The sequence below is a fragment of the Spermophilus citellus genome (genome assembly GCF_964194105.1).
Source record: "Spermophilus citellus genome assembly, chromosome: 3".
Taxonomy (NCBI): domain Eukaryota; kingdom Metazoa; phylum Chordata; class Mammalia; order Rodentia; family Sciuridae; genus Spermophilus; species Spermophilus citellus.
Window position 1 is genome coordinate 206772388 of NC_138184.1, and position 144179 is coordinate 206916566.

General features: G+C 39.2%; 2 protein-coding genes and 2 pseudogenes across 6 annotated transcripts; 3 read left to right on the top strand and 1 right to left on the bottom strand.

The window, feature by feature from the left end:
* Positions 1–4945: 4945 nt before the first annotated feature.
* Positions 4946–24686, top strand: TMEM243 (transmembrane protein 243). The gene is made up of 4 exons (XM_081287889.1): positions 4946–5436; positions 22449–22499; positions 23634–23738; positions 24547–24686. Exons 1-4 carry the CDS (start codon positions 5359–5361, stop codon positions 24667–24669), a joined length of 357 nt encoding a protein of 118 aa, XP_081144015.1. The 5' UTR covers positions 4946–5358; the 3' UTR covers positions 24670–24686.
* A 1437-nt stretch (positions 24687–26123) lies between these two features.
* Positions 26124–69602, bottom strand: DMTF1 (cyclin D binding myb like transcription factor 1). Of its 3 annotated transcripts, XM_081287879.1 has the most exons (18): positions 69467–69602; positions 60691–60804; positions 59446–59562; positions 57779–57901; positions 48716–48810; positions 45010–45124; positions 43817–43893; positions 39144–39301; positions 37944–37976; positions 36990–37099; positions 35115–35343; positions 33661–33812; positions 32336–32545; positions 30428–30513; positions 27992–28147; positions 27221–27598; positions 26452–26599; positions 26124–26259 (listed from the first exon to the last, which is right to left on the bottom strand). In XM_081287879.1, exons 3-18 carry the CDS (start codon positions 59552–59554, stop codon positions 26150–26152), a joined length of 2289 nt encoding a protein of 762 aa, XP_081144005.1. In that variant the 5' UTR covers positions 59555–59562; positions 60691–60804; positions 69467–69602; the 3' UTR covers positions 26124–26149. The 3 variants fall into 3 exon arrangements, with proteins under 3 accessions (XP_081144005.1, XP_081144006.1, XP_081144007.1); XM_081287880.1 differs by lacking the exon at positions 57779–57901; XM_081287881.1 differs by lacking the exons at positions 48716–48810; positions 60691–60804; positions 69467–69602.
* A 106-nt stretch (positions 69603–69708) lies between these two features.
* Positions 69709–105480, top strand: LOC308645621 (non-histone chromosomal protein HMG-17-like; annotated as a pseudogene). The gene is made up of 3 exons (XR_014024406.1): positions 69709–69934; positions 100074–100212; positions 103959–105480. The product of XR_014024406.1 is annotated as a non-histone chromosomal protein HMG-17-like (transcript).
* LOC308643975 (serine/threonine-protein kinase pim-1-like) lies at positions 84570–87130 on the top strand (annotated as a pseudogene). Its single transcript has one exon. The product of its transcript is annotated as a serine/threonine-protein kinase pim-1-like (transcript).
* Positions 105481–144179: the final 38699 nt, after the last annotated feature.

The following is a 144179-nucleotide window of genomic DNA, read 5'->3' on the forward strand; positions in this document are numbered from 1 at the left end:
TGAAGATCAAGAATTGAGAAGCCATGGCATCAAGAGGGTCAGCTAACTATATGGCACTACTCCATTTTTAAAAGTAGATGTATATGAAATTAGCACTTTTCAAACTTCAATATCTGAATCCTTTGTGTGGACTTAACAAGTGTAGATTGTGATTTAGTAGAGCTGAGTTGAGGCTTGAAATTTTGCATTTCTAACAAGTTACCAGATGGGGCAATGCTGCTGGTCAGGAGAGCTATTCTTTGAGTGTCAAGGCACTTGATAATCCTGTCATTGACTTCCATGCATACTCTCCTCTTTTGAACAATCCTCTATAACACCCAGGGTGGACTCGGAACATACTAGTTCCACCTGGCCCTTCCTATTCACTGGCTGAATGGAGAGTCTAATGCAACTGGAAATCAATCCACAGTCTGGACAGAGCCAATCAAAATTCCTCATGCTGTGGCCTCATCTCTCAGCCATGGCTGGCCGTTAATTCAGGAAAAGACAACGAGGGGCTATGGGGGATGAAGAAAAGACAGACACACATAGAAAAAGAGCTGGGGCCAGGTGGGCCAGTACTGACCTCTGATGGAGAAGCAGTGACCCAGAGCTGGCTCTGCATATGTATAAGGTCTCATGAAAAGATTATTTGTGGGACAGTTTCAGCAAAGAAGGTAGTTTGAAGGACTCAGGACTGGTGAAACATTAGGGTTATCTTGCTATGTTCAGAATTCTCTATCCCTAGGAGCTGGTGCCTGAGCTCAAGGTCTGGACTGATACATGACTTTGCATGTGGGCCTGTGTTACCATAGCAACTGGGCCATTTTGACCTACAACTTTGCACAGGAAGTTCCCAGCAGTCACGAGGCAATCAGAGCTGATGGTTCAGGTCACTGCTCCCCACAGGGAAGGGTTGGGGATGTACAGTGTAGAGCACTTGCTTACCATACTTAAGGCTCTGGGTTCAATCCCCAATACAGATGATTAATAAATAAATAAAAGTCCTCAAGGGAATGGTAATCTGAATAGAAAAACAGAAACAGAGGCTGCCAAGCAGTAGCAGGCACTGAAGCTGTAAGGTCCATTTTACCCAAGCTTAGTACCAAAACAAGCTAAAACCATGTGTAAGTAGAAGTTTGGGAGGAGTAGTAAGCTGAAGAAGCTGCATTTTAAAGGGACAAATGAAGCAGAGACATAGAAAACTGATGACATACAGCATAAGCAGCTCAAGAGTAGGACCATTACCTCTGATTCACCTTCCCAATCAAATACACCCTGCATGAGGCTCTGGCCTCTGCGGCCTGGTTTCTTACCTCTCTTCCTCGTCTTGGCTAACTCATCCTCTTTTTTGTGGATCTTGATTTAGTTTTCCTCAAATAAGCTTTCCCTGCCTCCTGAAGCTAGTTAACTAGTGTCCAGTTTACAGCACTTGTCATCATCTTTGATAACCACCCCTTGGATACTTACTACTTGTTGGTATTTTGTATATCCACTATTAAATATTTTCTTTAAAAAAGAGTTGATATTAGATATTTATAGTGCTATTTATTATTGTAATTTTTACTTTTTACATATAAAGGATCCCAGAAGAGGTTAGATAACTTGCCTAGGATCCCATAGCTTGTAGATGGTGGCATCAGGGTTAGAGGACCGATATGATCAAGTTCAAAGCTTGTGTTCTTAGCTGCCACACCTTCTTTCTCTGAATTGTGATTATGTCTCTTTTTTCACTCCAGTTTCAAGACTAAGACTATGCCTGAGTTTTGACCCAGGGTTGATCATAAGCCCAAAAGACACCATCCCAAATATGATCATCCCAAATGATCAAAATCCCAAAAGCTTATAATCCCCCAAACCACAATCAAAGAATTAAAATCCCAAATGTTGAAAATCCGGAGACCTGAAATCCTGAAAGCTGCAATTCTCCCCCAAAAGGGCTATGTAAGAGGGCTAGAAAACTGAATTCTGGGGAATAGATAGGGCATGTGTATGGCAATGATGAAAATTTTAGTTTAAAAAAATTAGTTCTTTTTCTGCGTTGCTCAGTCAGCCACCATCCCTGACAGAATGAGCAGACAGTCAAAGAAATACCTAGCACTAATACCTCCCGACTGTTTCTGTAAATTATTCCTTTCAGGTGATGAAATTCTAGGAGCTTTTAATGAATTGAAGTGGCAGGAGACATTACTGAGTGGTTTGAAAATTATTAAGTGCACAGTAGAAGAAGAAACTTATACAGTAGTATTTATTGCTATTCAATCACCAAAATTATTTCCACCAAGGTTGAGGCCTGTATGTGACTGCATGAGGAACAGATCTCCCCATATCCCAAACAACAGACAGGGATGACACAGAAGAGAAAATTTTTATAGGAAATGCTCAAGTTGGTGTATGTCAAATCACAGAAGAATTTCAAAAAGAGCAGCATCACATAGGAAATTAATGTGAATGCATTCTTTGAGAACAGCCATGCCATAAAAGGAAACAAAACAAGATGAAGCAAAAACCAACAACCAGCTATTCACTGAGGGGTGAGACTTCAAAACATAGTTAATGATTGTGAAAGTTGGCCAGTTCTTAGGGACCATGTCCATGCAATTGCCCATAGTTTTCCCCTGTAATATACTTTCTCATAATTTGAATTTTCTTTTTGGCTTAAAACTTTACCCACTTAAAAAATTGTCGGCATTATTTGCTTTTGTAATTCGCTGTGTTCTGTATTTCATTTTCACATCATTGTCAATGTTGGAGGTATAAAGAGTATAAAGAATTTTAGAGATATTATGCATTTTTTAGTAACAAATGCACTGTTACAATATTGAAACTTCCTGAATAAATGAAGATATTTCTTTTTGAACATCTGCATTTTTTGTTAAAGATAAAATTCTTGAAATCTTGGGTCTTTGAATAATTGCATACACAATCAATGTTTGATTGATCCCATTAAAAGACGTAGATTGTTCAGAGATGAAAAAAATGTGTTGTATATGTGTAATATGAATTGTGATGCATTTTGCTGTCATGTATAAATAAAAAATTAATTAAAAATAAATAAAAGATGTAGGTTGTCTTACGAGGTATTTCAGATGACCAGTTATAAAGCTGGGTGCACACGATTGTTAACAATAGCGATACACTCATACATTTTGCTTTTTGACCTATTTCTTTATGAATATGTCTGCTTATAACTGTACCCATGGAACTGTCATTAGTATATACTTATTGTTAGGATAGCCTGAGTGCATATAATTGAAAAATTATGTGTGCTATCATTGCCTATTTTATTGTGTAAATTTGCCTATGAAGTGTTCTATTCTTTTTGTTACTCCAATAATTTTTCTAAATGTGAATTTTAAATCACTTTTAAAATTATCTTTTTCCAGAATTATATTTTCAGGTTTTTGATCTTTCAGGATTTTAGGCTTTAGAGATTTTGATCTTTCTGTATTTCAACATTTGGGATTACGGCATTCAAGATTGTGTCTTTCAGGATTATTGCTCAAACTCATCTTGATCACTTTATTATTCTGATACTTTTCTGGTATATAATAGATTCTCAAAAGTATTTTGTTAACTGTGGCTAAATGTAAATTATTAGTTGTGAAACCAATTGACCTTTTAATAGAACGGAGTGCAGGATTGTGTAGCATTGCTCTTCTGACAAAAAGTACTGAATAAACAAATCATTTGTAAAATATGTAACTGATAGATCAAATATTCTTCATCCCTAATTCTACTCAGGGTTGCAAATTTTATGTGGTTCTTGGTCCATCCTGGTCCTAAACTGGAATCATGGGTTTTGATTCTAAGTGGTGTCTGGCTACAATGTTCCAACTCAGACTATCCCTAAACACAAACATTTGTAGAGCTCTTTTCAATCTAGGCATTGTATAGTGTCCAGAGAATTCAGCATGGCTGTGTTTCTGAATATGTATAAATGACTCCAAATGTATAGCGAAGCTATGTTACTTTTAAGGGCCTGATCAATTCTCTATGGCCTAAGAACCGAAGGAGATATTGACAACGTGGAGCTCTGGCTCTGTGGCAGTAAACATGCTCAGTCAGCCACCATCCCTGGCAGAATGAGCAGACAGTCAAAGCCCTAGTACCTCCTGACTGTTTCTGGAAATAATCTAGAATCCTTTCCACAGAATAACGCAAGACAAAAATACAAGCAACACAAACTGCCAATGACTGTGTTAGTTGCGCGGTCTGGAGTGGTTAAAGCAGGCCGATTGTTTTTAAGATGCTTGCGGCCAAATGCAGGCTATCTTCGGAAACGCGCTTCACCCACGTGGATCGCGCTGACGCTAATTACTAAGAGGCTGAGAAATGTGTAGCCGTGGAGACTGGCCGCCCCGCGGAGGATAAACTGGCACCTCTAGAAATAAAGCTCCGCAGCCAATGCGGCGCCACTGCCTGCGGGATTGGCCGCCTCGGTGGTGACGTGAACGGGGCGGGCCGGGCCTGTTTGCGACAGTGGCCGCGGGTCCGAGCCGGGAAAGCTGAGAGCAGACCCGCAGCGCTGCGCTGGGCCGGTGCGTCCGCTCGCCGCCGCGCTGAAAGGCTCTTCCTCCCCCACGCGGCCAGTCCGCCTCCTTGCTAGCTGCGGCGCCGGATCCCGACGGGGGCGTGGACCGGGGACTTGCGGTCCCGGGGGCGGCCCGGGACGCCGAGGTTTGGCCTGCGGGCGCGGGAGGGCAGCTACGGTGTGCGGGGTCAGGCGGGTGCTCCTGCGGCGCGCGCGGCCGGCCCCGGGTAGCGGCCGCCCAGGCGAGGGGATCCCAGTCGCTTGGCGCGGCCGCGTCCCGAGTCCTCGCGCTGCGGGAGGGGTGTGCGGAGCGCTCGGCTGTGCTCGGCAACTTCCCCTCTCGCCGCTCCGGGACTGAGGGGCGCAGCGGGCTCGCTGAGGGGCTCCTAGCGCTCTCCCATGAGAACTACCCCCGTGAGCACGAAGGTATACGCGCTGACTAGACCATCTGGAAAACCCGGGAGCTGTAGAGACGCGGGGCTGGGTGGGACGGGGAGCCGGGCTCGCCTGCCGCCCGCCACCGGCGGCGAGCGGCGCCGGGGCAGAGAGCCGAGATTTGGGGAAGTGGGAGCTGCCCGGGCGGGGCGTCCCGCGGAGAGTCGGCCAAGCGGTGTTTGTTTCCTCCCACTTCCTGCGGCAGCTGCTCAGGATGAGGAGGACGGCGGCGCTCGGGCGGCGCGGCCGCGTCCCCCGGGAGTGAGCGCTACCCGCCGCCTCCTAGGGGACTTCCCGGACGCCAGGGCTTGCCGCCATGCGTGCGTCCTGAGGAGAAGGTGTTTGGAGTCGTGGACCGAGTCATGCGGGCTGGCTTTTGAGAGGCTCGGGACGAGTGAAGAAGCCCCAAAATGGAGGACTTTCCTACCAGGACCTACGGCACCAGTGGCCTGGACAACAGACCTCTGTTCGGGGAGACGTCGGCCAAGGTGAGTGTGGACCTTGTCCCCGGGCGGGGAGTACGTGTCTCTGTGTGCCCTGTCCTTCGGCCCTCCAGAGTCCCGGTCCTTCAGCGGCCCCGGAGGCACTTGTAGTTGGAGAGCCGGTCCTGCAGTCCAGCTTCCCTCTCAGGATGTTTGCCCTGCCACTCGCCCTGCTCTTGGACGGAGTTGGCCAAGAGCCTTGAAGTTGGGGGTGGAGAAAAGTTCAGAAAGTTCTGGGCCTTTGGAAGCCTTTCGCTGTAGTGCGGGAGCCCTCTCTGGAGAGAGTTTGAGGTGGTGGTTGCACAACCGCACCTCCATCTGGAGTTCTGACCTCCTGGAGGCTGCAGGTGTGCGCTGGAAGTGCCCATGGATAGCGCCCAGGAGAGGTGCTTCTGATTCCTGTTTATGTAGTGCCCCTAAGGGCTTACTGCTGTGGAGAGAGGCGTAAAAAGAGGGTGTCTTTAGTGATGGCCTCCGTTCCAGGAAGTGATCAAAGGGTCCCAGGGCCCAAAGAAGAATAGGTAGGCTTTTAAGTTTAACACCTTTCAAAAAGTTTAGTTATGTAATGTTCTGGGCTAGCATGTGATGAGAGCTCTCTTCCTGTACTCAGCATTAACTTTCTGAGTAGTTTGGGCAATGTTAGCCAGTTCACCCGCGGGCCTCACCCCCATCTACAAGTGGCATTTGTGGTCTTTGACCCCTGGATAAAGTGCTGTCAGCTTCTTAAAAGTTAAGGCACTTGGAGAATCCAGATTCCTGGATATCTTAGCTTTGGCAGGGTCCCTCTACCACAAACAATAAGGCACTTGTATCCTTGGCATTCAGGGACACAGTCCTGAATTTGGAAGCTGTCAGCCTGCCACTATTAAAAGACTATTTTTTAAACTCCATATGGATTTGCTTCATCTTACAGTTTTAGTGAGAAAACGTTTTAAGCTTGATCTCCAGGAAGATGGACCTTGTGGCTTTTCGTAATTCCAGACAGTTAGCTCCAGGCCAGTAGATGTTCCTACTTCTACAAATGTTACTGAGTATTGGTTAATGTGCTTGGTCCTTGGGTTTCAAAGAACCCAGTTAGATGGGGGAAATATGTGAACAAATGTAATGTGATTGAATCTGGGCCATGAGGGGCACAGAGGGGACACATTAGGGATACAGAGAAGAAACTGGTGCTTTTATATGGGAAGTCTGTCCAGCTGTCCCCCAAAGTGGGTTCATTATCTCCTGCATATACTTTTGCACATAGATTGGGAGTCTGGATGATTCAGATCTCTGACCTTTTTTAACCCCATTAGGCCCTGTAGTACAGAGGTAGATGACTTGGTAATGGACGTGTAGATTTACATAGACACTTAGAAGCCTGGCAGGTGGTGTGCAGCTATAATACTATCACTTGAGGGGCTGAGGCCTGAGGATCATTGAAGCTCAGGAGTTCTAGACCAGCTTGGGGAATGTAGTGAGACCCCTCTAACAAAACAATCCAGAACAACAATATAGATACTGAGAAATATTGACATTTTCTGAAAAGCCAAGGCTGAAATATCCAGTGCCTAAATTTCTTGTTGCCTATGATCCATTTGAAATCCATCTAAAACATTAATTCTTCCAGATATCTCTCTTGTTTATTGTATACTTATTTAGTCCAAGCATATATATCTCCTGCATTACTTATGCAACTTTAGGGTATTAAAATAGAATCATCTACTCTGAAAGAAAAAGTTAAGAATAAATAATATATAATTCCAGATCTTTCAAAATTGATCCTCTTAGCTCACTCTGTGAGGCTGACAGTCATTGGATATAGAGAAATTCCACAGAATGGAGAAAGCAAAGAGATCCCAGGTCTGAGGTGGATGAAAATATATTTCTAATAAATTGGGATACCAATCTAAAGGAGGAGAAGCATCTATCTTTGTTAATGTCAAATGAAAATTTTATTTGAGGGCCTTGGGTGGGCAAGGCACAGGAATGGAGCCTCAATATTCAAAGGTTAATGGCTGGGGTTGTGGCTCACCTATAGAGTGCTTGCCTAGTACGTGTGAGGCCCTGGATTCAGTTCTCAGCAACATATTAAAAATATATATATATATATTCAAAGGGTAAACCACAGTGCAGTGGAGCCATTCCTATGGAGAATAGTAACTGCTGGAACTGGGGGATTCTTGGGTACCCTGAAAAACCCATCACTGGCCCTTGTATGTGGGCATCCCCAGCTTGCTGTCTTTTAGGTGCCAGGAAATTGGACACAATAACCACTTTACAATGGAAACCTGTTAATAGTGAACCTCTACTCTGAGGAATATCCGGGAGGGTTTTGCAAAGCCCACTTCCTGTAATTGTCTGACAGATTTTCTGAGCTTTTAGAAATCTTTCTTGCTTATGGGCTGGGATTGTGACTCAGTGGTAGAGCGCTTGCCTAGCATGCATGAGGCACTGGGTTTGATCCTTGGCACCACACAAAAACTAAAATAAAGGTTTTATGTTCACCTAAAATTAAAAATATATATTTAAAAAAACCTTTCTTGCTATAACAACTTACAATATATAGTCTGTCAATTTTGGTGCAGCTATTAACTTTAGGGTAGTGGAGACTGAGACCAAAGAGCAGAGTCTGGAGAGGAGTTTGTGTTTCCTCAGTGCTAAGTAACACACTGGGCATTCAGCTTTCCTTTTGTTTTCATCAGATTCCTTCTCATAAGATAGATGTTATTTCTATTGTACAACTAAGGAAGTAGAACTGTAGAGGGTTATTTGTTCAGTCACACAGCTAGTTCTCTGGTTGTATTTTGCCTACTATCTTATGAGTTGAAAGTGGAGTAAACAGTGTCTTACTTATGCAGCCTGAGCCACATGTTTCTCAAAACACTATAGGCATTCATGTTCCTATTGCCAATCTGTAGGTAATAGGGGTGAAGTGGTTTGCTCTAAGTTACATGGTGAAAAATACTGGAATCTACTACTGAACAATAAATACATAACAATGGGCCTTGAACAGTAAGTACCTTTGTCATCAAGCCTTGAAAGGACTTGTTTCTTCACCTATACTGAGCGCACATAGTGATTTCAGTAACCGAAACACTATAAATTTATTCATTCTTCAATATGATGTTTAGGAATAGCTTTACAGATTGAGCTGTGGAGTGAAAGGCAAAGTAAAATAGTTTTCTGTTGTTAAATAAATATCTTAGGGGTTATTGACAAAAGGGAAAAGTGTTCGTCTTTTGTAAGAAACATATCCCTCATTCCTTGATATCTTTGGAATTATGTATTGCAATAAATCCTGGTCATGTGTCCAGATGCTTTTTTCATGTCTTAAATACTTCCTAAGTTCTGTGCTATAGTACATCTCTTTCAGATGAAAAACAAATATGGCAAAGAAATCAAGATAATAAGAAGTATCCAGGCTGCTCTCCTCAGAGGGAGAGCCTTGTCGTTTTGCTCCATACTACTGACAATAAATCTCTTGGGGTGGGAAAAAAAAGAAAAGAAATATCCAAAGTTTTCTAAACCTGTGTTGTAGCTTAGCATTTTCTAAATGAGCACTAGCCAATAGAAATATAATGGTAGCCATATATGTAATTTAGATTTAACCTTTTAAAAAAGTACACAGATGAAATTGATTTTAATAACTATAACCCATATATATTCATTATTTCAACATATAATCAATACAAAAATACAAAAATTGAGATATTTTTACTTTTTTTTGTACTAACCCTTTGAAATCCAGTATGTATTTTACATTCATAGCTCATTTAAATTTAAATTAGCCACAATTCAGATGCTCATAAGTAGCCACATAGGGCCAGTACTACTATTTTGAATAGTTCTATTCAAAAAACAAGTGAATTACTAGTTATGCTGGTCCTGTAGTTATGTTTGTGAAATGTTTTTCTTCTCTGTGGGATTTTGAGAAGCTTTAATATGCTGATTTCCACTGTAACTCTAGTTGGCCAGGATGAATTGTTAGTAGTTCTCAGATATTTTGGTGGTATGATCTTTTTGGCTTCAGCACAGCTTCTCCCTGCAGGAACATTTACAAGAAGTTTCTATAGAACACTTTTTGCTCTAGAATCTCCTTCCTCTTTCATCCTCTCTTCTCTCCATTGTGAACTGGAGCTATTCCTCCCTCTTGTGTCCATAGCTGTCTTTTAAGTTTGCTTTAAGACAACACACTTGGGGCAGTGGCCCCCTCCTGTCCATGTAAGAGAAGGGCATTAAGTTATTCTCAGGGCTTGTGAGACTCAGTCTTCATTTCTGGAGTTGGCTGCCAACACATCCAAAATCAGTTTCAGCCAATCCAGATTAGTGAACCTAGGAGGGAGGGTGAGAGTGGTTCTGTTTGGGAGAGAATGCAAAATTTTCTAGCTAGTGTAAATGGGAAAAGAAAGAACACTCCCTGTTGGATGTAGTTAAACCAGTTTGTAGACCGGCCTGTTCTTTTGATGTTCACTGATCACAAAATAAGTGATTGATCATCCAACAAGGGTGGTAACAGTTCTAGTCCCATTATCCCTTCTTAGATGTGATGTGTGAAGTAAGTGACTGTGAGGAGGTATATCAGCAGAACTTCCCAGAAGATAACACCAGGAAGGGAAGAACTTTACAAAGGGGCAATCTAGTAGACCTTGAGGCTCAGAGCAAAAACCTTTTCCTGCATTCCCCCTTTCTCCAATAAGTAAGCAAGTGAATAAAAATGGAAAAAAACAAAAGTCTTCTCATGAACTGTAGAACTAGTCAAACAATTGCTGTATATGTGCTTGCCAGTCCCCTCCCTGCCCAGAGCCCCCAAGGCTATCCTTCAAACAGTGCAGACTTCTAGCTTCTCTCTTGACAGAGCTTCTAGCTCTTCTCTTCTTCTGAGGAGAGCTAGTCACCTGAGAGACTGGAAACAGTTGTCTTCTTTCATCCAGCCTGCCAAATCACTTTTAATTTCTTGTGCTAAATAATTGGTTCATTAGAAATTGGTTAGCATCATCAAAAAGTAACCTACATTCTTTGGATGTTCTAAAGCAACAGAAGACAAAAGCTGATGTTCAGAAACCTAAGTATACTGGCTATCAAAACAGGAAGGGGCATTTCAAGTACTCATACAATTTAAATCATCACTGTCTCTCCTTTTCCTGCTGAGCTATATATGTATAGCAAAGAGGGTAATAGTGAATGAGTGTGTAAGACAATATTGTATAAAAAAAATTAAACTGAAACTTGTCTCTGAAGTTGGCGGTCTACTAAGTTTTCCTTTTTGAAGATTTGAATTTTGCTGGTATGTGATAATTGGCTGGGTCTACTGAATTGTGTCATTTTTTTCCTTATGGTCAGTTACGAATTGTATAGATAAAACTATTACATTTTCTGGGCTGCCAAATGACAAACCTGAATGTCCCTCTGGGAGTGATGGAATATATTAAAATTGGGGCTGCTCTAGAAATTGGGGCCAGGGTATGGGGTCAGCTCAGCTCCCACTGTAATACTCCCCATTAGACATGGTAAAAATAATACTAATACCATATTAGCTTTACTATTCAATAGATGATAGTGCTCTGTTGCAGGGGCTTCAAATGTTTTATTTCCTAATCTTTAAAGCAACCCTGGATGTTAGACCATTGTATAAAAATAGAAACTAAAAGACTTAAAAGTTAAGTGACTTACCCAAGGCCACTGGCAGGTCAGGCTCCCACCTCAGTCTTTGTGCTCTGCCTCCCATTCTGAAGCTCAGAGAACATCAAATTAGGGTGCTTCCTGAGGATACCAACTCTAGGGATCAGTTTCCCTGTAAACATGTTGGGTAGGTTTGTTCTCTGTTTTTACTCTGATCTGATTTCCATAAATATGATACTTAAAGTAAACGTGTATTTCTGTGAGGAGAATCTGATAGAATAAATATACAAAAATATCTACAACTGAAAGAGGTTTCAAAATGTGAATCTGGGGCTGGGGCTGTGGCCCAGTGGCAGAGCACTTGCCTAGCACGTGCGAGGCGCTGGGTTTGATCCTCAGCACCACATAAAAATAAATGAATAAAATGAAGGTATTGCGTCCAACTACGACTAAAAAAATTTTTTTAAAAATATGAATCTGTGAAATAAGGGGATATAGTAGATATAAATGAGGGAAAAATTGGTGTTCAGGTCCAGATATAGCAGTGAAGGTCCTGTGTTTGAGAAAGTTCAGAGTGGGGGAGTTGTAAAAGGTGGGTGTGCCTGCATTCTTGTAAACCCTTTCTCATGCATCTCTGCTTTGGGCAATGTTCAGAGTTCAGTATTCTTTGGCAAGTCTCAGAACAGTTGTACCAATGAGCAGAATTCACTATGCCCTAGAATTAGCCTGTAAGGGAAGATGTCTTTGATCTTCACACATGCAGATACAGTCCCTCTGGTTGTCTTTGGTGACTCTCTAAGGGAAGCTCCTGTTTGGGAAAAGCCATACAGCTCTGGAGGAACCAAATTTAAACCTTAGACAGGGCCTCCTGTTTCTTGCTGCAGCTGGATTTAAAAAAAAAAAAAAAGAGAAAACCCCTTCCACACTTCACATCTCAATGTATATATTATTCTCACTGGGCCATCTCTAGAACTTTTTTGACATGAACTTTTCCTCTGATTTGGTACGGAAAGTCATTTTTTGAAGAATCAACTTTTTATTTGTGATATCAGAATCCTTAAGTTTGAGAAATTCAAAAGTTCAGAGGCAAAATTATCAGTGGCTCAAGGATCTGGATGCTTCAGTCTAGGTACATCTTGGAATTCGTACCCTTTGGGATTTAATACAGAGACCTGAAGAATGTGTGGAATATGGAAGATAAGTGAGTATAGAATATAAAATGGGATGGAGCCCTTTCACAGAGAATGAACAATGTGCCAGGGAACATGGAAGTAATAGTTCTACAAGGGTGTCAAATCAGAGGACTGATTTTTGATAGGAGGAGGTGACAGGGAATACCAAGCATGGGGTGTAGCTTTGAGTCTAAGGGGCTGTGAGCAGGAAAGTGTAGGATGTGAAGGAATGTGAGTTTTCCCTTGTGATTAGAGCCTAGAGTTAGGGTGGAATGGTCAGAGGATTGTGAATGAGTGTGTAAGACAATATTGTATAAAAAAAAAATTAAACTGAGACTTGGCTCTGAAATTGATGGTCTATTGAGTTTTCCTTTTTGAAGATTTGAATTTTGCTGGTTTGTGATTAGACCCTCAACCGGGCTGCTGTTAGATCCTTGACTGCTCTGGACATGGAAGGTTGTTGAGTTTGCATGCATATATTATTCTTTTTTTCTTTGTGATAATGGAGATTAAACCCAGGGGTGATCTGCCTCTGCTACAGAGCTATACCCCAGCCCTTATTTTTATTTTGACAGGGTCTCAATAAGTTAGCTCAGGGTCCTTGAATTTGTGACCTTTCCTGCCTCAGCCTCTCAAGTTGCTGGATCACAGGAGTGCACCACTGCTCCTGGCTATATATATGCTTTTATTCAGTTATTAAGTTCATCCTAGGAAATAGGCTAGGTGCTGGGTAATATATCTTTTCTCATGGAGCATATCTACTATGGGGGAGATAGAAAGGTATTCAATAAATCTTTGTTTTTCTTTGTTGCATAATAAACTTTAGTCATCCTGGCTTTCTTTTTGTTCTTTTGTCTTAGTACATTTGTGCTGCTGTAACAAAATACTACACACTGGGTAATTTATAGAAAACAGAAATTTATTTTCTCCGTTGTAGAGGCTGGTATGTCCCAGATCAAGGTGTCAGCAGGATTTGTATCTGGTGAGGACTGCTTGCAAAGTGGTGCCTTGTTTCCTTGTTCCGATGGGAGGAATGCTATCTGTACATGGTAGAAGGGATGGATGAAAGAGAGCACTCCCTTCAACCTGAAGACTTTTTTTTTTATAAGGGTGCTAATCCCACCCATGAAAGCAGAACTCTTCTGACTTAATCACCTCCCAAGGCCATAGCTCTTAAATACATTGGGGATTAAATTCAGTAAGAATTCTGGAGGGGACAGCATTATTTACAGCATGGGACAATTTGACAACCTCATTCCTGCTTCAGTCAGGGACTTTGAACTTCCTGTCCTAGCTTGTCTGCAATACACTTCTCTTAGATCCTTGTATGTCTCATGGCTTTTTCCTACAAATTTCCTGCTCAATTTTTATATCCCCAGGGAGAATTCCTTTTATTTTTTTGCAATTACTAGGAATTGAACCCAGGGCCTTGCATATGCTCTGACACTGATCTACATCCCCAGGACTTGACCCCACTTATTTTTTGGGGGGGTATTGGGGGTTGAACCTAGGGGTACTTTACCACTGAGCTACAACACCAGTGTTTTTATTTTATTTTTTTTAAATTTTTTTGGTACCAGGGAATTGCATTCTCACAGGGTACTTAACCACTGAGTCATGTCCTCAAGCCTTTTTATTTTTTATTTTAAGACAGGGTCTCACTGAGTTTCTTAGGGCCTCAATACTTTGCTGAGGCTGGCCTCAAACTTGCAATCAATCCTCCTGCCTCAACCTCCCCAGTTACTGAGATGGCAGGCATACACCACCACACCCAGCTTATTTACTTATTTATTTTTTAAAATTGAATGTATTTTTTAAAAAAATTAAATTATTCTAATTTGTTATACATGATGGTAGAATGCAATTCAATTCATATTACACATATAGAGCACAACAAATCACTGATTGTACACAAAGTATTTTCACACTATTCGTGTCTTCAAACATGTACTTAGGGTAAGGATGTCTATCTAACTCATTCCACCATCATTCCTATCCCCTTACTCCTCCTTTCCCCTCCCTCCCCCTTTGCCCTATCTAAAGTTCCTCTGTTCCTCCCATGTTCCCTACCATCACTATTAGGAGTCAGCATCCTCATATCAAAGAAAACATTTGGCCTTTGGTTTTTTGGGATTTATCTGCAAATGCCATGAATTTGATTCTCTTTTAATGCTGAGTAATATTCCATTGTATATATATACCAAAGTTTCCTTATCCATTCATCTACTGAAGGGTATCTAGGTTGGTTCCATAATTTAGCTATTGTGAATTGTGCTACTATAAACATTGATATGGCTGTGTCCCTGTAATATGCTGTTTTTAAGTCCTTTGGGTATAAACCAAGAAGTGGGATAGCTGGGTCAAATGGTGGTTCCATTCCCAGTTTTCCAAGGAATCTCCATACTGCTTTCCAGATTGACTGCACCAATTTGCAGTCCCACCAGCAATGTATGAGTGTGCCTTTTTCCCCACATCCTCGTCAACACTTATTGTTGTTTGTATTCTTGATAGCTGCCATTCTGACTGGAGTGAGATAATTGCTAGAAATGATGAACATTTTTTCATGTATTTGTTGATTGATTGTACATCATCTTCTGAGAAGTGTCTCTTCAGGTCCTTGGCCCATTTATTGATTGGGTTATTTGTTTTTTTGGTGTTTTGAAGTTGGGGCTGAATCTGACATGATGGAGATTTGGGCCTACTTTTTCTTCCATTAGTACCTGGCTTATTTTTAAAATTTTGAGATACGATCTTGCTAAGTTGCCAAGGCTGGCCTCAAACCTGGGATCCTCCTGCCTCAGAATACTTCATGAATGGGATTATGAGTGTATATCACTGCATCCAGCTTCATCTCCCTTTTTTACATAGCTCCCCATCTCTACCTTCATCTACCCTGTTTTATTTTCTTCTTACTGCTTAGCAAGTAGAAAGAAAATGAATGCTTAACATCTAAGAGGGAAACATGATAGATGGAGGGCCCTTCTGACGTTGGAGGGACTTGAGATTTTTGGGTCAGAGATGGCCTCCATGAGGGAGAGATTCAATGGAGGTAAGAATAGAATTGGTGAACTGAGCAAGGGTATGGGAAGAAGCAGGTCACTTTTGGATTCTTTTTAGGCTGGAAGGATGGACATTGATGAGGAAGGGCTTCCTCTCATTGCTTTTCTTTTTCTTTTTTTTTTAAAGAAAGAGAGAGAGAATTTTTTTTAATATTTATTTTTTAGTTCTCAGTGGACACAACATCTTTGTTTGTATGTGGTGCTGAGGATTGAACCCGGGCTGCACGCATGCCAGGCGAGCACGCTTCCGCTTGAGCCACATCCCCAGCCCTAATTGCTTTTCTTTTCTTTCTTTCTTTTTTTTTGTACTAGGGATTGAACTCAGGGGTGCTTAACCACTGACCTACATCCCTAGCCCTTTTTTATCTTTTATTTTAAGACAGGTTTTGCTGAGTTGCTTAGAGCCTCACTAAGTTTCTGAGTCTGGCCTTGAATTCACAATCCTCTTGCCTCCAGTCTTCCCAGTTGCTGGGATTACAGGCATGCACTACCATGCCTGGTAGCCTCCTTTCTTTCTTGGTGTGTTGTTTTGAAGGAATGTCTACTGTCCTGAGACATCAGGAGTGGAATGGGGAGATGGAGGAGAGGTGGAGCTTCAAACCACTTTCTGAAGAGTCAGAGGCTGACAACTCAAAAGGCCGTGGAGACATATGAAGGCCCAACTAAGGATAGAAACCATGGATCTATCCATATGAACTCTCCCAGTTAGTTTGTTCCTTTAACTAGTATTTGATCGTATGAAATGTGTTGGACATTGTGGCTAGCAGATGGGTACAGTGGCATCTTTGTCCAATCAGAAGGTATTTCCACTCGAGGTAGTTGCAGCCTCCGTAGGCATGTGGCTTGGCTTTGAATTAGAATAAGGCTCTCCTTCTTCTAGGTGGATATGAGCTTGTGTCAGGGTGCAAGCTTAGAAAGAGCAGCATCAGGGTTGAACTTCTGCCATATGCAGTGACCCCCAGAATATGAGAGTGAAAAAGGAAGACATGGTCTTGACTCTTCCAAAAGTAGCATTTATGGTTAGGACAGTTTAAAAATAATCAGAACAAGGCTTAGAAACATTGCCCAGAAATGATTGGGGGCTTGTAGGTGACTTGGGGCTGGATCTTCAAAGAAAGTCATTACAGCAGATGAATATATCCACCGAGGAGTCTTCTGTGCCTTGCAGAAATTGCTGCATCATGGTCAGAGATTGTTTAGGAGGCCCTCAAATCAGAGCTTTGATGTAGCAGTCAGTGAATGTGGGCGAAGGCCAGACTGGAGGGCAGTAGAGGAGTGAGGGAAGAATAGAAGATTGGAGGAAGAGGGATAACAGATGCTGAAATTGAGGTAACTGAGAAGAGGAAAGGAAAAAGTTGGTAAGAGAATGCCCAGAGCCATACATTTTAGAAGTGGAGGATATTACTGAAATTGCTGAGGCTGGCTTTGGGAACTGGAAATGCCCTGTCTTTCCAGTACTTCCTGGCTCAATGAGCCCTGGGAAAAGTCCTTAGGAGCATGGGTTCCTGGGGGAGAACATTTAGAGATGGGCAGGAGGGGAAAGTCAGGGCATGGGAGAACTCTAGTAGTCCATGATGCAGTTTGCTCACTTGGAACAGGTGTTAGAGGTGATGTGGATGGAAGACATTTGGGAGATGACCTAGGTAGGAGTGAGAGCACCTGGGGAGGGATGTGGCTCTAGATAGGGCTGTGATACCAAGGAGGACTTTTATGGAGCTACACAGAAAATTTGAACGCCGAAAACAGAGTTCTCTATCTGACCACACCTTCTCCCTCAAGAGAATGGAAGGAAATGTGTTAGTGGCATTGTCCATCTAGGATTTTTCTTTTCTGCAGCAGCCTTCAGTTTTGCTTTGTTCCTTCCTACAAGGGTTGAGCGTTGTCGAAGGATGAGGCCTCCAGCTGGATGTATGTTTTGCTGGAGTTCAGAGCTGTGATGCCTTGGTCCTATTCTATCAGAAAGTAACTGATTGGCCTTGTACTTAGGCTAAGAGAACCTGGACCCCAGAGATTCTCATGGTTTTCTATTGATATTTCCTTGGAATCAAAAGAGCCTATTCCTAGAAGCACCTGTGAGGGTGTTGGGCCTCTGTGGCTGGCAAAAGCATGACCTTGGGTTGCAAGACCTGGCCACAGCTTCTGCTGTGCCGTTGCATGCCCATCTTATAGCATAGAGGACACATTCTCTTGTGACAGAACTGACACAGCCTTTCTTGTGGACCAGTATAAGAAACGACTATACAAAATACCTATTTCCTGTATCCCTGTATTTTTATACAGACTTATACAACAAATTCTTTTCAGAGCCAGAAGTTTGCCTCCTCTAGTGATCCAGCATGGTTACTTTTATTAGCTAGAATTTAAAACCCCATTGAATTTCCCACCTTGCTGCCAGGAATCTTAGTACAGTATCCTCCTTTTTCCATAGGAGATGCTGGAAATTGTGAACCTATTAATTTAGCATCTTTTCCATTTTAAACATTTATCTTGCACTGTGACTTTTACTGTCTGAGATATAACAGCAAAACTAGCCTTAATTTCCTTCTTCATAATTTCAGGTAACAGATTCTTTCTTACTATAGATCCGAGCAACCTCAGCATACAGTTTTTCCATCAAGTAAGGAACTTTCACATTTTCATTTAAAGGAAACACTTTATGGCTTCTCTTTAGCACATCTGAATTGCTAGCATCACTACTCTTGTACTTTGGGATCATTATTAGATAAAATAAGGGTTGCTTTAATACAAATACTGCAATGCTGCAACAATCTGTTGATTGATATGGCGACTAAGTGACTAAGGTGACTAACTATGGATATGGTGGACGAAGGGATGATACAGGTCTTCCCAGGACAGGGCTGGACAGTGTTGAGATTTCATCATGCTACTCAGAATGGTGTACAATTTAAAACTTAACAAATTATTTAGATCTGAAATTTCCCATTTAATATTTTTTGACCACTGTTGACCACAAATAATTTTTATTCCTTTCTTACATTCTCCAAACCTCTTTTGAAATTTTGGCCTCATCTTTTTATTGTTGCTTAAATGGGTTAGGGTTTTCTTATATTTAGCACGTGCCCTTCAAATCCGTTTGGGGACTAGGCAAAACATGAATTGCCATGGAAATGGAAGGTTGAACAAGGTATTTATAGCATTCTAAACTCTAGAATACTAGAGTTGTATCCTTAAAATTAAAGACAGATGCTGGCTTTTGGTTATTGACATCAATTTCCTCTGAGTGATCATTACTACCTGAGCTTCTGGAATAAGTTTGGGATTCTGTCTTATATAAAATTGCTGGCCAGTGACTGACCAGGCAAGATTGGGGGCTTCCCTATTTTTTGATAACCAAGGAAGTAGGTTAGGCCTACTCTTTGGAACTGTAAATTATTAGAACTGAAAAGGACAAGACATACTTTAGCCTAATTTTCTAATCTGATAGATGGTTAGGGGATCCACTTGAGGTCATACAGCTAGCCAGTGGCATAATGGGATGAGAATATTCTTAATTTCAGGGCCCACATCCACTGTCTAAGAATTCTTGTGATCTGCTCACTAGGCTTGCATTTTGCAGTCACACAATGATAAATGGAGATAATGTGTTGCTTACTTGCTTTACAGGGTAATTTTCTTTGTTTTCATTGCGGGGGGGTGGGGTGGGGGGATTGAATTTAGGGGCACTTGGCCACTGAGCCACATCCCTAGCCCTATTTTGTATTTTATTGAGAGACAGGTCTCACTGCACCTCGACATTGCTGAAGTGGGCCTTGAACTCGCAATTCTTCTGTGTCAGCCTCCCAAGCTGCTGCAGGGTAATTTTCTACCATCTCAAATACAAATATAAACTATTTGCATATGCCTATCATCTTTTTCTCCTTTCTTTGGAGGAAAACAATGATGTGATTCCTTTGGGTTCAGGAAGATCTCTTCAGGGTACATTGTCTCCCACTTCTTTTTCTTTTTTTTGAAGAGAGAGAATTTTAATATTTATTTTTTTAGTTTTCGGCGGGCATGACATCTTTGTTTTCATGTTGTGCTGAGGATTGAACCCGGGCCGCACACATGCCAAGCGAGCGCACTACCACTTGAGCCACATCCCCAGTCCTCTCCCATTTCTTATTCAGCTCATGAAGTTTGCCCATCTATTTCCATTTGTTCCTTTTTTTTTTTGTAACAGCAGTGCTTTTGTTCTTCCCTGGGTCTTTGTGGAATTCCTCTTAGTGAACCACCTTTCCTTCTGATTTGCCAGTCCTTGGTTGACTTTTCTCTGGTAGTCTCTCCCTGATTTACCAACATTCCTTTCTCCCTTTTTCCTTAGTGGCCTCCTGAACTCTGGATAGTATAAATTTCTGGAGAGTGGAGATGGTTTTATCTAGCATACACTAATGTTTAAATGAATAACTTACAAAGTAATATATAGAATCCTTCTCAAAATAATACATATATGTACATGAGTATGTATTTTATGTTCATGTATTACAGTGTACATGAAGTATTAATGAAAACTCTGTTGAATATTTTGTTTTTTGAGAGGGATATTCTAAATCCTTATCCTTTTCCTCTCAGCAGGTAAGAATCCAGGCTGATCTTGCTCCTGTCTGGCCTACATAGGGCATTAAGTAATAGTAAAAGATTTAAAACTCTGGGAGGGGATAACAGTTTTGGTAGATGGAGCTAGGGTAAAAATAAAATTATAAACCATATAACAGGTAGTAGAAACAGAATTAAGAGTTGGAGAAATAGAAATGTCCATAAACAAACTCTAGTTCTAATTTGAAATATATTGATCCCAGAACTCTCCTGTGAAATGTTAATTACCTAACTTTTGAATTATTCTCTAATGTTCTTGGAAATTGGGAGCTGGAAGAGCTTGCTAATTAAAAATAATCTCTGGTCCAAGGAAGGGTCTCCACCCTGTGATTTGAATTTAATAATAGTTCACTCAAAGTAGTTCATTTGAAGACTCTGAACAATGCTTCTTAAGTGTGCATACACATTTTACTAGATCTCATTAAATTGTAGATTCTGATTCATTAGGTCTGGGGCAAGGTCCAAGATTTTGTACTTCTAACAGGCTCTCAGTGAGGTCAGTGCTGCTGGTCCATATACCACACTTGCAGTAGGGAGAGTTTAGAAGATAGCATTAGAAATGGGATATCTCCCAAAGTTTGACCTGGGTTCATGGATATGTTAATAGGCTTTTGCTTGGAATAAGAACATTTTGTGAGAAACACTTCTACCATGTCTAAGTAGTTCCCTTCATCTTGGGAGCCCCAAGGAACCACTACCATTACATCAGTATAATAACTGATATTCATGAAAATTACTTGCAGTTCTCTTCAGTGGCTGTCTAAAAGGCAGGCAGGAAAATATTAACTTAAATACATTTTCATAGGAATGTTTAAAACGTTATGCTTATATGGTTAATCAATAATCTGGAAAAAAACCCCACATATGCAGAAATCTTCATTCTTAATAGGCTACCAGGATGCTTTGCTAATAGTCTTTGAGATGTCATCTGCCATTTGACTTCTTTTGTCTAGACCAGTAGTTGCTCATCCAGCAGAGTATAAATGGGATCTTCTCTGTTGGGGGAAAGCAGGCCTGACATTGAATTTTATTTCCATTACTATTTATAATATGAGACACTGGGCAAGATATAAATTTTGATGAACCTGTTTTGTCACCTATAAAATAGACATTACCATTTCATTCCAAAATTTTTGAGAAGATATGTGAAAGTTAAGATAGTTACCGTCCCTTCACTATTATTTTTCCCCTTGTTTTGATCCTGATAGACAAGTTGCTGTAACATTTGAAAATCAGTGATTCCTCTTCTTAGCTACCTCTTACCTGAACCTGTTCCCTGGCTACTACTGGTGAAAGAGCAGACTTTGTAAACTTTTGCAACTCCTACTTAGCTTTTGTAGAGATGAGAGCAGATTCTTGGAATAAACATGAAGAAAATGTAGTTGAACCTTTTTCACAAGGCAGAAGCAGTGGGGTTCATTTATTTAATTTTAATACACATTTTTTATTAAACACATTTATATACACATACCTTATGTAGTAATAAGTGAATTGCCCTAGATCTATCCTTAACAGAGGGTCATAATTTCAGACTCCAGGTGGGATTAGTCTGAATAATGAGGCTATGGATGGAATTAGTTTTGTCTGGTAACCTTCAAATTGCAGTGGCCATGTTGTGGTTGGTCCTTGGTTAGATCAGGCACAACCAATACATGTTTCTTACATATACTTCCCCTTTCAGTGTTGCCTGCTGGACTCTCTTAACTTCTTTGGATTCTTATCTTTAAAAGCAGACAACTTGGAAATGAGGGTTCAGTTTGCTGCTGTGTGATCCTTCCCATCTGAGGTGTTTATTGGCCGCTCACATTGCATATTATGTTCCCTGCTCAGACAAAGTTTTCAATTCTGTGACTATGTCAATGAAATTGACACAGGTGCTTTAAAATAGACTGCAAATCATAATCTAGAACGATATTATACAATATTATGTTTTTTATAGGTATTCCACATCTGACAGTGGGACAAACTGGGTTGGTTAACCTGTAAATTCATTAGGATTGGATTAGGATTAGAATTGGATCACAAGTTTTTGCAGACATTCTGTAGAGTTGGGGTGGGGTTGAAAGAGACAAGAAAACTCAATGGAAGCTAGGCACAGTGGCACACGCCTATAAGCTCAGTGGCAGGAGGATCACAAGTTTAAGGCAGCCTTGGCATTTAACCAGACCTGTCTCAAGTGGTCCTAGGTTCAATCCCCAGTACAAAACAAAACAAAAAAACCCATACTCTTTGTAGATGAAATATCTAGTTTCTGGTAATTTTCTGGCTCTGGCCTGACAATTCCAGCACTCTGTCCTCCCTATACTATTTCCAACAGCACAAGATTATTTGTAAACCTCCTTTCCCATTCAGTTCTTTGCAGTCTTCAAGATTCTAGTGTAAATTTCTCAACCTTTCAAAAAACCTCCTTCGTTGGCCTGATTTTTCCAAAGTACCTTTTCCATTCCTATGGCTCAGAACACCTTGCCTTGTCTGGCAAGTGTAAATATATAGAAGTATTTTCATTTTAAACCACCCCGAAGGCCTGATTTGTATCATTGTGAGAGTGCTGGGAATCCAAGTCATATGGCTCATAATCTCTTTTCTCTTTCAGGACCGAATCATCAATTTAGTTGTTGGCAGCTTAACATCCTTATTGATTCTAGTAAGTATCTTTATTTTGTGCCTCATTCAGGCTCTCAGCCAAAGTTCTGAAAACTTTAGTATTATGGTTCAATTAAAAAAAAAAAAAGACAACAACAAAACAACTTTCAGAGCTAATACATGAGTATGTTAAGTGTTCATGCTTTCAACTTTACTACAAAACTTCAAATTGGCAACTGATGCAACTAATTTGATTTTCATCCTCAATTCCCCAGTTGAATACAAGAAATAGTACAAATCAAATGAATTTGCCAGTGGTTCCTTGCCTAGTAAGTTTGTAAAAATGTCAGTGGCTACTATCAACTTCCTTCAAATGTAAGCCATGGTAACTCCCTATTTCTGTTAATATCTTAATTATCACTGGGTAAGTTTAAAAAGATTTGGTTAGTATATAATATAGTGATTTTCATCACTGGGTAAGTTTAAAAAGATTTGGTTAGTATATAATATAGTGATTTTCCACTTTGTATAATAAAACTAGGGTACTATATAATAAAATAAAATAAAGGTATATTTTTATAGTTGGATAGTGATATTTTTTAGGTATATTTTCACTTATTAACCTTAAGTGTTTTTTTCATGACTTCTTAATAAAAAGAATGGGATAGAGACAGAAATGGGTTTTAGGAACCCACCTTTTAGTATTTTTCATAGTGAAAGTAAAACCAGCTTTGATTATATTCTTCATTTTTGGTAGGAGTGAGTATTCAGAATAAGAAGGTCAGCATTTTTACCAGTACAGTCATTAGTTCTGGGAATAGGGTTTGTTTAAATGATTTCTAATAGAGATTAGCTAGTTTTACTGATCTTTCATAAGCAAGGAAAAGGATAGAAAAGGAGGAATTATTATAAGAATTTGAACATATATACAAATACTTTATAAAATATTGTATTGACATTCCAGAAATCAAACATGGTGGGTAGAAATAATTTTATAATGTGAAGCTTCTTCTATTATCGTTACCTTGTCTAGATTTGATCTTAATAAGTCATCTTTTTTTTTTTCCTTTTTTGTGATGCTTATATTTGAATCTAGGGCCTCAATTATGCTGAACAGGTGTTCTACTTCTGACTTACACCCCTTACCAAATCTTAGAATTAATTCTAAGGCTTTATATAATTTCTCTCCACACAGGTAACGCTGATCAGTGCTTTTGTTTTCCCTCAACTACCTCCCAAACCATTGAATATATTTTTTGCTGTCTGCATCTCTTTGAGTAGTATTACTGCCTGCATACTTGTGAGTACTATTTAGAATTTAAATGAAGTATTCTTGAGGGCCTAATGTTGCAGTGCTTAGAATAGATTCCCAGCCCTGTGTCTATATAAAAGTTCTGTCTAATACCACCTCCCGACTCGTCCTCATTAGTTTCTGCATCAAGATGCCAGAAGTCCCAATTATTAATTGCACATTAGTTTTTACTCAGAAGTCCCACAATTGGAACTCTAAAGGGAAATTTTGTGTTCTTAAGATAGCTAAAAAGTGAAGGAAATTAGTGAAATTAGTAGCTAAAAAACTTTGATATACTTTACTTATCTTTACTCAAGGGCTACATTCAGGGCCCAACAGGCTTTGAGAAATACTTCTAATGGAAGGGATAGCATTCTGGATTTATTTCTAATAACATATTTTAATCTCTGTGCTTCCCTCCACAATGGCTCTTCAGTATTTGTTCAGTAGTTGGTAGTGGTTTCATGACCCTTGAAAAACTGAAACAAAACAGTAAACCTTTAAAAACAGTTAGGCATGCCTGTCCGGGACAGGAGGATCACAAGTTAAAGCCAGCAAGATTCTCAGCAAATTAGTGAGACCATCTCTGAACCAACGAACGAACGAACGAACATGTGACTCAGTTGCTAAGTGTCTCCCCTGGCTTGAAGCCTTGAGTGACTAACATTGAGTAGTTTTATCTAAATACATACAATTGATGTAGGCTAAGAGAAGACTGTCTCACTGGTTAAATTGGTGGAAAAACAATTTTGTAATTTAAATTTTAACAGTTGGCCCAGTGGCTATTACTTTAATTTTTATTTAATTCTTCTTTTAGATCTACTGGTATCGACAAGGAGACTTAGAACCGAAATTTAGAAATCTAATTTACTATATCATATTTTCTATCATCATGTTATGTATATGTGCGAACCTGTACTTCCATGATGTGGGAAGGTGAGGCTGCCAAGGAGAAATACTTACCAGGACTCTTCAAAACTATACATTAGGACAGTGAATAAATGTTGGATATATGCTGAAGAATCTTCTACAGAAGTCTGATACATGATTTTCATGTTAATTGTAAATTTAAATTCCCTCTTGAAAGGGAGACATATCATAGATCTCATTGCTTTTTCTTTAAGGAGCTGATGTTGCACTTAAAACATTCCAAAACTTAAAAGTTCATACAGCACAAGTACTTTTCACTTTGAAATTATTATTATTTTTTACAATTGCATGGCAAACGCTCAAAGTCTTGCATTTTAAGACAAATATTCTTTTATTTCTGTTAAACTGAATATACAATTATTGTTCCCTAGGCAACCAACTTTTGCTTATAACTACAATTTCACGTTAACAAAACACAGACAGTGAAAAGACAACTTTGATTGTGAAGATCTAATAATAAATAAAATAATTTATACAAGTTTTTTTTGTGACTTTTCTATAGGGGTCATATTCATTAAAGCCCTAGAGGCTAGTTTTGGCTTAACCCTTCTCTAGTAGGAATGACTCTTGATTTATTTCCTTTTGTTACAGAAGCAAATTTTATTTTGTTTTTAAAAATTGCTGGAGAGGGAGCAGTCATATTGTACCTCCAACAGCTAGTGCACTAAGTGAATGGCAAACTCTGATGCCCCCTCAAATATTTTCTGGATAGTCTATGTCATAAAACATGTAATAAACAGTCATGGTATTGGGGATATTATCTCTTTCCATATTTGGTTTAATTTTACTTCAAAGTGCTAACTCTGTAAACTAATAACAGTGGTTTCTGATGAGGGGGTGAAAACTGCTAGTTACCAGTGGGTTGTTTACTACTCTTACCCATATTCCCTTTAAAAGTAATAAAAAACCTGTAGTGAATTTTCTTGACTCTAATGCTGTCCTCTTTACCCTGCCTGAACCAGCTCCCACTGCCAGCAATGGGTTAACCAAAAGTAACCACAACACAATTATCTTAGGTCTCCGTATTTTATGCTGGTCAAGGCTCAATACTATTTAATCTTTTTGAAGAAGGTCACTGATAGCTCTAGACCATGTTGATATGACTTCTCTGAAATACAACCAGGCCTACTTGAGAATGTTAAGAGTGCCATTGTTTATCTGCAGAGATGAATATTACTGCTTTGGTGATTTAAAAAAACTTCTCAGTAGCTGAGTAAATGAAATTCTGTCCTGACAATTAACAGTAAACACAAGGATCTGTGCAGTTAAATCTTCCAGATTCTACTCACCTACACACTGTCATTAAACTGGACCTCAGATATACTTAAAAGGAGGTAAAAAATCATAGCAGCAACAATGTGCATGGCTTAAGCATTGTAGCTATTTAAAAGCCAGAGGAATGGTAAAAGGGAGGTTGCTCCTATTTCTTTGGAGATATTGTAATTAACAGTGTGGCTTCTTTGTTTTAACTACCTGTTTCTAAGAATGAACTAATGACAGTTTACCAAATCCTCAACATCCTTTGAATCTTCAGAAACAGGACTGCCCAAAGATGATCCAATGATGTTTGATTCTTCCTGATGATGTTGGAGTATGGGATCTGTAATGAGTTAAGTTTCAAGTTAGGTTAAAAATTGCATATATGGAAAAGACTATGTCAGGAATTTTTGTAAGTATTCTACCATGATGTAGGGGATTAGAATTTTCGTGTTGGATTAAGAAAAGACTTAAGGCCCAAATTTTCCCCTTAAGATTTATCAAGCACAGGATATAAGAGGTATATTACAGTTACCTGTTAGTGTTGTCAAAGGCAAGACAGATTCAGTATCAATAACATCAGATGCCTGGATAAAGCTGTGTGGTGAAGGAACGATAAGTATTGTTTCGTCATCAATAGTTGTTTGATCAACTTGTTCTACGATGGTGGGTGACTCTAAGTCCTAAATAATATTTTTTAAAAAAGAAAGAAAAAGATTTGACTCATATTCCTTGTCGGTTTTCCAGATCCCAAGTATGTCTAGGTTTGACAGTACTTAATTCTCAAACATAAAGATGAAGAGCTTAAAAAGACGGCCCCGTTAACTTACATAATCTCATAATTTAATAAACTAAATGTTAACAAAAAAGGAGCTAAAAAGAATTAATTCAGTTACAGGTCACCTGAATACAGAGGAAAGACTTTTAACACCATGGGATAAGGTTCCTAAGCCTAATCATAAAAGTCTACTATTAACCACACTCAGAAGTTGTTCTAACAAACATTTCTCAATTTACTGAGGTAGAGAGGGGAAAAGTTGTAGTGAAGAACTGTTAAGACAGAGCATAGCTTTCTTATTCCCTCGAGTGCCACAAGAAATCTCTGACTGCCCACTTCTGTGAGAAACATCAGTGTTTGTTCACTCATACTTTTGTGGTCAGAGGTAGGGCTTTGTACTTTGTTTTGTGGATCTTAAAAAAGGAAGGAAGATCTTAAAATATCACTTTAGTGATATTTCCAAATGGCCGATTTGAGGTTGAAGGCAAGAACCCATTAAGCTGTTTTTCTATTAAGTGTTGCTTACCTCAGTAACATAAGCACTGGCTAAATCAGAGGGGGATTCTTCTTGTTTAAGGTCGGTGTCAGAGATTTCTTCTTCTGTTCTGACCATAACACTGTTCATCAGTTCTGTGCTATTTTGGTCACTGAATTTGGATACATGAGCATCATTAAATGATGGCTCTATAGTCATCTTAGGCTGATGAATTTCATCTGGGAAAGTGTCTGCTTCTAGTGCATCTGGAGGCTCAGGGAAATCAGATGACTGAATATCACTATCTACTGTCAGTTCCGCTTGGGATATGGAAGAAGTGATGTCCTCTGTAGCAACAGTCTGAATGATGACTCTTGGTGTGTGACATTGCACTGTGACACTGTCACTTGTGTTCAACAGATGTTCTGGCTATAAAACATTAAAGACAACTATCAATGGCAAAATGAGAAAGTAACACTAGATTTAAATTATTGAACAAATAACATTTATAGGTAGTACCCCATGGTCCCTCCCATTATTTCTCACCTCTGTAACTGAAATGTTTGAACACTATTTTTCTAGAACCTCAATTCTTTACCAAGTAGGGCTCTCCTAAATTCCCTACTATAATGTACATCTGTCTCATAAAAGGAGGAATAAAGGGCAGTATCCCAGTGAAGGAAGAATGAGGGTGCAAAATACTGAGCCTGGGACAATAATGCAAGACATTAGTTAGCAGTTTTGGTGCTTACATTTTTTATTAACTAGTCCTGGTTTATAATAAGTAAAAAAAAAAAAATCAAGTAAAATTATGTAACATACGGATAAAGCATGAACAATGATCTGTTCTGGAGAAGCAGGAGCAGCAGCTGTCAGGGTTACAGTGGGACTAGCAGTCAGAGTTAGGGGAAGGCCTTGACTTGAACTTGTCTGAAGTAGGTAGGTGCCTGGAGTGCCAGTGGGCTGTAAATGGAAAGACTAAAGGAGAAACAAAGGAGACAGCTCAACATAGTATTAATAGTCTACTGATTAAATCTACCTCTACATCTTAAAATGAACTGACTCTAATTTATAGCTACAAATGTACTTACCAATTATGAGGGTGCAAATAATAAAATGAAGGGTGTAATACTCTGCGTCAAATCACTACTCACTCTGGAGATTTAACAGGTAAGGCATTTATCCTACTCTTTGTTCCTATGTATTCCCATGGTCTAGTCTTAGCTATTTGTTTCAGGGCACTAAGACACAGATGCACATGCAATAAATAACCCAGCATATGCACAATCATCCCTCTTTAATCTTTCTCTGTAGCACATAAAAACAGGCAGTATCCGAGTTTAAAAAAGAAAGTTACCATTTTTTAAAAGGCACAACAGCAGTGTTTACTTACTTGAACTCAAAATTTTCATAGTATAATTTTAAGAAATGTTTCTTATTAAGGGAAAATTTACCAAAATGTCAATAATAATGCTCTAAAGAAAAAAGATGCTTATCTGAAAGCTGGTTAATTGATCAAACATTTTTATCTTTTGAGATTTTAAAGTGTAACAAAATTATTCACCAATAAACCTTTCAAACCATAAGCTTCTATGTAATTTTAAGTTAGAAGAAGTGTATGTATTTGAAATACGGCTGTGGGTTGAAATTATGTGGCCTGTTGTTTCATCTAATATCATCCTGTCAACTCCTGTGTAATAATAAATCCCTGAATACAGGTTTCTTTATTCCTTACATGGGAATAATAGCTATATCTCATGGGAAGAGTTTAGATTAGAAATGACTATGAAAGTGCCTAGTACCCAAGAGGGAGACAATCATTAAAAAAAAAAAAAAAGTGAAAGCTAATAATTTTCCTTAAGAGTTACATGTATTAATCACATATAGACAGTTATAACTGTAAATACTCTGTCTGTAAGTTACATGTGTTTTATTTAACTTATTATATATTTAAGTCTCCATTTTTTGAAGCTTGGTTACTGGTATCATCCCCTACAAATAATTTGGGAGAGAAATCTCTAAGTAGTTGAATGTGACCTTTTAAGTAATAAACTGAACACAAATCTCAATTGTATGTATAAGTGTATTTTTACTTAGAAAGGTATAAAAAAACATAAAATTAAGTTGTTTTCTACCTGTTTCATATGGTTGTCTTGTATATATTCCTATTTTGGAAACCAATTAAGCAAGCTTTGAGTTCTAAGGATAGAAAGAGAACCTTTTGCTTTGTTCATCTTCCTCCTGGGATTTGATTGTGGAGAGGATGAATAAACTCTTCTACTAATACCCCTTATGTTTTTTAAAGTAAATGAATCTGGAGAGAATTTATATACAATTTATTATTTTCTACTTAATGAAATATGAACTAATCTGGGTTTCTTTGTTTTAGAAAGAAGAACAATGACTAGGACTACATATAACAATCATGACCCATTTCATCAGGCCAGAGTCAGCCATTACTCTTCAAGTAAATAGCAGCCCTATAGAGATACACTTTTACCTAAACCCATCATAAACTGAAAATGCCACTTAGTAAAATATGCATTTTATATCCCTAACCCACTAACAACACAGCAGTTGCTTGATACTTACTTGATACACACAGTACCAAAAATATTGGTTGTTGACCCTTGTGATTATGTGAATAACTGGACCCTATAACTTGCTGCTGCTTCCCAGCATTGTGACCACCTATTGAGGCCCAAGACATGATCAAAATTCATGTACAAGATTTTATGTGGAAATATATTTCAATTTCTTAGGTGTTCTTTGGGATTAAAACTGGTGGAATGTTTGGCAACACTACATTTGATCTTTTTAGAAATTATAAGATTTTTCCCAAAATGGTCAAACCAGTTAAGAATGGAACTTTAAAATTTGTACCCCCAGTGGCTACTAAAGTGTTTACTGAATCAGTCTTATTCAAGCTCATGATTTGTTGTCCATAACCCTTTTCTCAAATAACCAGAATGAACTTATAATTCAGTACAGTACAGTCCATGTTATATGCTCTACTCTTTAGCACTGTCATTTTCATATGTAAAAATACATGGGATTACGTACAGATGAGAACAAAGCAAATTTAAATGAATTAAAAAAGTGGAAGTCTGATTTATATATAAAGTCTGCTATTCGTCTGGCCTCAAATATTTAGTTTCATTTTTTATATGACATATATAACATTTAAAAAAAATGTTACCAACTCATCTTTCTTATGCATAAAAATGGCCAATAACGATTATATTAAGTATTACTCACTGGAAGGATCTCAAATGTCTGTAGTGTTCCACTGTTTAGTGTTATTGTTTCTGAGTCAACAGTAGCAGCAGGGGAGTCTGTTGAAGCTGTAGTAAGAACAAGGACAACAATAAAATGCTTTATAAAGGTTCTATAGTGTACTCAATTGTTATGAAGGCAAATTCATTCTGAAAAATTTGCCTGTAAACCGAGTCATTTAAATTTAGAAGAGATAAGAAATCTAATGAACTTATCTGGGATGGCACACATGTCATAGCCAAGTCTGGCCCACTGCAAGTGTTAGCAACACTGCTTACTAGCAATGTAAACCTAGGCAAATAACTTATTTTACTATTTATAAAATGTTTGCTGTCTTCCTAATAGGTATTGTCAGCCCACAGAAAACTAAAATTCTCCATGCACAATCAATTTACAACCAATATAGTAGCACACATTTTATTTTAACTAGTAATTGCAGTTACTCTGTAATTCTTAGGCTATAAAACAGAAACAAGAAAGGCAAAAGAAAATAAAATTCTTAATGCTTTATTATAATGGAAGGAAGGTAGGGCTGGGGATGTAGCTCAAGCGGTAGCGCGCTCGCCTGGCATGCGTGCGGCCCGGGTTCGATCCTCAGCACCACATACCAACAAAGATGTTGTGTCCACCGAGAACTAAAAAATAAATATTAAAAAATTCTCTCTCTCTCTCCTCTCTCACTCTCTCTTTAAAAAAAAAAAATAATGGAAGGAAGGTGAAGCAAATAAACTCAAGAACTGTGAGATAGGATTAGTTTAAATGTCTCTAAGGTAACTTTGCTTTTGGGTGCTGGGGATGGAACCCAGGCATCACGCATGCTAGACAAGCACAGTATTACTGAGCTATACCCCCTACCCCATTCAATCATTATAATCATATACAGATATGGTGTTGATAATAAAACCAACAGGTAGCCAAGTAAGTCTCAACCCCAGGATACATTTGGAATTGTTTCTGCTTGTCATGATTGGAAAGCACTATTGGCATTTTGTGGGTAAGGTCAAGGGATACTGAGCATCCTGCAATGTGAAGACATGCCTCATGCAAAATGCTCAAGTGACTGGTATGCTTGTGGGTAATAACCTTTTCATAGGCAATATGTAGACCTCTTATTAAAAAAGTGAGATAAAGATAAGACTGTTCTCATTCCTTTTCTGTCATTACAATCCAAGAATGATGGAAAAAAGGGGAGAAGTGTCAACTTTGCTTAGAGCTGAAGAGAAAGTATTTCCCCTCCCCACAATAATTGCTGGGTTCCCTAATCTCATTAAGCACAAAATAATCAGGTGCTAAGAACAACTGAGGGATAAAAAAATTTTTCCTGTAGGAAACTGACTTATCTCCTATATGAAAATCTTTCTCGACCTTAACAAAACCCATTCTACATATGACCACAAATCCATCCCCTATTTGTGTCTCCTGATAAAGTTGCTATAAATGATGTGCTTAACCTTGTGAACTCCATATCTTCTGCTCCATTAATTCATTATTTTAGACAGTTTTCTAATTTCTATTGAATCCTTTTTTTTTTGTTCTTTTGAGTTATACATGATTATAGAATGTACTTAGACGTATTATACATACAGAGTATAACTTCTCATTCTTGTGGTTGTACATAATGTGAAGTTACTACACTGGTTGTGTATTCATACAGGAACATAGGAAAGTTATGTCCCATTTATTGAATCGTTAATTATAAAATCTAGAAAGATGGTTTTGAATGATTTACAATAGCCAGGTTTTAAGTCCTTCCTGTTACACATTCTTTCTTTGTATAAATATTAACTGAGCTAAACATAAAATGCCTTAGTTTTCCTTAATTCACCAACTTAGGTAAAACCAAATCATACAAATCCCAGTGGCAAGGAGCCTTGAGGTTCCAACACTTACAGACATGGGTGATCTGAACTGGAATCTGCAACGCTGTCATAGGACTTGGAGAGATGGCTGTATTATCTTCCAACCGGGCAACTCTGATCTGAACATGCTGTACACTGGAATTGGAATTACTGTTTGGAACTCCAGATCCTGATTTATTCTCCAAAAGTGTTGGGTTGTTTTTTTGGTTCTCATGTAACTGTTTAAGACCTTTTATTAAGACTGAAGGAAGATGGGTAGACAAAAAGAACATGACTCTCCGACAGACCACCATCTAAGCAACAAGGGAGGTGGGGTAGGAGGGGTAAGGAGGGAAAGTATTTGGAATAAATAATTGCATAATGAATGTGAAAACTAATCAAAATAACAATAAAAATACTAAAACCATAATCTCTTCTGAAAATTCGGAAACATCCATCTAACAGATTTTTTTTTTTCCCCTTTTGAAAAGGGGGTCTTGTTACATTGCCCAGGCTGGTCTTGACCTCCTAGGCTCAGGTGATCCTCCACTCCTAAGCAGCTGGGACTTCAGGGCTTACTGACAGAATTCCTTTTATTTACGAAGAATACTGTCAATGCTAAGCAACTTATTTTTAAACAGTATTCATTTTTCTTTCAGTGACTCAAAGGCACTTGATTGCCTGTATGCTTATACCTGCAGAGGAAAGTATATGTAATATGCAGCCTCTCTTGAGGTCTTGCACAGGGAGGCCAAATATAGATTTTTTTTTAATCAAATGAAAATTCCTTAGCATTTAATTCTCTTTTAGGAAAAATTTAAGTTGGAATTTTACATTAAGGGGAATGAATTTAACAACCTAAATTAAATAGGCTAGACAACTCAATTTAATGTGTAAGTGCAAAACATGCAATGAAAAGTATGCCGTCTATAAGCAAACCCAATTTAGGATCTCTGGATTTACCTAACAAATGAAATTAGAAATTTACAGAGTTTTTCTTTTACAGAATACATTGCCAAAGATTTTCTCTAAATAATCCTGTGAAGATATTTAAAATTATAAAATTCATAAAAGTTTATTTAAATTTAAGTACTGAGAAAGAAATCTGTACAAAAGTAAAACGTACAATCTGTTTCCTATTTATAGTTTATGTTGACAAACAAGAATGTGTAAATGTATATATTTTCATCTTTTGGCTTCAGGTATTACAATCACATTAACTTTTCTCTAGGGAAGACAGTTACTCAAAGAAATAGGGCATAAGTAAAAATCTGCCATGATACATCTTTACATGGCACAGAACTTCTAACCTCTAACTCCTAAAGAGTAAATATGGTAAGAGAAGGGAAGGAATTAAAAAGGCAAGCAATACATTACCAGGGAATGAAACATCTTTATGATTTGCAATTTGCCTTTTGATGGTCCACCATTTACTTCGAAGCCACTGTGGCGAACGGACACTGCTCCATCCCTCAGCTAACAGATCCCAGTTTATGTCATTTTCATCAGCTACATCAAGCTCTGCTATCCTACAAGTTACAAAAAACCATGTGTTAGCTGTTAAATTAATTTCTCCCTAAGAACCCTCCTTTGACTAGGTGATGACGACTCTGGTAATAAAAGAAATGGCAGATTATGCCACTCTTATGCTGCACAGGGAAAGGATTCCAGGAATGCCGACTTGCTTCCAGAGTTAAAAGCTAAGAAATACCATCAGCCATATTAACCAGCACACTAACCCTTGCAAATGGGTATAACCAGATGAAGCACTGTGAAGGAAAGGGAGTAGGCTAAAGATTAGAATAAGAACAGGTTTAGTTGTACAGTGTTCTTCAGTGTTTCATAGTATGGCCTTTACTACATTATTTCCTGCATCTTTTTCATTTGTAAAACAAATGGGTTTAGAAATGAGCTATTTATAAAGATGACTAATGTAATAAAATACCCTTAAAGACACAAAACCAAAATTGTTCGTTGTACTACCAATAGTACAACTAAAAAATTTTTTTTTTCTTTTGGTACGGAGAACTCAAGGGCACTTAACTACTAAAACACATCCCCATCCCATTTTTTATATTTTATTTTGAATCAGAATCTCTCTTTGAACTTGTGATCCTTCTGCTTCAACCTTTTGAGCTGCTGGGTTTATAGGCAAGTGCCACCATGCCTGGCTAAATTGTGGGTTTTAAAGGTCTATTAACTATTTCCAGTATTAACTATTGTGATGATCTTGATTTTAAGCACAGTAGCCACAAAAGTTTCTTTCTTCAGTGTCTTAAATATTTTCTTGCTGCTGTTTTTGTTCACTTCAGTCACTGAATCATAATGGTTAAACCAACAAATTAAAAAAATAAAATAAAATTGGGGTTATTATCTTAAAGGTGTTTTTTAATTTGTGCAAAGCTGATGGTGTGTGTAATTATGGATTGGGTCCCCCTTCTTGACAATCTTAGCACAGTAGCCAAGGATTGAAGGGCATGGAGACTGAATAGCTCTATTACCCTAAACATGTACCCCTAGGCTAGGACTGAGGCACATTGGTGAGACAGTGGAAAAGCTGCACTGCCGCTGCCTGTGCCATACCTGTTCTGTGGATATAGAGGACTTCAGTCTCCACGCCTTCAATCTGGTACTTTGCCCGGGCACTAAATCCACTAAAAAGGAACAAACACAAAACAAAACAAAAGAGCTCAATATGAAGTACTTAGATCTTAAACAATGGCTCTCTATGGAAAGGATGTTTTTCAGACATTAGGCATCTAGGAAAACCAAAACAGGAAAGTCAATCAAGACATCCACAGTAACTATTCAGTTTCTATTAGGACACAAACCTGAGGATGAGATTGATTTCATCTTCCTTGGTCCACTCAGTACCCCCACTCTGTTTCCAGTTCAAGTAGTTGAGCCACTTAGAACGACACTGCTTTTCTGAGCGGGTACCCACACGTTCAGCCACAGCTGCCCAAGACACACCCTGTGTGACTATGTCACCTGGCTCAGTGCTCGTCAACTCATGAACCACCTCTGCAAGTCTCTTTTCTTCTTCTTCTGTCCATTTCCCTGAAAGAAGGAAATAATCCAAACTACCACTGCCACCTTCTTTTACAAATTTGATTCAGCCTTATATTTCCAAGTACTGGGAAATAGGCAGTAGTACTAAGAGTTTATTTGGTGAATGGCCCTCTGGTAGGAAACCACATATACCTACTGATAATTGTGTTTTATTACCCCCAGTAAAGGTCTCAACACACACAAAAAAAACAAAGAATCATAATGGAAAGGACCAACTGACTTTTTAAGTCAAGAAAAACTACCCTAAATATAACTATGAAGAATTATGTACTCTCAAGTTATACCAAGAACTTATATAAAAACAGTAAGATGGAAAGAGCCTCAATGATGGCCCAACAGGCCAGAAACTAATGCTTTCACTAAACTCCTACTCTGCAGAAATGTGGACTAAGAGGCCAACAGTCACAAGAATGAATGATGAGGGACATCTACCAGCTCTACTTATTTTAGTAAAGACTAAACTTACACTATCTTCTTTCCCCACTATCCCAACTCCACACTAATGTGATCAATAAAGTTTGACACTAGTATTCATACCCATTTTTACTCCTGTTTTTTTTTAAACTCATGAACTTATGAATAAATAATATCAAATATTCCTTTTTTGTGTGTGTGTGTGGTACTGGAGACAAAATCCAGGGGTGCTTTAACACCCAAGGTAGAGTAGATAAAAAGGATATATTCTTGATTTCACTTTAGTGTAGTGAGGCTACATATACCCTAGAAGCTGAAGCTAAACTGGAAAACTGTTTTTGTTTGTTTTTGCTTAAAAGATAGATTTAGAGAACCTTCAGAGAACATTAGTTCCCCTCTATTCTAATCTCTGTTTTAAAGAAAGAGGCTCAAAATGATATTTTAAATGATAGTTAACAACAGAACCTAAATACTGTTGTTGAAGGTTAGGTTTAACATTATCACCAATAAATTTGTGTATATTTGTAGTGTGGCCTGGAGATTAAAATACCAATAGTCATAAGCTGTTTTTTTAAAAATGGAAAAATATACTTTGAGATAAGCAAAACACATATAAATCTTTTGAACACACACCTTCTTCCTAACTTGGGACTTGCCAACAACCAATGTTTTTTATGAACATGAGATGGTTCAGTATTGTTAATATTAAGTTAAATGGACCTGAATTAAAATCCATTTTCTATATACATGCCTTAAAATACTTTCTCAACTGGGACAATAAGAATTGCTACATAAGTGAAAACATGTTAGACCTAAATCCTTTTTTGTTGTTGTGCTGGGGATTGAACCCAGGACCTTGTGCATGACAGGCAAACACTCTACCAACTGAGCTATAGTCCCAGCCCTGAAAAGTCCTTTTGAAACTTAAGAAATTCTGTGTCCTTGTGAACAATGTCACCTTAAAAAAATAAATAAAGCACACAAATTAAGATTAGTTGGACCTGTTAAACTGAAGGGCAGGGAGAGGAGAAAGAAAAAGAAGAAAAGGAGACTAGAAAAGTTGAATTAAGCAAATGATAATTTTTTTTTTCCCTCTCAGAAGAAAAAGCAGTATCTGCAGGGCAAGAAGCTCAAATAGTGACCCCACCGCCAAAAAAAAAAAAAAAAAAAAAAAAACAAAACAAAAAACAAAAAACTCCCACCAGCAGCATTCAAAGTACCTGTGTTGCAAGTATCCTTCATCAGTCGGCACCGATCTTTGACGGATGATGCACTTCTTCCTAGGGCCGCCCCTATTGTTGCCCAGTCATTGCCATGCTTTATCCGGAGCCTAAAACAAGAGTCTGCCAATCAGCATTTGGTTCAACTGTTTTCTCCCTTTTAATTTCATCATTTATTCTTCATTCTTCTTCTTCCCATTTGACTGGTTTGGAAGTTGTGGGCAGCAATACTTTGAGAGCCAAAGTTTGAAAGTGTGGCCTTTTATTGGGGTCCACAGTTGTCTGTGGGTGAAAAAAAAACAGGCAGCAATTGCCCTTTTCCTGGGTCAGAGAAGAAATAAGTAACTTGGATATGTGTTCAAAAAAGACCAAATTCCCCTCAGGTTATTGACACAATCTCCCAGGTAAGCCCCAGATTTTTCCCTTTTGAGCAAATACCTCACAAACTCTTCTTTAGACATCCGAAAATAAGAACCTTCAGTGTTTTTTTCCATGATCTATTATAATAGTCCATTAAACCATGCTTTTTATGACCCTAAATCAATGAAGCAAAAGTATATTTCTGAGACTTCAACAACCTTTACAAGGTAGTTAGCAAGGATATTCAGTGAAACATTTGCCAACTCACCATTTTAGACTAAGTTGTGAAGCACAACCTTGGTTCTGATTCTATTATATAAACTCCCCAAACCAAAAATGGCCCTCTTCTGAAACTTATTAGTGGTCTGAGGAGTATTCTGTGATTGTCAATAGGAGACTAAATTGGTATGCTATGGACATAGCTACTTTGTGCAAGTCTAGATCAGATAAGCTCTTTTTATGGTTAATCATGTTTAACAGCAGGATTAAACTATACCAATCTACCAAAAATCTCAAAATTTCACATTGAAACTTAAAAAAAACCCAAGACAAAACCCCAACAATTAGAGATAATGAAAACAATTTAAAACTTACTCCTTGAGTTTCTCAATTTCATCAGGTGTATATCTAGAAATACAAAGAAATTTTAGAGAGATAAATTAACATTAGGAATGCTAAAAACCTTAATAAAAATCAGAATTTCACTTAGGGAACTCAATATTAAGTCAGCTTATGTATCATATTTTAAAGTAACCCATTTTAAAATGACTCAAAAGTTAAATGCTTCTATTGTCTTAAAAAAAAACAATGATTTTTAGCAATTTTCTCTATGAAAATTCAACATTTAAAATGATTTTGCTCCTATGCTCCTAACTCTTCCTTTATGACAGTTTAGTTTAGACACACTGAAATTGTAACTATTTCAGAAAGACTCATGGATAACTTAGCTAAAGGAAAATTCTCTCAAGGCATTGAAAAAATTATCTTCCTTTCATTTAGTCAAGCATGAACTTCTGGCATAAACTTGCTCTTTATTTCAATACAGCCAGTGCACTCTTCTTTTATAAAATGTCCATTTATTTAAAAATTATAAAAGGCCAATCACTTTTTAACTACTTGGAAGGCTTATGAAAAATTTAGTCACTCTTGCTTCACTTTTTAAAAATTTCTTTTCCCACTCATTATTTATTTCCCTTCAGCTTTCAAATATATTTTCATTAGCAAGGAGCTGAAGAGCTAGAGGAAAAGCAGCACTTGAAGCTTGGTAATATCTAGTAAGCTAGACTACTGCCACCTAAAATTCCCAAAGAGAAATTTAAAATGTCAGTAACACCACATAATCACTGAAGAAAATTAATGATGCTTTAAATAAATGCTGCCTATAACAGAAATTCAAGCACTGTGTCCAGAATTAGTTATTTTCCTCTCTGGTTTTATTTTAGAAAGGCCAGAAACTTAGTAATGTTACCCCCCAAAAAAGAAAAATTCACATCAATGAATTTAGAGTTCTTTTAACATTACCATTGTTATTTACTACAAATGAGACTCTGCCATATTAAATATACTAAGACAGATATATATATACTCAGATTCTAATTTCTAAGAGGCCTTATGATGAGGTTTTTTTAATCATGTAATCAAGGTAGACCTGAAAGATAAAAATATTAACTGTAATTCACAGCTGTCTTCACCTGAGGCCCCCAGTCATAATTCAACTAAAAAAAACAAAAAAGACAATTACTTAAATATTTCCCCTAATTACATGAAAACATGCAGCATTACAAGTTTTCATACTTTCCCACATGGTTTCTGTCATCATACATGCGAAGCACTCTTCTATAAACTGCAAACAAAGGCCGGTTCAGACCCCATGCTATAGTCCTGTAGAAATCTTTTCTTTCGTCTTTTGACATCTCAAAGATGATTTCTGTGGCATCTTTTATTCCGCGTGCCTAAATGGGTTACATTTCTTTGATTTAGGGATTTCTGATAAAATGCATCTGGACATACTATGCTTTTAAAACTTGTTTTAATGTTAAAGTTCATTAATTGCATTTAGAAAAAGAATATAAGGCTAATTCATTAGTAAGTCAAATATAAACTTTTAAAATGTTGAGATAATAAAGTGATGTTTAAATGCTCCAAAAGCAAGTTGTATTAGGTTCAATAAATTCAATTTCTGCTAACTCCTTTTAAAACTATATTAAAATTTTTAAAACAAATATAAAGTAGAAGGAAGAAAATTATAAAAGCTAAATTAATTGGAAATCATAGCACAGAAAGTATAAGAAAGCATAGAAAGGATAAATGAATCAAGAAATTGGTTCTCTGAAAAGATATATTACAATTAAAATTTGAAATGATAAAATTTCTGGTGAAATTTTAAAAAAGACAAATAATATTAGGAGTGAAAAAATGGAGCCTATGTGGAGATGCTGGAGAGATCAGACAATAAAAGAACATTATATACAACTTTCTGGCAATATATTTGAATTTAGGTAAAACAAGTAAATTCCTAGAAAAAGTCAACTTACCAAAACAGACTCTGGAAAAGAGAGAAGATCAAATAGGCACAAACCAACAAGAATGTTCTTCCCTCAACGAAAACTCCAGGTACCACTGTCATTACAGGTAAATTATACCAAAAAGTCATATAACTTTGATCTAAAACTATTCTACAGTAAAGAAAATAGTGAGGATACTTTCTTAGTCATTTTGGCGTAACCTTAGTAGCAAAATCAGATAAGGACAGTTTTAGAAAAGAATTTTGCGGCCAACCTCATTTATTAACATAGACCCCCAAATCCTAATATTTTAGCACTGAATCCAGCAATGTATAAAGTTAATACATCACTGTAAAAAGTGAGTTTATCACAGGAATACAAACTTGAGTCAACTGCAGGAAAAACTACTAATACAATTAATCTCATCAATAATTTACAGAATATAAAATCTCAAGAAAATATTCATAAAAATTCAATGTTCATGTAGAATAAAGCTGAGCAAATTACAATTTGCTCTGGTCGTCTAATGCAAGAATAATAAAAAGGAAAAAGATTGGAAAGTAATCATTTTAATATGCAATACATGTATAAGCCCAATTTCAAGAAAAAATTTGATTTCAAAAAGGCTAAATTTTAGCAAGGTTGCTGGATATAAAATCAATATATAGTTATTTGCAGTTCTATACAAGGCTTATATTTTAAAAGTCATTATTTGTGATAGCAACAAAATTAAAGGCATCAAGACTAAATTTTTAGGCCAAGTTATGAAAAGTCCTTTACAAAGAACATAAAATTTATTGAAAAAATTTAACAAGGAACTAGCAAAACTGGTGAGTTATACCACATTCAAGAGGAAGATAAAATGCTGAAAAGATGTTAATTCCCCCAAACTGATATACAGGTTCAATGTAATACCAATGAAAATTCTATCAAAGCTTTTAATTTACTGTAAACTAATTCTGAATTTATATAGAAAAGTAAAGAGCCAAGAAGAGCTAAGGCATTCATGAGGAGACTTGTTCGACCAGATATTGGGATTTCTGAACACAGTGTTGTACTGAAGCAAGTATAACAAAGAGAACCTAGAAAACCTATAAAGAAACTTACGGAAGCTTGGTTTAGGATAGAACAGACACTGTAGTCTGGGAAAAAGACTGACACCCCCAAAACAATGCTAGGATAATAAGATAGAACTAAAACCCTACTTCACATTTATGGAGGTGACAATATGAAAGGAAAAACTTGAGAAAATCTTCATGCCTTTGAAGCTAGGGGAAGATTTCTTAAACATGCAAAACATAAAAGTAAAATGATAAATTTAATACTGGAATTAAAAATTTCTACTCATCAAATATACCTAAAAAGGAAAATATAGGCCACTAAATTGAGACAAGATAGCTTTAACACAAATGACCAATAAAGCATTATTAGTATTTAGCACACAAAGAGGAGTTTCAAAGAAGAAAGGCAAATGGCCAGTAAGTATATAAAAATGTTATTGGAGGAATATAAACTGAAACCATAAAGAAATACCATTCACAAAACATTAGACGTGAAAATAGCAAAAATACCCAGAAAGAACCCAAATGATAATTAACTGTGGAATGAGTAACATGCAGTATATCTGCACAATAAAACAGTTAAATCAACAGAGGATGGATATCAAAATGATAATGCAGAGTAAAAGGGCAACTTACAAAATACCCTGAGAATGAATATGGGTAGTTAAATGAATATGGGTAGCCTTCAAAACCAGGAAAAATTATACAGGCATGCATTTTAGATACTTTTGAATGTATGAATCTTCATGGTGAAAACTTTCTCAATTTTGGAATTTTTTCTAAAATTCTCTTTTATGCAGTTTCACTTTTGTAAATGATTAAACCTAAACATTTAAACACCTACATGCAAGGTACCGTGTTGCAGGAAAACCACAAAGATTAAAGAGTTTTCTTCCTACCACCACTTTTTTGCTTGTGGTAGTTAATTTCATTATCTTTTCTATATAAATAGAATATGTTTACTCAGAATTCTCTGAGGTTTAAAAATGGCTCCACAGCACTTTTAGAAAAGCATTATATAATAAAAAGCACAGTCAGAAAATTAAAACCAAACAAATTATCTTTTCTCAAGATCAGGGCAGGGTCTCCTGTAGACATTTCCTATTTTTGTCAATTCTATCACCATTTTCCCAATTGCCCAATTAAAATTTCTTTTAAGTTACTCCAACTCTTCTCCTACTTCTTTCCCAACACCTAAGCACCAGGATTCCTTATAGACTCTACTTGCTTATCTGTCTTTTCCCTGTATATTATAATTCTACTTAAGTCCTTGCCACTCGCCGATTAATCACTGTTGGAAGAGTCTTTGGGATCATTTATTCTATTTCCTATACAAGAAACCATCTTATTTCCCCAAGCCCAGTGGTATTTTTGTTGTTGTTTGTTTTTTAAATCATGCTTTACTGCCTCATTTAAATATACAGCACTTTTTCAGTTTTAACTAATATATGTGACTAGTGAACAGCTGTTTTTTTTTTAATCTTTATTTTTTAGTTGTAGTTGAACAAAATATCTTTATTTTATTTATTTATTTTTATGTGGTGCTGAGGATTGAACCCAGGACCTTGCATGTGCAAGGCGAGTGCTCTACCGCTGAGCCACAACCCTAGTACTGTGAACCGCCTTTAATATACTTCTGGATATACTTTTCAATGTTCACTGTTTTATCTTCAAACCATAAACTTGGTGGAGGAATCTTCACTCATTAGTAAATAATAAAAGATTATCAACTTTATAGTTTATAAAACTTAGCTTGGGAAGACTGTTCATATTCTAAGCAATGATGCATTTATATTGTATACATACATATATCAAACAATAAGAAAATTAATGGTTAAATAGATGCTGTACATTCCCATTCCCAAACAATACTAATTTCCACATTTCAAACTTGGACTATTTGAATTTAATGCCATTATCGGGGTGGAAAGTGTCAGGAAAAGACTTCCAGGAGAAAAGTCTGGATCTGCCCTATTAATGTCTCACTTAACTAAGCAATCAGCCTTTTTCTTAAATACTTCAATGCCTCTTGTTTCCTATAGGATAAAGTTCTAATTCTCTGGTCTGGTTTTTAAAGCCTAGTTTTCTGGAGGCATTGATGAAGATTCGAGTTAAAGGAATTAATCTGCAGGGTCTTTTGATCTCTGATTCCTTGCTGTTTACCATTTATGCATGCTATTCCCTCCAGTTAGTTAGTCCTATTCTAGTTCAAGTTCTACCCCTTGAAGACTCAGCTAAAATTCTTGCTCTTACAAAAATTTCTAACTGTTCCAATCCCGAGAATAAACTATTCCCTCTCTAAACTCTTGCAGTGTGACTAACATATATCAATCACATGGTAAAACGCCTTATGTCACTCTTCACCTGTTTCAGTTTTCCCAAAGGAACCCACAGCTTTTCAAAAGCAAACATTCTACGTTAAGGAGAGTCCTGTCTGTCCTATTTCAACAATACTACATTAAAAGGGCATTTAACGAAGAGAACTAACGAGCAAGTAATGTCTGAATATGAAAATTAACTATTTTTAAAAGCAAAGAACTATTATGAAATCTTAAGTTCAAAGCAGATGCATATCTTAGGATTTAAACAATATAAATTAAACTCTAACTTACAGGCTACTTGAAAAGACAAGACTTCAATATGCTGGGAGATTATTAAGACTGTCTAAACTTCAGATGGTAACTAAAAGCAATAAAACTATTTTAAATTCAGAATTCAAAATTGGCTAAAAATTTTATATTGTAATCATTCACCTTGGTATTATTAAGCTATAACATATTAGTTGATAATCTGTTACAAAAATTAGTGAAAACCTCATAATAATTATATGGAATACTGCTTCACTACTTTTGCAATTGGCAATAAACAAATTAGTGGAACACAAAAATATGTCATAGGGTACCTTCAGATAGCGTTCAATATTGTTCATCAAAATATCAATTTCTTCCTTTGACCACATCCCCTGCTTCCATTTATGTCCTTTAAAAGAAAGCAAGAAACATTACAGAAAATACTACTTTGTGAGAAGAAAATATTAAAGATGTGGTTTGTGATTAAATTATCAGTGGGCATAAAACAGCAAATTTAATTTCTCACTCATTTTAAACCTGAAAGATCCTAAGGTAAAGATGCTTTCATACCTTCTGGTTTTTAAGTAAGAAAACATCTGACCTATTGAATAAAGACAATGACAACTAAAAGATTTTTAAAACTATTACTTCTCACATCCTTTCAGAAGTATGTAACTGCTAAAAATAAACTTATAAAAATGAGAAAAATCAAATTATTCTTAAAACTTTTTGAAAATTTTTTCCATGAAAAATAAGCCTGCCCACAATCCCAACAGCTTGAAAGGCTGAGACAGGACGGCAAGTTCAAAGCCAGCCTCAGCAACGGTGAGCTGCTAAGGAACTCAGTGAGACCCTGTCTCTAACTAAAATAAAAAATAGGACTGAGGATGTGGCTCAGTGATTGAGTGCCCCTGAAATCAATATCTGGTACCCCCCATTTTAAAAAAAAGTTTTATAGGCAAGGAATATGTACAAAAAGATTCTAAGGAAAGGTGAACATGATGACAAGTGAATGTCTTCTTAGAATATTTATTTATTGCACAGTGGGTAGAAAATAATAAATGTACTTGTTTCTACTTCCTCTCCTTACTCCAAAGTGGTACATGCCCTCATTTTTTAGTATCAATTTCCCTAGCTACATTCAAAAGCACAGCAGTTCTACAAACACTATAATCTTTTAAGATGCTTTTAAACCAGTAAGTAGACCTTTGAAAAGGCTTGATTACCTATTCTCATAAGCAATGACTGTACTGTCTTTTAAATACCACAATCATGCATTTGTTCTAAAATTAACATGACAATCTACTTTGTATCAAAAAAAGAAAAATAATGATTAATTATTGAAAAGCAAATGTTGGTTTCATGGTCCCATTCAAAGTCATTCAGGGCAAAATTTAATTCAATTACAAAAACTCAATTACTGTAACCTTTCAAATCACAATTGTAAAGGTCCAACTCAGAAACTTCATGCCTGCAAGTCCCTCAGCTGATTCTACTGGGCACTAAAATTTATAGTACATCTTACCTTTGTTAGTTAGAGAATCCTTATCTTCTTTAGTTGTAAACCAAGCCTGACTAACTGCTGAAACTTCCTCATTACCCAAGGGAGATATTTCATCTAGTTGTTCATTCTGTAAAATCTTAAAAAAAAAAAAAAGTAGTAGCTAAGTAGTAGCTTGATTTAATACCAAACTTGATTAACTTTTGTGATGCTAGGCATTCTAAAAACCTAATGTAATAATATGGAATTCACTCTTTTAGGTATAGTAAAATACATTCAATTTAAAAGACATATATTTCTTGCTTCTTTTATTATGGCAGTATAAAAACATTAACATTAATATACATGACCATTTAAGAAAGTACTAGTGGCTTCAAGTTTTAATAATGTGGGTCAAGAATGCATTACATATTTTAATCAATACAGGCTATTCCAAAACCACTTGTGTACATATATAAATGAGTTTATAAATATAGTTATAATCAGTTCCAGATAAGAAAAGGGAAATACTAGGGTTGAGTATTATGGCTGGTTATTGTCCTCGGAGGTAGTTTGCTGCCTAAACTATACAGTTGTTCATAATATAATCTCTTGCTGAACCTAAAGGATTAAAGGGATAATCAAAATACATTACTGCAAAATCACTGTCTGCTACTATTTATTGAAAACTTTGTTTTAGCCTATCTCTAGAGCTGATTCACAGCCTTATTAATGTATCTTCCTCTAAAAGAAATAATTAGAACTAATATTATTCTTGCAGTTAAGGTACACCACTAAGTACATTTCAATTACAGACATACTTTAGCAAATTATACAGGAACAAAGAATCTTTGAACAGATTTGACCTTGGCCAAAAGGAAGCTACAATGTAAATTAAGAATATTGCTACCATCTCAGGTATGAGCCTATATTCATAGGCAGACCAGGATAAGTGGACCACCAAATGCTTGGTGGTCATTCAACTCAGTCAGTCTCTTGATTTGGATAAACTACTAAATTATATAAATCGCTAGAGGTAAATTCTAACAAAGATTGGAATAGTTCTTGAATAAGAAGAAACTGAATTTCTAATCTGAAAAGGAACTGAAACCCATCTTACTTGGAAAGAGTTGTCAGGGAACAACCAGCACACAACAAGGAAAGCTATGTCTCTATTGTTGCTGCTTTATTTTTATAGCTGGTGGTAATATGCTGCATTTATGAATGTTTTTAAATCCAGCTAAAAATTATGGGAACAATTCTAAAGCCCTATTATTTTATGTGTGATATTTAGATTTTTTTTTTTTACAAGACTGAGCAGAGAACTGAGACAGATCAGATAATGTATTGTATTCGTCAATAATTCTTTGAAATGTGATACAGGAATTATGCATTTGTAAAGGGTGAAATAGAGAGCTATCAAAAAACCTTGACATACACTACACAATTTTTTTTTTTTTGCGGGGGGGGGGGGGTAGATTTTCCAGAGGTTGAACTCAGGGGCACTTGAGCACTGAGCCACATCCCCAGCCCTATTTTTGTATTTTAGTCAGAGACAGGGTCTCATTAAATTGCTTAGGGACTTGCTTTTGCTGAGGCTAGTTTTGAACTTGAGATCCTCCTGCTCAGCCTCCCAAGCTGCTGAGATTACAGGCATGCGCCACACTATACACTTTTAAGAACTGCAGATGATACTCTTAGATGCTCTCTTTATCAGCTGGATAAGACAATCAAATCACAACCTTCCAAAGTGTGTCTAAATATGTAATAGAGTAAATTTCATGAACCTTAAGAATAAGCCTGTTTTGATGATTAACTGCTATCTCTGGGCATTTAATGCCTTATGACTCAAATTTTCCTGATGAAGAGTTATAATTACTATTTAAAATCTTTGTAAATAGCTATCAAAAGAGCAAATAATCAAGAAGAGCAAATAATCAAGCAGGAGCAGTAATATTTAACACTGTCTATAACAAATGAGTTTGCTGAGTATAGTGGGGGACTTGGGTAAGTATCTGTATTACATGTAGCTTCATAGTATCTTCTCTCCATTTCCCTACTTTATGTATAAAGCCATTACAAAGGCTTTATTAGCAGGACTCTGTTTTAAACTTAAATCTTTGTTAGTTGCAGGATTTCATGTCTGTAATGTATAAAGGACTTAGAAATCTAAAAATAAACATTGAACCCATTCAAAGTCTCTTAAAACCACAAAGTACTGAGTATAATGGAATGTTCTAGAGTTTATTATTTTTTCAAGCTAATCTCATCACTGGAATGAGATGCAATGTATTAGCAACTGAACTATGTCAAATAGCTATATGTTCCTAGTTTACAGAAAAGTAGTAAGAAGCAGGCTATTTCTGAACAATTTAATTTGCTTTCAATTCACAACCCAATGCTAATCTTATTAAATAAATATTAGAAGTTAGTATCAAGTTTTTCACTCACTAAAACAATAACAAATCAAGAAGCTAAATATTAAGTTATAACTCATTTACTTTCTGGCAATGGGCAAAAGTTAAACAAAACTCTATAATTTCTCTTACACTAAGGACTAATATTGTACCACTGTTCAATCCTATAACAACTATGTTGTAATTCAAATCACATACAGGATGTTATTTTTACTGTGTGAAAACTGAATGAAGTGAGACTACATAATCTTTAAATTTGGAATAACTTTGACAATATTCATTTTGAAGAAAGGATTATCTACTGGTTCAGAGGACTTGAAAAAAATTCCTGTCCAAATCACCCATTGATATCAAAGGACTCATTATGAAGATTTCCATCCTCACTCAAAGCTGTCTGATCTATGTGAGATTCACTCCTCTGGAAATTGTGTGATTTTTGAAAGTAGCTTATTATTATAGAAGGTTGACTACACACATCTGAGATATCCTCAGTCCTTGATGTTAAATATCAATTTCCAACTATTATACTTCTTAAATGGTCAATGTGATGCTTTCTAAAAGAAAAATACTGTCATGCCTCCACCTTGAAAATATCTTATTAAATAAATATTTTATTAAATGAAGGGATGAGCAAAAGAATTAGCTACTAAAAAAGAAAGGGACAATCAGCCAAAGGTAAATTTATAATATAGAGTTAAGCTTCAGAATATCTAAGATAGCAAAGAATACTTATTACTTTTTTTTGGGGGGGGGTTACTGGGGTGGGGACTGAAGTCAGGGGCACCCTACCATTGAGCCACACCCCCAGCCCTATTTTGTATTTCATTTAGAGACAGGGTCTCCCTGAGTTGCTTAGCACCTCACTAAATTGCTGACACTGACTTTGAACTCGCAATGCTCCTGGCTTAGCCTCCCGAGCCACCATGTCTGCCTACTTTTGGCACAAGTATCTCAGCTAGGGCTTGTAAGAGACAATTAAAAAGTTCACTTAAGAAATAGTATGATCTGACTATTACTCAACTTCTCTACACATGGTAAATTTATCTAGTTCTGCATGCACCAAAAGGAATAGTATTGCCATCATTACTGTTGTTATGAGATCACTACAAGTAGTGAATGTATATGCATCATTTTTTGTTTCAAGAGACGTGAATCACTCTACAGGGAATGAATTTTTAAAATCTACTTTTGCTTATAACTGAGACTCATGTGGAGACTGAATTTGAATTAAATGATGTCTTACCTCAATTTTGTGGTTGCTATTTTGCAAAGGTATCATTTTATTACCTAAACTGTGATCACCTTCCTGAGGCCAGTTAGAACATGTACTATACCTGGATCTGTGTCACCGTTCCCTCAGTAATCTCATCATCTGCCACCTCTGTGGTTGCGGTCATAGTCACCTCAAAGCTCTGATCATTTTCTGAAACTTCAAGGAAAAAATTCATCATCTTCAGAATAATGATGGCAGGATCTAGTTAAAAATATCTACTGAAAAAATAAGGCCATATAATTTCTTAACACATTCCTTGTCAATACATCCCCACATGTACATTTTAATTTGTTGCATGTTTATTGTACATCTAATTCATACTAGGTATTGCTGTGTGCTGGAGATATGGCAGTGAGAAAAACAAAACAAAAATCTTGCCTTCATGGAGCTTATAGTCTAGTGAGGATAGACACAAAATGAACAAAATTCTATGTTGGATAGTGATTATAAGAAGAAAAAGTAAAGCAGGAAGGAGATATGCTGGAGTGACGGAGTGTTTGAAATTGTAGACAGGAGGCTAGGGAAAGTGGCCAAGACTTGGAACAAAGTAAGGAAGAAAGCTAGTCATGCAAGTATCTTAAGGAAGAGTATTTCAAGGAGAGCCAAGTACAAAGGCTCTGAGATATGGCATGCTTGGAGAGTGTTCATGAGTATATGCAAGAAGACCAGTGGCGACTGAGCAGAATGAACAATAACAGTAGGCAACTGTATAGGGCCCTACAGACAATTGTAAAGACTTTGAATTTACCCATGAGGTAGTATATGATTGCAAATTTTTGAATAGAGGAGTGATATGATTTGATTTTTATTTTAACAGGTTCACTCTGGCTGCTATGGGGAAAAAAATAATGAAGGGCGAAAAATAATGAAGGGCAGAAGGCTAAACAGAGATCAGTTAAGAGGGTAGTACTGTAATTCAGATAAGAAAGGTCAGTGGCTTGGACCAGGGTGAAGGTTTAAGTAGTTCAAATTTTATATGTATTTTAATGGTAGAGACGATGTGATTTGCAGAACCAACCAGATGTGGGAAAAACTGAAGAGACAAGGATGATACTTTTTTTTTTTTTATCTGAACAAATAGAAAAATGGACATGCCATTAATGAGATGAGGAAAAAAGTACAGAAGCAGTACATTTAAACATTTAGGGAATCTCAAGAGCTTAGTTTTAAACATACTGCTTTGAGATACCTACTAAACCCTGAGAATTTAAAGAGAATGCTGGGGCTGGCTACTTTATATAATGGATAATACACTTGATTTCAAAGACAAATCTGACTTAAATAAATCTGGAAGTCATCACCAGATAAAGTATTTACAACAATGAATTGCAATCACCTAGGAAATAAGTAAAAACAGAAGAAAAAAGCATCTAAGAACTGAGTTATGGGGTGATATGGAAAAGTTAACATGAGAAACTACCGAATGGCTGTGCTTGGTGGTGAATGAATGCCTGTAATCTGAGTGACTCAGGAGACGGAGGCAGGAGGATTGCTGTTCTAGCAACTTAGTGAAACCCAGTCTCAAAATTAAAAAAAAAAAAAAAGAGTAGGGATGTAACTCAGTGGTAGAGCACCCCTAGGTTTAAGTCCCAGTACTGTCCACCACCCTCACCCTCAAAAAAGAAAAAGTACTAAGAAGCCAAGTGACAAAATATTTCAGGAAGAAGGAAATAAGTACTATGAAGAGTTACAGATAGATCAAGTAAGACAAAGACCGAAAATGACCACTGGATTTAGCAACAAGAAGGTCTGTGGAGGGCTGGGGTTGTAGCTCAGTGGTAGAGCATTTGCCTAGCATGTGTGAGGCACTGGGTTCTCCAAAGTACCACATTAAAAAAAGTGGGGGATGGGGGGGTCTGTGGAGACCCAGGAGAAAGGTTTGGTAAGGAGGAGAGCATGAAGAAAAGGAAAACTGGAGAAAAAAATGGAGGCAAATACAGGCAATTATTTCAAATGCTCTGTGTTAAAGGAAAGAAAGGAAATTGGATAGGAGCCAAAAGTGGGTTAAAGGACATTTTAAAATATTTTTTTGTAATACTGATAGGAGTGAGAGAATGAAAAATTAATGATTGTAAAAGAGAAGAAAGAATCATTGGAACACCCTTAAGAAAGGATGTTGGACATCCTCACAGACAAGGTGGTGCATGCCTATGATCCCAGCAGCTTGGGAGTCTGAGGCTGCAGGATTGTGAATTCAAAGCTAGTCTCAGCAAAGGCAAGGTGCTAAAGCAACTCAGTGAGGCCCTGTCTCTAAATAAAATACAAAATAGAGCTGGGGATGTGATGTGGCTCAGTGGTCAAGTTCTTCTGAGTTCAATCCCCAGTACCCCTCCCCGCAAAATATACTTCAGTAGGCAAAATGGATGGGATCTGGTGAAGAAAGAATAGGCCTTAGCTAGAATAACAGAATATACAGACATAGGTACACATGGGTATGGTAATGGGAATGTATGGAAATTACTTTCTGGTTACTCCAATATTTTCAGTAAAGTAAAAACCAAGGTTGTCAGTTGAGAATTAAGAAAGGTAGAAAAACTATCAGAAGTTTCAGAACATGAAATAGTCATCTTACAGTGAGGAAAAAGAATTACTAGAGAGGCATGGCATGACTGGTGGGCAGTATTATGAGCCCACTTTGGTTATTGATAAGGAATAAGATCTATCAGTTTGTGTGTCCTGTTTTTCTCTAATCGCTTTCAATTAGCTGCACCTTCAAAGACATAAACAAAGACAGATTTTGATAGGATTATGTTAACACCAAAGAACAATAAAAGTACAGAAGAAAAAAGGATTTGAAAGTAAATGCAAGACAGCGATTATAACGATTAATCATGAAACCATAACTGGGTAAAGGGGGGAAAATGATATAAATACAGAAGGAACAATGAAATGAAAAAGTGGTAAGATCAATGGGTTCCAATGGGGCAAAGGACTATAGGAGTTACAGAGTACCAGAAAAGTGAGATGGAAAGGAAGTAGCATTAGGAAAAAAAAAAAAAAAAAAAGCAAAACTGAAAAGGATAACAAATAGATTCATTAGGTAATGGCAAGAGTGGAAAAGGAAATGAAAATGGAGAACAAAAAGAGTAAGAAATTAAGGTACTGAAAGAATCCTCTAAATGAATGCAATAATCACCATATAACACTATCAATAGTAAATAGCATAAACAATAGTAGTGGATGACTACACAAGTGGTAAATGAGCCAGAATGATTAACATGAGAGGTAACTATGGATGCTGAGAAGACTTTTAAGGCCCTGATATATATTTTATCAGTCTTATAATGCATGAACAGAAAACTTGGATATTAAAATTAAATTTAATTATAATTTTTAGAAAAAAAAATTAACTCCATGAAGTCTGGCAAATAATGCTTTACTCAGTACCAGATCATTGTGATGGATATAGAACTTCAAGTATTCTGTCTTCTTCTTCTTTTTTAAATCAACATGTACTTGTGCATATGCAAACAGGGCAGTGTGACAACTTGATACATGCACAAAACGTGCAAACATCAAACAAAGGCAACCAGCATTTGTCTCCTCCTAACATCTACTTCCTTGCACTGGGAACCCTTAAGCCCCTTTCTGCTTCACAAAATATGTAACTGTTAGGAACCAGTCAATCTACTGTGTTGTAGAAGACTAGAACCCACCCTTCCATGCAACTGTATCCTAGTATTTATTCTCTCGCCAGTCTTTCCAACCTCTGGCAACCCTCATTTCACCCCATTATTTCCATGAAATAAAACCCTTTAGCTTCCACAAATGAATTGGAATGTGCAATATCCAATTTTCTGTGCCTAGCTCACTTCATCAAAGACAATATCCCAGTTCCATTCATGTTTTTGCAAAAGATAGGATTCCACATTTTTATTGAATTAATATTCCACTGTGTACATTTTATCCATTCATCTATTGATGGACAACTAGATTGACTTCATATCATAGATAGTATAAACAGTGCTGCAACTAACATGGAAATCTAGGCATCTCCGAAACATGCTGATCTCATTAACCTTGGAAAGACACCAAGTAATGGGACAGCTTGACCACATGGCAGAGTTCTACTTGGTATGCAATCTCCACAATGTTCTCCATGATGACTGTACTAATGTACATTCCCACCAACAGCTCCTCTGTTGAGTTCCTCTGTTCCTGTATCACCACCAGCATTTGTTATTTTTATCTTCTAACTATAGCCATACTAACTGAGGTGAAATGATATATCAATCGTGTTACCCCATTATTGTTCTGTTCAGGTTTTCTGTCTTTGTAATTCAATTTTATTAGGGTATCTGTGGCAGAAAGTTATCATTTCTTTTAGGTTTTCCAAATTACTGACATAAGTTGTTTACAATATAGTATACTTTGTATATGCCTATAAATGATCCTTTGTATTTCTTTGGTGTCAGATACAATGTCTCCTTTTCCATCTCTGGCTTTATTTATTTGGGTTTTTTCTTCTTTTCCCTCTGGTTAGTCTAGCGTTGTTCATTTTATTATCTTTTCAAAAAACCAACTCTTTGGGCTGGGTATTTAGCTCAACAAGGGTTTGTCTAGCATGTATGAGGTCTTGGGTTCAACCCCTAACCAAAAAAAAAAAAAAAAAAAAACCAACTCCTTGTTTTCTTGATATTATCTTTTTAGTCTCTATTTCATTTATTTCTGCTCTGATCTGTTCTTTTTCTCCTTCTAATTTGGGGTTCAGTTTGTTCTTGCTCTTATCGGTCCTTGAGTACAACGTTTGCTTATCTGAAATCTTATTTTAAATGTAGACCCTCATTGCTATCAAATTCCCTATTAGTACTGCTTTATCTGTATTCCACAGGTTTTGTTATGTTTTATTTCCATTTTCATTTCTTTCAAAAAAATTGCTTTCTTTTTGATTTCTTCATTGTTCATTTAAGAGCATGTTGTTTAATTTCCATGTGATTATATAATTTCTCAAGTTCCCCTTACTAATTTCTAATTTTATCCTGTAGTCAGACACATAATATAATTTCAACTTTAAAAAAAAATTGTTGGGACTTGCTTTGTCTATTCTGGAGAATGTTCCATGCATTGATGAGAAGAAAGTATATTCTGTAGCTATTAGATGAAATGTTGTCTTACTTTTAGGTCCACTTGATTTATAGTAAACTACAAAATTTGATTTTCTGTCTGAGTTGTTCACAGCTGAAAGTGGAATACTGAAATTCCCAATTATTATTAAACTACAGTCTCTCTCTCTCTCCCCGTTTAGATCTAACAATATTTGCTTTATACACTTGAGTGCTCTGGTGTTAGGTGCATATAAATGTACAATTGTTGTTTTCTCTTGTTGAATTAATCTCTAATTATTAGAGTGATCTTGTCTCTTTTTATAGTTTCTGACTTAAAGTCTATCTTTATGGTTGTTCCCAGCTATTCTCACTTGCTTTTGGTTTTCATTTGTGTGGAATATTTTTCCACTCCTACATATTCAGCCTATGTGTGTCTATTGGTAAAGTGAATTTCTTATAAGCAGGATATTTTAAAAATTCATTTTGCTTAACTAAATGTTTTAACTAGGAATTTTAATCCATTTTTATATTCATGGTTATTACTGATAAGACATAATCCTGTCATTTTGTTAATTTTTTTTTTCCTGGTTCTTTTATACATACCTTTTTCCTCTCATGTTCATTTTTGTGGTATTCCCCATACATAAGATTTAACTGTGTTCTTTTTTGCTTTTGTGCATCTGTTCTACTAGTGAGTTTTGTATTTTCATGTTTTCATGGTAGTTACTATTCTTTTTCCTAGTGAACAACTGCCTTAAGCATTTCTTGTAAAGTTGATCTGATAACGATGAACTCACGATCTTCCTGCCTCGACCTTCTATGCCACTGGGATTAGACATGTAGCACCGCACTTGGCTGAAGTTCATGCTTTAAAGCAGTTTTTAACTCCAGACTGTATTTCATAATTTTTGAGTTATAGATGGACAGAATGCCTTCATTTGTTTTCATGTGGTGCTAAGGATTGAACCCACTGCCTTACACATGTAAGGCAAGCACTCTGCCACTGAGCTACAGCCTCTGCCCATGAATTATGTTTTTTCTTGTCTTGGAAAGATTTTATTTCTCCTTCATTTCTGAATGATAGCTTTCCTAGACATAGTATTCTTTGTGTGCATTTTTTTCCTTTCAGATGTTTGAATATATATCTCAATTTCTCCTGGCCTATAAGGACTCTGATGAGAAAACTCTTAGTTTAATGAGGATTAACTTGACACTTATGTAACTATATATAACTTGACACTTACCTAGAGAATTCTCACTTTGTCTTGGGCTTTTGACAGTTTGACTATAATATTCCTCAAAGAATATCTTTTTTTGGTTGAATCTATTAGGTTTCATTCTTTAAGTTTCCTGGGCCTGAATTTATGTATTTTTCCTGAGATTTAGAAAATTTTGGCTATTTTTGATAGGTTTTCTATGCTGTTCTTTTTATTCTAGAACACCTACAACATGAACATTTGCTTAATGACATCCTGTAAGTCTTCCAGGCTTTCTTTGTGTTTGGGTTATTTCTAAAGATTTATCTTCAAGCTCAGACATTCCTTCTTCTGTTTGGTTTTGTTATTTAGCTCTCAAGTGTATTTTTACTCAATTTACTGAGTTCTTTAGCTCTAAGACTTTTTCGATTCTTTTTTCATGATCCATATTTAGATCATATTATTTTCCTAATTTTGTTGAATTATTGGCCTATGTTCTCTTCTATTTTGTTGAGTTTCCTTAAATTACTGATTTGAATTCTTTTTTAGGCAATTTGTCAATTTCCTTTTCTTTGGGGTCTGTTGCTAGAGAGCTTTGTGTTCCCTTGGGAGGTTTGATGTTATCTTTCTTTTTCATGTTTCTTGTGTCCCTATGTTTGCACATCTGTCAGATCATTTGCCTCTACACATTTCATAGGTGGTTTCTGTAGTAGAAGAATTTCTCCTGCAGATGTGTCCTAAGGTACTGGTTGAGAAGGCTACTTTGGCTTTGGTTCCAGGTAGGTGTAGTAGTATAGTAGCTATAACTAACAGTGGTGATGACTGGTATACATTACAGAGAGTGTACCCATCAGTGTATTGGGGGAAACTCAGGTACTTCTCAGGGTCTCAGAGAGCTAGCTTGCTCAGGGTGGCTACTAGTTGCCTACTTCCTGAATTGTGGGTATACAGGACTACCTGGAGGTTTCCCAAGGTCTTAATGGGTTGAACTTCTCAGGACCAAATGCCTAGCTGCTTTCTGGAGGCCTTGGTAGGTAAAGTGGCACAGGGTAAGTGGGTTGCCCAGCTGCTTCCAGAGCTATAGGTAGGTGAGCAGGGTTACCTTGATGGTTCCTGTGGGACTTAGCAGGTCAAACTGATGAGGGTAGGTAAGTGAACAAAGTTCATGCCTTTTATTTTTTGGGGGGGGTGAGGTGGGGTGGAGGGTACCGGGGATTGAACTTAGAGGCACTTGACCACCAAGCCACATCCTCAGCTCTATTTTGTATTTTATTTAGAGACAGGATTTCCACTGAGTTGTTTAGTGCCCCATTGTTGCTGAATCTGGCTTTGAACTCACGATCTTCCTGCCTCGGCCTCCTATGCCACTGGGATTAGACATGCAGCACTGCACCTGGCTGAAGTTTCATGCTTTTACTCCAGATTGTATTTCATAAGTACTATTGCTATGATTCAATATCCTAGTACACACACACACACAAAACACAACCCATGTCTTTAGTATTAGTATATCCATATTACCTTGGGTTAAGTGAAAAAGGGTATGAAGAATTCAGTTCAATACCATAAAAGAGAACAAAATGCCCAGTCAGAACCTATGATCATGAACAAGGCATTCTATTTCAACCAAATGTATTAATCATAATTTATACCAAAGTAACTAAAAAATTCTAGTAGAAAATATCCACATATATTAGGAAATAGGCCAAGCAATTTATAGAATTTAATCAACAACATAATGACAGTCCAACTGAAAGAACTGAAAAAAAACATAAGAATCATTTTTAGAAGGAACAATTAGAAATATGTGATGCTTGTATATGCCATACTTGGAAGCAATACTAACACTAATTTTTCAATAAATGTGATAGTCAATTGAACAAAATGGCTTCTGTTCAATTTAACAAGCAAATGAGCTAGGGTTATATATAGCTCAGTGGTAAAGAATCTGCCTAAAAAAAAATTAACTCTGAATACAAAGTTCATATCTATTTGTTAAGACATGATTTTTCATGCTAAAAATCTACTCTTGGTTTTATTTCACTAGATGAAGATGTCATCTTGCTTGGTGTTGTGTGCAAAGTCAAAGAGTTCCTGGGTATGGCAAAACTCTCCTTTGTGCTAAGAGTGCCACCAATAACCACTTGCCCCATTCTGATCACCATGGACTAAGACATCTGGCTTTGTAGGATAACCACTCTTCAATAGGATTCCAGACTCTTTGCTTAAAAAATCAGATGTATAACCAAATCCTGAAATACTATACTATATGTCCTCTAGAATCTAGTCTACCTTAAATGATCTTAGATATAAACATGTTAAGAACAAGAACTTTTTTAGTGAAAATAAACTAGTTAGGTATCTATTGAATTTCCACATAAGGAAAAGGCACTATAGCATTGGGATTAACAATATGTACTATAAGAACCACAATGTCTGAATATTATTTTAGACTTCTCTGTGTCTAATTTTCTTCATTTATAAAATGGGGATGTTAATAAAAATAGCACCTATTATAGAACATGCTTTCTGTCAATCATGTAAATATGGTTCTTACCGGGTAAGTTGAAAAAATATTTATGAACAAAGTAAAGATATTCATATAGTATATTTAAAAAATACATACAGTACATGGGGGGAGAGTACTCAACAAAAAAATGTCTAAAAGGCTCTTTATGGAGTCTATCAACAGATTGAGAATTTAAAAGAGTTGAGAAGACTATATTATGCAATATTTAAAAGAATTAATAACTATGCCTGGCATATAGTAAGCACTCATTAAGTAAAGAGTCTATATCTACTTAAAAAGGCCAACTGAATCCCCTGAAAGCTAAAATTTGGTTTCAAAAGGGAATTCTACATTCTTAATATATAGTGACTTACGTGGGAGCGCAACAACTGATATGCAAGGAGTAGAATCATCAATACTCTGATCATCCTCAGAGGACAAACAAAGTCTCTTATGTGGAGGTTCAGTACTATCTTCTGAGTCTATTTCATCAGCTTCTAATGGAAGGAAAAGAACAATAAACCAAAAAAAAAAAAAAAAAAAAATCTCAAAAACTTCAAACCAATAAAGAAAAAACAAAATCTCCAGCTAGTAGTGATTCTACAATGATTTTCTTACCCATTAGTTTATTTAAACCCAGCTATACAAACAGGCCTCAAATAACATAATCTTCTCTATGCCTACTGTAGTACTGTTACAAGCATTATGTCTAGGAACTACAAAGACGCCACCTTTTAAACCAACTTGACTTTCAAAACATTTCATGTACAAAGACAAAAGCAAGTTATATGATTAATTCACAAATATTTACTAAAAGCCTACTGTGTTCTAAATGCAAATAGAACAATGAAGGATATCCTGCCTGTCAGGGAACTTGCAGTGCAGTGGAGATGACTAAACCAATAATTTCAAAATAATGTAGAAAGTAATGTAACAATAAAGCTATAAAGTTGGAATAAAGAGGCTTTTTGAGAATACAGAAGAGATTAGACTAGAGGTGAAGGAAGGATTCCTAACAGAGTATCTTAAATCTGAAAGCAAGGCAGGGTAAATGATTATTCTTCCTGGCAGTAGGAGCAATATGTGCAATGGTACTGAGGTATGCTATGGAAACAAAAATAGTTATAACTACTAAAACATAAGTGTATGACATGTGGCAGGATGTGAGGCCAGTAAGAAAGACAACATGATGAAAGGCCTGAGTAAAATTAAAGGATTTTACTATATTCTAAACACTGGAAGGTTTAAAAAAATCTTAAGCTACGGAGTATCATGACCAATTTCTTGAGCAGTCTGAAAGATGAATTAGAGGTGGGAGACTGGTTAAAGGCTATTAGAGTTACTTAGATGAGAGAAGAGTATCTGATCTAAGAAAGAGGGACTTGAAATAGAGAAATGGATTTTTAAAATATTATAGCATGAACACGTCTTCATAACGGAATGAATGTGGGAAATGAGAGAAGGAATTTATTCCTAAGTAATTTATGACCTGGGACACTAAATAAAAAAGAAAAAAAGAAGCAGGTTTAGGAAGTGTCTGAAAGAACTATTTGGGATGTGTGAAATTTAAGGTGGCTATAGGAAGCACAGATCATTTGAATGGGTTTGTGCTAGTTAAAAACCACAAGTTTGAATAAAGTAACCCAAGAATTTTAAAGAGTAGGAAGAAAACAGAATCCATATTAATAAAGATGAACTTAAATGCAAAATAAATTACTGCTGGCACCAAATGGTGTGTGTGTGTGTGTGTGTGTGTGTGTGTGTGTATATGAAGTGTCTTATAGATATTCCATCATCATCTTTGGATATTTGATAGATCCCATTTATAAAATAACTATGAGATTGATAAAGTCTAAAATTTACGATAAATTTAAAAACATAAAAGTAAATTTTTAAAAATATATGAACTAAGATTAAGCCATGATCCAAAGAGATTAACTCCTTTTCTACCCTGCTAAGCTATACTGTCTGTCTGGGTATTTCTGATAAGGAATTCAGAAATCCCAAGAGTCACAAGTATATGTTCAGCAAGTTCTCCTACCATTCTGAGGGCAATGAAGAATGAGGTTCCCTTCTGTGTCCTGAGTCAATGTCACAGAGTTCACAGTTTCTACTGTTACTGTGTCAGAATCCTCTTCAACTGTGCTCATACTCAAATCTGTACAAGAATAGACTCCACATTAGAATTTAAAAAATTATTTCCAGATAGAAACATGAAGTGGTAACCCCTCCCTCAACCAAATATCCCACGTTTATTCGGGTATTGCCTATAGTGTTCTTTATGTGAAATTATAAATTCAGATTTCAAAAACTGCTATTAATAGTTCATATTCATGAATTAGAATCAGATCATCTGCAAGAATCTGTTTTAATTAGAAAACAAAGCATGTAGTTTTAAAAAAGAGTTGTTTTTACTATACCCAATGAATGAGAATCTGTTTGAAATAATCTGTTTCGTTTCTTTGGGTCCTAGTGGACTGAGCCCAGGGGTGCTTTATCACTGAACCACATCTCCAACCACCCCTGCCCCCCACTCTTTTTAATAGTCTTGCTAAATTGCTGGGATTATGGGTGTGCAACACTGTGCCCAGCAGGTTGTTTTTATTGGCACCTTGTCATATTAACTTCAGACTGTTTAGTAGAAAATTCATCAAAACTTCTGATCTACAAATTAGTTTACAAGACACTTCTTATAGGTATTTAGGCTCTCTTATCTAAAAAATAGGAACATTAAATAATAATTCTTGCTGTCTTTTTCATAATATGAAACAAGTAAATATATCCATCATTGGCTTTTCTAATTTTATTCTTGTTTACAGATCAGTCTTAGAAATACAATCTCATGGTTGGTAGGGGTCAATACATTGGATTACAATCTATGGTCTGGTTCAAGTCTTCAGAATCATTTTATACTCTTCAATGGAGCTCCTGTCTTAATATTTAGCTTTAGTCTTGTCCACATACTTTCTGCCAACTGAGAAAGACTTAAGCCTTGATGTGTACTCAGTCACTCAATATTTGCTTTTTTGACTTTTACACACAAGATATTAATCCATTCATATATGGTATATACCATTTTAAGTTAATGTGTTTTCCTTTCACTGGAAATAACATTTACACTGTGAAAATCCAATGGTTCACTGAAATTTTACTCTAAAAAGTCATTATTCATCTTACAATTGTATTGATGACATTCTCAAGACAAAGATGAATGGAAATCATGATCTAGATATGACTAAAATTTGCAAACCATGAGGGAAGGACCTTGCAACAAAGGTATTCTTACCTAAACAACGGTTGGATCAGCTATAGCCCTTCCCACAGAATCAAGTTGCCTTCCCTTATCCAGCCGCATCACTTTCATGTTATCCAGATTGTTTCTCCCCCATGTTCTGCAACACTGAAAAATTAACAGCATTACAAAATGAGACTTAATAACTGAACACTAACAGTATGCTAAAATACTCTAACCTCAAGCCTCTGTGATGTCTCAACCAAAAAAGTTAAGACAAAAACAAATTTCTTTTTTAAGTAGAACCTTTGGCAATGAGCCTCAAAATGTATTCTCCAATAAAGAAATGACATATATGATGAGTTTCTTAACCCAAGCTGTCTCTCATCAAGCAATTAAACATTCTCTGAAAAAACAGGTTTAGCTATGCTAGTGGTTACTGTGGCATCATCTGGTGTGTATATCGACCAACTAATTACCATAAATATTACCAGTAACAATAATTTTTCTTTATGGTGAATTCTTTATAATACCACGATTTTATTTTAAAGCACTAAAAACTACACAACAATCTTCATTCATAAACCATTTTAAGAAGACGGGTGAACTACATCTAGGAATTTGTGGAGAAAAACCCCATCAGACCAGAAAAGGCAAATTACGACTAAGTTCTTAATATAAAATATTATACAATCTGAAATAATCAGTTTTTAAAGGTTTCTTTCAATAGGTTTTTCATCTTCATCCGAAAAGGCCAACTAATTAAAAAGGCAGGATCTGAGGTTTATGGGGGTTGTTTCAACAAAAATTAAGAATTAAAATTTCCATTTCTCTCAGCATTCTAATTAGAACTTCTCTTCAGAATGGCTGTATTAGAAAATTGTTTACATAAATTTGCAGTGAAAAGATATAGACTCTGCTAGAGCTCTTTAGAACTCCAGATATTAGATTCCACATTCTTCTCATATCTGAATCCATTAAATTATTTTAAAAAGCTGGTCAATAATACCAATTACAGAAGATAGAGGAACAAAAGGTTAAAAAAGGGGCAGTTTAAAGTCATACATAAACATATGAAAAAAAATCAAAAATTACACATTTTGTTGTGGTTCCTTCTTATCTCCTGGTTTATATGCAAAGACTACAATTTTATATCTTCCTTTAGCATTCACTCACAATGAAAAATGCTAAGGAAATCATTTCACAGGAATTTTTGTGTAACATTTAAACCTTATGGGCATAAAAAACGACATTATTTAACAAATCCTCTATCACTGGACATGTATATTGTTCCCTGTATTTAATTTCCTTAAATCAAACCAAAACATTCAATACAATTTACTTAAATAGCCTTAGTAACTGAAAACTAATCTATAGATATGATGAAATTTTAGACTTTAGTGATACAGCAAACTATTTTCCAAAAAGGTTGTACAAACTTAACGTTCAGTTTAAACTCTACTCTTGGTAACCGTGCCATTTTTATTTAAAAAGAAACTTCAGGGCTAGGGAGGTAGCTCAGTGGTAGAGTGCCCATCTAGCAGACCCATGACATTGGGTTTGATTCCCAGCACCAAAAATTATAGTAAAAACTTCAAAGCAAAACAGGTGCAAAGTCATTACTGCCTGTTATGGTTTAGACGTGGTTTCTCAACCAAGATCCATGTGTTGGGAGCTGGGCCATAGATGGTGTGGAACCTTAAAGAGGTGAAGCCTAGTGTTAAGTCTTCAGGTAAGTTGGAAGCAAACCCTCAGGGATAGTGGGAACTCAGTCTCCTGTTTTGTTTGTGGTACTGGGAATCAGATTCAGCACCTTGCACATGCTAAAGAAGTACGCTCTACAACCTCAACCCCCTCAGTCTCTGGCTTTTTTTTGTTCTTCCTCCACAGGATTTTGTCACTTGCCATGGGACCCTCACCAGAGCCAGCACCAGGCCTCCAAAACTGAATTATATGTCTTTTTAAAGTAAGTCTGCCTTGGTATTTCATGATTATAACAAAAACTAACATTTTTAATTTCACTGAGATACAGTATGGAGAATGGACAAGGCAATGTTATAAAGATACACTGTCCAAGAGATAACTGTGTGGTTTAGAAAAGTGGCAGCAAAGGGAAGGGGCTGAACAGAGGATACAAAGGAAGGGCCAAAAGAATTTTCTAAATAAAAGACAGAGACTAGGAAAAGAGGGGCTATCTCAAGATAATTCCCAGGCTTTTGACTTGGATAACTTTTGAGACATTTAAATCTAGAGATGTTTTATTATACATTAAACTTTTTTAATATCAGTGTTATTGTTTAAAAAGATACAAAGCATCCAAAAGAAAATCGCAAATTGATAGTTGGTAATATAAACTAAGCTCAACAGACCAGGATTTACCTATAAATTGGAGTTAGTGGCATGCTAACTAATATGTATATGTGGTGCTAGGGACTGAACCCAGGGCTCCATGCATGCTAGGCAAGCACTCTTTTACCACTGAGCTAAATCCACAGCCCACAAACTACTCTTCCAGATTACCAAGAATTTAGAGGTGGCCTAGATCTCATCTCTAGAACACTCTATTATATACATTTCACAGTCAAGAGGAAGACAAGTAGACTAGGAAGCACCAGCTAGTCACAAAGAAAAAACTAATGATGAACTAAAAATATTAGTCAACTATATTGAATTAGATGACGGAGAAATAACTATATGATCTGGCAATATGAATAAAGTAATTTCAGTAGAATAGAAGGGGCAGAGGCCTACTAGAAAACTGAGAAATTGGAAAGTTGGAAAGACCTCTTTCATATGCATTACTTTGAGGGTGAAAAGGATGAAAGGAGCAAGTGGGGTCAAGAATGTTATTTAGAAGAGTTCTTCCATTAATGTTATGATGTTAAAATGGAGAAATGTTGGTGATACATCAATTTATAATGGTAAGGGAAAAAGTTGAATAATTTAGTGCCTTTATTCAATTTTTTTTAATATACATGAACTATGCTTACCTTCTGGAACCTTCCAATCTTTGTTTTATCAGGGGTATATACCAGGAAGAATTCCAACTCTATCATAAACTTTTTGGAACACACAAATATAACATCATCAACATATTTTAGCGTTCCCTTCTTCCGTTTTAAAGGGCTATACCTTAAGTACCACTTTTACGCTAACTAGCAATGAGAAGACATAATGAAAAAAATTTAAACAGCCATTTTATTCTAACTGGTGAATTCACATTTTAATATATTCCCATCATTTAGTAAATATCTTTAAACAGAAACAATACCCTAATAAATTCAAGAAATAAACACCTTAAGTGTAGTAAACATTTATAATGGAATTTTTACGTATCTTCACAACAGGAAAATACAGTTGCTTGTATTTATAGCTCCTGATAGATAAGATGACCCTGATTTCATAAGAATCCAGGGGTGAACCATAAGAGAGGAAAGAGACGAGGGGGAGGCACAGAGGAAATACTGGGGAATGATACTGGCCAAATTATATTGTTATATTGTGTGCATGTATGAATATGTAACAACAAATCCCACCATTATGCACAATTATCACATGCCAATAAAAAATGTGGGGGAGGGGGATTAAGATGACCCTATTAATATATAAACAACCTGGTAGAACAAAAAGAAAGGGCTATGCATAAAGAAGTTACCATTCCTGGATTTATTAATTTAACACAGAATTTAAAACCAAACAGGGAAAAGTCATGTTTCTTCCTAGTTTTGGGGGCTAAGTAAGGTAAGTAAGTAAGGTACTATCAGTGGCAAATCATGAGAAGCAGAGGAGGCACCACTATACACCCTGTATGCCTAGAGCTGATTCTAAAATGGGAGGTGGGATGAAAACTATATGGCATGAAAAACATAGAATATATAACAACTTTATTGAATGAATTTAAAGATTGGCTAAAAGGCATAATTCAAAGACACATTTAGTTTTCACATTTCCTGACCCAATGTAGCATAAGAAAAAATTATCCACATTTCTCTTTTTGAATGCCTTCCAAGTCTTTTATCTATATACCAACTTTAGTTCTTAAAATATCAAGATCTTTTATAATTTTTTAAAATCATTTTCAATACTAATATTTATTCTCCCATTTTTAATAGATACATAGCATCTAAATTTGTCTAACCATTACATATTAATGAACATTTTTGTTTTTTGAGATTATGCTATCATAAAAATTCCATAATGATTACACCATATCTGTTATTGTATATAAGTAATGCCTTAGGAAATATTTGAGGATTTGCATAGTAACATATAACAATTCAAAGAAAATACATTTACAATTTTTTTACTCTGAAAGAATACAACTTTACTAAATACAAAAATCTTCATGGCAGATAAAACATAAGAATTCCTACATTCTGAAAATACATAGAGGGATGTCAGAAAACAGACAAAGCCAAAAAATAACATCTTCCTAAGCATCAGTTTTATTCCCCAACAGGAACAGGACCTTCACTAAGGCAGAATGCTTGGACTATAATTGCTGAACCCTAAAATTGGTTCCTTTGTATACTTGTGGGAAAGTTTGAGAAGATTTTTAAATCAATGAAAGCATAACAAATTAAGGTACCTAATGTTCAGCATGGTTTGGTTTTATTTTTATGGCACGGAGTATTGAATCCAGGGGTGTTTTTTCATGGAGCTACATCCCCAGACCTTTTAATTTATTTTGAGACAGGATCTTGCCAAGTCACCCAGGCTGGCCTCAAATTTTTAATCTTTCTACCTCAGTCTCCCAAGCTGCTGGGATTACAAGTGTGAGCCTCCATGCCCAGCAAGGCTTGGGTTTTAAGAAGATAAAAATATGACAATACACAGTAATGTGTCAATAGACTTGTTAATAATAAAATTTAAATCGCTTAAAATGTTGATTCAATTATCAACTATTGAAAAAAATGTCATTGTTATTCAAATAAATGGAATTATTTGGTAATATGGGTCATATCTTGGTATAAGACTCATACCAGGCTTGGCAGAAAAATTGTTTTAATTAAAGAGTTTCTTTTTCATCCAGCTCATAATTGAAGAGATTACAGTGTGTGTTTGGTTATACTGTAAGATTTCATCCTTTCAAAACTGAGCACTTTTTATACAGGTTACCATCAGAAGCTCTTTAATGGGAACCACAAATTATCACCACATACCCCTGATTTATATAAGTTAATTTAAAAAGCATACTTCCTTACAAAAATACACGTAGGCAATTAAAACAAAACAAAAATCCATTTCTTTTGTTACATAACAATGGATAGTAAGTGAATAATTAGTGTTCACTACTGGTGCTTAGAAGAATGACCTGACAACAGTGTACATAATCAAATGACATTTTAAAATATGACATTAAGAAAAACAAAACTGGTCATCAAGAGTTCTCCAGTGTGCTTTTTCCTGACAACTCCTTTCTGTTTTTCACACACAGAATAGGCTATCTTTCCACAAACTTGAAAAAACATGAAAAATAGATTTGTCCTTTTATTTAAACTTTATCATCATTTACTTCTAGGGAGTCATAACTACTCTTTACAAAAACACCTTCAAAACAAAGAAATGACATGAAAGCAAACAAATGTACATACATCTTATAACTATCTGTATTTTCCACCCTTGGCAGTAGGTTGAACACTTTTTCCTATTATATCATTCAAGAGGTAGAAAAAGTTTTTGGAGTTTAAATTATAAAATACTTAAATGTACCAATTACCAGGGAATCTTTTTTTATACAGAACACAGTGCTGAAAATTATAGTGATAAGAAAAAAATGGAGCATTAAAAAGGAACACTTCATTTTGAGAAGGCAGTATATAGTACAACTCTGTATTAATAGGCAGCCTCTATATGATATAAATAAGTGGAATGAATCCTTCCTAAATTTTGTTGCTGTTCTAAAGTTTCTACGTTTTTGCAACAGAGATGTGTGTTGAATACTAGTGATCTAGGTCCTCCACACTTCAAAAAACACTGCTAATCTCCCTCAATATTTTAACATTTATGTGCCAGGCTGTAAGTTCTTAGGGACACTTGTTTCTTCTATTCATCCTCACAGATGTTAATTTTAAACTAATGTACTTAATGGAGTATGACAAAAGCAACTGTTCAAAATAAAGAGATGTTATTTTCAGGACATACAAATTTATTAAACTGTCAATAAACAGTAGGGTCTATAGTCAATGGGGGAGATAAGTGAGTCTAATAGAAAGATAAGCATTATGTGGGGGGAAGATAAGGGAAGTTTGTTGTTAATTTAATGACTACCTAACTTTATAAATACACGAATATCCCTCCCTTTTTAAAAGCACCTTTGAGGTGGAATGAGATAAACTTTGTCTAGCTGGAAAAACAAAACACAACACAACAGTACCTAAGAAAAAGTGGGGGTGTTACAACACTAAAGAGCATACATACCTACTTTTTTTTGGTTCTAGGGATTGAATTCAGGGACACTTAATTACTGAGCTGCATCTCCATCCCTTTTTATATTTTAAAAAAGGGTCTAGCTAAATTGCTGAGGCTGGCTTTGAACTCCCAATCCTCATGCCTCAGCATCCTGAACCACTAGGATTATGGTCCTGCATCTACTTTAAATGTTTCTTTCAGCAACCATTTCCCAGCCATGCTCTATTTTCAAAGCTCAACTCCTAAATCCAAAACTACAATTTCTTTCCTTCAAAACTTCTAAAGCCTTAACACCCAAAGAAAAATGTTAATATAGCATGAATATGTATACACAATAGAATACTTATTCCTGTAACTGCTAGAAGTACGAATGCCCAGTACTTACTCATTAAATGTTGACAAAGAAAGGGCCACTGTATTATGGCTCCACCATCTAAATCAACTGTAATCTATTAAAGAGATTCATGCAGAATAGATAGATTCCAAAAGCATTTTGGGGGTGAGCCTATCAACTGATGTAGTGAAATAAAAATTACGTTGTTTGGTAGCACACAGAAGTACCTGATACTAATAAGTTAAAATTAGAGATAAAACCATCACAAATCATATAACGTTCTGTTCTTCATAACTTGTATTTTTTTCCCCAGATAGGATCAAACTGTTTTTTGTACTTTGTGAATGGAAAGATGTTTATTCTTTATTCTCTCACCAGACTGGTATTTCTCAGCATGATAATCTTTACATAAAGGAATGTAATTTTAACCTTTTAGTTTTTGGAGTCCTTTTTTTCTTTTTTGCAGTGCTGGAAACTGCACTTCACTTCTGAGCTACATCCCCAGTCCCACAGCTGGAATCTTTAAACGTTAACATAGTGAGTGGTAAATTACTCAAATTATCTTAAAAAAGCAAGATGCAAAAATCTTCAAAAAGTTATTTGAAGTAAATTTAAACCAGCTTAAAAAATGTGAATAGAAAAATATGAAAATCGGCAACTGAGAAAGAAAAATGGATTTTGTTTGTGAAAACTTCGACAGTTTATTTTCTTTCTTGAACGAGCGCTTAAAAGGTACAAATGGGGGGCTGGGGTTGTAGCTCAGCGGTAGAGCACTTGCTTAGTATTTGTGAGGCATTGGGTTCGATTCTCAGCACCACATAAAAATTAATAAACGTCATCAACAACTAAAAATTACTTTTTAAAAAAAGCTACAAATGGTTGCTGTACACAAATTAAAATATAGGTGTAATTAATTTAAAAAGTCCACAGTGACATTTTAAGATTAAGACATTAGAAAGTACTAGTCCAGGACATGAATTTTTTTCAGATGTCCCAACGAGCAGCGTCGCCGTCAGTCAGTCAGAAAGGAGGTACACAAAGATGAATCAAGACACGAGAAAGGCAAACAAACAAATTCAATCAGAAAAAGGGAATAGTTCTGATGGACACATTTCATAAAATTATCACCGTTATCTTTATCCTCACCGAATATTTTTATTATAAAAACATATGTTGAATCATTCAACTGCATAGAACGGCACTTAGACACTTCTCTCAAATCTACCCGAGACTAGGCTAAAATACCCTACATATGTCCCCGAAGAGATTCTCAAAACAAAGTCCATTTCGGGGGACAAAAAAAAATTTTAAACAAAATTTTAAGCTTCCTCGGAACTCCGCACTCTACAGTTACTCCCTTGCAGACGCATTTTTCTAGGCTCGGCTAGGACACTCCCCACACCCAGCCCAGGTCCCTCCTCCTCTAAAGACACTCTCAAACTGACAGAAATGGTTTGGCCGGCCACCCCGATGCTTTTTGCTTGGACCGTGAATCGCTGAGAAAGACTGAACACAAAAAAAAAAAAAAAGATGAGGAAAGAGTCTACGACGCAAATAAGGTTAAGGAAAAAAAGGGGTTGGGGGGTTGGGGCAAGACCCGCCCCCACTCAACCCCACCCAAGCCCACCTCTCCTCCGCGGGACTACACAACAAAACTAGAAACAGTAACAAAAAATAATACCAAAAAAGGAACACCACGAGAAAACAAGTAGTGTTTCCTTACTGGCCCCACTCCCCGGCCCACCCCACCCCCAGGGGTCCCGGCGCCATTTAGCTCTTCCGAAGCCGCCGCCATTTTCCGCCCCCGCCGGATCGCTGTGGTGCCGCGGCGGCCGCTCGCTCCTCTATTCTGCAGCTCGAGCCACCACAGCCGGCCCAGCCCTGAGAAAGAGGCCCTGGCCTGAGCGTGCGGGGACGGCAGCTTCAGCTTCTCGAAGGCCCGGCTCTGACCCCGCCCGCTGTGCCCAAGCGCCGTCAGCTTGCGCTGGTCTGTGAGAGCTAGCGGGTAGCCAGGGGGCCGGACAGGCTCCACTGGGCGGAGCGGCCCTGGCGGCGGTTGGGACCTGAAGGTTCCATCGCACTTACTTCCTGTTTTGGGTCCGGGCACTTTGGAAGAACCAGGATGGAGGCTCCAAAAAATACCAGGATGGAGGAAGCAGCCACGGGCGAGAGTGGCTGCAGCTGGAGTGAGCGAACGCAACGAGCCACCGGAAACGGAGCTGCGGCCGCGCCCCGCCCCCAGTCTCCCAAACCCTCCCCCTCCCGCCCTTCTCTCCTGCGGGGCGGCCCCGCGCGCCAGGAGCTAGCGTCACTTCCGGCTAAATCAGAGCGCGAAAGAAGACTCCAGGTTGTTCGGGATTGTTTCTGTGCGGGTCAGTGGGGTCTCGGTTGTTGGCCCTTCGTCTTCTCTCTTTAGGCTAGGAAAGCTTGGCGCAACCGTGGTTTCTGGCCCTGGAGATACTTAGGCTCTGCGGCACGAGTTTCTTAGTTCGGCGAGCGTCGGAGCCTTGGGAGCCTCTACGTGGAGCGGATTGAAGTACGGAAGAAAACCGAGTGTGTATCTAGTCCGTCGTGCTTGGTCAGCCTTGCTAAAGTGTTTAAAATGTGATATCTGCTTGGGCGGTTGATGCAGTTCTTGGAGACTGTGATCTCGGTGTTTTATACTAGGAAGAAGCTACTGTGTTGTGCACCGCCCTTTTAAAGTTTAGTACAGGTTTAGAACATTGGTCACTCTTCGATTACCTAAGGAGCTTTTAGAGACGACCTATACTCAGATCCCGCCCCCAGACCAATTTTTCACAATCTTTAGTTTTTAAAGGGTTATAATACCCTAAGTAAGACTGATGCGTATTACAATTTTAATTTTAATCACATTTTACTTGTTTATGAAACTAGTTACACTCCGATTTCTTTACTGGAATGAAAGAAATTTTTAAAAGACGACTAATATTCTTATATCCAACAACTATGGAGATTCACACTACTTTGTGTGAGATTGTAGTCAATATCAGTTTTAAGTAAATAATTAGTGACTTCTTTTTCTGTATCATTTTAGCAGTTTCAATTGTTTGTGCAATCCGGATTTCCTTTGTATAGGAAGGGTAGTTGGAAGACTGTGACACTACTTCATCAAAGAAACTTTGGGAAAAAAAATAAGCAAACCACAATGAAATGAATTTAGAAAAATAAACATTTGCTTAGGTTTTCAGCATCAGTAGTTAGTATTACTGTGACATTCTTTGGGGGTAACTTTCTAGCAAATGTAGTTTACAAAAACTAATAAGGATGTAAACTATTGAGATAATGGCACATAGCCTGTAAGGATGGTTAAAAGCCAAAATATTGACAACAAATAATAGTGGAAAGGTTGTGAGAAAACAAACTGATTCAGTACTGATGTAAATGCAAATTGGTACAGCTACTTTAGAAGGCATAGCAATTTTTTTTTTTTTTTTACAAATTTAAACATTATTATGGTATGGAACTGCAGTGGCTCCTTGTTATTGACACAAATAAGTTGAAGACTTGAGTCCACACAAAAACTTGTGTGCTATGCTTACAGCAGCTTTATTCACGATTGCCAAAACTTGTAAGCAGGCAAGATGTCCTTCAATAAGTGAATAGATAAACTGTGGTATATCCCAGATAATGGAACATTATTCAGCAGTTAAAAGAAATGAGCTGTCCAGCCATGAAAGACATGTAGAAAATTCAACTGCATATTCCCAAGTGAAAGAAGGCAAGCGGAAAAAACTATGTACTATATGATTATAACTTTATGGCATTCTGGAAAGGGCAAAGCTATGGAGACAGTAAGATTAGTGGTTACCAGGGGTTAGAGCAGGGACTGTAAGAGCACAAGATTTTTAGGACAGCAAAAACTATTCTATAGGGAACTATGATAATAGATGTATGACAGTATCCATTTATCAAAATCCATAAAAATAGGTATTACCAAGAATGTATTCAATTTTGCTATGAACCTAAAACTACTCTTTAAAAAAATGAAGTATACTTTTAAAAAGATAGGCAAGGGCTAAATAAGCCTTTGGATTTGAGTATTGTACAACATTCTTTGCTTATGTGTTAGTTGAATGCTTAAATGTATTCAACTCACTTAATGGTCACAGGTGCCAAATGTGTCACTACAGTTATTACAAATGAGTCCTAATTTACACAGGAACCAAAGATAAGTGAGGGCATGTGTCCAAAGGCACACAGCAAGTGGTAGAGAATTGTCTCATTTCGGCGCCATAGTCTATGCTCTGAACTACCCTGCTTTAGCTCACAAAATATGCTTTGGCAAGAGTCTTCTCAAGATTACAACCAGCCTCCAGATTGTTTATTCAACTGAAGGATGGACATGTTTAACCAATCTTAAAAAAATAAATATCAGAAGCAGCATTTTATTGTGTTGGCAACTAGTACCCAATTTCTGGTACCTTCTGCATCCTGTTAGAGCTGTGACACATCATTTCACTTTTTTAATGAGTACATAGTAATGTTTAAGTAAAACTGTGAGGCAGGATAGAATTGCAGTGTAGGTAATGGAATTAGATCTGAGTGTGAATTTGTCTCCATTGCTTAACATTGAGTATGTTACTTAAGATCTACCTTCAAAGCCTGACATAGTAAACATAAAAAAATGAGACCAAAATTCCTAAGCCAGAAAAACAGTTAAACTACCCAAACACCAGTTTTTTTATGAAATAATGATTATGCAGAATGGTTGACACATTTATGAGAAAGTGTTTCCTAATTAGCAATGTTTTCTTGAAACAGCTATATAGGATTCTTTTCACTGAAGCATAAAGTTGTGAAATCTAAATTATACTCTGGCTGCTCATTCTGCAAAAGCTTAGGCAAGCCTATATCCTGCTGTTAAAATGCCCTTAAAAGGTCTTATGTGTTCTTATAATTAAATTCTCTCTTTCTGGTTGAGTTTCTTTCTAAATTACCTTTTCACAAGGTCTGATGGGAAAAGGTAAAAGACAGGTATATTTTAATATTTGCTTAATGCAAAATTGTATGGGAAAAATAAGAGGTGTGGAGATCAGTTGTGTAGCAGATATCAATGGGTGTCTTCCTATTCAATTCTTTCACTGTCTAGCTAGAGATAGCTTCAGATCCCACTGGTTAAATGATTACCCCTCCCACACATGAGATGCCAGTTGCAAGCCCCAGTTTCATTTACTTCTGCTTCTGACCAGTTGGCAACAAATCAGGATTCCTACAACCTTCTTGGGTTCAATTAATTTGCTTGTATAGCACAAAAAACTCAGGGAAATATTTACTTATGTTTATTGATTTATTAAGAGGGATATTACAAAGGACACAGCTAAAGAAATGCATGGAGTTTTGGAGGAAGGGGCTGTGGAGCTTCCATGCACTCCCCAGATGTGCTACTGTTCAGAAACTTGCATGTGTTTGGCTATCCAGGGCCTCTCTGAACTCTGTCCTGGGTTTTCATTGCAGAAACATCATTGCATAGTTCTGATTTAAGCGTGGACAACCATTTTGAAATGTGATAGGACAAAGGAGATGTGATCTAATATTAATAGAGTGGGGAAACCCAACAAGGCCTTGCTGTTTAGGTTCTAATTGACCTTTGTGCAGCATTCCTTCCTCCTGGGTAGGGGCAGGATTCCTTCTAAAATAGGGGTCTTACTATCTACTATTAGATAAGATAGGTCAGAGAATTTCTTTATGGCCAGTTCCAAGACAGGAAGAGTTAGAATTAAGTTTCTGTGACCCCCCTTAGGAAAGAGGAATACTAACTTCTATGGTATGCCTTGGGGAGGGAGACATGAGCTAGGAACCATAGATGAAAACCAAATGTGTGTGTGTGTGTGTGTGTGTGTGTGTGTGTATAACATAATGTCGAATTTCAAAATCTATTATCCTAATCTATCTATTATCCTAATAACACCTCTATACTTTTAACTTGAATAATCAATGTATGGACTATTCTGTAATACAAATTTGAATCCTAGAACATCTTTCTGCAGTTTTATCTACCTCCTTTGTTTAGTCAATGTGTACCTAGAGAATATATGAGATTTTAAATATTATCCTAGGATTAATCTAATTAGAAATGTTTTGTAGAAAAGACATGAGGAATATTTCTTTTTTTTATTTATTTTTTATTGGTTGTTCACAACATTACAAAGCTCTTGACATATCATATTTCATACATTAGATTGAAGTGGATTATGAACTCCCAATTTTACCCCAAATGCAGATTGCAGAATCACGTCGGTTACACATCCACAATTTTACATAATGCTCTATTAGTAATTGTTGTATTCTGCTACCTTTCCTATCCCCTACTATCCCTCCTCCCCTCCCCTCCCATCTTCTCTCTCTACCCCATCTACTGTAATTCATTTCTCTCCTTGTTTATTTTCCCATTCCCCTCACAACCTCTTATATGTAATTTTGTATAGCAATGAGGGTCTCCCTTCATTTCCATGCAATTTCCCTTTTCTCTCCCTTTCCCTCCCATCTCATGTCTCTGTTTAAAGTTAATCTTTTCTTCCTGCTCTTCCTCCCTACTCTGTTCATAGTTGCTCTCATTATATCAAAGAAGACATTTGGTATTTGTTTTTTAGGGATTGGCTAGCTTCACTAAGCATAATCTGCTCTAGTGCCATCCATTTCCCTGCAAATGTCATTTTTTAGTGCTGCGTAATATTCCATGGTGTATAAATGCCACATTTTTTTTATCCATTCATCTATTGAAGGGCATCTGGGTTGGTTCCACAGTCTAGCTATTGTGAATTGTGCTGCTATGGACATCGATGTGGCAGTATCCCTGTAGCATGCTCTTTTAAGGTCTTCAGGGAATAGTCCGAGAAGGGCAATAGCAGGGTCAAATGGTGGTTCCATTCCCAGCTTTCCCAGGAATCTCCAAACTGTTTTCCAAATTGGCCGCACCAATTTGCAGTCCCACCAGCCAATGTACAAGTGTACCCTTTTCTCCACATCCTCGCCAGCATTTGTTGTTGTTTGACTTCATAGTGGCTGCCAATCTTACTGGAGTGAGATGGTATCTTAGGGTGGTTTTGATTTGCATTTCTCTGATTGCTAGAGATGGTGAGCATTTTTTCATGTACTTGTTGATTGATTGTATATCCTCCTCTGAGAAGTGTCTGTTCAGGTCCTTGGCCCATTTGTTGATTGGGTTATTTGTTTTCTTATTGTCTAATTTTTTGAGTTCTTTGTATACTCTGGATATTAGGGCTCTATCTGAAGTGTGAGGAGTAAAAATTTGTTCCCAGGATGTAGGCTCCCTATTTACCTCTCTTATTGTTTCTCTTGCTGAGCCTCAGGCTAGCATCATTCTGAATGGACAAAAGTTGAAGGCATTCCCTCTAAAATCTGGAACAAGACAGGGATGCCCTCTCTCACCACTTCTATTTAATTTAGTCCTTGAAATACTAGCCAGAGCAATTAGACAGACAAAAGAAATTAAAGGCATAAAAATAGGAAAAGAAGAACTTAAATTATCACTATTTGCGGAGGACATGATTCTATACCTAGAAGACCCAAAAGGGTCTACAAAGAAACTACTAGAACTAATAAATGAATTCAGCAAAGTGGCAGGATATAAAATCAACACACATAAATCAAAGGCATTTCTGTATATCAGCGACAAAACTTCTGAAACGGAAATGAGGAAAAACACTCCATTCACAATATCCTCAAAAAAAATAAAATACTTGGGAATCAACCTAACAAAAGAGGTGAAAGATTTATATGAAAACTACAGAACCCTAAAGAGAGAAGTAGAAGAAGATCTTAGAAGATGGAAAAATGTACCCTGTTCATGGATAGGCAGAACTAACATTATCAAAATGGCGATATTACCAAAAGTTCTCTATAGGTTTAATGCAATACCAATCAAAATCCCAACGGCATTTCTTGTAGAAATAGATAAAGCAATCATGAAATTCATATGGAAAAATAAAAGACCCAGAATAGCAAAAGCAATTCTAAGCAGGAAGTGTGAATCAGGTGGTATAGCGATACCAGATTTCAAACTATATTACAGAGCAATAGTGACAAAAACAGCATGGTACTGGTACCAAAACAGGCGGGTGGACCAATGGTATAGAATAGAGGACACAGAGACTAATCCACAAAGTTACAACTCTCTTATATTTGATAAAGGGGCTAAAAGCATGCAATGGAGGAAGGATAGCATCTTCAACAAATGGTGTTGGGAAAACTGGAAATCCATATGGAACAAAATGAAACTGAATCCCTTTCTCTCGCCATGCACAAAAGTTAACTCAAAATGGATCAAGGAGCTGGATGTCAAATCAGAGACTCTGCGTCTGATAGAAGAAAAAGTTGGCTCCGATCTACATATTGTGGAGTCGGGCTCCAAATTCCTTAATAGGACACCCATAGCACAAGAGTTAATAACAAGAATCAACAAATGGGACTTACATGAGGAATATTTCTATTGCAAACAGAAGCTATTGTATTTTAAAAGTATTTACAGCACAGTAGTGGTATTTGCTGCATTTGTCAGATATGATAACCTCTATTAGACTCCAGATTTTTTATAATACTTTCATGAAGCCAATCAGTGATTAAATATTGAAGAATCTTTTTTTCTTTTATGAAAGTGTTTTCAAATACTGAGAAGCATGTTCTGCTGTTTCATGATTATGTCATGTGCTGGATGGTGTGGTTCAGAAAAATGTATATATTTTCAAAGTAAAAGCAAAATACAATCACTGAGCAATTCTCTTGAGGACTACAAGGTCCTCAAGAACTTCTAGAGAGTTGATGGGAATTTGTATGCTAACAGAAGAATGAACAAACTGTCCTAGTTAGTTCCATACACCACACTCTTGTAGGTAGAGTCCTGTCTCAGATTCTTCTGTGGGCTTTCCTCCAGACCTTATGACACTTTGTTTCATAACTTTTTTCCCCACACTTCATTTTGTGCTTGAGTCTCATTTTCACTGCCCTTTTAATTTGTGAGCCTGGTTGCCATCTTTCCTCTTCACTTTTTAACAGTAGATCTTTACTGAGACCTATTAATGAGCTCTTAGCAAAAACAGATTCCTCTTTTCTGTTAGGGAATGGAGATCTAAGATTTCAGATACTCTCATCCAAGTATATAAAATTTTGGGTGCTCTAAAAGTAAACTTTACATAGAGAATTCAGAACAAGGCTTGTTTAAACAGAGACTAGAAAGATGAGAAAAAAATCACCATAGTAGAGTGTGGGACGTGGGAAGGGATTTGTCTAGTAGTCTTGATAAAGAGTATATTTGTAGAAAGCAACTGGCCCATATAGTATTTATAAAATGATGACATCTGGTAGTCCCTTGCAGATATTAACTGAATTTTTTAGTGTTTATTTTATTATGATAGGAACATTGAACATAAGAGCAACACTTTTACTAAATTCTTAAAGAGTACAATACACTAGTGTTGTCCATAGGTACAGTGTTGTACAGTAGATCTCTAGAGTTTATTCATCTTGTTTGAAATGTTATGCCTGTTGATAAGTAGTTCTTCATTTCCTCTTCCTCTCAACCCATAGTGACCACCATTCTTTTTTAATTCTATGAATTTGACTATTTTTGATACCTCATTTAAGTAGAATCATGTGGTATCTTTCTGTAGCTGACATTTCATTTTGTTCCATGTCCTCAAGGTTCATCCATGTTGTCACATATTGTGGAATTTCCTTCTTGTTAAAGGCTGAATAGTGTTCCTACTACTCTAAGACTAGGGCTCAGCACATGCCCAGACAGACCAAAGATGAAACCATCTGCCACCTCTGCCATGTCATAGTTGTAGTTTTCCAACATATAACACAGTATACCTTAACTTAGTAGATATTTAAATGTTTGTTGATATCAAAGAATTGTCTTAAATCAGATGATCCAGAGGATAGCCATTTATATTCTTTTGCAAGAGCTACTGTCTACAGGAGAATGACTAGTCTTTTTTCAGAGAATATCACTACATGGTCAATTCCTAAATAAATAAATATTAGCTTGTAATAATAATAATTCAAGTGGAAGAAGTTTATTTTAACAGTGTCACATGTCTGCTGTTACTCTTTTTTGTTGTTGTTGTTGTTGCTGCTGTTGCTGGGGATTGAACCCAGAGGCACTTCACCACTGAGCCACATTCTCAACCCTTTTTAGTTTGAGACAGGGCCTCACTTAGTTGCTGAGGCTGGCCTTAAACTTGTTATCCTCCTGCCTTAGCTTCCTGAGTATGCACCATCATGTCTGGCATGTTTGCATTACTCGAAATCATACTCAAATCTTGTCTGTCTAGATGAAATATTTTAAGAATATAGCCTGTTCTTTTAACCAGCAGATGTCCCTTTTGTTCAGCAAGGTTTTTTATTATTATTATAAAAAAACTTTTTTATCCTTCCAGAATAGTAGCTTTACTAGTAGATGGAAATTTAGAAAATCGAATTGCTACTGATAGTGTATAGCAGATCAAGGATAAGCCTCAACAATAATGAAACCAAAGGATTATGCTTTGAAGTCCAAGTATGAATAAACCTTGTAGCATTTAAAGAGTAGTAGTAGATTAATCATCTTCTCTTCTAGTAATGTACATCTAATTTTCTTGGCACAGAATATGCAGTGACAGCAAAAGGAACAAGGGACTTCATAACCCTCACAACTTTCAGGAATTTGCACATTTGTGATACATTTATTTATTCATTTCATTCGGCAGATCTTCCTGAGTACCTACTTTGTGCTGAGCACTATTCAAGGAACAGAGAATATGGTAGAGATCAAGAGAAGCAAGATCCCTGCCCTCAAGGAATATATATTCTAGGGGAAGACCTTACATTATAGTAGCATATTCAATGCATTTTGTACAAAACCTTTTTTGGGTTAACGTATCAACTTACAAAATTACTGGCAAATGCCCATATGCTTGTTCACAATCACCAACTTGAAGGATGAAGACAATATAAATCAAATCACTTGATAATATTAGATTAAGCTAACTTGCAAAATTAGGAAAGATAGCCAATATCCATTGCTTTTGCTTAAGTCAGCCACTTTGAGTAGTATCTGGTAAATATGACATACTCATAAGGTGTTAGATATTATTTGTTTTTACACAACAAAGAATTAATAATAGGACAAGAAAACTTTGGTGTGGGTGTGTATGTGTGTTTGTAGGATTTGATAGGAGAACAATTCTATTTCAGAGGCTTGGGATATCAAAAATATATTTAATACATTGACATATTAAAGTAACAACACACAGTCTATCTCTAGATATATTTTTAACCTAAGAAGCATTTTAAAACATCACCCAGGAGATATGAAAGGGACATTTTAGGTTCTGTTTCTAAAAGTTTTTGTTTCTTCTTCTTGGACATTACCCTGCTTTCATATTTCTGGGCAGTGTTTTGTGTAGTAAAATCCCCTTCTACTGGTGTTCCTTGGATACTCTTAAAATGCATGCAGCAGATACACATAAATACATGCAAACTAAAAGTCTTTCTTGACCTGAAATTGTAAGAGTTAACATCAAAACCCAGCAGAAAACACTATTCAGCAGATAACTCCTCCCCTCAAACTACTTGAAATATCAACTTAGCCTTTTGATACCTAATTTAAGAATATTTACATTATATTTAATATAACTATCAAATTAAATTCTAAAGTATAATACTTTTGCTATAAAGAATGCATTTTAAGTAAGCAGGCCTTGTGAAAGCATGTAATATATAATATTTAACTTAACAGAATTAGGGCTAACAGGATTAAGAAGGCAGAGTTTCTTTTCTTTTTTTTTATATTTCTTATTTATTTATTTATTTATTTATTTATTTATTTATTTTTGGTATTGTTGATTGAACTCAAAGGCACTCAACAACTGAGCCACATCCCCAGTCCTATTTTGTATTTTATTTAGAGACAGGGTCTCACTGAGTTGCTTAGTGCCTCGCTTTTGTTGAGTCTGGCTTTGAACTTGTGATCCTTCTGCCTCAACCTCTGGAGTTACTGGGAGTAAAGGTTTACAACACTGCACCTAGCAGGAAGGCAGAGTTTCTGTAGGACTTCTGTTTAGATTTGGGGATAACATTATTATATATAATCATAGTTTATAATTGTAGCCATTGTAGTAGTGTTATATCTACTTTAGCAAAAGCTAGGGTAAGGAAGCTATGTAATTTAAACAGAGAACCACTGGTGTTTTGCCTGTTTCTATGTTTTTTACCCAAGGTTTATATTTATGCTGAACTTTGGTCTGTGTTGGTTTAACCTGTTGTGGAAAGACATTAGGTTATCAAAGTCTTTGAAATAAATTGAAATTCCTTTCTCTATTTTTACTTAACAGGAGTCCATTTTCATATGATATAGTTTTTCTTTTCCTCCCTTTGTTAAAGAGCCATCTGCCATGGAATTGTTCTCTACAGAGAAAACTCTTTTTTTTTTTTATTGTTGATCGTTCAAAACATTACATAGTTCTTAATATATCATATTTCACATTTTGATTCAAGTGGGTTATGAACTCCCATTTTTACCCCGTATACAGATTGCAGAATCACATCAGTTACACTTCCATTGATTTACATATTGCCATACTAGAGTCTGTTGTATTCTGCTGCCTTTCCTATCCTCTACCATCCCCCCTCCCCTCCCCTCCCCTCCCCTCTTCTCTCTCTACCCCCTCTACTGTAATTCATTTCTCCCCCTTGTATTATTTTTCCCTTTCCCCTCACTTCCTCTTGTATGTAATTTTGTATAACCATGAGGGTCTCCTTCCATTTCCATGCAATTTCCCTTCTCTCTCGCTTTCCCTCCCACCCTCTCATCCCTGTTTAATGTTAATCTTCTTCTCATGCTCTTCGTCCCTACTCTGTTCTTAGTTACTCTCCTTATATCAAAGAAGACATTTGGCATTTGTTTTTTAGGGATTGGCTGGCTTCACTTAGCATAATCTGCTCTAATGCCATCCATTTCCCTCCAAATTCTATGATTTTGTCATTTTTTAATGCAGAGTAATACTCCATTGTGTATAGATGCCACATTTTTTTAATCCATTCATCTATTGAAGGGCATCTAGGTTGGTTCCACAGTCTTGCTATTGTGAATTGTGCTGCTATGAACATCGATGTAGCAGTGTCCCTGTAGCATGCTCTTTTTAGGTCTTTAGGGAATAGACCGAGAAGGGGAATAGCTGGGTCAAATGGTGGTTCCATTCCCAGCTTTCCAAGAAATCTCCATACTGCTTTTCAAATTGGCTGCGAGAAAACTCTTGATCTTGAACTAGTCCTAAATTTTCTCAAGAATCTCTTTTGAAAAAAATTCATGCTTCCTTATATTTTGGCCAACTGCAGGAGATCTATGTAACACAACACTGTTTAATACACAGTGTTATAAATAACAATGTTATTTGAAGGTGTCATGGTAAATAGTTTATAAGCTTTCTCCTGCAATGGGAAAAAACATTGAAAATAATCTGAAGATTTTTACTGTTAGGGTTTTTCTACTTCTCTCTTCAGCACCACAACATTTTGATTGAATAATTAAGAATCTCAAAATCATTTTCCACCTTGGCACTCATTCGAAATGTAAATTAATCCAACCATTATAGAAAACAGTATAAAGATTCCTCATGAAATTTAAAAATATAACTACTGTGTCTGCTTTTTGTTGCTGTGACAAAATACCTGAGAAAATCTACTAGGAGGAAGAAAATTTATTTTGGCTCATGGTTTCATAGGATTCAGTCCAGGGTTGGCTGGTTCCTCTGCTTTGACTTGAGGTGAGGCACAGGGGAAAGCACCAGGGGAAGGGGAGGAAGGGGCCCCGCAAGGACAAGGAGACAGCAGTCAGGGCAAGGGGCACCGAGGGGAGCCTGCTAGGGGGCCCAAGCAAGGGGCTCCAGGTCATACCCCACATGAAGCACTCCACGAGACAGGAGGAACTCTGTCAGGGTTTCAGGCAAGCAGCGAGGACCTCAGATTGGAGCACAAAGGGTCAGGGTTAGGAAGGGCTGGATTGGGGTAGGGGCAGATTGCAAGGCCAAAAGGACAGGGGAGGGAAGGGACGGGATCACGCAGGCCAAAGTTAGCGCAAGGATTACGTCCACTGCCATGTGTCAGGGTTCAGGCAGCCAAGGGGGCCCAGGTGAGGGGCAGGGCTCTGTTTCCCATAGGGAGCCTTCAGGGCACAGAGGCCAGCCAATTCCACTCCTCTGCCCCAGTTGAATAGATCCTCAGAGACGGACTGGGACCAAAGGAGTGCACTGTGTGGGAATACCTTGCATCCAAAGATGGGGGGGGGTCGGTGGGGAGAAGGACCCATTCGAGGAGCCCAGGCTAGGGAGAAGCAGGGGGTGGCAAGGGTCCAGGTAGTGCCAGGATACCACAGCACAAGGGGAACAGGGGAGGCACAGGAAGGGGCTGGAAAAAGGGACCTAAAATCAAGGGACATGGACAAGCTCCTCGAGAGGGCGGCCTGGGACTCAAGCAAGGAGCCAGGCCCTAGGAATGGAGAGCCAAGTGCAAGGGCCAGAGCCAGGGTGCATTAAAAAAGGGCTAGGGAGGGGAGAAAGGGGAGTGGTTGGCACAGGGGGAGGAAGGTTCAAGGCCCAGGTCCACTGTCAGGTGTCAGGGATCCAGAACAGGGGCAGGGCAACATTTTTCCAAAGGAAGCCCGCAGGGCCAAGAGGCCAGGTCCAGTCCCCTGGCCCGGGTAAGCATCCTGGGAAAGGGATCAGGAAAAGGGGCCTGGCAGGGACAGGAATGACAGGAGGGCTGGAAGAGGGCACAGCCTGAAGGGCCTGAGGATGGGTATGGGTGGTGGGGGCCAGGACCCTAGCAAGGAGCCCAGGTTAGGGACCTAGAGGAGGGCCCATGCCAGGAGAGATCAGGGAAAGGCGGGGCCAGGAAGGCAGGTGGCACTAGGGTACTGGGGTACACAGAAGCCAAGGTGAGCAGGGAAGCCGCCCCAGCAAGGGGCTCTCAGACAAAGCCCAGAAACGGAGCAAGAAGGGCCACCAGAGGCTCAAGCGAGGAGCTATGCAGCAGTCCGGCTGCAGCAAACTAACTGGGGGGTGACGAACAACTTGTGTACGTTGATACAGCAGGAGTGGGAGCCCTTTATTGTAGGACAGGAGGGGTATTTATACATTCCACACAGCTTATCTTAATTAACATAAACTAGATACAGCAGTCAACCAATAAGGAATCTCCACACTTAATGGCTCACTGGCGCTACCACACAAACCACTCCCCCTGGCAAAATGCCAGGCGCCATCCTGACTTGTTTACAGACTCTTAACAGAGCTAAGCTAGGGAATGAAGGGCCAGGGCCAAGACAAGGGGATTAGAACAGTGGACAAGGCTGAGCAGGGGATCTGGCAGGGGGAAGTAGGATCCAGGCCTAGGGCCACTGCCAGGTGTCTGGGTTCCGGGAGCTAGACCAAGGGCCCAGGGAGAGCAAGGAAACCAATCCAGGGGCAGGGCTCTGTTCCCCACATGGAGCCCTAGCCCAGATGAGAATGGAGGGCCAGGGAGCAGATAAAGGTGGCCTGGCAAGGGAGGAGGGTGAGGGGAAGGCCGGACACAGGGTCATGATGCAGAGAAGGTGAGAGCCAGAGCCCAGGCAAGAAACCGACCCACCGACTGAGGAGGAGGGACCCAAGGAGCAGGAGGCCCGAGCATGCTAGGGGAAAGTGCCAAGGGAAGGGGAGGAAGGGACAGAACAAGAATCAGGAGACAGTGGGCGGCTAAACGGGCACCAAGGGGAGCATGCTAGGATGCCCAAGCAAGGGGCCCCCAGGTCAAACCCTTGAGGAACGCGGTCAGGGGCTGAGGCAGGCAGACAGGTCCAGGGATTAGAGCACAAAGGATAAGGGTTAGGGAGGGCTGGGTTGGGTTAGGGGTAGCATGCAAGGCAAGAGGGAAGGGAGGGGATTGCACAGGGCAAGTTAGGCGAAAGGCCCATGTCTACTACCAGGAGACAGGGTTCTGGTGGTGAAGGGGACCCTGGCGAGGGGCAGTGCTCTGTTTCCCATAGGGAGCATTCAGGGTGCAGAGGCTAGCCAACTCCACGCCTCTGCCCCAGGGGAAGATCCTCAGAGAAGGATTTGGACCAAATGAGGGCCAAAGAAGGGCACTGTGAGGGTATACCTTGTGTCCAGGAATGCTGGTGGGGAGGTTGGTGGGAAACCCAAACCCATTCAAGGAGGCCAGGCTAGGGAGAGGCAGGGGGAGGGGAGGATCCGGGCAGTACCAGGATACCACAGCACAAGGTGAACAGAAGGGAGGCACAGCAGTGGGGCGGAAAAAGGGGCCTGAAATCAAGGGACAGGGACAGGGTCCTTGAGAAGGGCAGCCAGGGGCTCAAGCAAGGAGCCAGGCCCAGGAACGGAGGCCAAATGCTGAGGCCTGGGCCAAGATGCATGAAAATAGGGCTGGGAAGGGGAAGGAGGGGAGAAAGGGGAGTGATTGGATCAGGGGGAGGAAGGCTTATCTAGGCCCAGTTCCAGTGCAGGGTGTCAGAGTTGAGGAGCAAGGCCTGGGATGAGGGAGGCCACAGGGCCCAGGCAAGGGGCAGGGCTACGTTTTCCCCTAAGGAGTCAGGAGGCCAGGGCCACTCCCCTGGCCCGGGTGAGCATCCTGGGACAGGGATCAGGAAAGGGGTCCTGGCAGGGACGAAAGGAGGGCCAAAGGAGGACACAGCAGGAAGGGCTAGAGGATGGGTGCTGTTGGGGTGGGGGCCAGGACCCCAGCAAGGAGCCCAGGCGAGGGACCTAGAGCAGGGCCCATGCCAGGGGAGAGCAGGGGCGGGCGGCACTATGGACTGCCATCCAGGGAAGCCAAGAGGAACAGGGAAGCAGCCCAAGCAAGGGTCCCACAGTCAATGCCCAGGGTCGCGCTGGGCATCAAGGGCCACCAGAGAGGCTAAAGTGAGTAGCCAGGCCAGGGAACAGGCTCAGGACAGTGGACAGGGCTGGGGAGGGAAGGCAGGGGATCCAGCAGGGAGCAGGCAAGCTCAAGGCCTAGGGCCACTACCAGGTGTCAGGGTTCTGGGAGCAGGACCAAGGGCCCAGGGAGAGCAAGAGTCCCAGGCGAGGAGGCCGGTCGGCGGCAGTGGCGGCGGGATCAGCAGCAGCTGCCGCGAGCTTTCTGTGCCGCAGAAACCCTAGGAGCCTCTCATCCTGTCATCCTCAACGCTGCCTGACCCTGCCTACTCGCCCTCCCTCTGCCAGCCCCGGCAGCGCCCCCAGTTGTGCTCCGACTCGCCCTCGACCTTCCGCGCCAGCCGCAGCCACAGCCGCAACGCCAGCCGCAGCAACAGCTCCAGCCACCCGCACAGCCCCAGCCCCAGCGCCTGCTGCAGGTTCTCCGGGCACCGTTCCCTGCGCCGACACCCTGGAGGTTGGGATGCTCTTGTCCAAAATCAATTCGCTCGCCCACCTGTGCGCCGCGCCCTGCAACGACCTGCACACCACCAAGCTGGCGCCGGGCAAAGAGAAGGAGCCCCTGGAGTCGCAGTACCAGGTGGGCCCGCTACTGGGCAGCGGCGGCTTCGGTTCCGTCTACTCAGGCATCCGTGTCGCCGACAACTTGCCGGTGGCCATCAAACACGTGGAGAAGGACCGGATTTCCGACTGGGGAGAGCTGCCCAATGGCACCGGCGTGCCCATGGAAGTGGTCCTGCTGAAGGTGAGCTCGGGCTTCTCCGGCGTCATTAGGCTCCTGGACTGGTTCGAGAGGCCCGACAGTTTCGTCCTGATCCTGGAGAGGCCCGAGCCGGTGCAAGACCTCTTCGACTTTATCACGGAAAGGGGGGCCCTACAAGAGGAGCTGGCCCGCAGCTTCTTCTGGCAGGTGCTGGAGGCCGTGCGGCACTGCCACAACTGCGGGGTGCTTCACCGCGACGTCAAGGACGAGAACATCCTCATCGACCTCAATCGCGGCGAGCTCAAGCTCATCGACTTCGGGTCGGGGGCGCTGCTCAAGGACACCGTATGTATAGATTTCGATGGGACCCGAGTGTATAGTCCTCCAGAGTGGATCCACTACCATCGCTAACCATGGCAGGTCCGCAGCTGTCTGGTCCCTGGGGATCCTGCTGTATGATATGGTGTGTGGAGATATTCCTTTTGAGCACGATGAAGAGATCATCAGGGGCCAAGTTTTTTTCAGACAGAGGGTCTCTTCAGAGTGTCAGCATCTAATTTGATGGTGCTTGGCTCTGAGACCATCAGATCGGCCATCCTTTGAAGACATCCAGAATCATCCTTGGATGCAAGATGTCCTCCTGCCCCAAGAGACTGCTGAGATCCATCTCCACAACCTGTCACCAGGGCCTAGCAAATAGCAGCCTTTCTGGCAGGTCCTCCCCTCCCTATCAGATGCTCAAGGAGGGGAAGCTTCTGTCTTCAGCTTCCCGATTACCGGTGACACTTATCGCCAAGCAGGACAGTGCTTGATACAGGAACAACATTTACAACTCATTCCAGACCCCATGCCCCTGGAGGCTGCCTTCCCAATAGGGTGGAAGAGACTCCACTCCAGGTGTCCTAGGCCTCAACTCCTCCCATAGACACTCTCTCCTTCTCATGGGTGTCCAGCATTGCTGGACTCCGCAAAATCCTGGGGTGGGGAGTGGGGGTGGGAGAACCCTGCCATGAAACTGTTCCCTTCATCACTGAGTTCTGCTGAATGCCGCGATGGGTTGGGTAGGGGGAAAACAGGTTGGGATGGGATAGGACTAGAACCATTTTAAGTCCCTGTCACCTCTTCCGACTCTTCTGAGTGCCTTCTGTGGGGACTCCGGCTGTGCTGGGAGAAATACTTGAACTTGCCTCTTTTACCTGCTGCTTCTCCAAAAATCTGCCTGGGTTTGGTTCCCTGTTTTCCTCCCCGCTCCCTCCCCCTCCTCCATATGAAAGGTGCCATGGAAGAGGCTACAGGGCCAATTGCCCAGCCACCTGCCCTTTTTCTGCCTCCTTTAGTAAAACTCCCAGTGAACTGGTCTTCCTTTTTGGTTTTTACTTAACTGTTTCAAAGCCAAGACCTCACACACACAAAATGCACAAACAATGCAAATCAACAGAAAAGCTGTAAATGTGTGTACAGTTGGCATGGTAGTATACAAAAAGATTGTAGTTGATCTAATTTTTAAAAAATTCTTGCCTTTAAGTTATTTTACTTTTTTTTTTTTTTTTTGAAAGATGCACATTCTAACCTGGAGGTCAATGTTATTTATTTATTTAGTTAGTTCCCTTCCTGCTGTTAAGCTTCCACAGCTGCTGCCCTAGGTGGTGGTTGTTTTTTTTTTTCTTTCTTTCTTTCCTCCTTTCCTCTGACTTTGGGACCTTTTGGGGAGGGCTGTGACGCTTGCTCTGTTTGTGGGGTGACGGGACTCAGGCGGGACAGCTGCTACAGCTCCCTGACTTCCGTGGGGGCCCTGAGCCTACTCATGTCAGTGGGTTTGGGCTCCCTGGGTGGTGGGGGAGGGGCATTGCTGACTAGTGTATATAGGATAGATATATGAGATGCAGTTCTGGGTGGTGTGCCTTCCGGATCCTCTCTGGGGCTGTTCTGAGCAGCATATAGACTGTTGGTTTTATCTGAGTGAAATACTGTACAGGGGAATAAAAGAGATCTTATTTTTTTTTTTTTTATACTTGGCGTTTTTTGAATAAAAACCTTTTGTCTTTAAAAAAAAAAAAAAAAGAGTCCCAGGCGAGGGGCAGGGCTGTGTTTCCCATAGGCGCTCTGGCCCAGATGAGAATCCTGGGCCAGGGACCTGGCAAAGGGGGCCTGGCAAGGGACGAAGTCAGGAGGAGGGGACAGAGGGCTCGATGCAGGGTCGCGGTGAGTGTGAAGAGGGTGAGAGCCAGGACCCAAGCAAGGAGCCCAGGCTAGGGACTGTGCGGACCTAGGACCTAGAGGGACCCAAGGAGCACCGAGACCGCGCGAGGGGAAAGCAGGCAGGGAGGAAGGGGCTGCCTTAGGAGACAGCGACAGCGGATAGGCAGTGCAATGTGCACCAAATGGAGTGTGGTAGGTGTTCCAAGCAAGTGTGCCCCAGCTCAGACAGGATGCCACTCCGGGCCATGCGACCTGAGGAACAGGGTCAGGTTTTTAGGGGTCTGGAGTGCGAAGGGTCGGGCTTAGGGAAGGCTAGGTTGGGATAGGGAGAAGTATGCAAGGCCAGAGCTTGGGGGACGGGTAGGGAGGGCATGGCGTAGGGGAAATAGGCGCAAGGCCCACGTCCACTGCCTGGTGTCAGTGTTCAGGCAGCCAATAGGGGCCCAGTTAAGGAGCAGGTTTGTGTTTCCCATAGGAAGCCTGCAGGGCTCACAGGCAGCCAGGTCCAGTCCTCTGGGAGTAGATCCTCACTAAGAGACCGGGAACAAACGAAGGCCAAAGGAGGGCACAGTGTGGTGATACACTGGGTCCCGAACTGGGGTGCGGGGAGAAGCAGGACCCAATCAAGGACCCAATCACTAGGGGCAAGCAGGGGAGGGGAGGGGAGGGGCAGTGCAAGGATACACAGAACAAATGGAACAGAGGGGAAACACAGGAGGGGGCTTAAGCAAGGGGCCTGAGATCATGGGACAGGGACAGGGTCCTCCAGAAGGAGGAGCAAGGAGCTGAGCCTTGGAATGGAGAGCCATGTGTGGAGGCCAGGGCCAGGGCTCAGGGGAAAGGACAGGGCTGGAGAGGGAAGGGAGGGGAGAGGATGGTGTAGGGAGAGGTAAGCTAAGGCCCAGGTCCACTGCTGGAGGCCAGGCTTGGGGAGCAAGTGCAAGGGCCTTGGTAAGAGGAAACAGATAGGAGAGGGCCAGGGCAGATGGAGGATAAGGAAACGGGACTACAGGAGGCTGCCAAAGCAAGAATCCCCCCTCAGGTAATGGGAGTTGTGGTTTGAGATGTGTGACCAGGGCTTCAATCAAGGACACCCAGAGAATGACCTGCTCAAGGGGAACAGGGCTAATTTTTGAAAGTCCAAGGGGCCCATCTAGTGGCAGGGCTAATGTCCTGGGACAAGCCCCTGGAATAGACATGGCACTTTCGACTCCATCTCTCCTTCTCCCAGTGCGAAGGAGCTATTCTTAAATATGGATAATGTAAATGGGCCTACATGCTTTAGGGTAGGGAGAAGGGCAATGGAAAGGCACAATGTCAGAACAGGAATGGTTATTGCGAGGGTTCAGAGAAAGGACCCAAATAAGGAGCCCAGCAACGTAGCATGTATAGTTCCATGCAAATGGACAGGCAGCTAAGGATCAAACCAGGAATCTAAGTAAGGGGCTAGAGAGGGCAACAGATGAGATTACCAAGGTGATTCCAGAGCATTACACCCAAAGGCCCACGCAAGGGCTCACCTCCAGATGTGTTGAGTAGATTGTTAGCAATGTCCTCAAAGGAGGAATCAGTTCCAGGGACCAAGCACAAGGTGATCTGTACAGAGGACATATACAGAAGGACATGGTGGAGGGTTAGAGGTCCAATGCAAAGAACAGGGGGAGGTAAAGGAAGGAATCCTGTAGGAGGAGGTCTGTGAAAACATCATCCACTCTAAGGTCTCAGTGGATGGGAATCAGGGCTAAGTGTCGACGGAGTACATGGCAGCCAGGCAAGGGGTACACTGTGTCTTGTTTTGTCAGTAACATTCACTTGACTGGGCAACAGAGATAAGAGTCCCTTACAAGGGTCAGGACTGTCTGTACCTTGGACAAGTTTATAGAATAAGTGGCCCATGCAAGTGTTGGGGTAATGGGCCTAAGGAAAGGGTCTTTTCACCGAGAGCAAGGATGCAAATCTATGGCCATGAAAGTTGTACACAATGGCATGGTAATTTTGTGAGGCCAAGTTGTTAAGACCAGGAAGTAAACATGGGAATGGGATAAGGGCACAGGATTGGTGCAGGGAATGTGGCAAAGAAATGTAGCAAGGGTCCAAAGCAAGAAATCTAGGCAACAAGTGTAAGGAGCCAGTAACACACAAAAGGAAGAGAGGCTGGGGCATGGGGAGCCTTAGGGAGTATCTATTTGCAGCTTCCTCTGAAAAAGGCCACAACTCTTGCACTGCCCAACCACATCTCCATTTCCAATGCCCACACTTGCACTATACAGCTGGATCTTATTTCCTGCACTCATACCTACTGTGCACCTTTCCTCATAACCCTATTTCTCAGACTTACATGGTAGAGCTAAAGGGCTAGGTTGCCTGTGATGTTTCCAGCTCTGCCACTGTGACCCAGTGGTCAGCCCCAGGTGTGACAGGAACCCAGCAGTCCCATGACAATCCAATCCCAGGAAACCCAAAGTCCTAGTCAACCCCCTACCCCCACCCCACCCCACCCCACCACTATATGAGGGAAGGAGACTTACCGTCTGAAGCAGGAACATCCTGGCTTTGCCACCAATATAGCTCCTCATTCTGGAAAGGGCTTCTTCCTCTTCATTTCAGTCACATGATTTTCACACATCAGGTGCCCAGAGAGCTTACTGGTTAGGAATGGGTCAACCTGGCCCTTCCTGGAAGTCTGACATGAGAGACTTTTAGGAGCCAGTCTTTCTTCTCAAACCTGTTTGTTCATGTGATTGCTTGCCTAGCTTACAAAAAGTCCCTTTCACAACATACAAAAAAAGTTCAAGTCCTCAGGAAAAAGGAACAACAACAACAACAACAAAATGGTTTTAATCACCAGTATGGCAAGTACAAAACAAGACTTAGATCCTTAGACTGCTAATTCCACCAAAAACATGGGGCTACCAAACCAGAACAAATTCAAGTGAACTTGCTGTTTCTCATCTCAGATATGTACTGCTCTATAGTGAACATGTCAATCCTGTTAACTTCATAGGATCAATGCCCCTGCTATAATCTTGCTCCTAATAACCTCCCTCATGTCCTGCCCTTTATGAGTCTGGGTCTCTTCTGATACTCAAGGCATTTGGACAATACAAAGTCATGAAACAAATTACATCATGAAACTCAGTTATAACAACTAAATTATCCTAAATAGAACCAATAATAGAATCTGATACTTTTTTTTAATCTGGAAAGCCCATGATTAAGGCAATGCCACCATGTTCAAAGGTGAATATTCATGAAGGTTCTGACTTTACCAGTGGGTCAATCTAATAGATGGCTTAATAATTTGAATGGACCACAGGGAGGTGGTAAAGAGTATAGGCATATGGGGCATGAATAGAGGAAGTAGGTCATTATAGGGACTGTATTTTTCTTTGGCCCCTTCCTCCTCTACCTTGCTTCCCTGCTGCCAAGAGCTGAGCAGCTTTCCTGACCATATCCTTCTGCCATGATATTCTGCCTCATTTGGGTCCCAGATCAATGGTAATAACTGACCATGGACTGAGTCCTCTGAAACCATGAACCAAAATAAACTCTTCTTTCTCCAAATTGCTCTTGTTCAGGTATTTTGATCACAGCCATGAAAAGCTAACATAGCATCTTTATATTTTTTCATGTAAGATTATTCTTTTGTTATTTATTTTTATTTTTTAGTTGTTAATGGACCTTTATTTTATTTATTGATATGTGGTACTGAGAATCGAACCCAGTGCCTCCCATATGATAGGCAAGCACTCTGCTGCTGAGCCACAACCCCAGCCCTAAACTTATTCTTAAAAAATATTTAGCAAATATATAAAACCTCAATCATATAACCACAAATATTGACTTAATAAAATTATTAGTTACACCACCAGAAATATACCACTTGCCTAAGTCTCTGTTCCTCACAATTAATATCCTGGAGGCTTTAACCTAAAGGAACTTGATGACAAGTACCAATACAAAAGTATTTTAATTTTTTAAATACATAACTGAAATTATTATTAATTTTAAGATAAAGGCACTTGGCTTATTTTTCTATAAAATCTTTATACTGAAAATATAAATGTGCCTCCCAGTAACGAAACATGGCTAAAAACATTAACATGAACCAATAACAAATGTATTCCTTAAATACATCTTATATTCATTTTTCTTAAAAAAAACCTATATTTAACCATTTGAGTGAATAGTAAATGGAAATTAAAGTTGATCATTCTCTTCCATCTTATAGAAGATAACACTCAACTATTACTAACAGTTAAGCATAAAAACCAAAGTTCCTGAGCACTGATAACTATATGGAATACAACTATTTTACTTCATTTGGCAAATGTTGCTGGTACTTAACCATGTACCAGACTTTACAAATAACTTCTACTGAATTTCCATTACAGTCCTAATGTGGGTCCTATTTCTATCATTTTATAAAACACACAAGTGACCAAAATTCTTATAACTCCCATGTCAATATCATGTGGTCAATGCCCACAGGTCAAGTACAAACTCCAAAGGAAGACAGACTACCAAGAGACCCACCAAGGGGTCTGACACAGAAAGAGGGTCCACCTTGTTGCATCTGCATGGGCCAGGCCACCTAACAACACTTCCCTTCCAATTCCCTCTTCCAGAAGCTCCTCACCCCCAACCACATACCCCTGTGTGCACTTTCAGCTGCACTCACCCTAGGACTTTGTCCAGTAGGTTCTTCCCCTGAATACTCACAGTTTGTAGAGACCAAGAAGGGCACTGGCTGAAGCTGGGGAGGTGAAGGAGGGAGGTTTGAAGGGTCAGAGCTAAAGGACAAATGGAAGAGCTCATGGATGCCAGGCCTAGGAAGAACCTCAGTGTCCACTGTGCTATCCCACTGCTTCCTCTCAACCTTCCGCTCAATCACTTTGCAACTTACTGCACCATCTACTAATTTTATTTCCTATTGCCAATCTCTCCCCCACTAGAGAGTATACCCTTTTAAGGGCAGCATTTTTTCCTGGTAAGGAAACTACTGAAGCAAGGGCCCTGCAGTCTAGAGTGAAAAGGATCATGTTATGATTTGGACATGAAGTGTCCTGAAAAACTGTTAATGCAGCACTATTCAAAGGTGAAATGATTAGACTTAGAGCTGTGACCTAAATCAGTTCACCTTATTTTGAATAGAATAAGTGGGTGGGAATCATAAGCAGGTGGGGAAGTGGGTCACTGGGTACCTTTCCTGAATGGGCCCATATTCCCTGTGGCCTCTTCCCCTTCCCCTTTCTGTCTCCTGGCCAACAACAATGGGGCAGCACTCCTCCATCATGACCTTCCACCAGGATATTCTGCCTCATTTTGGGCCCTGAGCAATGGAGTATGTCCACCATGGACTGAACCTCTCAAACTATAAGCCAAAATAAAATTTTAGTCCTTTAAGTTGTTCTTGTCATGTACTTTGTTGTTAGTGACAAAAACATGACTAACACAGGCCACAAGCCTTGTCCAGAGGAGGTGAAGGATATAGGGATACACAGACTAGAAAATGCCTCCTTGGAGGGCCAACCAGTAAATAATTCTGAATTGTGGGTCATCCAGTCTGCACCATTACTTAACTGTTCTCCTGTGCCAAGAAAGCAATCATGACTGTTCCAATAAAACCTTACTTAGAAAAACATGTGGCAGGCCAAATTTGACTCACAGGTAGTCATTGGCTAAATGAAATACAGTTCAAGTACAGAGAAAAATGCCATGGTTGGGTTGTGTGGACCTCTCAAACAGCAACAACAACAATGGCAGAGGTTTTAAAAAGTCTAATAGTGACACAAAAACCTGAAAATAATGCCTCAGGCTGAGAATGGTGGCTCCTACCTGCAATTCCAGTAGCTCAGGAAGCTAAGACAGGAGGATTATGAGTTCAATGCCAGCCTCAGCAACTTATAGAGGTCCCATAAATTTAATGAGACCCCCATCTCTATGTAAAATATTAAAAAGTGTTGGGTAGGTGAGGCAGTAGTTAAGCATCACTGGATTCAAACCTTCAGTACCTAAAATAAATAAATAAATAAAAGAGGCCACATTTCCAGCTAGAGACAAGACCACAAATGTAAACATTAGGAACCTGAATCTAACCTCACAGCCTCAGGAACATATTTTATAAGGTCAAACACCCACTTGACCTGAATAAGACTTTAACACATGTAAAACTGAATTCTATAACCAGCCTCATGGCTACGAGCTAAAGATCAAAAGCACTCAAGGACCAGACAGGAGTGCTGAAGAACATTTCTACTACCTGACAATAACCTGAAGCAATTACACAAAGTAGAAAAGAAAGAGAGAGAGAGAGAAAGAGAAAATTCCTCATTCCTCATTCTCATGAAAATCATTAGAAAAATCACTGAATCAGCAATAACCTCGTATAAAAGTCCCTTTCAGGGCTGAGGATATAGCTCAGTTGATAGAGTGCTTGCCATGCATACACACCGCACTGGGTTCAATCCCCAGCACCACCAAAAAAAAAAGTCCTTTTCACAACATACATAAAAAGTTCAAGTCCTCAGGAACAAGCAACATAAAAAATATGCAGAGTCAAACTTCAATAAGGGGCACATGTGGTGACTGGAGTGAACACATGCCCTGCTTGGGTCAAAAAACCATTAGTTTTGAAAACAAGATGTCACAATGAATGTAATTTTAATCAGTATTACAAACTTTGGGGGTAAGATAAAGTCCTTGGAAAAGATTTTTGAAGAGGTGTGGAGAAGGAGGCCAACCTTGTAAAGAGTGGAGGGGGGATGCTGGGGTTGTGGCTCAGTGGTAGAGCAAGTGCTCTACCTAGCACATGCAAGGCCCTGGTTCGATCCTCAGCACCACATAAAAATAATAAAATAAAGGTATTGACAACTACAACTAAAATATAAATGTTAAAAAAAAAGAGTGGCTGTGATCAAAGGGAACCTGGTGTGAATGCTTTGTCTATTTCTGGACCCCACAGCCCTTTTGGCAAGAGCAAACAGGCTTTTTGGAGGCAGAGGGAGGTGGTGAAGACAGTGCTGGGGATAGAACCCAGGGTCACTCTATCATGGAGTAACACCTGTAGCCATTTTTATTTTGAAACAGTGTTTTGTAAGTTGCTGAAGCTTGCTTCCAACTTGCGACCCTGCTTCTTAAGCCTTCCAAGTCACTAGAATTACAGGCATGGGCCACCAGACCAGTCGGGTTCTTCATCTAAGAACTCATTCTCTCTACCCACTTTTTCCTTATAGTTCCCGGATAGCCTTTTCAGATTTCAGAATGTACAAAGGCTTGGAATAATGACACCTTGTGTCCACTGTCCATGGGTTGAGCCTGGAACCAGAGCAGAGGGTGGCTTGGTTTTGGTGTTGGACTGTGTGTTATGTAACTATGAAATGATTCTAAATACTTCTAAAGTTTGATGTTTTTGAATTGTGTTCCCTCCTTGCTACAGCATGATGTGTTGCCAGACCTCATATGTCCCATCAGACTCCCCACGTGTCAGCTACTGATCTAAACTACTGAGCTTCAGAAAAGATCCTAACTCAAGAGTTTGACAGACACCTTGAGAGTTTAGGTTAAGGTAGAGCCACACTGTCATGTGAAAGCCCATGACACTTCTCTGAAAGCCTAGAGCCAAGCAGTGACAAGGCAAAGCCTCATCAGCTGCAAATTAATCACCCACCAATACCACCTGCTACCAACTAGCAATAAGAGACCTTATCTGTTATCGTGACTGTCCACCGAGATGGTCAAGCTGGCTTCTCCAAGAACTGCTCCTGTACAGGAAAACCTCAGCTTCAATGAGACTTGACTTTTCACAAGGTCTGTTTCCATATTAATTGAACAAGTGGACTTTAAGAATTTTGGAAACCCTACTATGTAGTTAAAGTACTTCATCTACATGGTGTATTCTGTGAGGTTTTTTTTACATTATTCTCTCCCGTCTGAGCATTGTAAATCTACACAACAATTCTCATTGTATTTCAATAAACTCTGATTCATTAAATCATCTCCTCATTTCTGTCATACACAACAAATGACAGTCAGCAGGATTTCACAATGCATAGAGGTGAATGGTTAAACAAAGTTCAAATTTTAACTTTAATTTTAGTGAAAGTATAGAGAAAGGAAATTGCATAGCATTCTTCTTCATTCTCAATATTCCACTGTATTTTCACCTTTGATGAGCTAGGAAGAATTTCTGAAAGTGGCAAAGTGATACAAAGTATAAGAATTCTGTGCCATTCTCACAAACACTTCTTTCAAATTAGTTGAGTAGCATAAACCTGTTCTCACTATAAATCGTGATATATGCATTACTCAGTACCTTAGGATGATGGCATAATTGTTTTTTTTTTTATCAGTAAGTATATAAAGGAAGTGAATAAATTCTTATTCTTATTCTTTTAATTTTGAAATTTGGAAACTTTTATATCATAACAAACTAGAAAATTTTATTTACTTATTTATTTAGGTACCAGGAATTAAACCCAGAGTAACTCAATTACTGACCCACATTCCCAGCCCTACTTTGTGTTTATTTAGAGATAGGGTTTTGAGTTGTTTAGGACCTCGCTAAGTTGCAGAGGCTGGCTTTGAAGTCATGATCTTCCTGCTTCAGCCTCCTGAGCTTCTGAGATTATTAGCATGCACCACTACACCCAGCAAAACTACCAAATTTTAAATGAATGGTGTACATAAAACAATAAGTTGGAAGCCAGGTATGGAGGTATGTGCATGGAATCCCAGTGACTTGGGAGTCTGAAGCAGAAGGATCACAAGTTTGAGGCTAGCTTGGAAACTTAGTGATATCCTGTCTTAAAATTAAGTTTAAAATAACTGGGGCTGTAGTTCCATGGTATGGCACCCATATATCCCCAGTTCAGCAAATTAAGGTATGGAGGTCTCTGCTATCTACACCTAGTAAATTAAAGACGGACAATTTCAGATCATGATGGTTCAACTAGAACCTGTCTATATCTCATAACAAGGCTTATATATGCACTTTAGAAGTCTCTTTTTGGGTTTAAGACATCAAGAATACACACTGCCTTTTATGAAAACCTAAACAACTGAGTGATGTGAAGGCACTCATCTCACAGGAAAAATTTACATACTCATGGGCTAATGATGAAATTTCCACATTCTTTATAATCCTACTGCCACTATTGAATGCTTTAATACCTTGCTTAAATAAAAGCTTCAATTGCTTACTAACCCTTAAAACAGTTCTATAAAATCATTAAAAAAAATAGAAAGCCTGCAGTGCCTTGTAATCCCAGCAATATGGAAAGCTGAGGCAGGAGGAATGCAAGTTCAACCCCAGCCTCAGCAACTTAGCAAGGCCCTAAGCAACTCACAAAGGCCCTATCTCTAAATAAAATATAAAAAACTGGCTGGGGATGTGATACAGTGGTTAATTGCCTCTGGGTTCAATCCCCAGTACCAAAAACAAACAAAGATATAGACACAATAGCGACACTCCTGTGAAAACATTACTACCAGCAAAGATTACCAATACATCTTATTATACATAAGATTACCACTGATTATCATAAACACTTGAAAAGTATTAATTAAAAAACATGAGAAGGCTGAGGTTGTGGCTCAGTGGTAGAGCACTTGCCTGGCAGGTAGGGGCACTGGGTTCAATTATCAGCACCACATATAAATAAATAAATAAAATAAAGGTCCATTGACAAATTTAAAAAAAAATTAAAAACATGAAAGTGGTAACCATATGTAATTCCCTCTCAGTCACTGAGGGAATAAGGAAGGAAGAAAGAAAATTAGTGAACAGCCTGGGCAATTTAGGCCTTGTGCCAAAATAAGCAATAAACTCTGCCATGGCCAAGTCAAGTGAGGTAGTGGAAACCTATATAGTCTCAGTGGCTCTAGAAGCTGAAGCAGGAGGATTGACAGTTCAAAACCAGTTTCACCAATTTAATGAGTCAGTAAGCAAATAAGTGAGACCCTGTCTATAAAAAAATACTTAAAAAGGGCTGGGGATGTGGTTCAGTGCTTAAGCACCCCGGGGAACCCCGATACAAAACAAAACAAAACAAAACAAAAAACTCAAAGGCTCAGTGGTAAAACTCCCCTGGATTCAATCCCCAGTATCAAACACACACACACACACACACACACACACACACACACACACCCCACACACAAGAATGAATGTCCAACTTGTTAATGAGGTACACACCTTTCTAGCAATTCTGCAAACTGAGGAAGGAGGAACCAAAGTTTGAAGCCAGTCTCAGCAACTGAGGGAGACACTGTCTTAAAACAGAAAGCAAAAAAGGATTTGAATATAGATCAGTGACAGAGAATAAATGGGTTCAATCCCTAAATCCCCAACAGGAAAAAAAAAGAAAGGATGTTGGTCCATGAGTGCAGCTCTAAATTCAATCCCCAGTCCTGCCAAAAACAGAGTACATAGATTATGTCATTCATTAAATAGTTTAAGTGGGCTGGGGCTGTAGCTCTGTAGTAGAGTGTTTGCCTAGCATGCTTGAGGCACTGGGTTTGATCCTCAGCACCAAATAAAACAATACACAAACAAAATAAAGGTATTGTGTCCATCTATAATGTCAAAAAATATTAAAAGACATTCTTTAAGTTATAAGAATACTAGAAAACAAATATCTTTATAAACAATAATAACCAGTTAGAACATAATAGGGAAAAACTTATTAGGGATGCGGAGGTGGTTGGGAGGTGGTTGGCACTGCCCTGCCACGTAAATGCTAGACATTAAACCCAGGGCCTCCACACATGTTCAACATTCATCCTAGACCCTCAGCACAGAAATAAGCAATTGTTAAAAATATATAACACCTAGGAATAAACTCTCAAGCAAACTCTACAGTTATAAAACTCCAAAACATGATGAAAAACTTCACCCAACTGTAGTCAAATCTCTATTTGAATGAAAATCAAAAGGAAAACAAAAGACAATCACCTAACCCTGGACCCAGAAGGTACCAGCCTGTAGTTCCAGCTGCTCAGAAAGCTGAGACAGGAGGACAACTTGAGCCCCAAACTTTAAGGCAGGCCTGCACAACATAGGAAGACCCTCTTCCAGAAAAAGAAAACAAACAAAAACAACAAATATGAAATAGCTCTACTCCGGAGGTGAGGCAGTAGGATGAAAAGTTGAAGGCTAGCCTGCTTCTAAATAAAAAAATAAAAAGGGCCAGGGATAAAGCCCAGTCGTAGATCACCCCTGAGTCCAATTCCTAGTTCCAGAAAAAAAAAATAAGAAGAAAAAAAAAACATAAAGCAGTTCACAAACAACAGGATAGGCCCACAAACAAACAAACAAACAAACAAACAAAAGATATATGTACAATAGTGACACTCCTGTGGAAACATTACTACCAGCACCAATCACCAATACAACTTACTATACATAAGATTACCTGTTGAGAGCCACAGCCAAAGGGGCCCCAGCAAACTTCCAGCTGCCAGCAAACTTGAGACTGCCAGCTGATGATTGGCTCACAGTGGCCCCAGCAACATCTAGCTGATTGGCTCCTCTGCGGTGATGTTCATTGGGCTGTTTCCCTGCCCTTCAGACTGCCAGCTGATGATTGGCTCACAGCGGCCCCAGCAACATCTAGCTGATTGGCTCCTCCACGGAGTTGCTCATTGGGGGACTTCTTTGGCTCCGCCCACACGACCCAGCCAATCAGCCTCAAGAGCAGGAGGATTGTGGGAGGTGGTGAGTTTTGTGTGAGGGTGAGAGGCTTGGGGAAAGCCGGTGGTGGCAGTTGGGCTCTGAGGGGTTTTCCCTGAGGAGCTGTTTTGTTTGGCTTTTGTAGTTCTAAAAATAAAGTTAGTTTCTTTTGACAAGTGGCTCCTGAATTGTGCCCAGCCAGACTGCGGCAATTACCATTGATTATCATAAACACTTTAAAAGGAAAAGTCTTCATTAGAAAACATGAGAGCAAGGCCCAGAGGTGACCATCTGTAATCCCCTCAGGCACAAAGGCAAGAGGAATGAAAGTTAGAGAGCAGCCTGGGAATTCAGACCTTTTGCCAAAATAAGCAATAAAAATTGTCATGGCTGAACAAGGCAAGGTGGTGCACACCTGTAATCCCAGCAGCTCTGGAGGGGAGGCAGGAGGATTGTGAGTTCAAAGCCAGCCTCAGCAACTTAGCAAGTCACTAAGCAACTCAGTGAGACCCTGTCTCTAAATAAAATATATTAAAAGAGCTGGGGATTTGGCTCAGTGCTTCAGCGCCCTGGATTCAATCCCTAGTAAAAAAAAAAAAAACAACAAACAAACAAACAAACAAAAAATCCACATAGCTGTGGCTTAATGGTGAAACTCCCCTGGGTTGAATCCACAGTATCAAACACACACACACACCCGCATGCACACACACACAACTGTATGAATGTCCAGCCAGTTATAGAGGTACACTCCTTTAATCCCAACAACTCTGCAAACTGAAGAAAGAGGAATCCCAGTTTGAGGCCACCTTCAGCAACTGAGGGAGACATTGTCTTAAAAAATAAAAAGCAGGGCTGGGGTTGTGGCTCAGTGGTAGAGCGCTGGCCTACCTTGTGTTAGACAAGGAGTTCAATTCTCAGCACCACATATAAACAAATAAAATAAGGTTCATTGGCAACTAAAAACTAATTTTTAAAAAATGGGCTGGAGATATAGCTCAGCAATAAAGTAGTCCTAGGCTCAATCCCCATTAGCAAAAATAGTTTAAACAAACAACGGCAGACTAGTATGAGGAAATATCTTGCACATTGGCTTATTCAGGCTTCTAAAACAGAACCCCATTGCATCTCTTTCTTACAAACAACCATTTATTTCTTACCGTTTTGCAGGTGTAGAAGTTGGAGATTGAAGACTGCTTCCATATTGCTCAAGACACCTTCCTGCAGGCTTCTCACAAAAGGGAGAATCACTTTGGACCTCCTTTACATAGCCACAACCAGATCCTGGGGTGTGGACTCCACCCTCAAGGTCGAAGGGTCCTCCCCCTAAGAGATAAGTTTCAGCACACTAATGGTACACTTCTGGCACCATCACTCCCTCCATAGGGTGGAGTAAATTAGAGTGCATCCAAACAAAATATCACTCAGCCTTTGGGAAGTTATTTGGACCATGAGGCAAACAAACTTTTCTTGTTTTGAGACAACTAAGGAAATCCAAACAGCACCAGTGTAATGAATTACTGTTGATAGTCTTGAATATTTGTGAAGATTTAGCTTTGAGAGATACATAATAGAACATTTAATGCAATGGTTTTGCTGGCCATGCATGAATAAATATTGAAGAGGGGAAAAGTGGCAAAAGCACAATCTCTCAACTTTTGGGAATATCAAAAATGTTCCAGGGCTGGAATTGTGGCTCAGTGGAGGAGTGCTCATGTCGCACATATGGGACACTGGGTTCCATCCTCAGAACCACATAGAAATGAATAATAATAATAAAAATAAAGGTACTATGTCCATCAAAACTAAAAAAAAAAAAGAAAAGAAAGAAAATGTTCCACAAATTTTTTTTTAAGTTATTTGTGTTTCCATTTACTGACATGAAAAACCTTAAGACAAACTGTCACATACAGTAGCAGGGAAAGAGCCAGGTGCGATGGCACACGTGTGTAATCCAATGGCTAGGGAGGCTGAGGCTAGAGGAGTGCAAATTCAAAACTAGCCTCAGCAACGTAGTGAGGCCCTAAGCAACTTTGCAAGACCCTTTTGCAAGAAAGAGCAGGCTGCATCTAAATTGAGCAAAATATCTAGGACCTAAGGGGAATGCTAAGCATAGTATACTATGCAAATAATGTAAATTTCCAAAGGCACCACCCAGTCATACAGGAGTTGAAGCACAGGTCACAATCTAGGGGGAGAAGGGATGTTTCCTGAACAGCCACTCACAAGGAGTTCAACAATGTAGAGGAGCTTCTGAGACCCCGGGACTCAAGGACAGTTCAGTGGACCCCTGATGCTGGCGAAAACTAGGGCTGGGGGTGTAACTCAGTGGTAGAGTGCTTGCCTAGCATGGGCGATGCCCTGAGTTCTACCCAAGCGTGGGGGTGGTTGGTGACACACCAGCTAAAAACTTTTGGGAAAGGGAGTGCATGTTGCACTTACAAATTTTGATTATTGCCTTCCATTCTCCAAGACAGGCAAGAATTCAATTCAAACTGATGCCCTAAGTGAGCCAGATTCTGTTTTTTAGATTTGTTGTTTCAGTGTGTGTGTGTGTGTGTGTGTGTGTGTGTGTGTGTGTGTGGTACTGGGGGTTCCACCGGGCCTTGTGCAAATGTTCTATCACTGAGCTATACCTACCCAGCCCATCTTTTCCTATATTAAGCCAGGGTCTTGCCAAGTTGCCCAGGATGGCCTTGAAGTTCCTGAGTAACTAGGATTATAGTTACTGGGCCCAGCCAGATTCTGCTTTAATTTTAGGTGTCGATGCTGTTACTGACAGTCAGCCAGATAACCCGCTTGGCCAGCAACCCTGCAGGCAAGACTCAGCTGCCCCAATGCATAAGAAATAAGGAAGCAAGGAAATACAAATTGTATGCCTGTTGACCAAACTGGGAAGAAAGATTATTTCTCTCCAGGCCATAAAGAAACTGGTTACAATTTATAGAAATAAAAGACAGGAGATATATATGTACAGATGTAGTTTGGCTATGTAGCCAGAGAATGTGAATTTCAGCTTCCTTGGAAGGAGCTTGGTCAGGACTTGCTCTTAATTTTTTAAAAGGGACCTGTTTCAATGCTGTCTATACATTTGAATTGAACAGATCCTCATTCTAGTCAACTTTAACCATATCCCTTTGAGCACTTTTCTCAACTAAACCTCACTTTCCATAGCCTAGTTTTAAAGTGGCACCCCCTTTTTCCATAGAAAAGCCCTCTTCACCATGACTGATTTTAGGACTGTCAGCAAAAGAGTCTCTGCAAAAGAGTTCAATGTAGGGCTGGGGATGTGGCTCAAGCGTTAGCACGCTCGCCTGGCATGCGTGCGGCCCGGATTCGATCCTCAGCACCACATACAAACAAAGATGTTGTGTCCACCAATAACTAAAAAAAATAAATATTAAAAAATTCTCTCTCTCTCTCTCTCTCTCTCTCTCTCTCTCTCTCTTTAAAAAAGAGTTCAATGTGATAAACTTCCTATATTCATGTCATCCTACTTTACTTGGCCACTGGCCGAGAAGATACCAGCACTCCAGGTGCTGGACACCCCCTTATTAGTTTTTCACAAACATCTAATATAGTACTTTGAGAAATGTGCAAACAAGGCCTCTGACCTTGAGCTGGGCTTCACAGAGATTTCTACATTTTTAAGATAAGTTACAAATGGGCACCATGGTAACAGCTGGCAGGGGAAGAAAAGAGAGGGGAGAAGCAGCTCTCCCCTTCCCAGGTGCTGTCCTTGAAGGGTTAACTTGCCCAGAACAGTGAAAGAAAAAGTTGCTTTTATGTGAACTTCTTCAGACTGTGAGCTTCTGAGCCCCTCCCCTTACATGCTGGGTATAAAATTCTGAAACTCCCTGAACTCAGGGTTCAGAGGATTCATTGATTACAGCAAAAGCTGTGCCCTCTGAACCCGGTTGTAGCCAAATAAAACTGTTTCTTGCTATCTTCGGTGTCTTGCCTTGTTTGTCCCTACAACAGTTTAGGCAGAATCTCCCTACCCTGGCTTTTTATCACTCTCAATATTTAATAAAATTCTTCACTGTCCCTACCCTTGATGTCTCATCACCCTAACCTAACTTTAGCAAGAATCCTGCTTAGTAATTCTAGTAAGAATCTCCCCTACCCTTGATGTGTTGTAGTAATTTTCCATCCACCATTACCACCAGCCTGTTCCTTTAATTATACTTGTGCTCAATGTCAAAAACAAAAACAAACAAAAAATCTTCCATACTGCCAAAGTCTTAACACTTTGACCTATCACAATAGTCCCCAATAAAGTCTTCCTTACTCTGTTAACTAGAGTCAGATAAATTTTTATTAAAAAAAAAAAAAGCCCTGTCTATTCTAGACAACTCTGACATGCATCTCCAAGAACTAAGAGACACTTATCAGGATCTTATTACTTGATAACCTGAATTGGGAGGGGGTACAGGACCAAATCAAAGGATACCACTTTCTCCCAGTATTGTTTTCATTTCTTAGACAAAAGAGAGAGAGAGAGAGAGAAAGAGAAGAAATTACATCCTTAAATGTAATAAAGTTGTGATATGGAAAAGTGTTTAAAATAACAACAATATCCCAGTAATCATTCCATTTATACAATAAAATTAAATGTAGATTATTAATTAATTTCATATTAATATCCTTCCATAATGTCTTAACATGGAGTCATACTCTTTAGACAAACGGCCTTGATTGGGAGTTGGACACAATACCCTGGCCACATAGTTGTGTCACACTATATCCCAACCACCTCTTATCACAGCCTGGGCTTCTCCAGGGCAGGAGCTCTGGTTAGGAGTCAGGATGGGAAGCTGCTCATCACAGCTGAGCACTGGCCTCTAATTCCATTATCACTTGAAGAGTATCAGGTACAGGACTAGTGTTGTGGTTCAGAGGTAGGGTGCTTGCCTAGCACATGTGAGGCATTGGGTTCAATCAGCACGACATAAAAATAGATAAAAAAATAAAGATATTTTGTCCATCTAAAAATAAAAATTAAGGGGAAAAAGTGTCAGGTACAAAATGTGAACCATAAGAATCTCTTTACAGGAGCAGTGTGAAGAAGAAGAAGAAGCGAGAAGGACCCTCAGACTGACCAAAGCGGCACGCCGCTGCATCCCCGCATCCAGTGCCTGCGTCCCGCCACCTTGGCCACCATGCCCAAGAGAAAGGATGAAGGGGATGCTAAAGGAGATAAAGCCAAGGTGAAAGAGGAACTACAGAGAAGATCTGCAAGGTTGTCTGCCAAACCTGCTCCTCCAAAGCCGGATCCCAAGCCTAAAAAGGCCCCTGCAAAGAAGGGAGAGAAGGTACCCAAAGGGAAAAAGGGAAAAGCTGACGCTGGCAAGGAGGGGAATAACCCTGCAGAAAATGGAGATGCCGAAACAGACCAGGCACAGACAGCTGAGGTGCTGGAGATGCCAAGTGAAGTGTGTGCGTTTTTGATAACGGTGTACTTCTGGTAACCGTGCAGTTTGAAATACTATTTTTTATCAAGTTTTATAAAAATGCAGAATTTTGTTTTATTTTTTTTTTTAAAGCTATGTTGTTAGCACACAGAACACTTCATGGTTGTTTTGGGGGGGGAAGGAGCATATGTCACTAGTAGAATGTCTCCAAAGCTGGATTGCTGTGGGGGAAGATACCTTTCTCTTCTAGTTTTGAGAGACTTCCTCTTTGTTCCCAAGAGGAAGGGATTCCCTGATGTTGGCACACACAGCCTCCTTGACACAAACGCCTTGTGGTATGGAAAAACTCAAACTCATCTGTATGTCCTCCTGTCCCTCTCTGCCATCGGCATAGACTTAATTCCCCTAAACTCAGACCTATTGGGACCTGATTCCCAACGATTGGTTTTACCAGTGTGTGGGGCAATCTGGACTTTCCAGTGACATCATTGAGAATAGTGTCCCTCAGAAGAGCAGCAGTTCCTTTTCTAGATTGTGGATCTTCAGATTAATAATTTTTGCCATTTTCCTTTCATTTCCTGAAAGTCAGGGTCGGCTTGTGAAAAATTGTTAAACAACATGCTAAATGTGAAATGTCAACCCTCACTCTAAACTTTCCCTATTCAGAGCATCAAATGAAGACTTCATTGGGTTTTATAGTGGCTTTCTGATTTTGGTAGTCCATTCAAGAAGGAAGTTTGAAAGTTGTTGTATACTATTAATGATTGACTGCCCATGTCCTGCCTGAAATACCTGAATTTGTTTATGAAAGTATCTTTAATAAAGCTGGATACAGTTTGGCTTGGAAAAAAAAAAGAAGCTCTGGACAATATTTTGGTTCGTTAGATATGCAATAATGTAAATAAGTTACTAAATTTGTGCCTAGAACTTTTGAAGTTGTAACTATTATTTATTTATTTATTTTGTTCTGGAGATCAAAATCAGTGCCTCCCACTTGCTAGCGAAGCACTCTATCACTGAGCTACATCTCAGTTCTTTTTATTTTGGAATTACAGGTGGGTACCACTACAATGTACAGAAATTTAATTCTTTTTTTTTTTTTGAGAGAGAGAGAGATAATTTTTTTAATATTTATTTTTTAGTTTTCAGCGGACACAACATCTTTGTTTGTATGTGGTGCTGAGGATGGAACCCGGGCTGCACGCATGCCAGGTGAACGCGCTACCGCTTGAGCCACATCCCCAGCCCCCCCCTTTTTAAATTTTAATCATAGTTGGACACAATACCTTTATTTTATTTGTTTATTTGCATGTGGTGCTTAGCATCGAACCCAACACCTCACACATACTAGGGAGCACCCTACCACTGAGCCACAACTCCCGCCCCAGAAATTGAATTCTTTATTGCCCCTCTGGTCAAATTATGTCTGGTGCTATTTCTTTATATCATTATTTCATCTCAGTTTTTAAAAAAAAGAGAGAGAGGGATTCAAGAAAAATTAAGTCCCTGTCAGAGTGGTAATCACATTTCCCTAGTGGCAATCAACACGAATTGAATATTATTATATAGGCTTTAAGGTTTCATTTTTATTTTTATTTTTTTATTATTTTATTGTTGGTTGTTCAAAACATTACAAAGTTCTTAATATACCATATTTCACAGATTGATTCAAGTGGGTTATGAACTCCCATTTTTACCCTGTATACAGATTGCTGTGTCACATCAGTTACATTTCCATTGATTTACAAATTGCCTTTCTAGTGACTGATGTATTCTGCTGTCTATCCCATTCTCCACTATCCCCCCTCCCCTCCCCTCCCTTCCCCTCCCCTTCTCTCTCTCCACCCCCTCTACTATAAATCGTTTCTTCCACTTATATAATTTTTCTCCTACTCCTCCTTTCCTCTTATATGTAATTGTGTATAACCCTGAGGCTCACCTTCCAATTCCATGCAATTTCCCTTAACTCTCCCTTTCCCTCCTGCCTATCATCCCTGTTTAATGTTAATCTTCTTCTCCAGCTCTTCATCTCTACCCTGTCCTTGGTTACTCCCCTTATATCAAAGAAGACATTTGGCATTTGTTTTTTAAGGATTGGCTAGCTTCACTTAGCATAATCTGCTCTAATGCCATCCATTTCCCTCTAAATTCTATGATTTTATCATTTCTTAATGAAGAGTAATACCCCATTGTGTATAAATGCCACATTTTTTTAATCCATTCATCTATTGAAGGGCTTCTAGGTTGGTTCCACAATCTTGCTATCGTGAATTGTGCTGCTATGAACATCGATGTAGCAGTGTCCCTGTAGCATGCTCTTGTTAGGTCTTTAGGGAATAGACTGAGGAGGGGAATAGCTGGGTCAAATGGTGGTTCCATTCCCAGCTTTCCAAGAAATCTCCATACTGCTTTCCAAATTGGCTGCACCATTTTGCAGTCCCACCAACAATAAACAAGTGTACCCATTTCCCTGCATCCTCGCCAGCACTTGTTGTTGTTGGACTTCTTAATGGCTGCCAATCTTACTGGAGTGAGATGGTATCTTAAGGTGGTTTTGATTTGCATTTCTCTAACTGCTAGCGATGTTGAGCATATTTTCCTGTACTTGTTGATTGATTGTATGTCCTCCTCTGAGAAGTGTCTGTTCAGGTCCTTGGCCCATTTGTTGATTGGGTTATTTGTTATCTTATTATCTAATTTTTTGAGTTCTTTGTATACTCTGGATATTAGGGCTCTATCTGAAGTGTGTGGGGTAAAGATTTGTTCCCAGGATGTAGGCTCCCTGTTTATCTCTCTTATTGTTTCTTTTGTTGAGAGAAAACTTTTTAGTTTGAGTAAGTCCCATTTGTTGATTCTGGTTGTTAACTCTTGCGCTATGGGTGTCCTATTGAGGAATTTGGAGCCTGACCCCACAGTATGTAGATCATAGCCAACTTTTTCTTCTATCAGACGCCGTGTCTCTGATTTAATATCGAGCTCCTTGATCCATTTTGAGTTAACTTTTGTGCATGGTGAGAGAAAGGGATTCAGTTTCATTTTGATGCAAATGGATTTCCAGTTTTCCCAGCACCATTTGTTGAAGATGCTATCCTTCCTCCATTGCATGCTTTTAGCCCCTTTATCAAATATAAGATAGTTGTAACTTTGTGGATTGGTTACTATGTCTTCTATTCTGTACCATTGGTCCACTCGCCTGTTTTGGTACCAGTACCATGCTGTTTTTGTTACTATTGCTCTGTAGTATAGTTTGAAGTCTGGTATCGCTATACCGCCTGATTCACACTTCCTGCTTAGCATTGTTTTTGCTATTCTGGGTCTTTTATTATTCCATATGAATTTCCTGATTGTTTTATCTATTTCTACAAGAAATGCTGTTGGGATTTTGATTGGGATAGCATTGAACTTATAGAGAACTTTTGGTAATATCACATTTTGATGATGTTAGTTCTGCCTATCCATGAACAGGGTATATTTTTCCATCTTCTGAGGTCTTCTTCTATGTCTCTTTTTAGGGTTCTGTAGTTTTCATTGTATAGGTCTTTCACCTCTTTTGTTAGGTTGATTCCCAGGTATTTTATTTTTTGGGGGGATATTGTGAATGGAGTAGTTGTCCTCATTTCCATTTCAGAGGATTTGTCGCTGATATACAGGAATGCATTTGATTTATGCGTGTTGATTTTATATCCTGCCACTTTGCTGAATTCATTTATTAACTCTAATAGTTTCTTTGTAGACCCTTTTGGGTCTGTTAGGTATAGAATCATATCGTCTGCAAATAGTGATAATTTAAGTTCTTCTTTTCCTATTTTTATGCCTTTAATTTCTTTCGTCTGTCTAATTGCTCTGGCCAGTGTTTCGAGGACTATGTTGAACAGAAGTGGTGAGAGAGGGCATCCCTGTCTTGTACCAGATCTTAGAGGGAATGCCTTCAATTTTTCTCCATTCAGAATGATGCTGGCCTGTGGCTTATCATAGATTGCTTTAACAATGTTGAGGTATGATCCTGTTATCCCTAATTTTTCTAGAGTTTTGAACATAAAGGGATGCTGTACTTTGTCGAATGCTTTTTCTGCATCTATCGAGATGATCATATGGTTCTTATTTTTAAGTCTATTGATGTGGTGAATAACATTTATTGATTTCCGTATATTGAACCAGCCTTGCATCCCAGGGATGAATCCTACTTGATCATGGTGTATAATTTTTTTGATACGATTTTGAATCCGATTCACCAGAATTTTATTGAGGATTTTTGCATCTAGGTTCATTAGAGATATTGGTCTGTAGTTTTCTTTCTTTGAAGTGTCTCTGTCTGGTTTAGGTATCAGGGTGATGTTGGCCTCGTAGATTGTCTTTGGAAGTTCTCCCTCTTTTTCTATTTCCTGAAATAGCTTGAAAAGTATTGGTGTTAGTTCCTCTTTAAAGGTTTTGTAAAACTCTGCTGTATACCCGTCCAGTCCTGGGCTTTTCTTAGTTGGTAGTCTTTTGATGGTTTCTTCTATTTCCTCTATTGTTATTGGTCTGTTTAGGCTGTCTATATCTTCCTGACTCAATCTGGGCAGATCATATGACTTAAGAAATTTATCAATGCCTTCACTATCTTCTATTTTATTGGAGTATAAGGATTCAAAGTAATTTCTGATTATCTTCTGTATTTCTGAAGTGTCTGTTGTGATATTGCCTTTTTCATCCCGTATGCTAGTAATTTGGGTTCTCTCTCTTCTTCTCTTCGTTAGCATGGCTAAGGGTCTGTCAATTTTATTTATTTTTTCAAAGAACCAACTTTTGGTTTTGTCAATTTTTTCAATTGTTTCTTTTGTTTCGATTTCATTAATTTCAGCTCTGATTTTAATTATTTCTTGCCTTCTACTTCTTTTGCTGTTGTTTTGCTCTTCTTTTTCTAGGATTTTGAGATGACATATGAGATCGTTTATTTGTTGGTTTTTTCTTTTTTTAAGGAATGTGCTCCAAGCAATGAATTTTCCTCTTAAAACTGCTTTCAATGTGTCCCATAGATTCCGATATGTTGTGTCTGTGATTTCATTTAACTCTAAGAAGTTTTTAATTTCCTCCTTAATGTCTTCTATAACCCATTGATCATTCAGTAACCTATTGTTCATTCTCCAAGTGATGCATGATTTTTCCTTCCTCCTTTTATCGTTGATTTTCAGTTTCATTCCATTATGATCAGATAAGATGCATGGTATTATTTCTACTCCTTTATATTGTCTAAGAGTTGCCCTGTGACATAATATATGATCTATTTTTGTGAAGGATCCATGTGCTGCTGAGAAAAAAGTGTAACTACTTGATGTTGGGTGGTATATTCTATATATGTCAATTAAGTCTAGGTTGTTAATTGTGTTATTGAGTTCTATAGTTTCCTTATTTAACTTTTGTTTGGAAGATCTGTCCAATGGTGAGAGAGGTGTGTTGAAGTCTCCCATGATTATTGTATGGTGGTCTATTAGACTCTTGTACTTGAGAAGAGTTTGCTTGATGAACGTAGCTGCACCATTGTTTGGGGCATATATATTTATGATTGTTATGTCTTGTTGGTGTATGGTTCCCTTGAGCAGTATGCAGTGTCCCTCTTTATCCTTTTTGATTAACTTTGGCTTGAAATCTATTTTGTTTGATATGAGTATGGACACTCCTGCTTGTTTCCGCAGTCCATATGAGTGGAATGATTTTTCCCAGCCTTTCACCTTCAGTCTGTGTATATCTTTTCCTATCAAATGCGTCTCCTGTAGGCAACATATTGTTGGATCTTGTTTTGTGATCCATTCGACTAGCCTGTGTCTCTTAATTGGTGAGTTTAAGCCATTAACATTTAGGGTTATTATTGAGATTTGGTTTGTTCCTCCAGTCATATTTGTTTATTTATGTTACTAAACCTGATTAGTTTTCCTCTTTGATTACTTTCCCCCCTTTACTGTCCTACCTCCCACTGATGGTTTTCAATGTTAATTTCAGTTTCCTCTTCCTGTAATGTTTTGCCAAGGATTTTTTGAAGAGATGGTTTTCTAGCTGCGAATTCTTTTAACTTTTGTTTATCGTGAAAGGTTTTAATTTCATCTTCCATCCTGAAGCTTAATTTCGCCGGATATACGATTCTTGGTTGGAGCCCGTTTTCTTTCAGTGTTTGAAAAATGTTATTCCAGGATCTTCTAGCTTTCAGAGTCTGTGTTGAGAGATCAGCTGTTATCCTGATTGGTTTGCCCCTAAATGTAATCTGCTTTCTTTCTCTTGTAGCTTTTAAAATTCTCTCCTTATTCTGTATGTTGGGCATCTTCATTATAATGTGTCTAGGTGTGGATCTCTTATGATTTTGCACTTTCGGCATTCTGTAGGCTTCTAGGATATGGGATTCTGTTTCATTCTTCAAGTCTGGGAAGTTTTCTCGTATTATTTCATTGAATAGATTGTTCATTCCTCTGGTTTGGAGCTCTGTGCCCTCCTGTATCCCAATGACTCTTAAGTTTGGTCTTTTAATGTTATCCCATAATTCTTGAATGTTCTGTTCATGGTTTCTTAGCAGTCTTGCTGAACTGTCTATGTTCTTCTCAAGTTGAAATACTTTGTCTTCATTGTCTGATGTTCTATCTTCTAAGTGATCTATTCTGCTGGTAGTATTGTCAATTGAGGTTTTAAGTTGGTTTATTGCTTCCTGCATTTCTAGGATTTCTATTTGTTTGTTTTTTATTACTTCTAACTCCCTGTGAAATTGATCTTTTACTTCCTGGATTTGTTTCTGTAGTTCCTTGTCAATGTGATCTTTCATTTTCTGATTTTGCTGTCTCATGTCTTCCTTGAGAGTCCAGATCATCTGAAGCATGTATATCCTGAACTCTTTATCTGACATTCCATCTGTTGCAGCTATTACCTCTTCTAGAGTTGAGTTGACCTGCATTGCTTGTGGTCCTTTCTTTCCTTGTCTTTTCATATTGCTTGCATTTCTTTCTGCTTGGTGAAACTGTTGTGTTTTTGAAATTTTTCCCCCTGTTTATTTATATTGCTCTTGTATAGTTGGGATATCTCTCTTGTAGGGCGGGTAGTGGCTGTGCTCCTCCTCTAATCAGGGTGATCTATCCACTACGCTGGTTGGTCGTAGGTGTGCCCACCCTGCGGGCACGGGTGGCTGCTCTACTCTGCCCCCACTCCAATTGCGGTGACGTTCCTACCACGTCCTCGGATCGTTGGTCCTGATCCGGATGTGGGCGGCAGCTCTTCTCCACCCCTACTCCAATCGATGTGACGTGTCTACCACGCTGGTCGGCCTCTAAGCCTGTTCCGCCGGTGGGTCTCAGATCTGCCCACGCTGCGGGCCTGGGCGGCAGTTCTGCTCAACCCCCACTCCCAGTGGGGGTACCTAACTGCCTCTCCAACGGGTCTCTGGGCTCCTTCCGGATGCTGGCGGCGGCTCTGTTCAACCCCCACTCCAACCAGTGTGACGTGACTGCCTCGATGCTACTCGTCCACCACACTGGCCGGCTGCCAAGCCTGTCCTGCCAGTGGGACGCAGGACTGCCTACCTTGCAGGATCAGATGGCAGCTCTTCACGGCCTCCACTCCTAGTGGGTTGACTTGGCTACCCTGCCATCGGGTTGCTGGTCCTGTTCCAGGCATGGGCGGCTACTCTCCTCGGCCCCAGCTGCAGTTGGGGTGTCGCGATACCACACCGGCGGGACCCTTAGCCTGCTCTGGGCGCAGGAGGCAGCTCCACTCTGCCCCCCAGGCCCCCACAGCACCCAGCAGGACCCGGACCAAGAAGCAGTCCCTGTAGGATCCCCAACCCTGAGCCAGAGCCGCTTCGGGAGCCAGGAGCCGGTCTCTCCAATCCCGGCCACGTTCTGCTAGGAGCAGGCTCCTCAGAGCAACCGCCGCGGGTTCCCCAATCCCAGGCCAAAGAAGCCCCGGGAGCCCAAGCCTGGCCACACCAGACTCTCCCTGCTCGGTGCCCAAGCCTGGCCGCACCAGACTCTCCCTGCTCGGTGCAGGCTCCGCTGGGAGCAGAGTCTAAGACGCACTTCCCGCGGGTTCCCCAGCTCCGGGCCAAAAGTGTTCCGGGAGACAGAGTCCTGCTGCCCCTCGTCGCAAGTTTCACTTGTGGCTGGCCTCAGCTCGCGGTCCCCGCAGGCTCCGCGGCCCTGGGCTCAAGCAGCCACGGGAGCCAGAACCCAGCCTCTCCGATCCCTGTCACACTCTGCTAGGAGGAGGCTCCACAGAGGTACCCCAGCCTCAGGCCCAAGCAGCCCCGGGAGCCCGAGCCTGGCAGCTCCAACCTCTCCCAGCTCAGTGTATGCTCAGCCAGGGGCAGGGTCAAAGACACAGTCCCCGCGGGTTCCCTAGCCCCGGGCCAAAACTGTTCCGGGAGTTAGAGCCACGCCGCCCCTCAGCGCACAATCCACTTGTAACTGGCCTCCACCCGGAGTCCCCGAAGGATCTCCCGCCCTGGGCCAAAGCAACCCGGGGAACTAGAATCTGGCCACTCAAAGTCTGGCGCCTGCTTTGCCAGGGGTGAGGCCCAAAGAGTATTCTCCTCAGGTTTTCCATTCCCGAGCCTGAGCGATCTGTCTGCGCTGCGCAGGCAAATACCAGCCTGGATCACCTGTTCCGTAGTTGAATGAGCTGAGATCAGTAGAAAACAGGGATGATTGCATCAGCTCTCCATGATGGCGGCTGCTGTCCTCCTCCGTGTTCCGACCGGTGTCGGGAATTGAACTGGACCGGTTCTCTCCTCTGTTTCAAAGCTGGAACTCAGCACTCAGCGCGGCCAGTGCGCCACTGGCAGGAGCCTCCAGAATCCACTTCGCTGTAATCCCACTCTAGTACCTCGCCGCTAATTAAGTAGGGCGTGTCCCAGACTCCATCCACGGGGCGGTCCGCCGACCAGGTACTGCTTCCCTCCGTGCGGAGAAATCGCCCACGACCAAGCCCCTGCAGCCAAATCCCGGGCGCTGGAAATCTGTCCTCTAGATTCTGGAGCACCTCAATTTCACTGGGGATTCCCACCAAGGTAGCCTTCAGCTGTTTCACCTCGTCTTTCTCCCGCACAGTGGCGCAGTGCACTGGGGTGCTGCACTCCCTTCGCCGCCATCTTCCCCACCTACAAGGTTTTATTTTTAATATTTTTAAAAATAATTTTTAGTGTTGATGGACCTTTATTCTATTCATTTATTTATATGTGGTGCTGAGAATTGTACCCAGTGCCACACACATGTGAGGCAAGCACTCTACCACTGAGCCACAACCCCAGCCCCAGGCTTTAAGATTTTTTTCCAAGGATGTATATGCATCTGTGTGTCCATTTATAATGGATACAAATGAAGACTGCTCTGTTTCTGTTGGGGTATAAATGGCAGATAATGTAGCTTACATTTCTACAGTTTTTTGTTATTTTTAGAATGGCTTATAAAGTGCTTTGTATTTGGTCATTCTATTAACTTGAGAGCAAGTAGAAATTATTATTATTATTATTTGATACTGGGGATTAAACCCAGGGGCACTTATCCATGGAGCCAAATCCCCAGCCCCCCTACTGCCTTTTTAAATTTTTATTTTTTAGTTGTAGATGGACACAATATCTTTAATTATTTTTATGTGGTGCTAAGGATTGAACCCAGTGCCTTGCATCTATGAGGCAAGCCCTTTACTGCTGAGCTGTAGCCCCAGCCTGCCCAACCCTTTTTTTGTGTGTGATGTTTAAAAATTTTTATTCATTTATTTTTGCATTACAATTCTTAATACACCTTTATACCATAATTTATCATATCTCTGATTGTATATAAGGTATGTTGACACCAAATTTACATCTTCATACACATATTTTGTATAATGATGAGGGTCTCCTTCCACCATCCATGCTATTCCCCTTCTCCCTCCCTTTCCCTCCCACCTCTATTCCCTATCTAGAGGTAATCTTCTTCCCTTGCTCTCCCTCCCAACCCTGTTTTGAGTCACCCCCCTTATATCAGAGAAGACATTTGGCATTTGTTTTTTTGGGATTGGGTAACTTCACTTAGCATAATCTGCTCTAATGCCATCCATTTCCCTGCAAATGCCATGATCTTATTCTTTTTTACAGCTGAGTAATATTCCATGGTGTATAAATGCCACATTTTTTATCCACTCATCCACTGAAGGACATCTAGGTTGGCTCCACAGTCTAGCTATTGTGAATTATGCTACTACAAACATTGATGTGGCTGTGTCCCTGTAGTATGCTGTTTTTAGGTCCTTTGGGTGTAGTCCGAGAAGAGGAATAGCGGGGTCAAGTGTTGGTTCCATTCCCAGTTTTCCAAGGAATCTCCACACTGCTTTCCAAATTGCCTGCAGCAATTTGCAGTTCCACCAGCAGTGTATGAGTGTACCTTTTTCCCCGCATCCTCGCCAGCACTTGTTGTTGTTTGTCTTACTGGAGTGAGATGGTATCTTAGAGTAGTTTTAATTTGCATTTCTCTGATTGCTAGAGATGAAGAGCATTTTTTTTCGTATATTTATATTGATTGTATATCCTCTTCTGAGAAGTGTCTGTTCAGGTCCTTGGTTCATTTATTGATTGGATTATTTGTTTTTGGGTGCTTATCCTGTTGAGCTGTTTATATACCCTAGATATTAGAGCTCCATCTGATGTGTGAGGAGTAAAAAATTTGTTCCCAGGATGTAGGCTCCCTATTCACCTCACATATTATATCTTTTGCTGAGAAAAAATACTTTTTAAGTTTTTTCTCAGCAAGAGAGACAATAAGAGAGGTAAATAGGGAGCCTACATCCTGGGAACAAATTTTTACTCCTCACACTTCAGATAGAGCCCTAATATCCAGAGTATACAAAGAACTCAAAAAATTAGACAATAAGAAAACAAATAACCCAATCAACAAATGGGCCAAGGACCTGAACAGACACTTCTCAGAGGAGGATATACAATCAATCAACAAGTACATGAAAAAATGCTCACCATCTCTAGCACTCAGAGAAATGCAAATCAAAACCACCCTAAGATACCACCTCACCCCAGTAAGATTGGCAGCCATGATGAAGTCAAACAACAATGAGTGCTGGCGAGGATGTGGGGAAAAGGGTACTCTTGTACACTGCTGGTGGGACTGCAAAAGGGTGCGGCCAATTTGGAAAGCAGTATGGAGATTCCTGGGAAAGCTGGGAATGGAACCACCATTTGACCCAGCTATTGCCCTTCTCGGACTATTTCCTGAAGACCTTAAAAGCGTACTACAGGGATACTGCCACACCGATGTTCATAGCAGCACAATTCACAATTGCTAGACTGTGGAATCAACCCAGATACCCTTCAATAGATGAATGGATAAAAAAATGTGGCATTTATACACCATGGAGTATTACGCAGCACTAAAAAATGACAAAATCACGGAATTTACAGGGAAATGGATGGCACTAGAGCAGATTATGCTTAGTGAAGCTAGCCAATCCCTAAAAAACAAATACCAAATGTCTTCTTTGATATAATGAGAGCAACTAAGAACAGAACAGGGAAGAAGAGCAGGAAGAAAAGATTAACATTAAACAGAGACATGAGGTGGGAGGGAAAGGGAGAAAAAAAGGGAAATCACATGGAAATGGAGGGAGACCCTCATTGTTATACAAAATTACATATAAGAGGTTATGAGGGGAATGGGATAACAAACATGGAGGGAAATGAATTACAGTAGATGGGGTAGAGAGAGAAGATGGGAGGGGAGGGGAGGGGGGATAGTAGAGGATAGGAAAGGTAGCAGAATACAACAGTCACTAATATGGCAGTATGTAAAAATGTGATGTGTAACCGATGTGATTCTGCAATCTGTATTTGGGGTAAAAATGGGAGTTCATAACCCACTTGATTCTAATGTATGAAATATGATATGTCAAGAGCTTTGTAATGTTGTGAACAACCAATAAAAAAAACTTTTTAGTTTGAATCCATCCCATTTGTTGATTCTTGGTTTTAATTCTTATGGTATAGGTGTTTTATTAAGGAAGTTGGGGCCTAGCCCCATGAGATAGAGATTAGGGCCTACTTTTTCTTCTATTAGACACAGAGTCTCTGGTTTAATCCCTAGATCCTTGATCTACTTTGAGTTGAGTTTTGTGCATGGTGAGTGATAGGGGTTTAATTTCATTTTGTTGCATATGGATTTCCAGTTTTCCCAGCATCATTTTTTGAAGATGCTATCCTTTCTCCAGTGCATGCTTTTGGCACCTTTGTCTAATATAAGGTAGTTGTAATTTTGTGGGTTAGTCTCTGCATCCTCTATTCTGTACCATTGGTCTACTAGCTTGTTTTGGTGCCAGTACCATGCTGTTTTTGTTACTATTGCTCTGTAGTATAGTTTAAGGTCTGGTATAGTGATGCCACCTATTTTACTCTTCCTGCTTAGAATTGCTTTAGCTATCCTGGGTCTCTTATTTTCCAGATGAATTTCACAATTGCTTTTCTATTTCTATGAGGAATGCCAAAATTGCATTGAACCTGTATAGTGATTTTGGTAGTATGGTCATTTTAATAATATTAATTCTGCCTATCCATGAGCAAGGTAGATCTTTCCATCTTCTAAAGTCTTCTTCTATTTCTCTCTTTAGGGTTCTATATTTTTCATTGTAAAGATCTTTCATCTCTTTTGTTAGTGCCCAACCCTTTTTTATTTTTAAATTTTGCGACAGTGTCTTGATAAGTTGCTCAGGTCCTGGCTAATTGCTGGGAGTGGTCTCAAACTTGTGATCCTCCTCTCAGCTTCCCAAGTCATTGGGAATACAGTCATGTGCCACTGGGATTATAGGCATGTGCCACTGGGCCTGGCATGAGTAGGAATTATTAATGAAACAATTTTGTAGCAAATTTATGAGAAAGTAGGTGGGCCCAGTGGCACATGCCTGTAATCCCAGTGACTTGGGAAGCTGAGACAGGAGGATTACAAGATCAAGACCAGCCTCAGCAAGTTAGCAAAGCCTTAAGCAACTTAATATTACTGTCTCAGAATAAAAAATCAAAAAGGCAGGGGATGTAGTTCAGTGGTAAAAATCCCTGGGTTAAGTCCTCAGTACAAACAAACAAATAAACAAGAAAAGATAAGGAATGAGCCCTACATTTTCTTACAGTTTTTTAAAATAAATGTTTTTGAGTTGTAGATGGACACAATACCTTTATTTCATTTATTCATTTATTTATTTGGTCCTGAGGATTGAACACAGTTCCTCACACATGCTAGGCTAGCACTCTACCACTGAGCTACAACCCTATCCCTTCTTATAGTTTTTGACCTAACAATTTTTTTAACCTTTTTGAATGATTCTGTATGTACTTTTTCATTTGCAAGTCAAAATTTTTACTTAAAATATAATTTAGGTTACCTGAGTGATGTACACATTTTATGAAAATATTTGTTGTGTAAACAAAACTTTAATAATCAATTAATATGTACACATTAATGCCTTGTGCATCACCCTCAGTTTATGGTTCAAGACGATGGTGGTGATGACAATGACGATGATGACGAGGGCTGCAAGGATGATGATGAAGCCTGATTTAGTTGAGAGCATGCTCTGTGACCAGGCATAGAGGCTGGTGCTTTCCTATGGTCCCAACTACTGTGAAGGCTGAGTTTGAGACCAGATTGGGCAATTTAGAGAACCTCTGTTTCAAAATTTAAAGAGCATGGGGGGGTAGCTCAAGGGTACAGTGTTCCTATTGTTTAATCCCCAGTGCCAGGCAGGGTGTGGGGAAAGAACAGTTGATGGAAGTGGATTGATTGAATTTTAATTCCTGGCTCTTACTCTTATTGACTGTGTTGTCTCAAGGAAGTTACTTAACCTCTGGACTTTAATTTCCTTATCTATGAGAGATGATGATGATCATCATCCCATAGGCCAGTTATGAGGATCAAATGAATTAATATCTGCACTGTCTTAAAATAGTGTCTACCACACAAATTCTTGGTGAATTAGAATAGTGTCTAGCACAGAGAATGCACAAAGTAACTATTTATTAAACAAAGCAATGCTAATGAATATTCACAGGCTCACAAATATTCTGTCTCTGCTAATAAAGAGATTACTTGAATTATTTAATCTATTACTTTGGTGACTAAATATTTTATTTATTTGACCTCAGATTGAATCCTTCTGAGGTACAGCAAGGCCAGAGGTACCAAGAATTGAACCCAAGGGTGCTTAACCACTAACCCATATCCACAGCCACTCCCCAGCATTTATTTTTATATTTATTTACTTATTTACTAATTTTTTTTGGTATCAGGGATTGAATTCAGGGGCATTCAACCACTGAGCTACATCCCCAGCCCTATTTTGTATTTTATTTGGAGACAGGGTCTCACTGAGTTGCTTAGCAACTCACCATTGCTGAGGCTGGCTTTGAACTGGTGATCCTCCTGAGCTGCTGGAATTAGAGGCAACTTCTCCCCAACCTGACAAACTCAGAGTGAGGTCTGTGTCATGTTACCCTTGCCCCATAAGGGGGATAGGCAAGAATATCATGGTGGGGACCACCTGATACTTTAACCATCAGATGATTTAACCTCAGGGTAAATGATGTCACTGAGAAATCTGGTAGTAGCTCAGGGATTGAAAGGGTGGTCAGAAGCCCCCAAATTTATTTATTTTTATGAGGTGCTGAGGATCGAACCCGCACCTTGCACATGCTAGGCGAGTGCTCTACCGCTGAGCCACAACCCCAGCCCCCAGAAGCCCCCAAATTTAATATGAATGATGGAGCAAATGAACAGACATTCAGCCAGCCGACACTGATTCTTTCATGCCAGAGAGCCTGATGAGGACCTGGACTGACATCCCAACTCTTATCATCGTTTGCCTGATCCTCTACATCTTCCTCACCACTCTCAAACTCTATAGTCACAATTTGACCCTGGTGAGAAATGCAACTTCTCCCCATGACCCTCTCCTCAACTGGCCATCAGCACCACCCCAGGAGAAGCCTACATCAGTCCCTGACCTGATCACCGCAGCCTGAGTGTGTGTGCATCTGGTGAACTTAGAGCCTAAGGTTTAGGACTTTAGATCTGACACTTGAGCTTAGCATGTAGAGGGAATGTCTGTCATGAGCCTGTCATGATTAAGGTGTTTGCAGTGTTTAGAATTAATCTAGAGTTGTTTGCTGTGGATTGATTATGTCTATTGCAGTGCCTGGCATTAGGATTGTCATTTTCTTGATTAAGAACCTATAGAGTGATGGGGCTGGGATTGTGGTTCAGTGGTGGAGTGCTTGCCTTGAATGTTTGAGGCACTGGGTTCAATTCTCAGCACCAGATATAAATAAAAACTAAAGGTCCATCAACAACTAAAATGAATAAAATAAATAAAATTTTAAAAAGAACCTATAGAGTGAAATTATATTGAGTGATTTGAGTAAATAAAGCATTGAAAGTACAGAAGCATGTGGACATTCTTTATTTCTCCCCCTCGACTGCATAAGTTGCACATTTGCCCATCACAACAGGTAGGAGATGGTGTTGACTGCAAGTCCTCCTATCCCTAGTAGGGGTAAATGATAGAGGCATGACATCCTCATGGACCCCAAGGGAAGGCAGTTATCACTGTCCCCTAGTACAGGTATTGGAGACTTTTTCTTGAATGAAAGCAAGACAACTGCAAGTGGTGGCTCAGTTCCCAAGAAGTTTCTGGGTGCAAAACCAATAATCCTCATAGAGGTGCTTTCTCCATTGTAAGGAGCATCAGCCATGGACTTGTTGGAACATGCTGGGACTCATTAAGTTGCTGACCATAAGGAACAGCAGCCATAGGCATGCCCTGTCATGTCTGGTTGCAATTGATAAGGAGCTGTAAGGAGCACTAGTAATAGGCACACCTAACAATGACCGGTTACAATTGATAGGGAGCACAACTCCATGGACATGCACAAAGAACATGTCCTGTTGCAATTACACATTATCTCACTGGACTAAACCAGTGGACGTTGACTTTCACTAGGTGAAATCAATCACCAACATACACCACCAACTTGGAACTATATTTAAATCACTTGTCCTGTCACATCAACAAGGCTATTTGGAGGATATCAGAGAGACAGGCCGCCTTACTGTCCATCCCCAGATCAACTTCACCATTTCCTGACATCCAATTGTTGGCTGGAGAGAACCACCAGACAGGGACAACTCTGCTCTTTGGCTACAAGAAGTCACCGGGCAGTGGAGGTATTTTGGGGGCTCGTGGTTGCCCTTAGGATTGTGTCACTAGCTTATAGTGTTTAATTAGTGTGCATTGAATGCTAGTTGGGGTGCTCCAGCACACTCAACACTTTTGCATTAATTGTTTATATTTGATGATTGGTGTGATTGAATATACGCTTGCATTTAAAGACAATCCATCCCCGAGGAATTATTAATAGTGCCACTGGCGACATCCATCTACCCAGATCATCCTGGGCGATGTTCTTCCCACTCTCTTTATATTGGGTGTGCTGGGTATTGAAGCCAGGAATGTTTTACCACTTAGCTACATCGCCAGTCCTTTTTATTTTTTTATTTTGAGACAGGGTTTTAATAAGTTGCTTAGGGTCTTACTATAAGGTCCTTGCTTAGCATCTGGATGATCATCTTAAGTGACAGCCTTCATTTTAAGGAAAAAGTTTCTTTCCTGCCCAAGGGCACTTCTGAGAAAGGCTCACCACTCCCTCATACCAACCCAACCCTTAACTGCCCACATTAGGACCCGCTCAGCTCTGATTCCTGAGTCTGCCCTACAAAAGTCCCAGAACCCAAGCTTGTTTTGCCTCTCTCCTATAGAGAGATGGCCTTTATTTTTCAGCTCTGACAAATAAACTGTCGTGTGTATCTCTGCCTGATCTCCATGTTTCATTTCTGGCTTACTCATCTCTTGTCCCTCAATTTCCCTTCACTCACTAAATTGCTGAGCTTGCCCTCCAACCTGCCATCCTCCTTCCTCAGCCTCCAGAGTCACTGGGATTAATTATAGGTTTGATCCATGGCTTCCAACTACTCCTTTCTTTCTCCTTAATCCTCTCCTTCTTTATCTTCTTGGTGGTACTGGTAGTTGAACCCATGGACATTCCACCGCAGAGATATATACCCAACCCTTTTTTATTATTATTATTATTATTATTATTATTATTATTATTATTATTATTTAATTTCTGAGATAGGATCTTGCTAATTTGCCCAGGCTGATCTTAAATTTGTGATCCTTTTTGTCTTAATCTCTGGAGTAGCTGAAACTACAGGCACACACCATGGAGCTCTAAACATCTTAAGAAACTTTTCCAGCCCCCAGCCCACCCCCAAATTCCACTTTCTCTTTCCTTCATCCTCATATAACCTGTTGGTCTTATGAAGATCTTTGCTTTTTTTAAAAAAAATTTCACAGACTTCCCTAAAATTCCGCTTTCTCTTTCCCAAACCTAGTCTGTGTTCCTTCGTAATAGGCTGAAGTACATTAAATTAAGAACCCATTTCTTTTCTTTTTTTTTATATTTTATTTTTTAGTTCTCGGCGGACACAACATCTTTGTATGTGGTGCTGAGGATCGAACCCGGGCCGCACGCATACCAGGCGAGCACGCTACCGCTTGAGCCACATCCCCAGCCCAAGAACCCATTTCTTTCCCTGTCTTTAAGAATAGGGAGAAATTGACTGTCAGACCCTTCCGAGATAGGGGAAAATCATTCTGTATTAATTATTCTTCTTATAATATTCATAATAATATAATATAAAATAAAGTTATAGCATTTTATGTTATACCTTTTGATATTATTAAATTATAAATATTATATTTTCTCATAATAATATTGTTGTATACTTATATATAATAATTAATATAAAATTTATATTTTAATGTATATATTTTTATGGTATTTTAATTGTTTAAGTTTTAAAACCTAAATTTAATAAAAATTAAATATAAAATATTACATTAATATATTGTTACATCATTGTGCTATGAAACTGGCATAAACATTCTTATGTTCCCACACAACCTACTGTGAACATAACTGTCTGAACATGAGCTAGTGGTGGGAAAGGTGCTGCAAGATTATTTCCCTAATGAGACAGCATTCCATCATAGTTGCCTGTATTAATTATCTAAAAAAGAATTTGAAGCATGGCTTTTAAAAAACACTTAACACTTAGTAGAATCAAAGAATCTGTTGCCATAATTCCCTTACTCTATTTTCTCTAATTAATATCAACACTCTTGCCCTTTAAATATAACTCCCATTGCATTTTTAAATTTTTTAAATTTGTTTTAATTAGTTTTACATGACAGTAGAATGAATTTATGCACTTTGATATATCATACATAGATGGGATATAATTTTTCATTTTTCTGAGTGTATATGTTGCAGAATCATATTGGTCATGTAGTCCTATATAAACATACAGTAATAATGTCTGTTTCATTCTACTATCTTTCCTGTCTCCACATTCCCTCCTCTTCCCTCCCATCACTTTCCTCTACCTAATCTAAGGTAATGCTATTCTTTCCTAGTTCCCTCCACCTTATTGTGAATTAGCATCCACATATTAGAGAAAAAACTTGGCCTTTGGTTTTGTGGGATTGGCTTGTTTTTTTTTTTTTAATTGGTTGTTCACAACATTACAAAGCTCTTGACATATCATATTTCATACATTAGATTGAAGTGGGTTATGAACTCCCAATTTTACCCCAAATGCAGATTGCAGAATCACGTCAGTTACACATCCACATTTTTACATTCTGCCACATTAGTGACTGTTGTATTCTGCTACCTTTCCTATCCCCTACTATCCCCCCTCCCCTTCCCTCACACCTTCTCTCACTACCCCATCTACTGTAATTCATTTCTCTCCTTGTTAATTTCCCCATTCCCCTCACAACCTCTTATATGTAATTTTGTATAGCAATGAGGGTCTCCCTTCATTTCCATGCAATTTCCCTTTTCTCTCTCTTTCCCTCCCATCTCATGTCTCTGTTTAAAGTTAATCTTTTCTTCCTGCTCTTCCTCCCTACTCTGTTCATAGTTGCTCTCATTATATCAAAGAAGACATTTGGTATTTGTTTTTTAAGGATTGGCTAGCTTCACTAAGCATAATCTGCTCTAGTGCCATCCATTTCCCTGCAAATTCCATGATTTTGTCATTTTTTATTGCTGCCTAGTACTCCGTTGTGTATAGATGCCACATTTTTTTATCCATTCATCTATTGAGGGCATCTGGGTTGGTTCCACAGTCTAGCTATTGTGAATTGTGCTGCTATGAACATCGATGTGGCAGTATCCCTGTAGCATGCTCTTTTAAGGTCTTCAGGGAATAGTCCAAGAAGGGCAATAGCAGGGTCAAATGGTGGTTTCATTGCCAGCTTTCCCAGGAATCTCCAAACTGCTTTCCAAATTGGCCGCACCAATTTGCAGTCCCACCAACAATGTACAAGTGTACCCTTTTCTCCACATCCTCGCCAGCATTTGTTGTTGTTTGACTTCATAGTGGCTGCCAATCTTACTGGAGTGAGATGGTATCTTAGGGTGGTTTTGATTTGCATTTCTCTGACTGCTAGAGATGGAGAGCATTTTTTCATGTACTTGTTGATTGATTGTATTTCCTCCTCTGAGAAGTGTCTGTTCAGGTCCTTGGCCCATTTGTTGATTGGGTTATTTGTTTTCTTATTGTCTAATTTTTTGAGTTCTTTGTATACTCTGGATATTAGGGCTCTATCTGAAGTGTGAGGAGTAAAAATTTGTTCCCAGGATGTAGGCTCCCTATTTACCTTTCTTATTGTTTCTCTTGCTGAGAAAAAACTTTTTAGTTTAAGTAAGTCCTATTTGTTGATTCTTGTTATTAACTCTTGTGCTATGGGTGTCCTATTAAGGAATTTGGAGCCCGACCCCACAATATGTAGATCGGAGCCAACTTTTTCTTTTATCAGACGCAGAGTCTCTGATTTGATATCAAGCTCCTTGATCCATTTTGAGTTAACTTTTGTGCATGGCGAGAGAAAGGGATTCAGTTTCATTTTGTTGCATATGGATTTCCAGTTTTCCCAACACCATTTGTTGAAGATGCTATCCTTCCTCCATTGCATGCTTTTAGCCCCTTTATCAAATATAAGATAGTTGTAACTTTGTGGATTAGTCTCTGTGTCCTCTATTCTATACCATTGGTCCACCCACCTGTTTTGGTACCAGTACCATGCTGTTTTTGTCACTATTGCTCTGTAATATAGTTTGAAATCTGTTATCATTATACCGCCTGATTCACACTTCCTGCTTAGAATTGCTTTTGCTATTCTGGGTCTTTTATTTTTCCATATGAATTTCATGATTGCTTTACCTATTTCTACAAGAAATGCTGTTGGGATTTTGATTGGTATCGCATTAAACCTATAGAGAACTTTTGGTAATATCGCCATTTTGATAATGTTAGTTCTGCCTATCCATGAACAGGGTATATTTTTCCATCTTCTAAGATCTTCTTCTACTTCTCTCTTTAGGGTTCTGTAGTTTTCATTGTATAAATCTTTCACCTCTTTTGTTAGGTTGATTCCCAAGTATTTTATTTTTTTTGAGGATATTGTGAATGGAGTGTTTTTCCTCATTCCCGTTTCAGAAGTTTTGTCGCTGATATACAGAAATGCCTTTGATTTATGCGTGTTGATTTTATATCCTGCCACTTTGCTGAATTCATTTATTAGTTCTAGTAGTTTCTTTGTAGACCCTTTTGGGTCTTCTAGGTATAGAATCATTTCCTCCACAAATAGTGATAATTTAAGTTCTTCTTTTCCTATTTTTATGCCTTTAATTTCTTTTGTCTGTCTAATTGCTCTGGCTAGTATTTCAAGGACTAAATTAAATAGAAGTGGTGAGAGAGGGCATCCCTGTCTTGTTCCAGATTTTAGAGGGAATGCCTTCAACTTTTCTCCATTCAGAATGATGCTAGCCTGAGGCTTAGCATAGATAGCTTTTACAATGTCAAGGTAAGTTCCTGTTATCCCTAGTTTTTCTAATGTTTTGAACATAAAAGGATGCTGTACTTTGTTGAATGCTTTCTCTGCGTCTATCGAGATGATCATATGGTTCTTATCTTTAAGTCTATTGATGTGGTGAATAACATTTATTGATTTCCGTATATTGAACCATCCTTGCATCCCAGGGATGAATCCTACTTGATCATGGTGCACAATTTTTTTGATGTGTTTTTGTATTCGATTCGCCAGAATTTTATTGAGGATTTTTGCATCTAGGTTCATTAGAGATATTGGTCTGTAGTTTTCTTTCTTTGAGGTGTCTTTGTCTGGTTTCGGAATCAGGGTGATGTTGGCTTCATAGAATGAATTTGGAAGAGCTCCCTCTTTTTCGATTTCCTGAAATAACTTGAAAAGTATTGGTATTAATTCTTCTTTAAAGGTTTTGTAAAACTCCGCTGTATACCCATCTGGTCCTGGGCTTTTCTTGGTTGGTAGTCTTTTGATTGCTTCTTCAATTTCATCCATTGATATTGGACTGTTCAAATTGTGTGTATCCTCCTGACTCAGTCTGGGCAAATCATATGCCTTAAGAAATTTATCGATGTCTTCACTATCTTCTATTTTGTTGGAATATAGGTTTTCAAAATAATTTCTAATTTTCTTCTGTATTTCTGTAGCATCTGTTGTGATATTGCCTTTTTCATCCCGTATGTTAGTAATTTGAGTTCTCTCTCTTCTTCTCTTCGTTAGCATGGCTAAAGGTCTGTCGATCTTATTTATTTTTTCGAAGAACCACTTGTAGTTTTGTTAATTTTTTCAATAGTTTCTTTTGTTTCAATTTCATTGATTTCTGCTCTGATTTTAATTATTTCTTGCCTTCTGCTACATTTGCTGTTATTTTGCTCTTCCTATTCTAGGGCTTTGAGATGAAGTGTGAGCTCATTTATTTGTTGTTTTTTTCTTTTTTTGAGGAATGACCACCAGGTGATGAATTTCCCTCTTAAAACTGCTTTCATTGTGTCCCATAGATTCCGATATGTTGTGTCTGTATTTTCATTTATCTCTAAGAATTTTTTGATTTCCTCCTTTATGTCTTCTGTAACCCATTGATCATTCAGTAACATATTGTTCATTTTCCATGTGATGTAGGATTTTTCCTTCCTTCTTTTATCATTGATTTCCAGTTTCATTCCATTATGATCAGATAAAATGCATGGTATTATCTCCACCCCTTTATATTTACTGAGGGTTGCCCTATGGCATAATATATGGTCTATTTTTGAGAAGGATCCATGTGCTGCTGAGAAAAAAGTATATCCATTTGATGATGATTGATATATTCTATATATGTCAGTTAAGTCTAGGTTATTGATTGTGGTATTGAGTTCTATAGTTTCTTTATTCAACTTTTGTTTGGAGGATCTGTCCAATGGTGAGAGAGGTGTGTTGAAGTCACCCATAATTATTGTGTTGTGGTCTCTTTGATTCTTGAACTTGAGGAGAATTTGTTTTATGCATGTCGCAGCACCATTATTTGGTGCATAAATATTGATAATTGTTATGTCTTGTTGGTGAATGGTTTCTTTTAACAGTATATAATGTCCTTCCTTATCCCTTTTGATTAACCTAGTCTTGAAGTCGATTTTATTCGATATGAGGATGGCCGCCCCTGCTTGCTTACGAGGACCGTGTGCGTGGTATATTTTTTCCCATCCTTTCACCTTCAGCCCATGTATGTTTTTTCCAATCAGATGTGTCTCCTGGAGGCAGAATATTGTTGGATTTGTTTTTTTTAATCCATGATACCAGCCTATGTCGCTTTATTGGAGAGTTTAAGCCATTAACATTCAGAGTTACTATTGATATATGGTTTGTACTTCCAGCCATGTTTGATTATTTATCCTCTTTTAAAAAATTTTAGTTTGTTTTTCCATGATTATCTTTCCCCTCGCCCTCTGTCTTTACTGAGGCACTACCCACTGATGGTTTTGGTTATTGTTTTTCATTTCTTCCTCATGTAGTGTTTTGCTCAAAATGCTTTGCAATGCTGGTTTTCTGGCTGCAAATTCTTTTAACTTTTGTTTATCATAAAAGATTTTTATTTCGTTGTCATACCTGAAGCTTAATTTTGCTGGGTACAGAATTCTTGGTTGGCATCCATTGTCTTTCAGTGTTTGAAATACGTTGTTCCAGGATCTTCTCGCTTTCAGCGTCTGTGATGAAAAATCCGTTGTTAACCTTATTGGTTTACCCCTGAATGTAATCTGCCTCCTTTCTCTTGTAGCTTTTAATATTTTCTCTTTGTTCTGTATACTGGATATCTTCATAACAATGTGTCTTGGCTTTGGTCTACTGTGATTTTGTGTGCTCGGTGTCCTGTATGCATCTTCAATTTGTATATCTGTTTCCTTTTTTATTTCTGGAAAGTTTTCTGTAATTATTTCATTCAGCAGGTTACTCATTTCCTTGGTTTGAATCTCTGTACCTTCTTCTATCCCGATGACTCATAAGTTTGGTTTCTTTATGTTATCCCATAACTCTTGGATGTTTTTCTCATGATTTTTTACCAGCCTTTCTGAGTTGGCTAGACTCTTTTCAAGATGATATAGTTTGTCTTCATTATCTGACGTTCTGGCTTCTACTTGCTCCACTCTGTTAGTGATACTCTCAATTGAGTTTTTAATTTGGTTTATTGTTTCCTTCATTTCTAGAATTATTGTTTGATTATTTTTATAATCTCTATCTCCTGATAAAGATGCTTAACTTCTTCTTTTATCTGTTTATGTAATTCATTCTCAATGTGTTCTTTTGCTGCTTGAATTTGCTGTCTCGTATCCTTTTTAAGGTTCCATTCCATCTGTCTAACGTGTTCCTTGAGTTCTTTATATGACCATTTTTCTGATGACTCTAGGTCCTCCTGAATATTTAGGCTGTCCTGCATTGTTTGTACTCCTTTTCTTCCTTGCTTTTTCAAGTTGCTCATGTTACTTCTTGTTCTGTTTGACTGCTGAGTTACTGTTTACTCCTATAAATTTATTTGATGCTTGGGAGGAAAGGTATTAGAAGGGAAGGGAAGAAGTCACTAAAGAGAATGAGAGTAAGCAGGTAGAATTCAAGGAAGGGGGTATAAGAAAATTGAAAAGAAATGAAAAGACAAAAGAAGAAAAAATAATAGGAAATAAAAAAAGAAAAAAAAATTTTAAAAATTAAAAAAATAATAATAAAAATTAACATTAAAATTAGAAGAAAAAAATTAAAAAAATTGTAAAAAAAATTAAAAAACAACAAGAAAGAAAAATGAAAATGAAAGAAAATACCCAAATCAAAAAAAGAAAAAATAAACTAATAAATGCAGTCTTAGAGTTTGATTAACTTCTCTTCCAGTAGGTGGCGCTGTGCCCACCAGGCCAAGTTTCTCCTGTCAATACGCGGGAACCAATCACTGTGCAGCAGCTCCTCCTCCCAGACTGGGCGAGTCTCCAATCCTGAGTGCCTAGGGCCTCCTCTTGTGTCTATTCACTTCCCCACTTTTCCTCTAGCCAGGCCCCTCTCACGGGTGCCACTCACCACGATACTGGCTACACGCCAGGTCTGCTGCTCCCGGGATCCCTGTTTTCATGAACGACTGGGCACACTCTTCAAGTTTGCCATTCCCTCAGACCCTAAGTTTGTAGAGCTTGGGGCTGAGAATCCTCAGTGAATTTTACTTGCCCTCCAGTAGCCACGCCCCCAGTAACTGGTACAAGAGACCTCAGTTGTCAGCACTGGTGAGAGCAGTAGTCGGGAGTTCCAAGCCACGGTCCCGCGCCACGTCTGATTCCCTTGGTCTGGCTATCGCGCTCACGAGAGAGCTGGAAGGGGCCCTTACGGGAGAGCTGGGAGGGGCCCTTAAGGTTTCCCCGATGTGTGGAGAGGGAAGGCTAGGGAATTATACACCTGTAGTCGCAGGTTTCAATGAAGTTATCTCCTCCGCCGCAGTCTGGTGACGTCAGTTCTCTGCCATGGTGGTATCTCTTGCAAATGGCGACAGTTCGTTTCCCTTTGCCGGGTGACCAATGCAATGGGTGGGTCCTTACTGTCTCTCCCAAGCCCCGTTTCAAACCTGTGGCCACTACCTATGAAGGCTCGGTTGGCATTTACCTCCGTAGGAACAGAAGGGCCGACCAGTTGTTTCAGCCGGATGGATTAGTGCTGAGTCATAGCTGTTTGTCTGCAGGAAGCAGGCGAATGGGAGCTTGAATTCAGCTGATCCGGGCTCAGTGTGTGTTCTGAAAGGCCCAGACTGATCGCCCCAGATCCACGTCAGTTCAGCATTGCCTAGTGATCCTGAGCAAACAGAATTTAGATTGTTTACGACTCCCTATGCCCGCACAGCTGAAGAGGTCAGAGACTTGATCTCTCTGCACCCACCGCCATGTTGGAATGCTGGCTTGTTTTATTTAGCATAATATTCTCCAACTCTAACCATTTACTGGCAAATGCCATAATTTCACTCTTCTTTAAAGCTGAGTAATATTCCATTGAGTATATATACCACGTTTTCTTTACTCATTCACCTATTGAGGGACACCTATGTTGGTTCCATAGTCTAGCTATTGTGAATTGAGCTGCTATAAACAATGATGTGGCTGTGTCACTATAGTATGTTTTAGGTCCTTTGGATATAAACCAAGGAGTGGGATAGCTGGGTCAAATGGTGGTTTCATTCCCAATTTTCTAAGGAATCTCCATACTGCTTTCCATAGTGGTTGCACCAATTTGCCATCCTACCATCAATGTATGAGTGTATCTCCCCCTGCCACATCCTCACCAACATTTATTAATGCCTCTATTGTTGATAATTGCCATTCTGACAGGAGCGAGATAAAATCTTAGAGTAGTTTTGATTTGCATTTCTCTAATTGCTAGAGATGTTGAACATTTTTTTATATATTTGATGATCAATTATATTTCTTCTGTGAAGTGTCTTTTCAGTTCCTTAGCCCATTTATTGATTGGGTTATTTGGGGTTTTTTGGTGTTAAGTTTTTTGAGTTCTTGTCTAGTTGAGATAACTGTATTTATGGGGGTTTGTCTCTGTGTCCTCTATTCTGTACCATTGATCTATAAGTTTATTTTGGTGCCAGTCTCATGACATTTTAATTACTATAGCTCTGTAGTATAGTTTAAGGTCTGATATTGCGATGTGTCTTGCTTCACTTTTCTTGCTAAGGATTGCTTTATCTATTCTGCATCTCTTATTTTTCCAAATAAATTTTATGATTGCCTCTTCTATTTCTATGAAGAGGGATTGTAATAGGAATTGCATTAAGTCTGTATAACCCTTTTTGGTGGTATGGCCATTTTGACAATATTAATTCTGCCTATGCAGGAGCATGGGAGATCTTTCCATCTTCTGAGGTTTTCTTCAATTTCTTTCTTTAGTGTTTTATAGTTTTCATTGTAGAGGTCTTTCACATCTTTTGTTAGATTGATTCCCAGGTATTTTATTTTATTTTTTGAGGCTATTGTGAATGAAATAGTTTTTCTAATTTCTCCTTCAGTGAACTCATTGCTGATGTATAAGAATGCATTTGATTTATGGGTATTGATTTTATATCCTGCTACTTGGCTGAATTCATTTGTTAGTTCTAGAAGTTGTCTTTTGGATTTTTTTGGATCTTCTAGATACAGAATAATGTCATCAGCAAATAGTGATAGTTTGTATTTCCTACTTGTATCTCTTTAATTTCTTTCTTTTGTTAATTGCTCTGGCTAGAGTTTCAAAGATGAGGTTGAATAGAAGTGGTGAAAGGGAACATCCTTGTCTTGTTCCAGTTTTTAGCAGGAATACTTTCAATTTTTCTCCATTTAGAATGATGCTGGTCTTGGGTTTAGTATATATAGCTTTTACAATGTTGAGGTGTGTTGTTCCTACTATCCCCAGGCTTTCTAGTGTTTTGAACATGAAGTTGTGCTGTATTTTGTCAAATGCTTTTTCACATTGCATTTTTAGACAGTGCTCCTGTGGAATAATGTGCATTCGATGAATGATGGGATTCTAATGCTGATAATCTCTTTTGGCAGTTGATCTAGATGTCTCCTCCACTAGACTGTACATGATGGGAGACTGAACCTATTTCAACTCACCATTTTAGTGAAACGAACCTAGCACCATGTCTGGTACATGGTGTTTCCTTCATATTTGTTCAACAGATAATGTTGCTTTATTTTTCCTTTAAAGGATTTCTTGAAAATTTTATCTACATTTTAGCAATAAAGAAGAAAGATATCAGTAGACCCAGGTTAAAGATGTAATCCTCCTGTGCCCCAGCTCTCTGATTCTTACCCAGGGGATTTAAGGGCTCATCATACATGACACTTTCACCAACTGGTTGAAATAATCTGGGGTAGGTGGGTAAGGATTATGATGTTAAGCATGTGCTCTGAAGGAAAGAGTCAAGTGCAGAGTGGCTGTATCCATGCTGATCACATAAGCTCCCATGGTCACCCAGCTGAGAGGAAGGGGGACCAAGGCAAAATCACACATTTCCAATGTTTTACATGAATGTTTTTTAAAAGTATCTCTTTGAAAGAGGGTCTCAGTGTGTTTCTCAGGCTGGCCTCCAACTCCTAAACTCAAGTGATTCTCCAGCCTCAACTTCCCAAGTAGCTTGGACTACAAGTGGGTGGACCAGCGTATCCAGCTTCTCACAACTATTTTTTGAGCTCACAAGCTCTGTGAGTCCAAAACCACTCAATCAGTCTATCTATAAATAATTGCTTTTCTCTGGCACTTAATGATTTTTCAATTCAGCAGCATATACTGAACACTTAGGTCTTGAGAACATGCTGAGAACATACTTGAGAACATGGGTGTACTGAGCACATCCAGCGTACCCTCACTCACTGTTTTCCCTCTTGCTGCTGGGATTGTACACAGAGCCTCTTGCTTGATAGGCAAGCACTCTGACATTCAGCTACACCTCTTCATGTGCATCCCCCCCACACACACACAGTTCCTTCTTTCTTTTTTCTTTTGGGGGCTAAAATGAATCTCTGCTCTTTGTTTTCCCAATGGCTGTATGATCAAGTAATCAATTAGTAATAGTATAATAATAAAAAATTAGGTTTCCACTATAAGTGTATTACTCATAGTAAAAACAAAACAAACAAACAAAAAACTTAAAACCAGGGTCGGGGATGTGGCTCTAGCAGTAGCACGCTTGCCTGGCATTCGTGCAGCCTGGGTTTGATCCTCAGCACCACATACAAACAAAGATGTTGTGTCTGCCGAAAACTGAAAAATAAATATGAAAAATTAAAAAAAAATTAAAACCAAAGTGCAAAGTGGTAATCTTCCCAGAACATTACTGAACTGTTGAATATTTTTAACTTCTAGCAGCTAAACAGCCTCTCAAAAGTCAGTAGTGTTAAGGAGAGATTGCAATAAATCACCGAATCAATCTTAAAGCAGGAGATGGAAACTTTATTCACCAGCCAGCATTCTGGATCCACCAGCTGGTGGCCAAAGGGTAGGCTGCAAGTCTACACCCTTTGACCCCCTCCCAGGGTTTTAGTACAGTTTTTATAGTCCAAAACCATATTAAAGCATAAGTGGCTGTTGCTATGATCCAAAACCATAAACAAATGTCATGAGATCTAAAATCATAAGCAGAAAAGGGAGTGGGCCAAAACATCCCTAGGTGAGTACAATTTAAAGAATGGTTACTAACATCTACACAATCAATCTCTGGTCTTGTTCAAGAAAAAAATGGGAACCAAAGAGAGAACACTTTTACATTGTATAAAAATTGCCATTCTGTGTTGCCAAACATGCTATGCTCAGCAACTGTTGATGGGTACAGAGGTGGGGCTTTCCATGGGAGAAGCATTTCTTACATGATATGGTGTCTCAGGGCAAGATAAAGTCTGTTTGGTCATTGCCCAGATGGCCTGGCTCATAACATTAGGACCCAGAGTTAAATTATGAAATCCAAAAATGGTCAATGATAAAGAAATGATTTAGTGCACAGTTGCCAAACAGAACCCGATCTTTCTTGTCAAGGTCAAGTGATGGTTTTTCATGTCTTTATTATGCTCAGGTCAGTGAGGATGGGTGGAAATTACTGATCCTTATCACCAAACTAGTCAAGTATGCATGTGTGTGTGTGCAGGGGACTACCTAAAATGTTTCTATGAAGTCACTCCCATACCTATACTTTAGGTAAAGGAATGTCTGATTAACTTTAAAAAGACAAAAGTAAAATAAAAATTTAAACACCAGTGTCTAATCTCAGTCAGTTCGGACCACACCTTTTTCCTGTCCTGTCACCATAGACAGTTCACCAACTAGGTAATGAAGCTGCAAAGCAGACAGTCATGTTGTTAGCTGTGCCCTGCTGTTGTGCAGGGACTCTGACCCAGGAAATGAATTTAGGATTTAGACTCAAGGTCATAAACATGAACTTGTGAGCATATTTCCCCATCCCCTTATGTAACCTGTCGGCAGTGTGACTACTTTGTTTGAAATGCATATAAAAAGGGCCTATGGAAATGGTTGTGAGGAGGGGCTAAAATGCAACTGGCCAGGAGAAGAAGCTGAAGCTGGCTAATGGCTATGGCTACCTCTGAATAAAGGATGACCAATATTCCCACCATGTCTTACATCTTCTTCTACCTGCTGAATCTGCTTCCTGGGTCTGAGCCCCCGAATGATACTTGACATAGTTGGCAGGATGTTCCACAGGTGAGAGATGCTTTAACCCTGGTGGACAGGCGGGACCTGTGGCCAATGAGCAGCTTGTAGCACTCAGTTGCCAAGGTCCTATTAGCACAAATTCCTGTGTAGAATTGGGATATGGTGAATGGGTCCCTTGTGAACATAGAGAGGACTTCTGATTGTCCTGCAGTGAATGTGGACCCGCTGGAGCAGACTGTGAACTGAGCAGTGGAGCCCAGGTGCCAGCCCATGACCAAGAACAAAGATGGCAGTGGTGGTACCAGTGAGACAGAGAAACAGCCTGAGGAGCTGCGTGCACAGCTCCTGGGACCGTGGGGTAAACGTGTCTTATAGCTCTGAGAGCAAAAACTGATGCAGCTTTACCAGAGACTGCCAAGAAGAAGGAGATACAAGATAAGGAAGAGGCCTTGAGAGCCAGAGTATGGCTGCCAGAAGAGGATCTACCTACCTTGAAAATACCCCTCAGTCTCCCCCATCACGCTGATGGAGTCCCAGTAGGAGGAGGAAGGTTAACGCCTGCAAGCCCAGCCATGGTCATGGAGAAAATCAAACAGCACAGCGGATGGCTCCAATGGGCAGCTGCCAGCAGGGCTGGCCCAGTAGCCAAGTTCACCCGGTTCTGCCAGTAGAGTTGGAGTTGGTGGACTTGGGAAAATAATTTGGACAGAGGCCAAGAGAGCCCCTGGCCAATTTGTTGTTATGCCTGTGAGATTTAAAGGAGCTGCTGGCCGACAGGGGCAAGACACCCCATGTGCTACATGTTATGGATCCTGTACAAACTTCTGACTTAGATGTGCTGGAGGCCAGCAGGAGCCAGGAGAGCCCTGTATACTAGAAGCTGGCAGGCGCCAGAGAGCCCAAATGTGCCAGGAGCCAGCAGGTGCCAAGAGAGCCCAAGTGTATTAGGAGCTGGCATGAACCAAAAAAGAGAGAGGTGCCAGGGCCTATTACCTATGTAGGTGAACCAGAAACAAGCCCATACCTCGGAAGTAAGGCACCCATACTCTTCAGTGTTGGTTACACTAATGATTCCAATCGTGAACAACTGCCCGTGTGGACGGCTGTGGTTCTGGAGTCAGAAACAGGCACTGTATGGTTTGATACAGGTATAAGACGAGGAAGCCAGGGAGCTGAGCTAAATGGTGATAGCAAATGAAGCATTCCCCATAGTGATGTGTACTGACAGTTGTGCTGTGTATTGGGGACAAGTTCTGTGTCAAGAGCCTTGGGAGCTAAGCCACCAAGAACAGGTGACTATAGGGCATGTTATGGGCCATGCCCCCCTGACTAACCCAGGGAATGATGAAGCAGATGCTTTGGCGAGTGTGCAGTGGTTAGAGTGGGTTGCCTCCCACCAACTTGGTGGCTTAGTTGCACTGCCACCTTCAATACGCAGATGTGAAGATGATGTGGAGTATAGTCAAACAGAGGGGTCTGCTTTTAATATGGGATGCCCTGGTAGAGGCTTGCCAGGCATGTGTGGTTTGGGCTCAGGAGTATACACACTCACCATAGCTTGGATTCCCAGATTGCCAGGTAATGTGAAGACACATCACTTTGACACAATGGTAGGTTGACAATCACCCTGTATTGTTTGCCTTGACAGCAGTGGATATGACAACAGCCTTGTTGTTTGCCTGACCCAGTGGTCAAGCAAGTCAGTGCACTATGATTTGCACCCTGTGTTGACAGCCTTGTATAACCAGCACATCACAATAGAAAGTGACCAAGGTACACATTTTACAGGTCAGGATGTATAGGGATGGGCAACTCAGATTCAATGGGAGCTGTATGTTCCATGTTACCCACAGGCTGCAGGCATGATAGAGAGATATAATGGGCTGCTTAAGCAAGGGCTTAGGTCTCAGCCAACACACCTTCCACAAAGTGGGTGGTCACAGTGCCTTTGGATAGCTGTGAAAGCTCTGAATGAGGGTCCCCAGTGAGGAGGAAGAACAGCTACTATGGAAGCTTTGCTGTCACACAGCAGCACCAGTGTGCATCCAGGTGACAACAAAGGATGCTGAACTTCAGACTGGGCTTGGGAAACGAGAAAAAAAAATTTTTTTTTTTTTTTTGCCTGCACCCACTGGAATGACTAGGAGGGCAGACTGTGGATTGGACATGACTCTGGACAGAAAAGTTCTCTCACCTTCACTGGGTAGCACTGTTAGCCCCACAGTAATGCCATGGATAACTAATGAAGCCCCTCCCCCTGGATGACTTGGCCTAGGTACCACAGATGGGACACAGATTTTAAAGTGCACATTTGTTATTTCCCTTTGACCAATTATGAGTTCCCTGGTGCTGGTGCACACTGAGCTTGCTGGGGTACAGGACCAAGCTGTACAAGTGTGATATCACCATCAGGGAAGCCGCCACAGGCAGCCACTCTGCTTTCCCAGGACTCAAAGCTGACATGGATTTTCCCAGATGGATGTGATTTACCTGTGCTAATGCTTGTAACTGCTTTGTTCTTTCATCTCTAGGTGTGTCCTCACCAACACCACTGTGAACTGTACACACACCTATACCAAAGATTCTTTCTGGGTATGCACTGAAATGCTTGCAAGTTTTGCTGGATAACCCAGGTGAATCGAGTCTGTCCCTGAACAATTGAACGTGGCTGGAAAGACTTTAATTGACACCTCAGTATGGGATGAAACTGGCAATGACTTTTAGTAATCATAAGGGATGGGGCTTGTCTTTTGGTTGAATATTGTTGCAGCTTATGTTGTTATGAATACAGAGCTCTGCTCTCCTTACAAAGGGATCATTGCAGAAGACTTCAAATGTGTAGATAATACAATGAGGAATCCTAAAGGGGTAGACTTTGAGGGCAGGCCAGAAATGACTATAGTTAGGCTCCTCGCTGAGAATTCTGGTGGGCTATGTTATATAGCCAGGGTTAGGAATTGGCTGTTATGGTTAGTTAAGGTCAGAAACACTGTGATTCGGCATATAGACTCAAGGTCATAAACATGAACTTGTGAGCATTCCCCCCCCCCCCATGTAACCTGTTGGCAGTGTGCTTTCTTTGTTTGGACTGCATATAAAAAGGGTCTATGGAAATGGGTGTGAAGAGGGGCTAAAATGGAACTGGCTGGGGGCTGAAGCTGAAGCCGAAGGGGGGTGCTGGCTAATTGCTATGGCTGCCTCTGAATAAAGGATGCCCCATATTCCCACCATGCCTTGCATTTTCTTCTACTTACCGAACCCTGAATCTGAGCTTGCTGGGGTACAGGACCAAGCTGTACAAGTGTGATATCACCACTCAAGGAAGCTGCCATGGGTGGCCACTGTGCTTTCCCAGGACTCAAAGCTGGCATGGAATTTCAGAGCCCCTGTTCAACACCTGGTATAATTAAAACCAGGTCAGCATGCCAGTATTTTCTCTATGTAAGCTAATACTAAGACTGGATGTCTCTGAAATAGAATTAATACACACAGATAAGAATCAAGGCCTGATGTATTCTCTACTCTCTGTGAATACATGGCATGAAAAAAGTTTCAGATGAGATTTAAAGAAGGAATGATCTCAAGAAAATCTTTCCCATTAAGGTAAGGTGGGAGGGAAGATTTCTAAAAGCCTACTTTCTGAAGATTAGAAGATTCAGACACCTGAGCCCTGGGTCAAACTGTTGGTGTGTGTGGCTTTGCTGACCTGGCTCACATTCCCTCTGAGGTACTGCATGGAGAGAAGACCTTGAGGACAATTACTTGAGTAGGGTAAAAAGTTAAGATTGGAATAAAGAACATGAATGTCTTAATTATATATAATTGAGGCTAGGTTCATTTTTTAAACAATTTTCTTTTGTTATAAACAAAGTTACAATGAAAAGACTTGAACATGTATTTTCAAGCTACTGTGTGACAGTGACTCTAGATGAATAGACTTGCTGAGTAGAAGGAAGGGCATAGGTAGCTAGTAAATGTCTTTCAAATCATAGCCAAAAATTTCTCACCAATTCATATTCCAGAAATATGTGCAAGTTTTCTACATCTTAGATAAAAATAATTTTTTTCTACTTGAATTACATGACTAGGCAAAAAACGTTTATTGTGCAAATTATCTGCATAATTGAAATCAATATTAAGATGCTTTCAAGGCTTGATTGTATCATTCTATGACTCATTTTAGATATTTTAGATTTTTTTTCATCCACACTGCTTTCATAAGCTGTTAAAAAAATGTAGTTCTATTAGGGACTATGCCCATTAAATTAAATTTAATCAGAAATTAAGCAAAACTTGTAGACAAATAATATGCACATTAATTAAAATAAATACGGTATATCATATAGATTTAAGTTCAGAGTGAGATCAGAATAACAATGATTTCCAAATTGAGGAAATATAAATGTAAGGCCCTTCTGGAAGAAGTTATCCTAGGATCCTTTATATTAAAATGACTATACAGTTTTTATATATTATGGTTTCAAATTTAATTTTACCTCAGTAATATTACTGAATTGTTTTATTTCTTTAAGCCCAAGTAGATGTTTGTAAGCTACCTGTTTCACAATAACAATGCTAACATTTCTCAGAATTTAACAAGATTTAAAAAAAACACAATAGGTATGGGCAAGAGGACTGAGCAGAAAGATTATTGTAGGACAGATAAATCTTGCTTCAGAAACTAGTTTGAGGCTGGAGAAATAAGAAGAAAGCAATTTTTAATAATATGACTTTCAATATAAAAATTATGCACATCTTCATGAGAAAAGATATAAAAATTGTCAGATGCTTATACAGATAATAAAAATATTGGATGTGAGACAAGTAAGAATGTTAGAAGCTATGCTATGTGCAAAAGACAAAAAATAAGGAAGGGTGCCAGTGGATGACAGAACTGAAGCTAGTATACTCTGTGTATATCTACCCACGCAAATGATTCTTAATGTGTAAGTCAGAGTTGTTATCTAGACTCAGAAAATGATAAAAAGATGATGTTTTCACCTAGGTAAATATCAACCAGATATGTTGGTGCAGGAGGTTAAGGCAAGAGAATCACAAGTTCATGCCAGCCTTAGCAACTTAACGAGGCCATAAGCAACTTAGCAAGATTGTGTCTCAAAATAAAAAATAAAAAGAACTGGGAATGTGGCTCAGTAGTTAAAGGACCCTGGGTTCAACCTCTGGTACCAAAAGAAATAGAAAAAGAAAACAATTCAGCAGTACGTTCCTTTGGCAACCTCAGATATTATGATAACCATAAACGGCTTCTGCAAGTTTCCAACCTCTCCCTGGAGGGCAGTGTTGTCCCCATCAAAAACACTGACCCAGCGCCCCTCTGCAGAATTAACTGGTTTCCTTTGCCTCTTTACCACCCTAGGCTAGCAGAAGAGCAGGAAAAAGGCCTAGAGACATTCTCTTGCTTTTTTTTTTTCAGCCAGTTTTGTCTTACAGTGTTCTTTCACCTGAGGAGAAAGTCTGAGTTCAATTTCAGGATTCTAATTAAGTATATACTATAATAAAAAAAAAAAACACATTTCAACTGACAGTGGCTCAATTACCTAAGAAGATTCGTCACCTTGCTTTGATTGTTTAAATAATCTAGTCAAGAGCAATGAGTTGACTCTTTTCTACTCTGCTAGGGAACTTTTATTTTTTCCATCAATTATAGCACAAGTAAAAATTGTCTGTGTCAACACCGTGGTGTGCATGGTCTCCAGTGGAAAACAAGTAAATCATTAACATTAGAAGATCATCAGTTAGAACCATAGGACTTGGAAGACCAAAATGGAAATAGCATCCTGGAATTCTGTTTGTCCAGTCTTTGAATGATTGACATACTGCTAGCCAACTGAGTTCTTCATGGCTATTGCATATAACTTTGATGACCAGATAGTAAAAAAGCCTTTCTTTCTTTTTTTTTTTTTTAAGAGAGACTGATAGAGGAGAGAGAGAGAGAGAGAGAGAGAGAGAGAGAGAGAGAATTTTTAATATTTATTTTTTAGTTCTCGGCGGACACAACATCTTTGTTGGTATGTGGTGCTGAGGATCGAACCCGGGCTGCACGCATGCCAGGCGAGCGCGCTACCGCTTGAGCCACATCCCCAGCCCGTAAAAAAGCCTTTCAAGCCAGTCAGTATTCCAGGCCATGAGACATTCTCTAGGCCTTTTTCCTGCTCTCCTGCAAGCCTAGGGTGGTAACTCAGAATACATGTCTTTGTCATGGGGGATGCACTTTTCACTGAGGACAGCAAGAACCTTACCACTATTGTAGACCTTATTTGTAGACTGAGTACTGGGGCTGGGGTTGTAGCTCAGTGGCAGAACACTTGCTTCACACATGTGAGGTACTGGGTTTGATCCTCAGCACCACATAAAAATAAGGAAACAAAATAATAAAGATAAAAAAAGAAAACTGAGTACTTCTTTGGTTCTGAAAACAATATACTGTTGACTGAACCTTGTTCATGTTTGGCTTGAGACTAAGCATGTGGCATGGGAAAGACATCTTGGAGCATAATTAGGTTCTAAGATATCCTCTTAGAATTCCAAAGTTAAAAGTGAATTCTTTACTTTGGATTAGTGGCAGGAACCTTCAAACTGTGCCATAATTAATGACCTGATATGATTCCTGAAACATATTTAATATAAACTTTATTAACATATGATGGAATCCCATGCTCTGAGCTTAACAAAATCTCAAAAACAAGGCATAAGGAAGAATCCCGTTTGAAAAAATTAGAAACACATAGGATTTAGTACAAGTTTTGGTTCAGTAGATATTTTTGAATGAGTGAATATTTTAGCAAATAAATAAATACATGGACAGATAAATGGATAGATGGATGAATGGAATTACTATATAATTCTTGATTAGCTAGACAAGATACTGGATTCCTCAATTCATAAAAAATAAATCCTATGAAATTGAGCCCTTTTATCATTGTCCCTTAGCCATTTAAGAACTAGAGCAGTTGTATCACTGTCAGAAGTTTCTGAGTCATAACCCTCTTGACTCAGTTATGCTGAGTAATGTGGTTTCCTAGGTCAGGTAGATCAGTCTTAAATTCATTCTAACCTTGACTTTCTGCAGTCATTCCTTTGTGACATAGTTTACTTCAAAGCTTTTTAGTGCAGATAGCTTACATTATTTGAGAGTATGGCCTCATCAGGGAACTGTTAATGCCTTCTTGGAGGTGGGAGACTCAGTCTTCATTGCACAAGGATAGGGTAGGTTTCTGACAACAAAATGTTAGATCAGATACTTGGGAAAGAGTTTTAGGGTGCATCTTCATCCACTGAGTGAGTAAAAGTTTCCATGAAACTTTGGTCAAACGTGGCCTTTCTGAGATCATCCACTCTGGAGTCAGTTCTCTTCCCAGCTCTAATGCTTGCTTTTATAAATCACTTAGTAAACCTCCATTGCTCAGTGTTTAATCTGTAATACTGGGGTAAATTGTAGGTTTTTAATCGTAGGTTTTTGATCATAGGTTTTTAATCAATATTAAATGCTAAAACATTTAATTAAATGCTTAAACATGTCAAAAGCCCAAGAATTGTGCCTTGCACATATTGAACATTATTTTTATTATTGTTTCTTCTAAGCAAATAAACCACCCCAGGTCCTCCATCTTCTTAATGGGCATTTGCTTTGTGCTCTAGAGGGTTTGAACTGACTCGATGATGCTGTTTCATCCCAGGACATTTGTGAGGAAGTTAGGGTTAGTTAGGGCTGTTGTTGGTGACCAAGAAGCTGAGAAAACTTACTGTAACACTTGAGGGATTATATCGGGTCTTACCTGTTCCCTTATGCCTCTCCTTACAGCTGACTCTTGTCAAGAGGCTCTGTATTACTCAGGGACTGATGCTGATCCTGGGCAAAAGGAACTTGACCAGCTCTTGTCTGACATGCTATTCATGAATAAGCCATCTCACAGATAACCTATCCTGACTAGCCACACTTGTGCTCTGTTCCCCATGTCTGTGATCTTCCCAGAGCTTGGTTATTCCATCCCAGCTCCTGCTTTACCCTATTCCTATTCCCCACTCCTACCCCTAGTCTTCCTAAATACCTGTTGGGTCACTAGGTCTCCACTAGTCATGACTGATTCCCCAAGCTCCTCCTTCCTCCACTCCTGAAACTCTGAGCACTTTGCTCATAGGTTGTAATGTCACTGTGACCATCCTGTCCTTTGTACATTTTCCTATTCCTGTAAGCCTGCCTACTCTGCCTCATCTGTGGACTATCTTGTCTGCCTATGACATTGGACTTTATCTTGGTGTTTAAAGCAGTGTGTCATCTTCACCTCCAGCTGCTTTCTGATACTGTTGTTTTGTTTAAGTGGTAGAGATGCTATGTGTTAACCAAAACTCATTTCTTCTGCCTTGTGAGTGTAGAGTTAGATTACATGTTCTAACTTCCCTTACAGTTAGATTTGGTCATGTCACTGAAATCCAACTGAAGGAACGTGGTCAGAAATGATTTCCTGCCTTCGTTTGACCCCACACCTTCTCTCTCTTTCCCTGTAGATTGTCTAGATACAGGGTTCTAATAGAGGGCTGGCTCCAAGGCCATACAAGAAGACAGAGGCAAGATACAAAGAGCCTGGTTCTCTGAATGATGGCAGACAAGACTGCCTACTGAGTAGGAATTTCCACACTGATCTTTATGTGAATGAGAAATAACTTTTATTTTGCTAAGTCACTTTTAATATTTTTAATATTCTATATAATTGAATGTTACCCTATTTTACATTGTGGGCCTGTCTAAATCCAATTCTCAGCTATTCTCCAATTTTCCTGTCTAGTTTTGCTATAAATTTCCAGGCAGACCTGACTCAATTCTCTTCCAAAGTAAAATACTTCAAAGGTACATCTTTAATTTCATGATCCTCAAGCTTTAACTGACATGGGTGTATTCAACTTTTCCATACCCCTTAAATAATCTTATAATCATGAATATTAGACCCTTTTGGAAACCTGCAGGTGATCTCCCAAAAAACAAAAAGAAAAGAAAAGGAAGCCCATAAACACAAACACATGTTTAAATTGCCTGAAAGTTCAGAGATCCCTGAAGTTAACAGAGCCCATGCTCTATGTGTAAACAATGACAAAGTCAGTTTTTTTTTTTGTTTGTTTGTTTTTACCAGTTCTCTCACACTGGGTTGCCCTGTCTTCAGAATTACATAAAAGCATTGGAGAGTCAGAGTCTTGCTAAATTGCCCAGGCTGGGCTTGAACTTGCTATCCTCCTGCCTTGACCTCCATAGTCACTGTGATTACAGATGTGCACCCTCATGCCCAGCACATGTTTCTATTTCATTAGTGATGTTGAACCTTTAAAGACTGATAATCAATCACTTGAATTTTCCCACCTTTTGAATTGCCTGTTCATTTTCTTTGCCCGTGTTTTTATTGTGGTATTTGTCTTCTTTTTAAAAGATCTTTAAGAACTCTTTATACATTAATGATACCAAGTATTTGCCACAAATATTGAAGATTTTATTCCCTCATATTGTTATCATATTTTCCAAAACAAAACTATTTCTTTCTTCCTTCCTATCTTTCTTCCTTATTTTCTTTATTTTAACTTCCCTGGCTAATAATCTTTTTAATATTTTTTTATCAATATACATCTGTTCTCATAATTGTGATTGATGTAGTGTGTTACATATAAGTATTCAATTTATGAGCTGTTTGCAAGGAAGTGGCTAACACACTGGCAGCTATAGGAACAGTTGCTACTGCAATAATGATAGCAATAATAGTGGCTATGAGAGTAGCAAGAAAATGTGACTAAGTAATATTAATTCATCATTGGGTATAGATAAGACATTATGTTATGGACAGGTAGGAGACTTGGAATCCTGGACTCCATTCATGAGTTTGTTGATTTAAAATATGGTTTCAATAATATTTAAAGTGATATAATGGGTAGAATAATAAGGGGCTTTATTTCCTTGAAGAGTAACTTTACAGGGCCATGGTTCACAGTGAAATAATTGTCTTCTCATTTAAGGCAGGCATCTGTATGCTTTCTTGACAAAGGGCCAGAAAATAAATATTGTTGGCTTTGTGGGCCATATGATCTCTGTCACAATTATTGAACTCTGCTATTAAGGCATGGAAGTAGCCACAGTCAATAAGTAAATGAACAGATGTGGCTGGGATCCAATAAATCTTTATTTGCAAAATGTGGCCCAAGGGAATGGGTTTGTTGA

Coding starts and splice junctions, on each gene's coding strand:
- TMEM243 (XM_081287889.1), top strand. CDS start 5,359: ATGGAGGACTTTCCTACCAGGACCTACGGCACCAGTGGCCTGGACAAC. Junction 22,500..23,633: donor TAACATCCTTATTGATTCTA/GTAAGTATCTTT, acceptor CTCTCCACACAG/GTAACGCTGATCAGTGCTTT. Junction 23,739..24,546: donor GTATTACTGCCTGCATACTT/GTGAGTACTATT, acceptor TTCTTCTTTTAG/ATCTACTGGTATCGACAAGG.
- DMTF1 (XM_081287879.1), bottom strand. CDS start 59,554: ATGAGCACAGTTGAAGAGGATTCTGACACAGTAACAGTAGAAACTGTG. Junction 57,902..59,445: donor TCTTCATTGCCCTCAGAATG/GTAGGAGAACTT, acceptor TCCTTCCATTAG/AAGCTGATGAAATAGACTCA. Junction 43,894..45,009: donor GGATTCTCTAACTAACAAAG/GTAAGATGTACT, acceptor TTTCTTTTAAAG/GACATAAATGGAAGCAGGGG.